Source organism: Mytilus edulis, chromosome 14 (assembly GCF_963676685.1).
Source record: "Mytilus edulis chromosome 14, xbMytEdul2.2, whole genome shotgun sequence".
NCBI lineage: Eukaryota > Metazoa > Mollusca > Bivalvia > Mytilida > Mytilidae > Mytilus > Mytilus edulis.
The window spans coordinates 36,655,607-36,799,785 of NC_092357.1; the positions used below are offsets into that span (position 1 = coordinate 36,655,607).

Sequence of the window (144,179 nt, forward strand, 5' to 3'; positions counted from 1 at the left end):
TGGTTTTGTGTTAATGTTTTTGTTGTTCGATTGCTATCTCATTAATATACACCATATTATATATCTCTTTAATTTGATATAGTACATGTATTTACATGAATGAAAAAATAAAGGTCCTGAGTATGGTGGCCGGATGAGGCCATTTCCCCTTTTCGTGTTTTCGCGTTTACTCCTCTCACTTTTCCAACGTGAAATCGTGAAATCGAGAAATCGAGAAAGCAAAATCGAGAAATTGAGAAATCGGAAAATTGGGAAATCGGGAAATCGAGAAATCGAGAAATCGAGAAATCGAGGAATTGGGAAATTGGGAAATCGGGAAATCGAGAAAGCAAAAACGCGAAATCAAGAAATTCATTTCGCGTTTTCGCTTTCGTGTTTTCGCGTTTTTGCTTTCTCGATTTCTCGATTTCTCGATTTCCCTATTTCTCGATTTCCCTATTTCCCGATTTCTCAATTTCTCGATTTCGCTTTCTCGATTTCTCGATTTCCCGATTTCGCGATTTCGCGTTTGCAAAGTGAAGGAAGAAAACACGAAAACGCAAAAAGGCGAAATGGCCGCATCCGGCCACCATACCTGAGCCTACAACATACTGTGATTTTTTTAACATTATGTACTTGTAATTGATTAATTTTTTAGAATCGCTTTGGACTATTTTGTGGCGGCCATGGTTTATTGATGGAGGAAGCCGGCGTGCCCGGAGAAAACCACCGACATTCGATAGAACAACTGACAATCCTAGTCAATTAAGATTGGAGTCGAGTGTACCTGCACACGCGGGGTTCGAACTCCTGCCCTCAGATTTGACTGGCTAGTGATTAAAGTAGTAACTTCTCCGACCATTCGGCCACCGAGGCCCCTTTATGTACTTGTAAATATGAAATATAAAATTGCAACATTCTTTTTTTATAATTCTTGTGTGGTTCTACTAAATTGATTGTAATCAGTTTGGAAGTACAAAAATAAGTACATTCACGTGGTAACTGATATATTTCTTATTATTGTTGTTTGAATTTGAATTATTATGGATCATTAAAGAAAGATTGTTGCATTTACCTGCCAAGTTAAATTTCATTCAAAAACAAGTAAAAAATATCTACTAAGTGTGTTTATACATATATTATCAACAACTAGTAATGATCCACATTCATTTTTAAAAAATCTTGCTAGGTTCCAATATCACCAAAATGTCGTCGTTTTAATTGACTCAAACAAAAATCACACTTTAACTCCCGAGAAAGAAGAACGCATGAAGGAATCACTCTCTATTTTACCAGCGGAATGGTATGTAGAATGTATACGAACAAGGCAGACATCCCCTTGTTTTAAAGCCAGTACTGCGAATCCAGTGCAACCGGTGAAATCGGGGTCTGTGGAGCTGCTGTCAACGAATATTGCACCATGTGGCATGCTGTTTACTGTAAGTTCTACGGAAGCATAACTACCGACACCGTTAGGAAAAACTGTGTAAGAAAACATATATACACCACTGATCGGTACGGTGAACGCACCACTGTGTTGGTTATAAGCCTGTCCAACGTTTGTTTCGACGTGATCAAAAATTAGAGTGTGATGTGGCGAAATAGCCTCGGTTTTACTCAAGTAAGCGTAAAATGCAACTTGGTCTGTTCCTGGTAATGACTGAGATCCACCTTCCAGTAATCGTAAAGCTGAAAAAAATATTGATTATTATAAAATTATGTAGTAAGAAGGTGTCATGTTATTACTGAGAAATGGGAGTTTGACAATAAAAAAATTAAACCAAAGATATTATTTTGAAGTTGTTTTCGGCGTTAAAATAGAAACAAAAGATTCGAAACAGAGCTTCACTTTTAGTTATATGGTGTCGAAAGTTACGCATACATTCAGCTTCACATTAATAGACAAACGTACAAGAAAAAGCCAGTTAACAGTAGCACGCCAATGATTACCATGAGAAGATCTATATCTACTGTTTGTTGGAATGTCAATACACCAAATTTAAACAAAACGTTGCGTAATTGATTAGTTGATTATAACTATGATGAGTACAATGTAAGAGGATAGTGATTTTGATGATGGATTGGTGTTTAATGCACATCACAACGTGTAAATGTTATTGTATAAATAAGATCCAGAGAATACGCCGATCCGGATTTTATAAGTGATAATTCATCAAGCAACGGTCCACAAAAAGACAAGTCACCCTAATGGAACACATTTTAGGGATAAGAACCGACTAGTCTTTCTCTTGCTTCTATTTGTCGCGTTCTTTAATAGCTGTGAAGCTGAGAAGCAAAATAAACTAATCATAATTTCATATCTTTAATTTGACACAGCTTTTGATCGAACCCACAACACTCCTAGAATCAGATAATTATTTTTGGTCTAACCGGGATTTTGCAATACTTATAATTATCAACAAACTTGTTGAATGTGTGAAACATATGTGCAAATCTTACATCTTTGTAATACAATTTATTCATTTTTGAAAGGTCCTTAATTGACCTCTGTGCTTTTTTTTTTTTATCCAATCCTTTTACATGATGACATTGACCTTCATTGAACAATTTTTTTTTTATTTGTTCTATAAATTTACTATGATATTTCCTTGAAGTATCAGAAATATAACAATCATTACAAAATAAAAGAGGCGTTAAAACTAAAACTTGGCTACTTACAACGATTTATGTATTGGTTTCCAATTTTCTCCATTCTTTCCTGCTCTTGAACTTTTCCTTCAAGAGCGGAAATTTTGTTTTGCTGTTTTTCAACAACATTTTTCAGGTTTTTGTTTTCATTTTCTAAAATTTTCAAAGATTCTTCAATTCGACTGAAACGCTTACTGTTTGCCTTGAAACAGTCTTCTTCGGTCGATGTCCCACACATGACACATGTCGATGTCACGATGACGGCAAAAACTAGAAAATAACTTTCCATATTTTAGAATAATTTTCAAAATGTCAAATTTTAAGAGAGATATGTACAACGATTATGTCACTTGGTTCAGATATAATTATATGTAGGTACGAAGATAAGCTTTCAATGTCATTTATTTGATTGTGAACATGATAAACTTTAGTAGTGAATGTACGCTTTGCACCGGAATATATTCATTGTAAGAACATCATAGTGACGTTGTGACCAGCAGGAAAGGTGGCGAATACTATGTATAATGGTTTTACATTAGTAATTTTTTTTGGGGACCCTTTATAGCTTGCTGTTCGGTGTGAGCCTATGCTACGTGTTGAAGACCGTACTTTGACCTATAATGGTTTATTTTTATAAATTGTGACTTTGATGGAGAGTTGTCTCATTGGCACTCACACCACATCTTACTATATTTATAGACTTAGTCTATATAGTTATATTCTTCAAATCACAGATCTAGAAATTAAAAGAACTATATTTCAGTCTAATATCAGTTGGAATTGGAGGAAAGGATGTACATGTATCATCCACCATCCTGCTGTATCTGCCATTGTCTTTCTAGGCATAATGTATGGGACCACCAATTCAAAATCCAATTATAAAACCATATCTATTTAACAAATCTTTTTAATTTTCACAGCTTTCTGAACAGGTATATCGTTATATGTACATGTATCACATTTCTACACATGTGCCAAATTGCAACCACTATTTAAAGTTTTGTAGGAAGGTTTGGATGGGGTTAAATGATTAAAGAATAATGCCCTCAAAACATAAAGATTAGAGAATAATGGGCAAAAAAATGAAGATTAGAGAAAAAAGGGGTTAATTTTTTGAAGATTAGAGAAAAAAAGGGTTTAATTTTTGAGATTAGAGAAAAAAGGGGTAAAAATTAAATGTTTACAGAATAACAGACCCCCTCATCCAGACCCTCTTGTAGTGAAAGCAACTGCTACTAAAATGGTATGTCTTGAGTCCAGGTACACCGGAAGGTTAGGCTGATTTATAATCAATATTTATCCCTTGCCACCTTACATGTATTGTTGCAAAAATGTAAATATTTAATATTAAATTAATGCATTTATTAATGCTAATCTTCTAATGCCAAAAAAAAAAAATTGCCTTACGAAAATAACTAATACTATTTCTATTTATAATTATGTTGATGGCAGTATAATCTTTCCAGCCAAAATTAACGTGTCTTTACATTTAGTTATTTCTTTGTTTGATGCACCATAATGGTTTCTTCTTTTTAAGGATAATGAGTTTTTAGGACAGTTACCATATTTCCCGTTGTGACAACATTTTGTACGAATTAACATCTTCACATTAACCCAGAGTTCAAAAATATACATGAAAATCGGATTATGATCCTCTAATTAAGCGAGCACCGTCATTTTACTTTTGTAAAATTAGGATGTTTTGTTTTTTTTTCTTCTTGGAATTAGACATCAAAAGCAGGGGTGTCTCTGTCAAATCAATATTCTTTCTTTTCAAGAGTGTTTCATATTCCTGCGTCGACAGCAACCGAAATGCATTCACGAGTTAGGTTTCATTTTTCAATAAAATGCATAAGAAAACAAGAATGTGTCCATAGCACACGGATACCCCATTCGCCCAATCATTTTCTAAGTTCAGTGGACCGTGAAAGGTCATATCATAGGGAACATGTGCTCTAAGTTTCAAGTTGGTCGGACTTCAACTTCATCAAAAACTACCTTGACCAAAAACTTTAATCTGAAGCGGGACAAACAGACGAACGGATGGACGAACAGACGAACGGATGGACGAACAGACGCACAGACACAAATTGTGTAGGATAAAATGTAAGTATAAGAATTGAATGCTTCTTTAATTTCAAAAGGAAGTAACAAACGTTGATTGGGTGCACATTTTTTACTTAAGGATGAAGCGATCCCGCACTTAATATAAATTTTATGTTCTTCGGTCAACGCTTTTACTTACTCCCTGACATAAATACAAGTGTTATATATTGGATTAATTTAGAACTTAACATAGTACTATGTGACTTTTCTGTTGGTTTGCACCGTAGTTGAACCTGTAAGTGTGTCGGCCGTTTTTTGTATCATCGACGTTTACCACAAATTTCCTTTTATTAATATCAACACTTTATTGTTTTGGTTATTATATTTCTGTTTAGGACACAAACGATACATATAAAAATAACAAATTGCTAAAAATAACAACAACAAAGAAACCACTTAATTTTTTTTATGCATAATATAGGGTTCTTGCATGAATATTGGGGAATATTGTCCCGAGTAGAATTTTATATTGCCCGAGCTTGCAAGTGCAATATATGTTCTACAAGGGACAATATTCCCCAATATTCATGCAATAACCCTTTTATTGTATAGCAATATAATATTGAAAAGTAAAAATTGGTTTAAACTAAGATTTTGTCGTTAATGACGTCATGAATTTTGAAGATTTATTGCACTAGTGCAAGTGCAATATTAAACTTTATTGCACGCTAACTTTTGGTTACTTTCTGTGGGAAATATTATATTGCTATTCAATAATACCTTATGTTTGTGGTTTTACATTTATTATATGTTATATAATTCATATAAACAAATGATAAAAGACATGATTTAATTGAAAATTAATGTTTAAGTCGTGCTTGAAAAAAAATTCGACAACATACGGAAAATATCTGTTTTATTGCATTTTGAGTGATTAAATACAAGGACGCGGTAATTATACATATACAAGGCTTCTTTTAAGTTCTAAAGTCTTGTAAGAGAGAAATGGTAAACAAAAAAGTCTTTCTAAACAGACAAAATGTACTCTTGAAAAACGAAAAAAAAAGAAGACGAAAACAAAATACTTGTACTACACATAGAGCTAATTTGAAAGATTGAGCATCCTAAACCCCCATATAAAACTCGGGTGCTACAGACAGGTTAGCAGCGTATTCTCCCTTTGTGCATTTGTCGTGTAACGCATTGTGTAACAGATGTTTTACACAATTTGTCGATCCGGTTTTGAATCACCCTGGTATACTTTATACTCAAAAGGAACATTTTTTCATATTGGATCATTTCAGTAAATGGAAAATTTATAGCTAACCTTTTGGTATATTTTGGGTTTTGCTCATGGTCGAAGGCCGAACGTGGATTTTGAGTTGTTTACATCCTCTACAAAAGGTTTTAGCCATTATGAATTATCTCTTCATTATATCTTTTTATTATATCCCATACTATTTTTGTTAACAATAGTATTGAAATGACATGAAACAGTAAATACCTAAAAATTTATTGAATAATTATCAAGGGATTTTTTTCCAAAGCACAGATTTTTTTTTGAGACAAGTGCCTGTGTCGCAAAATAGGAAAGCAAAAAAAAAAAACCTTTACCATGTTCATTTTTTTTTAACCAAACATATTTTTTTAAATGTATGTCAGTTTTTAAATGCTTTTTAACAGAATACTAATTTGAATAAATCTGCATCCAGCCATAGTGGTATATATAGTTTTTCCTTCCATATCACAAAATTTCCCGCATTCCCTTTTTAAATGATCACAGATTTCTTGTGTTAAAATAACGAAAAAGTTTGAGTTGTCTCGCTTTGTTCAAGAGTCTACAATTAAATATGATTAACAGTGCTGGGAGATCCACGAAAAAGTAACTCTATATACATGTACATTAGTATTAAAAAAAACCAACATACTATAGATTCTTTATCTACGTATTCTTTAAGAACTTAAATAGTTCTCGTTTAACTTTTTTTTTTTTTATCTCATTGTTTGTATTGTATTATGAAAAAATTATTGATGTTGTAATGTTTATGCCCTTTGGGGCCCATAATTGGAAATAAAAATATCTTATCTTATCTTATCTTATCTTGTACATTGAAAAGTCAAAAAAATGTCACTAATATGCGAAACTTTAATTGGTTACCATACTGATTAAAAGTAATTCTAGATATCTTGATCCGATATGCCCACAGTTTGTCGTCGCAAAAGATACATTTTACGCTACCAAAGTCAAATTACCTTCTCAATAAAATTGAGAATGGAAATGGGGAATATGTCAAAGAGACAACAACCTGACCATAGAGCAGACAACAGCCGAATAACTGTATCTTATATATATAGAAAAAAGAAGATGTGGTTATATGGCTGTAACCATATGTTTCACAAGACAACATCCGAATAACTGTATCTTATATATAGAAAAAAGAAGATGTGGTTATATGGCTGTAACTATTCACAAGAGACCAAATGACACAGAAACTATCAACTATTGGTAATCTTACGAACATTATATGTATATATCTGTCTTTATTATCATATGTTTTTTAATTTACTTTTCTTGTGAACTTTAAGATTAATAACACCTTTCTATAGGAAGTGGTAACAGTGATGTGTTCTAAGGGAGCAACCATCTAACTTTAAAAAGGAAATTTTTGTTTATCAAATTAGGAACCAGAAAAAAACATAACCCCCCTCTTTTTTGAAGTAAAATGGTTGCATCCTTATTGGAAGTGAGATATATTGACACCCGGTTTCCATTACCTAATACGCATTGTTAAAGTGTTTTCTCTTGTTACACCTTTTCTAGTGCATTACATATTAAGATGTGGTGTGATTGCCAATGAGGCAACTCTCCAGAAGTTACCAAATGAAATAGAGAGCTCTATGCATTGAAACTCACAACAACTTTAGGTCAACGTACGGCCATTATATGTAATGAAATATTTTTTTATTATTATCAAGAGTTGTTTAAATTTTCTTTCGAACTTTAAGATAAATAACGCCTTTCTAAAGGAATTGGCAAATAGTGATGTGTTCTAATTAAAAGTAAGATATATTATCACACTGTTTCCATTGCCTTATATGCATTGTTGAAGTGTTTTCTCTAGATATCACATTTTCCAGTGCATTGCATATAGTCATAATAAGATGTGGCATGGTTTCCAATGAGGCAACTCTCGAACAGGAACAAAATGACGCAGAAGATAGCAACTCTATGCAATGAAACTCACTACAACTATTGGTCAACGTACGACCATTCTGTGTAACGATACATATCTTTGTTTTTATTGTCACGAGTTATTTTAATTTACTTTTCTTATGAACTTTAAAAATTAATAACAATTTTCTATAGGAAGTGACAAACAGTGATGTGTTCTTATTGGAAGTGAGATATATTGTCACCCTGATTCCATTGCCTAATATGCATTGTTGAAGTGTTTTCTCTTGTATATATAACCTTTTCCAGTGCATTAAATATAATCAGAACAAGATGTGGTATGGTTGCCAATGAGGTAACTCGTCACAAGTAACTAAATGAAGTAGGAGATAGCAACTCTATTCATTGAAACTCAACAACTATATGTATAGGTCAACGCACGGCCATTATGTGTAACGATATCTATGTTTATATAATCACGAGTTGTTTGAAATTACTTTTCTTGTAAACTTTAGAATTAATAACAATTTTCTATAGGAAGTGACAAACAGTGATGTGTTCTTATTGGAAGTGAGATGTATTGTCACATTTATTTCCATTGCCTAATATGCATTATTGAAGTGTTTTCTCTAGTTATCACATTTTCCAGTGCATTACATATTTTCATAATAAGATGTGGTACAGGTATGATTGCAAATGAGACATCCCACAGCAAGTAACTAAATGAAGTAGAAGATAGCAACTGCATGCATTAAAACTCACAACAACTATAGGTCAACGTGCAGCCATTATTTCTAACGTTATTTTTGTTTTTATTATCACGAGTTGTTTGAAATAACTTTTCTTGTGAACTTTAAAATTAATAACACCTTTCCATAGGAAGTGTCAAACAGTGATGAGTTCTAATGGAAAGTGGTATATATTGTCACATTTTTTCCATTACCTTATATGGCCTATATGTATTGTTGAAATGTTTTCTGTAGTTATCACATTTGAAGTGCATTGCATGCAATCATAATAAGATGTGGCATAATTGCCAATGAGACAACTCTCGACAAGTGACAAAATGATGTAGAAGATAGCAACTCTATGCTAACTGGCATCAAGAATCAATTCTCAGTAAAAGAAAGACAATCAATAAAAAGAATGAATGAATGTAAGATAATTAGAAACAATTGAGAAGAAGCTTTTTCAATCACATTCGCGTTTGCTGGCTAAGGAATGGCTCATTTAAAAGGGATTGTCTTTTATGTGACAACTGAGTGTTGTACAACAAACCTTACCTTTCACAAAGGATATTATAACTTATTTTTTTCACCAAGTGTTTGAATTTTAAAATATTGACAGAGATACTGACATTCTGATATGTGTGGTGAAACAATTGTACATTATATTACATGCATTATACGCAGTACATATGTGGGTTTTATAAGACGTCATCACATGAACCTATTACAACTTCTTTAAAACTTAATCTCAAACCACAATACAAATATACTAGCATATTGTTTCTTAGAGCACACATTGTTGTTAGAGCGCATTATAATTATACATTAAAAGATACTTGAATTAGGTACATTCGGCACACATCGGAAGATTTTTATGCCCAACCTACGATAGTAGAGGGGCATTATGTTTTCTGGTCTGTGCTTCCATTCGTCCGTTCGTTCGTCCGTTCGTCCGTGTGTGCGTTCGTCCCGCTTCAGGTTAAAGTTTTTGGTCAAGGTAGTTTTTGATGAAGTTGAAGTCCAATTCACTTGATACTTATTACACATGTTCCCCATGCTATGATCTTTTTTAATTTTAATGCCAAATTAAAGTTTTGACCCCAGTTTCATGGTCCATTGAACAAAGAAAAAGATAGTGCGAAGCTCAGGTTAAAGTTTTGGTTAAAGTTTTTGGTCAAGGTAGTTTTTGATGAAGTTGAAGTCCAATCAACTTGAAACTTAGTACACATGTTCCCTATGATATCATCTTTCTAATTTTAATACCAAATTTAAGTATTGACCCCAATTTCACGGTCCACTGAACATGCAAAATGATAGTGCGAGTGGAGCATCCGTGTACTATGGACACATTCTTGTTTTAAACAATTACATGTAGGGTAAGGGAACCTGCCGAGGTTTGCCGAGGTTGCCGATTTGGAATATGTCTTTAAACAAAAACATAATTACAGAAGTAATACAAAATCTCCACCAACTTTCACTTTAGTTTAAACATATCTATTTATAGTGGAAACACGTTATTGCAACTTATAAAATTGAGAATGGAAATGGGGAATGTGCCAAAGAGACAACAACCCGACCATAGAAAAAAAAAAACAACATGCAGCAGAAGGTCACCTTATACATGTTATATATATTAATCCTTCGAAATCTACAAGGGTGTCTTTCACGTACAAGAGATATGGCTCTCTATTACCTTTTACTTTACCTTACGGACCTTTAGTGTAATAATTTCCTTAATGAATTGTTGCAGCAACCTTTTATCAAGGGATCACAGAGGCATAGAATATGTATCTGCAATTGGAAATAAATAAAGTTTCGGTTGTTTGCCCTTATATAGATAGTTAGATAAGAAAAGTAACACGTCTTGCTAACACTTCCAGAGATCAAACCCGGTTTTGAGTGAGCTTTGTGTTGCTCGATCGGTCTTTAGTTTTCATTGCTGTGTTATGTATACTGTTATTTGTCTTTGGTCATTTTCTTTTTTTTTGACATGTTGAGTTGATTTTCGAATTGTCAGTTTGGTCTCTTCGCATTGAGGACCAAACATTCACTTTTATGAATTTTTGGTCCTCAATGCTCTTCAACTTCGTACTTTATATGGCCTTTTGTAACATTTATGATTCGAGCGTCACTGGTGAGTCTTTTGTAGACGAAACGCGCGTCTGGCGTAAATATTAAATTTTATTCCTGGTATCTATTATGAGTGTATTCGCCTCTGTTTTGGAATGGAAAATAAAAATGACAAACTTTAATTTAACCTATCTGTCAATCATTTAGGGGTTGGATATAGACGGTTATTGCCTTCAATAAAGGAAAATCAAGGGTTTCAGGGTGTAGCAAATGATTTGGTCATTAAACATGTGTTAACATAACATAATCAGTTCAACTTTCGAACTGCGAACTCCTTTAAAGAGTAATTTTTGTTGTTGTTTACAGTAACTTCTCTGGTTTCTCTCTGCAGGTATACTGAATATTGGCGTTTTCATTTCACAGTGTAGCGAGAGAAAAAATAACTCGAAGTTGGCATATAGTGTTTGTCCATATTGCGACATCATATATCAATTTTGCATAAAACGGTATCCTAAAGAGGAAAATGTCAACATTACTCTGTTTATTAGCATAAGCATTTGTTTTAATTTGCATTTCTTGTGAACTTAAAACTGAACGCCCTCCTCAGTGAACATTTGGTTAAAATTGGTTTGTTCTATTTAGAAGTGATACATTTTATCACACGTATTCTATTACCGTATTGTTTCTTCTAGTTATTACTTTTTCCCAAAAATGGAAGCATTGAAAAATTAATGATATATAGAAACGTGTTAGGTAATAGAAAACTTGTGACAGCGTTAAATGTAAACATCTGTAGGTCAGCGCAAGGCAAAAAAAATCATTTAAAAAAAAATTTCCTCATAGTAGTCCCATTGGCATACCGCATACATGTATCCTTATTTTTATCAAAACTGAAAAATGAAAAAAATTACATTTAAAAAGAACCTGTATAAACCACATCCTACTGTTCTTACAAGGATGAATTTCATTTACATGTTGTTTATATAATATTTTAAATTATAAATGTATGTAAAATGCCAAAAATTGACGTTCAAATAATTTTATCTGCCTCGTGCATTGGGGAGAAATTTTCATAGGCGTCCGCGCGTCTGGAAAGCAGTGGACAAAACAAATTTAAATTAATTTACCATAGACCGTGGTTATATAAATCTTAAATAATCACTGCGTGTACACCAAGTGATGGAATTTATAAAATGTTTAATGGAGCATTCCATCGGCAGAAGTATTGACATATTGGTAGCAGTGGTAAAATAATAACATGTTACATGTACAAATGTATACAAAGCAATGCATGTGGTTTAAAACGACGTGTAGCTCTACATCTTTTATATAAGCTTTGGAATTTACATATTTTGGCCACGAGCATCACTGAAGAGACATTATTTGTCGAAATGCGCATCTGGTGCAGAAAAATTGGAACCGTTAATGTTAATACATATGTTCACTGGCGGATCTAGAAATTTTCATAAGTGGGGGCCCACTGACTGCGCTAAGAGGGGGCCCGCTCCAGTCACGCTTCAGTGATTCCCTATATAAGCAACCAATTTTTTCCCAAAAGGGGGGGGGGGGGGCTGGCCCCCTCTAAATCCGCCTCTGATGTTCACATAACCATTTCGTGGAATTTGATTATTTAAATCTAGACCACGATACATTCATACAGTCATGTAATCGTTCAAGAGCACCTCATTTTTTTTTTACTCATTTGCAAAATAGATCTTGAAATAAATCCCAACAAGAGGCTGTCACAACGACAGCAAACTGGATTTATTAACATCTATTTGTGTCCTGGCAATATCACAAGAACCATTACTGATGAATGGTGATAGTTAAAATCGTCAGTATCAAATTTGACCTACATTTTGTCATCAGTATCAACATATTAAAATTTGAAAAGCTTAGATTGAATGGTTCATGAGTAAATGCAACAACGTGAATGGAAACGCCATTTTACGATCTTTCAAGAACCATAACTCCTGAACGGTAAAAGTCAAAATCGTCATTATTGAACTTGACCTCTATTTTGTCATCAGTAACAACATATTAAAATTTCAAAAGCTTTGGTTTAATGGTTCATGAGAAAATGCACGGACACGACGGGAGACACCATTTTTCAATCTTTCAAGAACAATAACTCATGAACGGTAAAAGTCAAAATCGTCATTATTGAACTTGACCTCCATTTTGTCATCAATAACAGCATATTAAAATTTCGGAAGCTTTGGTAGAACAGTTCGTGCATAAATGCATGGACACGACTGGAAACTCCATTTTTCAATCTTTCAAGAACCATAACTCCTGAACGGTAAAAGTCAAAATCGTCATTATTGAACTTGACCTCCATTCTGTCATCAGTAACAACATATTAAAATTTCAAAAGCTTTGGTTTAATGGTTCATGAGAAAATGCACGGACACGACGGGAAACACCATTTTTCAATCTTTCAAGAACAATAACTCATGAACGGTAAAAGTCAAAATCGTCATTATTGAACTTGACCTCCATTTTGTCATCAATAACAGCATATTAAAATTTGGGAAGCTTTGGTAGAACAGTTCATGGGTAAATGCAGGGACACGACTGGAAACTTCATTTTTCAATCTTTCAAGAACCATAACTCCTGAACGGTAAAAGTCAAAATCGTCATTATTGAACTTGACCTTCGTATAGTTGTCAGTAATAACATATTAAAATTTTAGAAGCTTTGGTTGAAGGGTTCATGAGTTTATGCACGGACAACATTTGATTGCCGCCCGCCCGCCCGCCCGCCCGACCGACCGACCGCCCGCCCGCCCGCCGTACATCCCCAAATCAATAACCGACATTTTTGTCACAAAAATCCGGTTAAAAATGATAAATTGATGTTTAACGACCAGCGGCAGATATTACAGAGATGGTTACTGTTGTTTACTATCCTACTGAAAAGTTATAATTCTTATTTTTTATTCAATAGATTATTTAACGACCAGAGACAGATATTTCATTAATTGTTACTGGTTTTTTTAGCGCTTTTCTTTATTCGATTGACAAATTATTGTTTAAACGACCAGCGGCAGATATTTCAGATATTGTAACTGATTTTCTATCACATTATAGCGCAATTCTTTATTCGATTGATCAATTAATGTTTGACAACCAGTGACATATATTACAGAAAATAAAACTGTAGTTTTCTATCTCATTGATGAGTTGAATTATTCGTTATTCTTTATTCTTTATTCTTTATTCTTTATTCTTTATTTGATTGATGACTTGAGATATTTCATCTTCATTCGTTACAAATATAGTCCCTAGTGTTGACAGTGGGTTACTTGCCATTAATTTTTATACCCCTTCCAAATTTATTTTTCCATGTGTAATGCCTCAAATTGCAAGAAGGAGGATGAAATTACACTGTAAAAAAAATTTGTGTCCCGAATTTTTAAGAGAAGTAGTGATTTGGTCCAGCTGAAAAAGGTGAAAAACTAGCACTTCGGGAGCTTTCAAAAATTTTTAACATATTATCAACAATTCACAGTCCTACGCGTTAATTAATTGCATGCTCATATGGTTTGCCAGAGTAAGTCAATGGCCGAGACACAAGACAATAAATTAGGTGACGGCTTGAAGAACACAGAGACACCCCTGTTCTGTAACAGCGTACTTCTACAGTGCATATTGTTAAAATACTTTACCAGAAAACGTCATAGGCTTACAAATGAAATAAATTATTTTATTGACACTTTTTACCAAACACTCAGACACTGTTTTTATTTATTAGTATGATTTAAATATCGAATAGCGATGTGGTTTTATGAACAATGCAGAATAAGACTGTTTGATATCTTTATGTTCAATAAATAATCCCAAGTAAGGTGAATGATCGGCGCTTTCAGTGCGTAATACTTTAAGTATTTGTTCAAAACAGTGATTGCGGATTCATTCGCTTAAAAAAAACCCGTTTATAACGATACTAAAATTAACTTTAATAAGTTGTTTGCCTTTAAACGACTTTAGATTTTTTAGTTAGTGGAATAATGTGTCTAATCCTACACAAAGAGTATGTCTCGGGAATAATAGATCTAAATATCGTGTTTTCGTTGTAGCGTGCTAGACCTCGAGTGCCCAACGGTTAACCAAGACGTTTGTTACTTGTCCTAAGTAAGGAACCAGATAAGCAGTGGTTGTCGTTTGTTAATGTAGTTTATAAGTGTTTCTCGTTATTATATATTGGTTTTCCAGTTTGAATGGTCATTTTAGGGTACTTTATAGCTTGCTGTTTGGTGTAAGCCAAACTCCGTACTACTTTGACCTATAATGGTTTACTTTTACAAATTTTGACTTGGATTGAGAGTTGTCTCATGGCACTCAAACCACATCTTCTTATATCTATATATTATAAATATTTGATATCTTCACTGTCTTTGAAACAGCTGCTTGTTTATTTACCATTAAAATTAAATATCCTTTATAATTGAAAATTTGGGACTTTTTGTAGTACACATGTACTAGCATAATTTTTTTAAACTAGAGTGTTCGGGGTTAAAGCGCATCTTTGATCTGAAATCATCTTCGCAAAAGGTAAATTTCTGAAAGCATGGAACCAGTGGTTAATTTCCGAGATAATCAATTGCGAGTGATAAATGTTTAATTTCATATATGCCAGTGATAAATTTTAGGAAAATATATGTATCAGTAGAAAATTCAGGAAAGCATCTGTGAAAATGATAAATAGGAAATCATAATGAAAGTGTTAAATTCAGGAAAACATGTGTGAAAGTGATAAATTCAGGAAAACATATGTGAAAGTGGGAAATTCAGGAAAACATATGTGAAAATGGTAAATTCAGAAAACATATGTGAAAGTGATCAATTCAGAAAAACATATGTGAAACTGGTCAATTCAGGAAAACATATGTGAAAGTGATCAATGCAGGAAAACATATGTGAAAGTGGTAAATTCAGGAAAACATGCGTGAAAGTGTTAAATTCAGGAAAACGTATGTGAAAATGGTAAATTCATGAAAACATGTTTGAAAGTGGTAAATTCAGGAAAACATATGTGAAAGTGATCAATTCAGGAAAACATATGTGAAAGTGGTAAATTCAGGAAAACATGTGTGAAAGTGTTAAATTCAGGAAAACGTATGTGAAAATGGTAAATTCATGAAAACATGTGTGAAAGTGATCAATTCAGGAAAACATATATGAAAGTGTTTAATTCAGGAAAACATGTGTGAAAGTGTTAAATTCAGGAAAACGTATGTGAAAGTGTTTAATTCAGGAAAACATGTATGAAAGTGTTAAATTCAGGAAAACGTATGTGAAAATGGTAAATTCAGAAAACATGTGTGAAAGTGATCAATTCAGGAAAACATATATGAAAGTGTTTAATTCAGGAAAACATGTGTGAAAGTGATCAATTCAGGAAAACATATATGAAAGTGTTTAATTCAGAAAAACATGTGTGAAAGTGTTAAATTCAGGAAAACGTATGTGAAAATGGTAAATTCAGAAAACATGTGTGAAAGTGGTAAATTCAGGAAAACATATGTGAAAGTGGTAAATTCAGGAAAGCATGTGTAAAAGTGATAAATTCAGGAAAGCATCTGTGACAGTTGTTAATTCAAGAAAGCATGTGTGAAAGTGATAAATTCAGTAAAGCATCTATGAAAGTGGTAAATTCAGGAAACAGAGGTAAATTAGAAAAACATCTGAGTCAGTGGTTAATTTAGGAAAGCATATGTGTCAATGATAAATAGGAAAGCATGTGTGTCAGTGGTAAGTTTTGGAAAGCTTTTGTGTAGGTGGGAATTTGGAAAAGCATATGTGTTATCAGTAAATAGGAAAGCATAAGTATGTATCAGTGCTATATTGAGGAAAGCATCTGTGCCATCTTAATTCATCGACTGCCAATGGTAAATGTCTAAAACTATCTGCGAAAGTGTTAAATCTATGAAATGATTTGAGCCAGAGGTAGATAGCTTAAATCATATGTGTCAATGTCATATCAATGAAATAATTTATGTCAGTGGTAATACCCAGAAATCATCTATGTCGGTGGCACACCCCTGAACCCTGTCGATATGATCTATGGTAATTAAATCAAGTATAAATAGTTAATCGATGTCATGTCGATGATAAATATATTAGCTAATCGATCTATGTCGATGATAAATCAGTTTTTATCTATGTCAATGGTATATCAATCATAAAATCTGGTTAGTTATTAAAACTCTGAAGCTGTCCTTTTCAATTTAAGGCAACTTATAATTGATCTATATGGTTACCACAATGAGGTACGTCCATCATTCATTCATTTTTTTTTTCCATTTTCGATATTCAATAACGAATTTTGAACAATGAGCAAGCAGTGCCGTCAAATCATCAACTTGAGTGGTACGCCTTTAAAATCATCTATATCTGTCACAAATCTGTGAAATCAATTAAAAAAAAAATTCTCCGCAATCATATATATCCGTCAAAAAATGAAATCAATTGGTAAATCATCCAAATTTTTAAAGACATTGCAAAGATAAGATTTATAATAGATATCAATTTTGCATAGTAATAGAAAATGCTGACTAGGCATCAAATAACCCATCCATCAGTCCGTCGTGTTCACATACCACAACTATAAATCTACCATGTCACCATACAAACAAAAGATTTTGTTATTTTGTTTTCCATAAAGTTATCCTGACCGAAACAACATAATTGTAAAATATATGTGGTAATTTTTAATCATGTATTGGCGCTGACCGAACAACATAATTATGTGGTCGTTTTGTTTGGCGTTTAACTGCTGTAAAGCTGGGGCATTTTGTTATTGCCTGTATTCGGAGGCAACCTAAGTATAATTTACCAGATTTATAAAAAGATATAGTATAAAATTGAGAATTTAAATGGGGAATATGTCAAAGAGACAACAACCCGACACAAGAACAGAAAACAGCCGGATAACACCAATCGGTCTTCAACACAGCGAGAAAATTCCGCAACCGGAGACAGGCCTTAGCTAGTACAATACTTTTGAACGCGTATTGTTTAGTTCTTATGATCATGAAGAGGAGGATGCATGGTAAGGAGAAGGAGGAGGATGATAAGGAAGACGGCGATCACAGCACAATGACGACGATGACTATGATGAAGATCTTTATTACTTGGCAATTATTAAAAAATAAATGTATAAAAAGTAAATCATCTAAATTTTGAAAAGCATGTAGTACTACTTTCGTTTATTTTATGATATTGAAAATATCTATTTAAGTATTTTATGATTTTATAGTTTTATAGTGACGATGAGTTGACGATGATGATTATATTTGTTGGAATTTATCTTCTTTTTTTTTGTTTATCCAATTTACATTCTTGTACATCTCCATGATATCATATACTTTTTTGGGAAATGAGTGAAATCGTTTATATTAATAACTCCATAGTAAATCATTCAAGATTTGGAATTCATTATTTAAAAACATGTACTTTCGTTTATTTTAAGATATTTTACTATTTTTCAGAAATATAAAATTAATCTATACAGACAAAATGGTACCAATTTTATGATTTTCGTCAGTTTTACCTGTTCTTTTAACACCTTTATATTTAATTATTACAAAAGCCGTCATTTTAGTATAAACTATGCGTAAGTAATTCTAAAAAAAACTCAACATTGATCAGTGACTGACAAAAACTTGATGTTAAGTCATAAACCTTTATGCGGTAACCTTGTTTCAATATTCCGATCACGAATTTGATTTTTATGACTGATTATATTTGAAAATCTGTCATACATTGCATTGTAGTGTGCCCATATTGCCTTAGTTACCTTAAACAATAATGTTAGTACCTCATGAACTTTTTTAACAAACCAAAAACGCAATAAATGTTCACAAGAAAACATAAACATATAAGTTGTAGATATAGTATGTGTTTAATGTGTATACAACAATATAAATAATTTAATAAAGTGTCGGAAATTGAAAAGTAGTTGTCTAAAATATGGGCTATAGGTTTTTAATTGACTTGTATACGTTAAACTTTGTATACTCTGAACTATTACTGTTACAGGGCTTGTTAAACAGTTATTAAAAAGAACTTAAGATTGAGTTCAGCCAATTCACTGGATATTTTATAGTTTGTCTTTTATGTTGTAATGTTACACTATTGTTTCGGCTAAGGATGAAGTCTGGTACTAAAAACGTAAAAACGTTTAAACCCGCTGCATTTGTTTGCACCTGTCCAAAGTCAGGAACCGGATGTTCAGTGGTTTTCGTCTGTTGATGTGGTTTCATAAGTGTTTTTAGTTTCTCGTTTTTATATAGATAAGACCGTTGGTTTTCCCGTTTGAATGGTTTAACACTAGTCATGTTTGGGACTCTTTATAGCTTGCTGTTTTGTGTTGAAGACCGTACTTTGACCTAATGGTTAAATTTTACAGGGACCCTTTATAGATTACTGTTCGATGTGACCCACGGCTACGGGTTGAAGACCGTACTTTGCCTTATAATTTTTTTTTTTTTACAAATTGTGACTTTGATGGAGAGTTGTCTCATTGGCACTCATACCAAAGCATCTTATATCTAAAACAATAATTTCGTTTGTTGATCTCCGAGCTGACCGTTGATCTCAGTAAGGCTGGATGGTTAGATTGTTGGTTAAGGTGGTACCGAACACTAAACTAAATTTTTTTTGGCTCGTTTGATTTTCATAATTTTTTGACAAAATATTTACTTTTAGTTTGACAAAAAGGACATACATGTATTTCATAAAACCTAAACCACACACTTTATTGGATATATATAATAGTTTGAGAAACACTAACTTTGATTAACAGTTTTTAGAAGCTTGATATTAAATTTGCCTTCACAATAGAATGTGAATAAAACGTTCAGCTATTTTTTTAAGGAGTTATCTCCCTGTAGTGTCATGGACCACTTTAACCTCTTTTAAATTGAAATTTTAGATGCATTTCAGGACGACATCATACTAATGTGATATTAATATTGTTCTTGACTGACATGTTCAGCCTTTTATTCTTGAGCGTGTTAATACAAGAAACTATCTACAGAAAAACTTGTCACCCTACCAGTACAAGAGGTCAATAAAATGTTAATGTGATATGAATATGAATATATTATGTATTTGATCTTGACCGACATATTGAGCTGTAGATTTAACTTTCAAGAACACAGTCAAGTTAAAAGATCACAGGAAGACCTTTCATCATACCCAAACACATCATTATCATTATCATTATATTGACTCAGAGCCTATCAGTGTTTGATTCTACTCTTAAATGAGGCCCCTCATGGGGGGGGGGGGGGGTCCTAGTAATCACATAATCACCATTTTTTTGCCAATATAATCACATAATCATTAAATATCTGCTTATCTTTAGTAATCAAATAATCATAAACTAAAAATACAGTCCTAGGTAATCAAATAATCATGAAATATTTGGCTTAATAATCAAATAATCATTAAAAAAACGGCCAAGTAATCACATAATCAAAAACCCCATGAGGGCCCTCTTAAATGCCGCCTATAAAGGGGATACGTAACAATTGTTATGTCGTTTGTTTGACCTGACCGTTGATCGAACGTCGACCTTCTGCACTTTAACTGCGTAGGAATCCACAAAGGCGGTACAGTTATGTAGTATTACACGATGAGTATAGTTCATGGGAGTAGTTTTGTCGACCTTTTTTTTCACGTATCGCTTTCCACAAGTTTAGTTTCTCTTTTTCGATAAGGAGTCGATATGAGGGGGAGGACAGGGGGGTACCCTTCTCCTTTCTCCCACCCCTTTCTCCTTTCTCCTACCCCCTTTCTCCCTGTCTCCCTTACCCCTGTCCTCCCCCTCCGATATGAGTCCTTGAGTCGCATCAAAAGATAACTATTTACATTACAGCTTTTTAAAAGTCCAATAAGGCTAGAATGACAGTATAAAATACAATAACACCTTTTTTTTTATATTGCTTACACATTGTAAACGTGTAACTACGACTAAGAAAGTAACTTATTAGGAAGCTCAGTTGGCTTTACGGGATTCTACTGTCGTAATCCCCTTACAAATAAAATTGTAAACACACACTTCGTCAACTGTTAAAATTGTGTATGACGTACATGATAATTCTGAAGAATCATTGAACTTTTTAGTTGCAATAATCACACAAAGATGCAGTACACATAAATGGGCGTTTTTCAATAAAAGCGTTCCTTTCAGACCTAAAAAAAAATGGAAAATCAACTAGTCTAAAATTTATTTTCAAGAGTTATTTTGAATACCTCTATTACAGACCTGTTTGTAAACAAAAAGTGCAATCTTAAATACTCTTTAAAATGATATTATTTTCATAATTTGTGTACTGTTTCGTAGGGGACTTTTGTCCCCTGCGAAACAGCTTCTAAACACACATATTTTTGCAATTTTAAATGTTTCCTATAGACATTCCAGTTTGTTTACGTTATATACTAGAAAAATCTCATTTTTTCTGAATTGGAGAACCATTTTTTATTGATAAAGATTAGACAGTACTTCACATATGAAGGTACAACTCATGTTACGTAGTGGACATTTTGATGCGTTTCGTAGTTGACAAAACCGTTTCGTAGTGGACAAAAAGTTTCGTAGTTGACATCAACCCTATTCTATGTTAATAAAAACATAATAAAACTTACATGAAACAAACCTTTGTTATTTGCTTTGCACGAATATAATTGAAAAAAGAGTAAAAAAAGACTGCATGGTAGTGGTAGTGTCCACTACGAAACGTTTTTCTCCCAAACTTGTTTCGTAGGGGACCGTTTCGTAGGGGACGTATTCACATGTTTTATTTTTTTCTCACAACCCCAATATTGCAATAGTAACAAGACTGACTGTATTCATCAAAGCGTTATTAAGCTGTACACTGATATTTTTTTCATAATTTTAAAACCAGTTACTGAAGGAGATTTGACCCGTTTCGTAGTGGACATTTACAAAAATACGGTATCACTCTGGTCCATTTGATGTGCTCAATTTTTCTTACCAACAGTTTAATTGCCGTTATAAAAGCATCACTTCTTTTGTAAGACCCTAATGTTTATATCTCTTGCAAACAAAAAAATACATTGATTTTATAAAACTGTTTATAAGAAAGTTTTAATGACTTCGTTTCGTAGTGGACATTGTGTTAGGGACACACCTTCTAAAATAAAAAAAATCCTATATTAAAAGCTGTTTATTAAAATATGTTAGCTCTAAACATACTTTTGAATTATTAAAGAACTTATATTAAGTAAAATTTATATTTATTTCTTCATTTTTTTACGATATTTGAGAGTATGAATGTTGAACAGGCGGTCTAGGGACATGCCATTTTGGTTGTTTTGGACCATTCAAGAATCAATATCTTATCAATCTCTCTAAAAAATAAACTGTTTCTTTGCTTAAAAATGTTATATCTAATTCAATGTACTGACTGTACAAAAAATTAATTGCAAAGATCAAACACATTTTTTTAAAGTGGCTGGGACAAGAAAGTACGTTTTTATTGAAAAACGCCCAAATTTATACAATAATTTTTTTAAAATGCATATATAACAAATGCGTTAAAAAATATGAAATGCGTCATAACATGCAGTTATTAACAATGTTAACACATACATGATGATGTGTGAATACGCTCAATTAATTTTGGCTGTTGTAAACAATTATCAAAGAAAACAACCTTGTGAATCATTTCCTATTTGTGTGTGTATGTGTGTGTGTGAGATGTGCGTGTTTGTGTGTGAGGTAAAGGAGTAAACACCATAACTGTTGAAATGCTTAATAATATGATTTCTTTTCAGAATAAAAGATATATTCCAAATTATTTACTCAGATATTTAACCCCGCAGCATTTTTGCGCCTGTCCAAAATCAGGAGCCTCTGGCCTTCGTTTGTTTTGCACTTTTTTTTTCAATAATTGGCTCATAACGTCGCTGGGCTTCTAAAATGTTGTAAATAACAATTTTTTCAAGAAAAAAATATCTCACAAACAGGCCTTGAAAATTTTGACAAAATGCATGCTTCCAAAATGTCGTATGTGAACTTGAACATTTTTGTAAATAGCAGTGAAATAAAAACTTTGACATTTCTGGATTATCCAAGAACTTAAATTATTTTCACAGAAATAAAGAAATGTACAATTATTTTTTCCCCATAGCCATTCTACAACGATTTTCAAGTTTTCATACAACATTTTGAAAGCAAACTTTACAAAGAACTGACATTGGCAATTTTGTAATATGTCTTATTTCACACATTTTGATTGGTCTAACTGTATGCTATTTTGTAATACCAAAGATTTCCTCCCGCCCAGACCATTGGTGTCAAAAAGTATTTTTAGCCAAAAAAGTCATATACGACATTTTAGAAGCCCAGCGACGATAAGTATGTTTCGGACTTAAGCGGCTTTTTGCAGTTGCGCCGATCTGCATTTCATTTGCCCGGATTTTTTCTTTCATTTGCGCCGATTTTTTACAGGTAGATAACAGGTTAATTACATGTGAAAAGATATTATTAGTTACACAGTGTGCAATTGTCCTTATATGAGAATTTATCGGGTCAATTAAATTCATATCGGGTTTGGCTTTTCATAATCCGATATGAATTTTATTGACCCGATCAATTCCGTATTAGGACAATTGAACACTGTGTAACGAATTTATCCTGATTTTGTTATATTACATATTATTGTATTCCATTTCAATTTTAGGACAATATCAACAAATATATTTTAGATATTAAATCTAAAACTGTGAAAAATAAAAAAATATTATGACTACAACATGTACAAAGCACCTCAATTGTTTTTTGGTTTTTTTTATTAGGTCAATGGTATAAGGTCAATCAGCCAATCAAATTGCGAGAAATTACTCTAAATCAGGATAAAAGAAGATGTGGTATCAGTGCCAATTAGACAACTCTCCATCCCAGTCATGTTATTTTTATTTATCATCAAATACCTCTTGTCGATAACGAAGGCCATCTTCTCTTTGTCTGGCATACGAACTGGTGGGGGCATTTCTAGAGTTCGTATTCTAACATACGTAACGGCCTGGATTTTCTTGATAACATCCATAAAAACATCCATAAAAACATATATGTTGGGTGGTGTGAATAAAATTGTTCGTTGTTTTGGGAACGAAAAGATTCTCAACGGGTGCAGCTGCCCAGAAATGAGGCGGATAGCGTGACGTTGTGCATATTATTTAAATACGACTTTAGTGTGCCTTCCATGCAGTTTCTCTGAACAAATACACTTATTTTATTAGGGGCCATCTGAAGCCCGCATACTATAAACGGAATATGCTTAATTATCTCGCTGTGTTGAACATGTTGAAGGCCCATTGGTGGCATTGGGATTTTTCTGCTCATTGGTCGGGTTGTTGTCTCTTTGACACATTTTCCATTTCCATTCTCAATTTTATTGAAAGTTGAGGTACATGTAACTGTATTATTTTTGGCGAATACTTGATGTAGAAAAATCCTTTTAGCCCCATGTATAGACGGAATAATTATTGACATTCATATAGTTGGTTGTAAAGGAAAGTCTTGCCATAACGCATTTTATGTATATCACTTTTTGCTGAGAATTTTCACTTGCTGAGGCCTCATAGGGGTGTCAAAGTAACCACATAATCACAAAGTGTTTGCCAATATCATCAAATAAATTATCATTAATTATATATTTTTTTAAGCAAAATAATCAAATAATCCAAAAGACATTGCTAGGATTAGTAGGTTATCAAATAATCATGAAATATTTGGTCTGCATAGTTATCAAATAGTCACTATAAAAAAGGCCAAGTAATCACATCATTCGTCTCAACTCGGCCGATTCCGTACCCTCATGAGAGTAGCGGATTCTACCGAGGATTGCCGAATGGTAATCACATAATAAAAAAAACATGAAGAGGCTCTTTTACGACAGAAAAAGGACATACATATCATTAACACTAATATTTTCTTTGCATGGAAAACCCCGAGTACTCCAGTACGCAGCGTAATTTATCACGTTGAACAGCTACATGTATAGGTTCAAGATATACAGGGAAAGGGGAAAGCCCCACTAAAGCAAAGTAACACCTCGATTCACGTTTATATATTGTTTTGTTGGTATATATATATATTTTCCCATGTAATGATCAAATATCGTCACGGTCTGATGGTAAATGATAGGTAATTTATGATTAGAAATCTATACGTTATTCTTTAGTCGAACCATGGTGTCTTGAATGAACGTTGGATATTTTTTTTAGGAATAGTAAGTCCTTTCTCTTATTTTCACAAACTTGACATTTCCCGAGTTTTTTTTTCTAAAAGTAAATATTTATTTATGAAGTAAATATAGTTTATAGGGAAAACATGACAATTTGTTATTAATGTTTTCCATTCATCTTGTCAACATTAACGAAATTAATTGTAATTTCAGAAAGTAAATAATAACTTCTAGAAAAACAGTTATTGTATCTCGTAAACAATTTGTAAAAAGTAAAGTGAAATTTTTGAAAAATTGAAAGTTGATTGATAGTACAAAACAAAGTTGAAGAAAAGCAAAATAAAGTAGATATCCGTCATATCGTTTGACAATCAACGCGTCTATCTATAATTATTTGTCGAAGTTATAAATTTAGTTATTCAAACACAGTATAGAAAGAAATATATCCAAGCAACATGCTCGAGAATGCACCAATGCTTAGAGAGCAACTATTTAACGTGAAGAGTAAGGGGAGTTATGTTTTTTTTTGTTTGAGTCAGAACTTTTAGTTTCTGATTTTTCATCAATGTTATATACTTTTTTTTTTTTTTAGAAAAAACATAACCCCCCTTTAAATTTGAGGTTACAGGGTCGTTCCCTTACATTTTCGAAACTCTTGTAATGATGTATTTGAAATTGAATAATTTATTGAAATAATTATTGTATATATATTCAGATCATATATATATATTGGTAATATGTTTACTAGTTAGTATTTAATTGTCACAAACACTTCTATAATTGAGCACGTAGATGTATTTATGTTCTAATTAACTTGGAACACTCTTCCTAAAATAACTTTATAAACAAAAGATGTAATATATTTACATGAATTTCATGTAAGTTGATTGTAATTGTATGTTTAACTTAACATTTAAGATCCGTAAATACAAGTTGCATTAAACATATTTGTTTCTTAAAAAAATGTTATTCAACACAATGAAACACGTTTACCTGAAACCTTTATTCATTTAATTAATTAAAATAAAATAAATGCAGTACAGTAGTTGCCGTTTTAAAATATATATGACCTCGGCAATTCCACTATACATCAACATGAAAATTGCGTTACGGCATCGGAATCACAATGTTTAATTGTAAGTTTTTGAAAATATAACCAATACCTGTATCTGTATCTGCATTAGACAATCCCTCCCTTAAAGGAGCACTTCGTAAAGAATATCTGCATTATGTTTTGAAACGTGAAATTGAACGTATCATAATCTAAAGGACTATGAGTAGTTTTTTTGTTCAAACCCAAAATGAAAATAGCGTCACATCATTGGTTATGACGTTTTTATCACCCAATACAACGTTTTAGAGTACCTTATGCAAACATAATATAAATTTTACTATTATTCAACGCTTCGTCTGGTATAGACCGAGGATATTTTTCTCAGTATTTTATTATTTTTAATGTCTGACTATTACAACATTTAACGCAGACTGTTGCATATCTGAAAAAATATATACAAGCCCATCTCTCTGGCCAAATCACTCCCTAACTCTCGAAAAAATATTAATGTCTTTCTTGAGGCGAATATAAACATCAAACACAAATTAAGTGAGAGGTTTAAGCTAGCTATAAAACCAGGTTCAATCAACCGTTTTCTACATCATAAACGCCTGTACCAAGTCAGGAGTATGACAGTTGTTATCAATTTGTTTGATGTGTTTAAATTTTTATTTTGCCATTTGTTTAAAAACTTTCCGTTATGAATTTTACTTCGGTTAATCAACATGCTGTATTCGTGAGTGCAACCTACATTTTAAAACGACAATGCAAGCAATGTTTACTTACTGAAGTGGATATTATTCAGGTCATTTTTATAATCCACTTTATGATGTATTCGCCTCTCAGGTTTGGAATGTATATTGTCTGAGTTTTACAACACTTTTCATGACTATTGTAAACACATTTTCAGTCATTTAACGAGACGATTTAACAATTTAATAAAATTAATATAGGTCAGGAATGCACTTGTTTGTTTTGATGTGCTTTTATGGTGGGGATTCCATCGGGATCTATTGTGTAAATCATCATCAACATTTGTAATAAAATAGTATCACATGATTATTACGACGTAACAATAATCGGTGACGTAAATATTGCCATATTTATTGCAATAATCCTATCTTTATGGCGATGTATACTCATTGTCTACATAGTTTGTATCATTAATAATAATAAATTTCGTAAATGAAATTGTAAAAATGATATTAAAAAAGAAAGTATTCACGCCAATACCATCATACTTACAGGCACAATATCAAAAATGAAATATTAAATGCAAAAAACGCAACAATACATCGAAATCAGAATTCTAAACTCTGACATAAGTATCTTTCCAAGTATTACAATAATTGCACATCAAAATGTGCATTGAAAAGTTTATGAGATACTACAATGACATTATAACTTGTATGATGTTAAACTGAACTACAGACAATGCACGATTGATTTATGCATTAATTTGGTTGTATAACAGGATCAAACTTTTTTTTGGTTCCTAATTTATCGATTTGTAAAGTGCATGGACCCTTTGTGCATTGACTGAATTAATATCGCAGTATATAACAAAGTGGAATTGAATTAACATAGAACGAAAACGAAAAGACTTCGATGCAGATAGGGCAATAATCAAATTAACAATTTTCAAAGTGTACGGACCAATTGTATATAACGAAGTGGGATTTAAAAAACATAGTCCGGAAGCGAAAAGTCTTCGATGCATACAGATAATGCAATAATTATATTAATAATTTGAACTGTGAGTATGTTATTTTTATCATATATAGATAACTTTATTTACTGATAGATGTTTCCACTATAGTATTACATTTGGCATGTCACACGTTTGAAAAAAAGTAAAAATGTTTCATTGAATATATAATGAAATATACATTGCTCTGTAATTAGGACATGATAAATCTTATATATCTTTTTTAAACGAACGGCAATTTTTAATCATATCTTGGAATTTGATGCAACTGTCATACAAGTTAGAGTTTAAGCTAGCTATAAAACCAGATTTAATCCACCATTTTCTACATAAGAAAAATGTAGAAAATGCCTGTACTAAGTCTGGAATATGACAGTTGTTAACCATTCGTTTGAGCTTTTGATTTTGTCATTTGATTAAGAACTTTCCATTTTGAATTTTCTTCCGAGTTCAGTATTTTTGTGATTTTACTTTTTCCATTGTTTTTGGTTGTTTTGTCTGTAGGACTGTTTAGAAAGATTTGAATAATAATGTTCGTAATGGCTCGCAGCATTTAGGAGCAAATGTAACAACTTGTTTCTGCAATAGTCTAGTAACATGTTCCTGTAGGGTGCCATCTTATAGCGGACTGTAACACTGTGCCTTCTGACTATCACGTTCTAATTCCGACTAAATGCTCAAGTCTTATACAACGCATTATTATCATGTTTTCATTCTGAATATAGGTGAAACTTCTTCCAATCAACGTCTACATAGCATGGTGAAATTTAGGGTAAAACGTTTTGGGATATGGAAACCTAACTTTGCTTTTGTTTTCAATGACATACAATATAAAATCATTCTTTTATGAGCAAATATAGTAGTTCTTTATTTCAACAAAGCATAAAATATAACACGATTTAATTAGACCCTCATAAATATTCATAGAATTATTGACTTATTTTGAAATTATGCAAATAAAGGAAATAGTAATTGTATTAGAAGTTTAAATTCCTCTCATAATTGGTGTTACACAATGAAAATCAGTCTTTAAGATTGAAATATATCGATTCATTAAAATAACTCCGACAGCCATTATCAACAAAACTATTTGCTCTAATGCGACTATTTTCACTTACACTAAACTAGATTAAAAATTGAATGTTAATAAGCACTGCAAATATATAGATATATCACAATGACTTTTTTTCTTTATAGTTATAAGCTAAATCCTGTGATCTCTGTATATTCAAAAGAAAATGCGGGGAATATAAGAATAATCAATTATTCTGGGAAATTACATAACATACACCCACTAAATCCTTAGCATGGGTACATGTGTCAGAAGTAGGGGTTAACCATAGGATAATTAGTCATCGACATTCGACAAACATACCACTTTATTCTGATATAGTTGAATTTCAAAAACAAAATGACCATGCACATTGTTAACCCTTTTTTGGCCTCATCAAGTCATGACCCCGGATATATCTCAATCAAGTTACATAGACAATGTAAATGAAGCGTTAGTACATCAAACTTGTACAAATGTCGAAAAATAACCATGTTAACATTACTATTTAATATCATAATAACAGTACTTGTGAATAAGACAAATATGTTTTCACTCATATATACATGTTTAGTATCAATAAAGACAAGTGTTATGCCAAAAAAAATATGTGTTTTTCAAGGCTTAGACGTGATTATGTAAAAGAAAAATCACCTTACACATAAAAAGTGCAAGAAGCCTAAAAACTTACGTAACTGTGAGAATTTAAGGTGGTACCTTTAACTAAAATTAATTTGGCTCGTTTAATTTTCTTAAAATTTTGACAAAGTATTTACTTTGAACCAACCGTTTTATCAGAAAAATTACACTGGTTATATAGCAGTTTGACAAACACTTATTTTGATCATTGAGAAGCTTAATATTCCCTTAACACAACGTAATTAAAACGTTAACTGATTTTACAGAGTTATCTCCCTGTAGTGTTTTTGATAATGATTTTGTCATTGAAAGTACAGTTATGTGAAAGTGTAAAGACTATTTATCACTCCTTAAATTTTAGATAATCTTTAAATCGGACTATTTTGCAATTCAACATAGATATCATACATCACATAGTATGAGAACCCTTTTTGCAGCACCTGATTTCATTTTGCTTTAATATTTATTTTTTTGATCAATGTATGCTTATTGTGTCTGTCTTCTACATTTTATACATCTTCTTTTATACATCATTTGATTATATTTTTCTGATTTTGACTGGAAACGTTTTTATATGATCATCATATTAATACCTCCAAAATGGAGATGAGCGGTTAATGAAAAATATAATGTAAACGGATTAAAAAAACGTTAAATACCTTCTATGTTTGTTTTTGTCATAAATTAGACAGGAAGCCCATACAATTTTGCTTATTAATAATTGTTTATATTTAGCCGTTTCTTGATTGATTGTCATGATCTACAAAACATGTGGATAATATTTCAAATTTTTAAAATGGCGTCCGATCTAACATAGTAATATTACATGAAAATTTAATCACGGAAAGTTATTACTGATTGACAAATTTCACAGTCAAAATGATTTACATTAAAATATTAAGTGTTTAACTTCTACTACTTAGACATAAAATTACTCTACAGTGAAACCTGTCTAAACAAAATCTTACACGACCCTTATATTTGTGTAAACAAAAGATGTTCTTAAGTGAAGTGATATTAAACTTTTAGCATTTTGAATCTGGTAATAATGAAAATCTACCAGAAGCGAACACAATCGTTAGTCACGACGAGGTTCTGTTTAGAACTATGTTAGTGAAATAGTAAAAAAATCAAATTAGTAGCTGTATATTTTATGTGAAGAACACTATTTTTCATAAGTTGCATGATTAAAATTTGAAATATCATTTCACTATCATAAAAAACAAAACAATATACACAAACAGAACAAAATACATAGTGGGAAATGTCTATTATATTAACAATTTAATAATTCATAGAGGGACCCTCCTAAGTAACGGTCAGGTATGCGGTCAGATATTTAATGTACATACAGGCAATAAAACAACAAATAACATGAGTTATATTACTTTACAACATTAATATTATATAGAATTATAATAGTAACGCAACAGGGATGTCCATTATACGATCACGTTAAAGTAAATAGTCATTACAACATGTACAAATGATTTAATTTTACAGTATCAGGTTTTGAAACGTCGAATCATTACAAGTTAAGGACTTCATCATAAGTTGGTACACTATAAAAAAAAGTTTCAGAAGGACATTTTTACCATCTGGCAGTAGCCTAAATTCTTGTACGATCTACATCCACATAACAAATAATAATAAGTGCCAATTAGTAGTGCTGTACCTTTAACTTCAATTATTCGTTTATCTGTTCATTAAGGGGCAGTAGCTGTAAAATTTACCGATTTGACACAAATTTTCATTTTTGATTTATCCAAATCAAAAAAAGTTTTAAATAAACTATTAACAGGACATATGCCCGATGATATGAAGCTTCGTTCTGTAGGTATTGTAGTCTAGACGCCATCAAATTAACTATTGAGATGATCCCGAAAACAACTGACGTTCACATAACTCTAACACGATATAAATATAAACATAAATGACAATAGATATATGGACCTCGTGCAAATGGATTTTTCTATGTCTGTTTGATTTCAATTTTAAGGTTAAAAAATTAAGTTAATTTATTTTCGATTTAACCTGTATATGAATGATTTGTTTGGATCGAATCAGTCATTCAAATGATTTACCTTTGTTTCACTTTCAATGTTGACATTGTTTTCTTTTAATAGCCTTACTTTCATCAATCATGCATTATCCATCTCTACAATGTAGTTTAGGGGTTAAATGGAAGTTCATATGAATACGCATTCACTGAGGTCTAATTACTCACTTGCAAGTGAATAATTCATCATCGATGTTTATTTTTAGCTTATTTTAGCAAAATTGAATCATACAGGCTGTCAATAGCGACTTTTCATCTCACTATTTCACTTTAATTAATGATTGAACAAAAACCCCAAAAAAACTTAATTTGATTTTTTATGTGTCTCGTTGCTAGTGCCCCCTCAAAAGAATTTGAAAAGTATTTCTATTCAAATACCTATCTACTAGATAGTACAAAGCCTTTTCATTGTTTAAAACAAAAATGTAACTTATTAATTTCAAAATATAATTCATGAGGTACAAATGTACCACACATAAATTGGAAATCAGCTTTGAGTACCAGTCACATTTTATTAATTAACAGTTTAATAAAATAATAAATTTTATTTATCGTTTTCCCTGTACAAAACTTCAATCAATATATGATTTAAAGTGATTTATTCTAACAGTTTGTCATATAGGGGTCATTCAAACATAAGTGTATTTCAATGAATCAATGTATACCATCGTTGTTTAATTGATATACTTTTTTTTGCATTTGCAATTCATAACATATTCCTTAAAGGTTTGTGATGGTTTATTATACTTCCATTTTTTAAAACAGCCTAACGTGAAAAGCTTTGTTATTTTGGATTGTATAAACTGCGTTAGTGCTACAGGCTTAACAGAAGGTATTATATTAAAACGTATTATTATATTTTAGACGTGTACCTCTTGTGAAATAAATACATAAATAAATGACGGAAAGAAGGTCATCATTATATCTTGTATAAAAATCAGTAAGCATCTTTTTAAATTAAACGTAAAATACGACCTGTAAAAACCATGTGAAATGAGTGTGTGTGTTTATAGGGGTGAGTTGGGATGGGTTGGGGTTAACAATCTGAATCGCACATACTCCATCGAACATAGAGAGAAGTTTAATCGACTTGATACGCATCCCATAAAGGCAGAAGTCAGAAATGTAATAAGAAGCTACAGTCGACTACTTATGTTCAAATAGTTTAAATTCGGATCGAATGTACAAACTACGTAATAAGGAGAATGTGTCCATAGTATACAAGTACCCCACTCGCAGTATCATTTCTATGTTTAGTGGACCGTGAAATGGAAATAAAAAATCTAATTAAACTATAAAGATCATATCATAGGACACATGTGTACTACGTTTTAAATTGATTGGACTTCAACTTATCAAAAATGGTAAAATCCGTCGTGCTACTCATGATAAATAAAATCAGCTGATAAGGCACATCCGGTAATGTCACAAACAAGGAAAAGGGGACATAATTGTGACTACAAATCATCAGTTGTCAGCTTTAAAAAGCATATACCAATCTTATACAGAAAATATAATATATGAACATATGAAGGCTGTTTTTGATGCATGAAGATGATAACAACATATGATATCACTGGAATAAGAACATTCAGAATCGCACGAATTATAAGGTGATACTCTAAGATATTAACATTAAAAAAAGTGAATTTGCGAAATATCTCCAAGATATGTGTTATATTTTTGCACATGTTCTGTTATATACTAACAGCACATTTTCGGAAATGTTTCACTGCACTGCATTTGTAAAAGTAATATTCACGAAAAGTAATTAGAAATGGTAAAGTTGAAAAAATAAAATCGGTTTTAAATTAAGATGCAGTATAAAAAAGCGTAATGTAATGACATAATTTCTCGAAAATGGTTGACGGATGTATTGATATTCATTTGCATAAAGACGATTTTAATCCGACGCAGGTCATTTGATTCGGAAATAAAATGCACCACACACTTTATAATTATAAATATCATTTAGTACACAAAAAAGCAAAAAAAAAAAAATAAATAAAACACCTCGCTTACTATCAATTTCTATGCGTAGACGACGTTTCCCCCCTCCGACAAAAAGAGTTGAAAGAGCGCGAACTAATAAAAAAACATCCACCATGACTGCCAAAGTTATTACCCCTGTTTAATTCATTGTTACGATTTACCATGATCAATGAAAGATTTTATTACACACTATTCATATAAAAACCATTAACCGACAATAACATGGTCTAAATGGTATATACGAGAAGGACAGAGTGGTATACAACTGTCTATGCTTCTTTGTTCACATATAGATATACTTTAATTAGGTCAAGTTCATAATTCGTGAATAGTTTTACTGACCATCTATTGTGTGGTATTTAAATATTTTTATTTACAATCTGAAAACGTTAATCGTGTCACATTTTGTATGTAAAATTATTGAAAAATACTTATGTTAACTAACGACGATCTATAGTGAATGTTTTGTAACATATCAAATAGCCTAAACAATCACATATAATAAACCGTCGTTTTTGTTAAGTTTACTACATAACCCAGAATATAAAAGTTGTTATCCATTCGTTTGAAGTGTTTGGGCTTTTGCTCTTGCCCTTTTATAATGAACTTTCCGCTTTGAATTTTTTCGTGTATCTTTAATGTAACAAGTTGTGGTCAATGGTTCCAATACGAATTATTAAAAGGATATTGATTCATCTGCTGTGCACATATCAAAATTCAAATATAGTTTATAGTGAAAGTACACGTTAGGTTAGAATTTGGTTTGAATCAAATGTCTTTAATTTATGTATCATTTTCTGGAAGTTTTCGCTCAGATGACTACGAAAATGTTTGAATTATAGTTTGCATTATGCCGTCTTTTTTCATTATTTGTTGCATTACTGAGACTATATATCTCGATATCAACGATAAACACGGGTAGTGATACAATTGTAGCAAGATCTGCATGCCTTAATTGCAACTGAGATCTCCCGGTGTTTTGTCGGAGTTAGTGTTAATCAGTTTTTAGTTTTCTATGTTGTATTTTCTAGCTGACGAAAATAACACTTTATGAATATTGTGCGTCAAAAGTCTATTGTTTTCCCTTCTTTTTGCGATAATTTTGTCAGTTTTTTGTCGACTTTTTGTCCTTCTGAGGTTCGTCAACAAATTGAAAAATATCCAATAAAAAACATTCTTTTGCATTTCATTGATTGAAAAACTGCCCAATATAGTGCTTTTTATATCATATAGTAGTGTGATGTTAAGTAAAGATTTCCACATTGTTTTTACATTCGTTATTGACGTTTATATACCAATAAGGAAACACATGACTTTAGCTACAGGTGGTTTATATGAACGTGAAGTCTTTTACAGGATGCTGTCTGTGTCAAGTCAATCAAAAGAGACTATAAAAATTGAACGCAGACAAGGCACTTATTTTTTGTTGTCTCAACTATGTGTATTTATCCCTCCTATGTTTGCGCACGGGTAAAGATCAAAAGCTAAATAATCTTAAAACATTCCAATAACGGTACGATGTTTAAATTTCAATATTATAGCAATATTCTTTGTTTTATTTTGCGATTGTTTTAGTTAAACAATTGTAAATAATAGATTTTGGTTTATAACCGAGATTTGTTATTTAAATCGATGTGTAACTTTCGAACAGCAGTATTACTTCTATTGTCTTTATTTACCTAAATGGTTTTTTTTCAACCATTAAGCTTTATGTTTTCTTGTTTAAATTGTTACCCCATTGACCAATGTTTAATTATATGCGTTTATGGGCCTTTTATGGCAGACGTACGGTGACGTATAATGGCATCATTAGAACTTTAACAGACAGTTTTCTTGTTGGTAATTATACAACCGTTCATTTACCCTGTGTAAGACGAATCTACAATAATTCTTATATAATTCGCAAGAGTAGGAATATTTTGCTATGTTAGATAATCAGCGATGTTTGGTGTTTATATATAGATGTTGTTCATTTATAGCCTATCATTACATATATGAATAACCCCTTGGCTTTAATAGTTCTTACATAAACAATTTGTGTATTAACATTTGAGTTTAAAACTTTTATCATTCAATATTCTAATGAGAAAATCAAAAGATTTAGGAAACGAAATCTATCGCGAGATGCATCTTTAAACTATTTGCATTCTGTGTATAGGCTAGGCCAACGACGTAGTATAATACCTGCACAAACATTGCGTCAAAGAAGAATTATCATTTGCAACTTTTTGGAATATTGAATTCAAATGAAACAAAATTAAAGTCATACTCGAATAAAACAAAAACACATCAGCAACACATACATTTTAGAGGCATTATGCTAAATGTCAACAAAAGTTCTAGTAGACAGTAAACTGTTGCACGTTCTAACAGTGACGCTACTTAATAGTTGTTCTAACATGATTTTAAAACTATTTTGGGATAATAGAGACCCTGCTAAATCACCTAAGCGATATTAATATAATGCCAGATAATAACAAACAGCTAATGATAAAATGTTATTACAATACATATTTAAAGACATTGATTAAACATGTTAAACACAAAATGAAAGTGAAAATGCATACATTCTGTATGTTGCAACTGTTTCATACTTATATGATAAAATGTTGTCAAAAATCAGACATAAGGGAACGAAACCCCGAATACGTGTTGAATTGAAAATCTTACCCAATATTGGATATCTAGAGTATTTGAAGGTGAATTTGGTCTTAGATTGGTTTGATGTTGTAGTTATCCGGAGGTGCTTTTAGGGAATTTCTAAAACCCATGTTAGTTCCTTATTTAGTGATTTGTTGATGATTGAAATATTAAATCTAAAGTAGTTAACGTGGTTTTGGTATACGATTAAACTTTTTTTGATTTCGGTATTTCTATTTTGGTTGTGGTGGCTGGATATCGTATATATACTACAGGATTCTAAACAATACTGATTACCTCAAATCTCTTTAGTGTGGTTTTGCTTATCTCAGGTAATTAAGGTTTCCTTGTGTATGTCTAGGTGAATTGTGCGTATGTTGCGTCATATTTTGAAGAAGAAATGTTCAATTGAGAGCATGGCTTGTTTTAAAACATGACTGAATTACCGCCATTAAAATGTTGATATTAGATATTTTTGACAGACGTAGACATTATTTACTTCCGGTTGACACCTTTATAATTTCAAGCTAATGTTTTCAGTCAGATTATGTAATTATGGTTGCCTGCACTCCCTCACGGAAGTACAAATATTTAAGTTTCAAAGGAAATTTCTACGTAATTGGCGCATCTTCTTTATGATGTTGTGTTACCTAGAATATAAAAGTCTTTAACCTTTATTTTGACCATTGTTTTCCTTCGTTTCATTACTTGATCTGTATTACGTGTATTGTTTTGTTGAATAAAACTAAATGACACGTTCATTCAAAAGTTTCAGTTATTAAATCAAATATTTCCTTAACTTTATAATAAACATCGGAAATTTGTGAATTATTAAGGTAAGTAAGTCTGCTAGTATTTTGAACACTGATACATGTTTTACATGTATTGATAAAAATGATTTCTAACTCAAAATATTTATATTAAAAACACTTAGTTTCTAAACTTTATATCGAATCTGTTGCTTTATAGCTTCTTGACTAGTATCATCCGTTGCGTGGAAGACTTTTTGTAAAAAGTCGTATTTGGTTAGAGTATTAGCGAGGAAAGGATATTACGTTTTCATAAGACAAATTAAACAAGTCTGAACGCATCTGGAAAACTTATATTTCGTATGTTTGAGACGCTACAGCTAAGTAATAAGTTTTCTTCACTTATGAAACGAAAAATCGTCCCTTATAAACATAGTGTTAATGGCATATGAAATATTCTTACCTTACTTTATAGTTTCATAAACGTTTGAAGAATGTAAATCGTTAGTTATGGGCAATTCACTGTACCTATGATTAATTATAGTGCGAAGAAGGTTTCTTAAATTAGGGCCGTGTATTTATAGCTAGTATTTATTGATATTGCTAGTATTTATCTTGTATTCCAAATATTACCAGTTGAAATTTATTACTATGACTTTTAAAATATATAAATGTATTGTATATTGTTAAGAAACTCTCTTATAGTCAATCGTTATTCCATAATTCATAAAACACTGGTATGTCATGAATTTTATCATCGTTATTAATTCTTCATAACTGTTAGCTTTTTGTGAATTATGAACATTATATAAGGAACACTATTAGAATTACCATCTAATTTTCGCACATTTTTTTTTATGTGGGTTGAAATGTCTAACCAGAAAAAGAAGAATGTCTTTTCATTTGTTCATTTCAAATTTGAATTGATATTTATCATAACCACATGATATAATAGTTAGATAATGATATTGATTGAAATAAAGCTGATAATGGTAGATTAAAAGAACTAATTATTTTTCGTGAATTGTTGGCGTTTTCATCATTATTGTTCATGGTATTGTCATTTTGCTTTCGACTTACCTTTATGAATAAATCTTTTGTATGCTTTGCCTTTTTTGGCGATTTAAAGAGATTTTAAGATGTGGTCGAAATCTTAACTGTTGTGAAGTCTCATCACTATCGAATGTCAAGATTTATTGAAAGGCTGTTTAATTATCTTGTTGGTAGTACATATTTATTTGTTATATTTTAGCTATGCATTATCTATTTTTAGATTTTCCTTAGACTTAGTATCAATCAACTGATCGTTTAAATCTGGCTTCAATCTTCTATTTTTTTGAAGGTTTATTTATTTCATAATTGTTCAAAACAATTTTTCTTATTTATCTAACAGCCTGCATTTGATTTACCCGAAATATGTAAAATAAAAGTTACTGCCCTTTAAAAAAAAATGTGCAAAACATCTCTTCTTTCATCTATTAGATTCATTTATAACATGTTTTATCAAACCACAAAACACTTATTTTCAATTTGCCTGATCATCCCACAAAACCAAACAAATGATTTATAATAATAAACAATATTTTTTTCTTACCTAAATGATTTAATTATTAAAATTCTAAAAGTATGCACCCTTTCACCAAAAAGCCACAATTGTTTTATAGCTAACGATTAATTATTTTTTTCTTATGCATTTACCACATTATTTTATAATAAAACAATAAATTGATATGTATCGCACAAAATTTATATTGTAATGATCACGCAGTTTTGACAGATTGACTTGTTGTCGTTGATTCATTGTTTTGCTATTTCTTCTTATAGGTTTATGGAAAGTATATCTTAGATCTACCAAAAGGATATAGAAAATTGTGGATCAGCCAAGATGGCGGGATGTCATATAATCCGAATAGTAAGTATTTCATTCATTTGTCATAATTACTCCAGTCTAGTGAAAGTGATGTGACTCCAATGTCAACAAATCTTTGCTTATAGAGAAAAAAACCAACAGACATTCAAACTCAAAGTCGTAAATAACCTGACATCTTCGATCAGGAACTGACTTACAGCTAGCTATAAAAACATGTTTACTATGCGGTATGGGCTTTGCTCATTGTTGAAGGCCGTACGTATTTTTTGTGTCATTTGGACTTTTGTGGAGAGTTGTCTCATTGGCACTCATACCACTTCTTTTTTTTTTGTTATATTAACTCATTATTTCCTTTTGCAAATTCCTGTACAAAGTCAGGGATTTGACAGTTATTTTCAAGTTGTTCTGTTGGTTGATTAAGTCAAATGGTTGGTTGTGTTAATATGTATGAAAATTAGCTTTTTAACTTTCCTTGAAGTTTTGTACTTTTGTTACACTTTTCCTGTAAATGCACATTATGCTACATTAAAGTATTTATATGTTAATTAAAGATACCGAACTTTCTGTATATTTGTACATCTGTGAAGGTTAAATGAAAGGTCAAGTTTGTTTTGAGGTTGTTAATTAACATGCAATTGTTCGATGTACTTTGACAACAACACGGAAACAAAGACGACATTAATAGATAAATGGATCTCGAAGGAATTTACTCATAAATGTTTTCAAAGAATGTTTACTAGCGTGTGGTTCAAGACGCTCCCGTCGTTAGAACTAGCGATACGAACGACTATAAAAGAAAACGTCGTCAAGCAATAGATCTAAGAAACAAGCTTTATTACGCATCACGCATCATTGTAAATATAACGGAATTTGATGAAACTGTCATCAAAGTGAGAGGTTTAGCGCTTTGGGGCAAGTTTAACCCCCCATTCTCTACGTTTTGAAATGCCTGTACCAAGTCAGGAACATAACAGTTCTTGCTAATTCGTTTTTGATGTGTTTTGTCATTTGATTTTGCCATGTGATTATGGACTTTCCGATTGGATTCTCCTCTGAGTTCAGTATTTTTGTGATTTCACTTTTTACTATCTGATCCGTCAGGAAAAAAAAAGTTATACAACTACCTCAAGAAAGGCGATGTTCAAATCTCGTCAATTGATAAGGAAGTGACGATTTAAGTAACAAAAAACGTAGGGAATTGCATGCTTTTGTTATGGTACGAGACCAAGTTCGTTGATAGAGTTAGGTTCTCCTTTAAACCTGTGTAACCCGCCATGCAAGTGCACACTCAGTTTCAACTTTAAAATCGGAAATTGCATATAAACAACCATAAAAAGTATTTAAAAAGTTTAAATCTATCCTTACAACTATAAAAACTTAAGCTATAGCTATAGCTGGAAAGTTTTATTTGTGCTATATTTTTAAATTTGTGCAGTACATCTGATTTATATTCTTAGAAAGTATTCATCAAAATGAAAATGATGTGGTATGATTGAATACTTCGGAACATGTTAGGCTTAAGCGGATATTGATCACATGCAAAAGATTTATTTAAAGTGCATACAACATGTACAAAGCGTGTGACAGATTTGCATCATCTATTAAATCATAATTAAGGTTAGTCATTTGCAAGATGTATTGCAGAACAGTATGTTTTGGATAAGGTTAAGTAATTTAAGGGAAAGCTTTTTTTTCTAACGGCATAAAAAACCTAAACTGATATATTTTGCCTTTAATACAAGAAACAACAGTATTTCTCTTGTGTATGTGTGTGTGAGTCAGGGACAGGGTGTTTCTTTCTCAATACAAAAAATTCTATCGAATACAATCGAAATCAAATTATTTTTATAACACAATGTATTAACATGAACTTTTTTCTTTGGAAATTTGATATCTCATTTACCTCCTAATCAAAAAAGAAAAAAACGATCAAAATTGACATTGATGCATTTTTACCCCCCCCCCCCCCGAGAACATTTTTAAGCTGAACGATTTTGCCAGTTTGATATATATTCTTTAAGTGCTAATGTTCAGCAATATTCATGCAACCTTTTTTTTTAAACTTAAAAATACTTAAAAAGTTCCGCATGGACGTTATGTCATTTCTAAAAGAAAACAAATGATGTCAAATATAAACTTTAAAAAAGTTATGAAATATTATATTTTGTTATTTTTAGAGATAAAATCATGTACTTTTTATTAAAATACACGAATAATAAATTAAATAGTTATACGTTTTTCTAAAACATTAGAAATGACAAACGGAAAGTAATGACAGATGCACAACAACAATGTAAGAACAAAAAACAAATACAATGAACTTTTTGAAATCTATTAGCAACACATAAAAAGCGTAAAAAATTGTAACATGATACCTTATAGGAAATTACATAGACTTTATTTTAGTCTGGTAATAAAACGTGCATGTAATAACTATGCGGTTACATTTATCATATATACCATATACATATTTATGCCACAATAGTCGTTGATCGCTATTTGAAATGTCATATTTATGTAAGTACGAAACGAAAGTGTTAAATGTTATAGTAATGAAGAAAAAAAGGTTTGTTTGTTTATTTCTTAGTTATCCCACACACGTAATTTATCAATAAAAATATGAACATCTGACAAACAGAACATGGCTTCTGTTGTTCATAAATATTACAATATTGGCAGTTTTTTGTAAATAATATGACTTGGCAATTGATGTTGTTTTCACTAATGCAAAGAATACTGCTCATTGGCGCGACTACCACATCTTCTTATATCTTTATCAAGTAAAGTTCCACTCAGTCGGAGGATAATTCATCATTTGATCAACAGATACTCTAAGAAACAATTGACAACATGAGTTTAACATTTTTAAACACATAGACTTTGAACTAATATTAATTTAAAATTTAAAAAATTATGGCTTAATTTAATTTTTAATTATTTACATTTAACTGTTTAATGATTGATGAGTTATACCGTAAAAGTCATTATTTTAACAATTTATTGATATTTAAAACACAACATTTTCACAATATAAAGGAAAGTACTAATATCTATTCTACAAAAGTATTTTATGATTATTAACACCTGTTTGTGATTTACATTAAATATTTCTTTATTTCGAAAAGAAGGGAAACAATGTTGAAACCGATAGACTGCTGTTGCTTTAAATTAAGGTGTTTTTTTATAAGTTGAAACCGAAGAATTATGATTTGATTTTTGTAATGACATTTAAAATTTTAAGATTTTCGAATCTAATTTTCTTTTTATACCACCAATTTACATTAACCTTTCGAATACTTGAAATTATTGATGTATTTCTATACCTATTTACCAATTTCGTTTAACTAATCATTTATTTGACTAACAACTGAACTTTACAAATGTCATTAAGTTACATATTCCTGTCGTTCTGCTCATATTCCAAAATATATTCAATTTTTCAATTTATTTTTAGTAAAAACGTTTTTTCTACATATATTTTATATGCAAAATGATTTAGCAAAATACTATTAAAATTTAAACTTTTTTTTTTTTTTCCAAACATATTTGTCTGCCTATAAATAATAAAATAAAATCAGTGAATGATTTAACGATAAACGTTCTGTAAAAGGGCTCATGCAGATCATCACGTAGAACGTACCTACATCGAATCAACACCTGACAAGATAACAGAAGTTTCGACAAACGTAAAATATATATGACATGAATAACCAATAAAAGTCATATAATTTTCACCTGTTTAGTTTTTTCCTTGATTATAAATTTATGATTCTATAGCTGAGGTCACTCGATTTGGACTGAAATTTTGTATGTGCTTTTATGTTAAGGATGTTCTCTACTCTATTTCTAAATAACAAGCTTTTAAAAGATATTATATGAAATAAGGACCTGAAAAACAGAAAAAAATGAATACTTGTTTTCTAGATATATGCAATTGAAAATTTAATTGGACTTGATTCTCTCTAGATTTGTCATAAATTAAACATTAGCAACTTTTTTTCTTTCAAAAATTACAGGGGTTTTATACGATTTTCATTTATGGCTTTCTAGACTATATGCAATACAATTATGAAAAGAAAAGTAGCGGTTAGCGAACAAAAATAAATTAAGCACTAACTACATGGAGGAAACCAAAGGATCCAGAATGCTCTTCAACTTCGTACTTTATTTGGCCTTTTTAACTTTTTTGGATTCGAGCGTCACTGATGAGTCTTTTGTAGACGAAACGCGCGTCTGGCGTATATACAAAATTTAGTCCTGGTATCTATGATGAGTTTATTTTCATAAATATAATTATCTGAAAGTAATGGTAATGACAGAATGCAGCGATGGAATAACATCAGTATCTTTACAACAACTATAACCACTAAGTATATTAATGAAAATAAAAAGATTAATAGACATTTCCCTAACTATTCAGTTTTGATATATTATTACTGTAATAAAAAGCTTTATGCGAAATACACATTTTATCAAATTCATGAAAGAGAGTTTTTTAAGACGTGTTTGTAAAAGTTAAAGTCTTTTTGAATTATTCTTAGCTTGATCAACATTAGATTTAGTCGACAAAAGAACCTCTACATATGGATCATTTTGTTGTCTTAATACCTTTAATGACTTTTACTTTCATATTCCTACAGCAATCATTAAACATCTCAGACATTTGTAATAAATTAATCAAAACTTTGAATGGTATTGCTATCCACACCTAGCTTTACTGAATTGATCAATAAATCAATATATTTGACAATATCTGAACCCGCCCTGGAAAAAATAAATAATTATCATATCACATATCTATAAAAGGACGAGACCAAAAATAGCTAATTTAATTAATTTTCTTATTTCAATTAATATTACATCAAGTCTTATAGAAAATCAGTTTTAATATGTGTCTGACAATTTGAAATCAACCATTTTGTTCAGCAACGATTCTACTTCCCGTAATCTTATTTTATGATTGATTTGTTGATGTTTACTAAGTCTATCACAGAAGTTTATAGCAGAGTAATATCCCTTCGTTATAAACTGACGGTTCAAACGCATAGACTACTTAAAAGCCCTAAATATAGTCCGTTTTTGATGTTGTTATAAAATATGATGCGAACTTTTTAAAAATATTAAATAATAAAAATACCAAACTGCGAGGAAAATTGCAAACGGAAAGTCAGAAATAAAATGACCAAATCAAAAGCTCAAACTTATCAAAAGAATGGACAACACCTGTTATATTTCTGATTTGGAACATGCAGTTCTCATGTAAAAAAATGTGGGATTATACCTCGTTATATAGCCATCTAAATCATTTTTATGACAGTCGCAAAAATTCCCTCATATTGACAAATATATATTCTGCGTAATTACTGTTTTCATTGTATGAAACACATTTTAATGTTTACTTCTTTTACTACAAAATGAGAAGGTTATTTCATAGTCGTGTTACTTTTCAGGGACACGCTTCTTTTCCTTATTTGATTTTTAAGTAACTTTTTTCCGTTGAAGAAACAAAGGTTCCAACTATCTCAAGCGCAGTTGCCCTTTTAGGAATCAAGCAGTACGTTTTATGTTCCTTTTAGTCATAACAATTCCTGAACATTTTATAAATTTATACATTTTGGGCTTTGACATATTTCCGTATAAGCGATATTGATGAAAGAATACCAATAAAACCCTTAAAACAAGGAGTCGTAACTTCATCCGTTAATTAAAAAAAACAAAATTATGCTAGCATATCTAAATTATGATTGATAATTATAAACAATCATAATAATGGATGTGTAGTAGGCGATAAAAGAGTGACGAAAGATACCAAAGGGACATTCAAACTCAGAAATCTAAAATAAACTGACAACGCAATGGCTAAAAATTAAAAAGACAAACAATAGTACACATGACACAACATAGAAAACTAAAGAATAAACAACACGAACCCCACCAAAAAATAGGGGTGATCTAAGGTGCTCCGGAATAATCTTTTCGAAGAACTTGGTTAATTTCGTTTCGAGTTCATGCGATTACAAGTGTTTACATTGCAGCATAATCTGTACTTGGACCAACATGTTTTATTGACATTTGTTAAATTACTTTTTGTATTTATATACGTGTGATATATAGCATTTCTAGGTGCTAAAATTAGAAACTGAACATTTATATTCATGCAAAGAAACTATTTGATACACCATTCTATATTTGTATTGTTAACGTGTCATGTTTAATCATTTTAAGGAGGCGTTCGAGTTCAATTATAGCGTTTGTTTGGCACACATATCAAAACAGAAATGTACTTATTATATATCAAAACACGAGGTCCGATCAAAAATGTTTGCTTAGGAAAATTTAACGGTTTGACTATTCTGTATGAAGGTAAACCACAAAAAATCACTTCGGACTTGTATTTGTTTATTTCATTTTCTTGGACAAGGTGAACATTTTGTTTGTACTCAGGGTTATCATGAAGTAGGTACTGGATTAATTAATACCGTACAAATATACAATTTTACAATAACGGATTAAAATGTTACCAATCCACACGCAAGATAACAAATTTGATGTTTTAGACTTTCCCTCTTACTCTCCCATATTCCCAAGTGGTCTTTCCAAAAATTAACAATTACTTTAATTTAACCTTACAAAAAATGCATTTGCATTTGATTAATTTAATAGTTTTTCTTGTGTAGTAGTTTTCTACGGATTGGAATATTTTTACAGAATATGGCAGTTGTCATCTAATAGTTCGTTTCTATATATGTTGCATTGTCGTTTGTTTTTTGTTGCTCATTAGACTTCTGTTGTTTCGTTGCTTTTCCTCTTATAGTTGATGGATTTTCCTCGGTTTTAGTTTGTAACCTTGATTTGCTTTCACTCAATCGATTTATGACTTTTGAAAATCAGTATACTACTGTTGCCTTTATTTGATAATTGGTAAAATTTCAACAAGGGCATCAAGGTTTAAATTTGGTAAGGCAGACACGCGATTGGTCGACATGGAACTTTATATCAAACGAATTTTTAATCACTGCTGTGATCCATATTCTTTCTACAAGTAATTGACCTAGTTTAAGTCGTATATCAACTCATACCATGTCATCCTAAAGCACATATCATTTGCATTTTGGATGTGTTTGACAGCCGAATTACCAATAAAAATTTAGTGAAACCTGTCTGCACTCATATCTTTGCTTCAAGGTCTTAATAATGATATAGACGACCGTGACGGTAAAATGAATTGGAAATTATTTGACAATTAATGAAATAAAATATTTTAATTGATTATTGTCTTTTTTTTTTTTTTATCTTCTAATGATTTTGAAATTACATACTAATATACCAATTGTAAAAGGGCTTTTTGTTTTAACGAAATTAAATATGTTACTTGAAAGGAGCAACAATTTGTGGATGGTTAACTGCCTACCCTGTCGAAACACCGATTTATTTTCTGATTCTCAGATGGCTTCAGTTTGCTTATCATTAGATTTCTATGTCAGAGTTTAAGTGAGATTGATTTTTTTTACATTTATATGTATTTGTTACGAATTAGACATTTCAATTTAATGAAAAGTATATAAAACCATATTGTTGACACTTAAAGTAATGTCTTTGTGCTTTGTACTCTTTCTAAAGATTTTGTTAAGAATATTTTCGTCTTATGATAGGAATATAATGTTATTAGGGAAGTTATTTAAAACTATATAAAACTTTCAACTACAGCGTACTTGACGTTAAACATTCTTCTGTGTACCTAATGAAAGTTACTTCAAACACATTTTCTGGCACTGAAATAATAAGGGCGACAATAATTAATCGGTGTTCAAATCTCGTTAGGGTAACACACAAGTATTGAAGAAAAACCTAAGGTATTGACAAGAAATCATGTTTTGAAAAGAACTAAAGATGAAACGATAAAAAAATGCTTCGACAAGATAAGCATTTCCTGCTTTACACAAATTTCCCGCCATACGAATTCTTCTTCAGTCAAGATATTACAATCGGGAAAAAGACACAATCCATTATATATTGTAAATCATATGACTATTCTTGTAAGATATCTAATGTAATAAGAAATGTTTGTTTTCACATAATTACAAAAATGAACATTAAATTTTCTCTAGTATTTGTATTTATGTTGTGTTTTTCTTTATTTCAGGTGACAATCACATTAGTATTAGTATTATCGACTCAAGCTGTAACTCATTTTAATCAAATGTGGAAAAAATTATTGTAAGTTCTTTTTATATTTTGTTTGAAATAATTGTTTTGACATAAATACCAAAAGTGCAATGTGTCTATTGATTGCAAAATGAGTTTGAATTTCACAGTGAGACCCTCGGGGACGCAATCGACCCAGTGATATAAATAGTTATCAAAGGTACCACGACCTTTGCTATCTATGGAAACAGACTAACAAGATAAAAATATATTAAATATGTTAAGTTTCTCTTAGCTGTGTGTTCATATTGCATTATATGTTTAACTATTTATTAAATGCTTGATGTATTTCAATGTATTCGATATTATTGAATAATGAATCAAACGACTATAATAGAACTAGCAAGTGTTAGTATACCGTACTGATGTATCGTTAAATGAATATAAGATTTTAACTAATGTATTTTTGATGTCAAATGTATTCCCTGTACTTTGAAATCTCCATAAATGTTTTGTACACAATCTAGGTTGCAACAACGTGAATTAACGGTAACGTAATGTTATACATTTTTTTTTATATTAAGACAAGTTGTTTAAACTTCCTTTGATAACATTTCAGAATGATATCTTTCGAAGTTACAACGTTACCCACAGATACACAAATTGGAAAATCATATTCTTTATTACTGCAGGAAAGCAGTAAGCTAACAAGATAATTGTAGAAAATAGCTTTAAAATCGGAATACAGTTAAAATCAATGAATAAAAGGATGTCACCCATCACCAAAATGTTTGGCCAGGTGTACGAGCAACTAAAAATCACACGAGAAGCTAAAGCAAACAATAAAACATCAAGCTCCAGACAATATAAAATCATTTAAAATCTGAATTGTCCTATTTGATATATTTTGTCTAATGCGACACCCATATTTTGATGAACAAAATATATCAGCTTTTAAATGTATGGCTAATTTTAGATTGTACTATTGAAAACTGCACTCTTTCAGTGCATGAAGTGTTTAGAGAAATGACACAGAAATGTGAACTTTAATTTACCAATTATAATAAAATGCGTGTTTAATAAATGTACATTTTTCACCCTGTAATTCATAAATAAATGCTATTTTTTCGTGTTTTCCTGCAGAAAAGTTCACCAGGTTTATAAGGCATAAAAGACCTGTGGTATTTCCTTGTAACAATGACAAACAATGATATAAAGATTTTGTTATGTAATGGTACATACATGTAAACGTACAGTACTCTTTCACTAAAATTAACTTATATATTTAATGGTCGCAATTGAGTTTTTCATTTCATTTAAATTACATTTTGATAAGAAGAAAATGTCAATGAAATGACCAAATTGGACACTGGTCAGGAGTTTGATACACTCTTCATATCGCTAAGACTAAAACTAGTATCCCAAGTTAGATTCAGACAAGTTCTAAATGGCTCCATTATTGCTTAGTGATAAACTTCGAACATCTTTATTTATGACAAATATAAAAGTGTTTATTTGTTTTATCATCCATTTACAAACCACAAATAATCACTTTCTGCTGAAAACAAGATCTCACTTATTTTTATATTTATGTTTTCAATTTCAGAACTAGCCGCAAATTTACAACAATTACACCAGACAATTTACAAAAATATTTTCCAGGATATTTTCGAACACCATCAGAACAATTAGAATATGAAAGACTGATCTTATATGGATCAAAAAATAAAATACCAGTGTCAACACAAAGTATGGCACCTTATAATTACCATTGTAATGTAGACTGTCGGCGTAGATACGGACCATTTCATAACATGAGATTTAAACGACAAGCCAGTACAGGTTCAGGAAATAACGATGATTTTATGCACGCATGTTGTGTAACGTAAGTAATGCCTATCAAGAAGGAATTGTAATAACTATCTGACTAATTACATGTAAGTTACCTCTTTTTATGTCCTTGGTTTTTACTGTTTTTACAATTGGAGTCATGAAAACCATGTGAGGAATGCTATATTTTTTAATTTTTCAATTTATATTATTAATTAATGTTTACTTCAAAATTTTCAATAAAGGTTGATAATATTTGGTTGATAATGACACAACTATATTACAAATAGCAGTGGGCACAGGATGGTGTATAATAATTAATAGTACCCAGACTGTATTGCGAGCCTTTGATCGTTTTAAATTTAGACCAATGAGTATTAAACATCGTTAGGCGGATGTTCGTAAACCCTGACGAAACGAATCGAAAAAACTGTCACATTCATGGTTTAGTCGTTTTTTTCTACTGAATGGATTCACATGTGTTATATAGTTTAAGGTCGTCTGATGTCTCTTTGTTTTATTAACACTTACAACCCATAAAAAGGAAAATCACAAAAATACTGAATTTAGAGGAAAATCAATTCGGAAAGTCCATAATAACATGCCAAAATCAAATAACAAAACGCATTAAAAACGAATGGAGAAGAATTGTATTATTCCTGATTTGGTACAGGCATTTTTAAATGTAGAAAATGGTGTATTAAACCTGGTTTTATAGCGCTAACCCTCTCATTTTGATGACAGTCTCATCAATTTCCGTAATATTTACATTTTTGCGTTAACTTAACAGACACAATAAATAAAATAGTCAAAATATAGGTACATAAGTCATCATCATATAACAATTTTAAAAGGAACAATTTAACAGAACACAAAAACATCTATCTACAAACACAAACTGTTTTATACATGATGCAAGTACCGCATGATCCACCTATATTTACTGTATCTTTTTTCAAATTTGACTGTTAATATTGTTCGGTACACAAACTAATTTGCAAAGGAAATTATTAAACTTTATAACTGCATAAAGTATGACGATTAATACCTGCGGTTTTCGTATTGGGTTCATTCTGGCCAGTCTTTAGATTTCTATGAAGTGCTTTTCAGGAATATGACAGTTCTTGTCCATTCGTTTTTGATGCGATTTGTTATTTGATTTTGCCATATGATTATGGACTTTCCGAATTGATTTTCCTTTAAGTTCAGTATATTGTTGTGATCTTACTTTTTACGAACTTCGACTTCCGTGTGTTTCCTTGGTATCGTTTGCCTCTTTCTCAATTAACGCTATGAAATATCGTTTCATACCTTAATAATTTATACAATGCAATGTGACATTTAATCCGTTTGTTGATTTACGCTTTTCAATATTGTAATATTAATATTTCAGAAATGTTTTCTTCGAAACACCAGATCTAAAACCCAGTGTGAATGGTGACAATAGAAATTTACTCCATCTGCCAGGAATGAGACAGGTTTTCAAAGTAGAAAATTGCAGGTAGGTACAACGGGTTGTTTTATAAATCTGTTTTATTTTTTGTTTCTGTTTTGTTTTATTTATTAAAATGACGACAACCAAAGGGAAGTAATTTTACATCTATAAATGAAAGGGGGGATGAATAGTTTTTAAATTTTATATTCATGCATATAAACGATGAAAAGGAAAGGACTGATAAAATGCAAGAATTGGGTTGTTCTATTAATCTAATATGAAATATTTATCTAAATATTGTCAACTACAAGAAAAATAATGTCATCGTTAAGCATTGGAATTTGTTTTGGTAGACTATCATTGATTACTTGTACAGTCCCTCCCCATTATGGAGAAATTTGAAAATTGGGAATATCTATATAAAATTATAATTATAATCATAAAGATAATGATCATTAATTTCTATAAAAAAAAATGCTCCAGAAAAATAGCATAAAAATAACGTACAACTAACTAACTAAAAATCGGGATTGTTTTCTAATTGATTTATCGATGATGATGTCTAAAACATCTTATTTTCGAGCCTTATATTTGTGATTGTTTTTTTCATGACCAATTTCCATTGATATCAGAGTTTTTTTTTTTAATATCTTAAATGAAAATAAAAATGATAGTAATAACAAGTGTAATAAAAAAAAAACAAAAAACATATTGTTATATCAACCGTTAGTGACTGTATTTTTTTTTATTTCACGCTTTGCTTGGTGTGGTTTATGGTGCACAATGCTCTGTATTTTTCTTCACATTAATCGTCAATATTTGTGTAAAAACTGATGATTGATGATTGAAATTTGATGTTTAACGCCACTATCAGCACAATTGGCTATTTGGTGGCGGTCAGTGTAAAATGGTAAGGGAAATTTAGGTGCCATGAGAGAACCTTCCAATTTTCGGGAGGAAACTGGAAATCATAGTCAATTTAGATTTGAGTTGTAGCCCCTGTCACGTGCGAGGCTCGAACTTTAGTTGTTGACCGGCTAGTGGCACAGTAGTTGAACAACTATGACCACTCGACCATCTAGCCCACACATGCAAACACTAAATATATATCCTATCAAGAAAAATGTGACAGGGTAAAAATTAGTGTTAGAATATTATTAAAGCAAAAAATAATCGGTGATAAAAACCGACTTAGACTGATAAAAAATAGTAAGTTGTCTAAAAACACGTTTTTAACGTGCTAATATTTTATTTATAATTGTTTTCAGAAGATGAGCAGCTTGATATTAATCTTAAATGTTTCAATACAAATTTTGGCAAAGATAAGTGTTAAAGTCAATAAATTTTTTAAATATCAATAAACAAAGAACATATGATGATGTATAATCCCGTTAGTTTGTAATACTTTGTTAACGTTTTCTCAGAATGAAGCTGTAGATACAAAGGAATCAAATAAAAAAAAAACCTCGATATCACAAACAATTCAAAGTTATAAACTTAGATCTTTCCGTCTAATAGAAAAGTCACAATGTATAAATATTTCAAAATCACAAAAAATAAAATTTCATAGTTTTTACTATCAATTTACAAGATGAGTGTTCCATATTACCAACGATCATTTATTGTTGATTTTTAATCTCATTTTACTATATATTTCAGTCAAGCTGTTGGGTGTACCGGTTGCAGATGTATGCATGAACAGGCTTTAGCTTCAGCAGTGGTTATTAAACAGCACATTCCACCTTCTTTAGCAGATCAAATGGACGATTTGGAAATTGACTTATTTTATTTTAATGGTTGTTGCAAATGCGTCAACTACGGTTAAGGGAACTTTTATGTTATGCCATTTTTTTTGGTTTAGTTCAAAGTCATTAAAATTTTTCTTTAAAAAATGTGGAAATACTCAATGAAGAAGCACTATTTATAAATTTTCAAACCAACATTTCATTGATATGAAGTCACGGAGTTGATGTTTTTCTAATGGAGATAATACTCATTCTTAATAAATTTTAGCGGTAAATATCATTTTATAACTTTGTGTGTGCTTCTCAAATTTTCATTGAAAATCCTTCATGGTAAAAAAAATATCACAATGCTTAAAACAATCATTTATAAAGTCACAAGGATGCAGTCTTGTATACCTTCATTTAAACTATAAATTCTCTATATTTCATATATAAAGTATTTATGTAAATCTTAGTTTACAAATAAAACTTAAAATCTCCTTTATTCACACATATATATATAGCATAGATAGTTTGCACTGCATGTACAATATCAACACATATACCTTTGGTCATAAATTTATATTTTTTTTTTGCATATACTCAGTATATTTTATATTTAAATGAATTCGTTTTCTTACAACATTTTTTAAATGCGATAATTATCAGCATAGTCTCGATATACTTTTCAAATTGAATATAAATAAGACATAATTTCAAATACACGCTCAAAAAGCTGTTTCTCAGAATTTTTGTGATTTTTGAAGCGCAAATTTAACTCAGGAAAACAAATTTAATAGTAAATCATATATTACAGAGATATCAAGTTCTATTGAAACCCTAGCACCGAAATTTTATTCTTTTATCATATTTTGTTAAAATTTAAACCAATATTTTAATAAACAAAATGTTATCAAACCTTTTTTTTATGACCAAACGATGTATTGCTTATATGTACACATCCACAATATATAGATATATTCATATTTACACGCATTATATTAAAACACACACGCATTGTATTGAAACACAACTGCGGCATGTGCCTTGTAATGCACACAAGTTTTTTTTGAAGTATTATTCGTAATTAATGCAGAGTTATAGTTAACTCTTTGCGAATTAGTTTTGTTGCATTTGATATTTAAGAACTATGTTTGCAACATTTTTAACCATTATAGTTGCCATTACCACAAAGTTCTCTTTCATTCTCTCAAAGAAAAGTTATAGAGAATAGAAATAAAAATACAATTTGTGATCAGTGCAGATCAAATATAAATGAGTACCAGCTGATGACAGGCATCATGCTAAAGTGAAAGTAAGCATAAAAAAGTCGATGCCAGCTGGTCATTTTATCAGATATCAGTGCAGACATCTGTAAACTATGAATAAGTGTGTTGTCAATGTGTTGTCAATGTTTGTGTTATCTTTTATGTATTTTCGTTATGTATTTTCATCTGACACTTTATCTTCTTATAATCACGTTCTGTTGCAAATGTATGCTTTTTTGTGTATAAACGAGGTATTGCAACATTTCCAATAAAATTAACGGTACCAATTTTCCTGCACCAGATGCGCATTTCGACAATACATGTCTCTTCAGTGATGCTCGTGGCCAAAATATTTGAAATCTAACGCTTATATAAAAGATGAGGAGCTATTCCAAATAATGCAGCTCATAACATAATGATTATGCAATTCTTTTATTTTGCAAGTAATAGGATTTTCCCTAGTGTCACTTTTACACAATTCCACACAATTTTGGTATGGGGGTCACTAAGTCAACCTTACATTAGTGACAAGTGTCGCAAAAAACAACACCACCAGTAATAAGATGAGGAAAAAAAAGTTTTGGAACGTGAAAATTTTGATATTCTTGTAAAACATATACTATAACCTGTCATCAAATTTTGTATATCATTCATATGTTTTTGTTTAATATAAATCGTTTTGAATATATCTAAACATTCATTTCTTAAATTCATAAAGTTGAAATTCATATGCATGCAACTGAACATTTGTACTGTATTGTTTATTTTGTCAAAAAAGTCAATTTAGAGTGAATAATCTTGACATGAAATTAAAGATAATAAATACTTTTAAAATAAATATCATTTTAATAGACATTGAAAGTTGTCTGCTTACTTAATTAATATCAACACCTGCCGATTATTCATCAGAGCTCGATATCTGTGTTATTAAACTTTTTTCTCTGATCATAATTTTTTTCATTGTTGAGTGCCAATATGTTGAAAGATAGACAAATCTATCAAGAAAGTTGTAGACTATGGTTAACATCAAGCAATGTTTGCATGACCTACAAATAAGCGAAAATCTCCAAGACCTAGTTGTAATAAAAGAGAGAAGGTATCAATTTACTTTTCAGGAATGATGTAACTTCAGCATAAGACTCTTCATTGATGTTTAACCAAAGTAAAACAAACGTCCATAGTGGAGAAACAAATATTTAGTTTCTAATAGCCGTCTAAATAAGACTCAGATAGAATATATTTATCAATTAAGTAAGATTTACGTAAATGAAGACGAAAACGAATGCCAAATGTAATAAAAATATACGTTGAGAAAAAAAAAAAAAAACACCACCAGATGTTTGTTTTGAACAAAAATCCATCTGCGTTTAATCAGAAAATCTATTTATATTTTGACTGACATAACAATTTGTAATTATAATAACAGAAATTGGCATTCTCATATTAAACGAGGATGCAGCTGTCCCACCGTTTTATTTAAGAATTCGTGTTTCGCAGACGCCAAATTGGGAATACTGTTTAATATTTAAAAAATATGCACTACATCCCAACGTGTTTTTCGAGTTTTAACACTATTCAATTTTTTGCTGATGACTTCACTCGATTTATTTAACATGAGATTATCATCTACATTGTTTGAATTGAAAAAAAGATATATGCAGTAAAATGGGCTACAAACAAGGTGTTCGTCTCTTTAATATTTCACAGACATCAGCAACTGTACAATCAAAGTAGTCAAATTAAATTGACCGTGTGTCTAGATATATTATACAGCCGTGTATCGCGTTGTTTAGGACATTGGAATATTGACAAAGTTTTCGTAAAGTTTTATTTGCGACATCAGTACAGAATACAGGTTCGCGGAATTTAACGTTGTCCTTTTCAAACAAAACAAAATGTTTTAACTCGAATATTTCGTTTTGTTTTTGATTTAACTTGATTTTTTATTGCGTTTAAACGTCGTTTTTTAGCCCCGACTTTATGCTATTTCATGGCGGACAGTTTCCATTGGTAGAGGAAGCCGGAGTGCCCGAAAAAACCCAACGACCTTCAATAGGAACATTGACTATCCTAGTAATTCAGGTTGGAGCCTAGTGCATCCGCACGAACAGAGTTCGATCTAACAACCTCAGTGTTGACTGTCTAGCGAATTAGAGTACTGTAGTAACTATTTAGACTACTCGGCCACCGAGGTCCCTATTTCATATGAAAGAGTTGCAGTATATAAATACTTTTTTTCTATTTGTATTCGGCTTAAAATGCAAACAATATGTCCAAAGTATATGATAAAAATATAATTACAATCTTTTCATTTTCCATATCTTGAAAGCTATCATCCCTCTACCCATACGATCTGGGGTCTCGGGATTATTCCTCGACCGATATACCAAAAAGAATAGGAAGTAGAAAATATGAGTGTACTGATCTGATATATACTTACATGAAACCTTTATGAAATATTGTGTTTTAATCTAAAATATTCAAATATGATGATACATCTTAATGAAACTAACACAAATTAAAAAAAATATGTGTACTATATTTGTTGAAAGTTTTAGCAACAACTGCTATTATAATTTTAAAAATAAAAGTTAAGAACAGGAAACATGACGACTCTTCTGATATTTAAGATAAGGTCGTAGACTACGAAAACATGAAGCTACAATGTACTGAGTTGAGACGCAGATGTGAACATGCATGCGCTTAACGGATTATTTGGGATACGTAAACGCCACATATGGGCAATATGATATGATACTGATGAGAAACTGGAAGTTGACAATAAGACAGAAACAATAAGCACATTTTTCCTAGATTTTAGATAAATTTTATATACCATTATCTAATGCTATACTAGTATTTAAAAATGATATTGTAATTCTGTGATGTGAGCGAGAATACGCATTATGTACCTCTTAGATTAATGTAAACAAATTGATAAAATCCAATTGTATTTATTTTGCACTGGAACCGTTTTGAAACGTCTTTAACTCTTTACTTATATTTACTCTCTAACTGCGGTCTTTATAAAGTCTGTGAATATTTAATTTTGTCCTTGGAAACCAATTTTTGTTCAACGAATATCATATTTTTAATAGGCTTTGCATACAGAGATCGGCAAAACCACGAATTCAAATATCGACGAATATGCAAGTTTTCACAAACCATGAAAATTGATACACACGAATAACATACTACACTCAAAATTTGCAAATGTCATTGAAAATCTAGACCGACTGTTATCCACTTTTTCAAAATCCAAGTCGAAGGAAGACACTTGATCTACCTTAAACCCGATTTTAAAGCAAGCTTAACCTCTAGTTGAAGATTTAACACAACAGCGCTGTTCATACAATGTTAAAAGGATGCAAAAGGCAAAAGTTCCCACTCTTGGAATGTAAAACAGATTACAAAATAATAATCAGCGCTCATAGAAAGTTGCTTGAACCGCATGGCAAAACTACCGATATGTTAATAAAATCAACGGTACCAATTTTCTTGCACCAGATGCGCATTTCGACAATACATAATACATGTCTCTTCAATGATGCTCGTGGCCAAAATATTTAAAATCCAAAGTTTATATAAAAGATGAAGAGCTATAATCCAAAACGTTCACAAAGTATAGCCAAATCCGTGAAAGGAATCAGAGCTTTGCATGATGGAGATACATTCCTTAATTTATAATAATTTCTATCATTTTGTAACAGTAAATTTTATTAACACAAAAAATCCGTATTTTCATCCCAGTACCGAAGTACTGGCTACTAGGCTGGTGATACCCTCAAGTTACCGTGAAGGCAATACAAATACTCAGCATGTTGTCATCATGTGACCCAGACGACAAGAGGCGAAAACCAATGCTCATGTAAGCTAGCGGACGAAAAATTTCCATATTTCAACATACGTTACACGATGAATATAAAAAGTGAAACATCTCCTTTTCTCCACGGTATTTGATGATTTGTATTACACAATGACCATTTATTTTCCTGCATAGTTTTATGAACTGAGTTTGTGTCTTTTAGTATTTTTTCGATGTGTCCTTGCTTTATTCAAACAAAAAATTTACTCAGCAATATAATCATATGATGAAATCATAATCTTTCAGTCAGTTTAATTGAAGTCTGGAGCTGGCATGTCAGTTAACTGCTAGTAGTCTGTTGTTATTTATGTATTATTGTCATTTTGTTTATTTTCGTTGGTTACATCTTCTGCCATCAGACTCGGACTTCTCTTGAACTGAATTTTAATGTGCGTATTGTTATGCATTTACTTTTCTACATTGGCTAGAGGTATAGGGGGAGGGTTGAGATCTCACAAACATGTTTAACCCCGCCGCATTTTTGCGCCTGTCCCAAGTCAGGAGCCTCTGGCCTTTGTTAGTCTTGTATTATTTTAATTTTAGTTTCTTGTGTACAATTTGGAAATTAGTATGGCGTTCATTATCACTGAACTAGTATATATTTGTTAAGGGGCCAGCTGAAGGACGCCTCCGGGTGCGGGAATTTTTCGCTACATTGAAGACATGATGGTGACCTTCTGTTGTTGTGTTTTTTTTTCTATGGTCGGGTTGTTGTCTTTTTGACATTCCCCATTTCCATTCTCAATTTTATTATGTTTTAAACATGTTAAAGGTAGACTATTAGATTTCTAAGAAACGCATTTTGAACATCTCATAGCAGTGAATACATGTGGTCATACAACGTTTTTATCTAATACATAAAAAAATGCAATTATCTTCTTCTATTCATTAAAGCTTTGTTAGCATCAGTTGTATGAACGTCTATAATTACGCTCTTTTTGAAAGTCAAGGATTTTCTTGTAAATCTCTTCAGAATGTTAACATTACAGTTTTGTGAATATCAATAAGGTGTAAATAGCCAAGGATGTTTGACAAGTAATTTATACATAACAAAAACTAAATTTGCGTTTAAAATGACCTTACAATTGACGTCAGCACAAGCACGTGCTCCTTTCACCGAAGTTTGTTTTTAAATGGAAGATGATCAATTTTATTCTTGCAGAGATTTATGAACTGCGTGTTTTTCTTGTTTTATTTATTCTCATGATGTAGTCTTTTTCAATTTAACTTATAATATTCGATTGAGTCTACCTTTTTTATACAAAAATATTTAACTGTAATGTCCGTATAATATAAAGAAATGTTGCTAACAAGTAAACTATTGAACCAAGATTTCCAAATAGTGAAGTGGAACTCAACCCTTTGTAAATGTTACGGACGCCATCACGACTTGGTTGATCGTTACGGAATATCTGTTTTACAGATGATATCGGATATGTTCTGTATGTCGTAACTGCAATCCTGTTCCCTTTTCACGAATATGTCCTACCGAATTAGACGATTAACCGGGTTTGTTATAATATAAGCAACACGACGGGTGTCACATGTGATCATCCCTTGTTTTTGGTAGGGTTTGTGGTGCTAATAGGTGTTTAGTTTTTTTATGTGGTATCTTGTGTAGTACTATTTGTCTGTTTGTCTTTTTTCTTTCATAACCATGACGTTGTCAGTTTGTTTTCGATCTATGAGATTGAATGTCCCTCTGATATCGTTCACTACCCTTTATTAAGTTTTAAGAAATACACTTATTAAACAGCATTAATGCACGTGGTCATACAATGTTTCTATATGATATAAACACATGATATAATTTTATCTTATCTGATTGATTATCAATAGCCAAGGATGTTTAAAAAATATCTATATATTGAAAAAAAAAAAAATTGTGATAAAAATGACTAAGCATGCAGTTATCCAACGTTTCTATCAGATATAAACAAATGTTATAATCTTATCTTATTGCCTATTTGAGATTTTAAACAACAGTTGCTATGAACGTCTAGAATCATACTCTTTTTAAAAGTCAAGGATTTTCAAGAATATAATCCAAAAATATTACCATTACAGATGTATAAATATCAAAGATGTGTGAATAGCCCAGGATGATTAAAAGAAATACTGAATAAAAAAAAAATGATATTTGTGTTAAAAATGAAAAGGTCCTTACAAGTGTCGTGAACACAAACATATGTTCTGTTCACCGAAGTTGTATTTCCTTGCGCAAATAGACTGGTGCCACATGTCGAGACACATTGGCTATATCTACCAGAGAAACTAAGATCAGCGCGGTTCTTGTGAGATCATTTTTGATAAATATTAAGTTTTCTAAGTTGTATTTGTAGACTTATGTTTGGCGTTGGTTAGATTTTGTTTTATTGCGTTGCAATTTTGGATTCGACGTATGAGTTTGTATATCATTTATGTGACGTATAAAATTTTCTGACGTCAGACACTCAATAAATGTGTTCGTAGATAGTAGATGTTTTTGTGTTCTGTTAAATTGTTCCTTTTAAAATTGTTAAACGATGATGACTGATGTACCCATATTTTGACTATTATATTTATTGTGTCTGTTTATTTAACGCATCAATGTAAAAATATCGGAAATTGATGAGACTGTCATTAAAGTGAGAGGGTTAGCGCTATAGAACCAGGTTTAATCCATCATTTTCTACATTTGAAAATGCCTGTACCAAGTCAGGAATATGACAGTTTTTGTCCATTCATTTTTGATGCGTTTTGTTATTTGATTTTGCCATGTGATTATGGACTTTCCCAATTGATCTTCCTTTAAGTTCAGTATTTTTGTGATTTTACTTTTTCCTCATCTCGTACAAGGGCTAATGTATCGTTATCATTGAAGTTTGCATAAGCACTAAATAATCCCTTAATGTACACTGTTTTCCCATTACATCCATTATGCAGTAGAAATATTTAACCCTTCGGTTTTTCTGTATTGCTCTTTTCTGTTATAAGTATTTTGGAATACACATGCAGATTTTCTATTTGGATATCATATGTTTTATCAAACTAAATGTTTCGTCCCTCTAAATGACAAAATTCATACCGTAAACCTATAGGTATTACATACTAGGTGGCATAATTTTGATCTTTTAACTTATGTTTACATGAGGTAATTTAAATCCAACTGGTAGTTTTAAAAACCATGAGATCACAGCAAACGCTGCAAAGGTATCTCTTCTACGCTTTTTCAGTGGATAAAATATCATATGAACGTACAAACTAAGTTATTCAAAGCGATGTTTATCTCAACATATTTCATTAATATTTTTTCGATGCACCATCTCTGCATGAAACTATGCAGTTATTGTCATTTTTGTAAAACATTATAAATTTCAGAAATACTGTAAATTTATAGTTTTTGACAGAGGAAAACTTTAGAATAGACTTTGAAACAAACATTCTTATAAGTCAACATATCACGTTATTGTGCAACTTTTCAATTTATAAACCCCATGGGGTTCCACATAAACCTATAAGGGGTTCATATAGGAATATCACACATACGCTACAAGCAATTTTCGTTCTTATTAAATAAAGACAACAGTAGTATACCGCTGTTCAAAACTAATAAATCCATGGACAAAAAACAAAATCGAGGTATTAAAAAAAGACATTGATATAAAAAGACGCTTTTTTACCTGAACAAAATTGTACTTTAACGTCATTTCCTTTCTGTCAGCCGTGGGTTGACTATCTATTCAAAAAACCTACCATAAACTAAAATAAGCATATGTCGTCCTATTAAGTTTTAATTATACTGTTTAGTCTGTTTTTTGTGATTTATACTTGATGAGGCTATGGACTTACATACCTGTCATTCCGGTTTTTTTTTCGGTTATAGTTTTTGTATTCATTTCCATCAATTTTTGTGAATATACTTTGTCTATTTGCCTTGTTTGTGTTTCTTTGTTACATATGATGTGGCTCTGTACTTATGTATCCCATGATTGTGCTATCAGCCATATTAAATTTTGAATTTCTGGTCTTTCATTCTTGCTAATGTGCGTCGTCTAAATGCCTTTTTGTGCTTCCCTGTTGCATATTTGTTTGTTTTGATAATTTTTAACCTACATAGAATAATGCCTGTAGCTTATCCCGAATATAACAGTTGTTGTCAATTCGTTTGATTTGTTTGTGGTTTTGATTTTGCCATATGATTAGAAACCTTCAGTTTTTGAAATTTACACGGAGTTGAGTATTTTTGTGATTTTACTTTTCACTTTGCTTCTTTTATCATTTCAGTCAAGCTGTAGGTTGTACTGGATGTCGCTGTATGCACGAGCAAGCACTAGCATCCGCAGTCGTTATCAAAAAGCCAATACCACCATCTTTAGCAGATGAAATTGATGACCTGGAAATTGAACTGTTCTATTTCAGTGGTTGTTGTAAATGTGTTAATAATGGATGATCATTTTTTGTGTTTTACAATTAAAAGCAAGATTTTTAAAAAGGAAAAATGCGATAAATTTATTTGGACAGGCATAACAATTTGTTAGCCTGCAAATTTTGGTTAGTTTTTTCAAACTCATTTGATCACATTGGCAGAGAAAATAAAAAAAACTCTTTGTAATTGGCCGGTGCCAATTTATTCATTCATAACATTATATTTAATGATGATAAAACCTCATCATAGTTTATTTTATGTTAATGAACAATTGAGGTTCAAAGTCCTTCTTACTTTTGTCTAACATTTAGAGGTTTCTCCGTCACATGATTTGAAGATGAACGCTCATGTTATTTTGAAACAACTTAAGCAACCAACTATTGCCTTCATAGATAATATTTGCGTCTTAATAAGTTTAGATTAGTGCATTTCTACAAATTTTATATGGAAACATTAGCAATGAAAATCAAATACTACCATGGCAGTCCCAGCTTGCAGCGTGTACATTTTAGTTTTAGTTTGAGCATCATTATATTTATTGTTTTGATGGAAATATCAAATTGGAAAGAGAAAGCTACAGTCGTCTTTTTTCAAATCTAATGTTGAACTATTCATAATGTATATGATTTATTGACCATGTTCTTTGATTCCTATTATTTTTTTTTTAAATAAACTTACATAAAATAAATAGAATCATATTCAAAACAGTGTGGTTGTGGCCATTGATTGATGACCTAAATTATCCCATTGACTGGGACAGATTATGTGAACGTTTGTCTGTAACGACAACTGCTCACTATGTACTTGTCAAAGACACTTAAACTGAGGGGTCACTAAAGGTTTTCAACACCTAAATGAAGTAATTCGAAAAACGAATCAGGAATTGTACGATGTTTTGATTTATATCGATAATATAAATCAAAACATAAAGGTTATTCCTGATTAATTTTTCCAAGTATTTTATTATTAAGGACGTTAATACCTTTGGTGACCCACAGTTTAAATTCTATAATAAGTAAGTAGTGAACAGTGGTAGTTACAGACAAACGTTCACATAATCTGTCCTAGTCATTGGGATAATTTAGGTCGTCAATCAATGGCCACAATCACACTGTTTTGAATATGATTCTAATATTATAATAAATGTGACAAAATGAAAAAATCCCATATTCAGGTGTTCGGTTATATATATGTGGTTATATATGAATTGATTTTTAATTTTGATTAAAAGGATTCTTCTAAATTTAATTATGAAAATTACAAAAATGTATCTCAAACATTCACATGTTATAAATGACTGCTTACTACACCAAATAAATAAAAGATACATACAAGTTGTTTGGTTTGATGTCAATTTATCAATCAATCAATCGAGATAGAGATGAAGGTTTAGTGTGATACATTATGGCAGACAGCAACGAATGCAATTGGCCGTTTCAGAATCTAAAGCATCATGGGTAATTTCATTGTCCGTACCCCAAAGTGAAAATAACGTTACGTCATTGGTTGAATTTCCATTGTTTATAACGTTTTAAACCAATCAAAACGCTTTGGTGTACGCTTTTGAAAATATTACCCAGGATGCATTAGATTCTGAAACGGCGAATTATTGATCATTCATTGTTGATTGATTTTATTGAAGCATTCGTATTGTTATAAGTTTATGCACTGAATTGAGACATGCTTAAATGGTTGATAAATATAGTTTTTTTTAATGTATCAGTGAATTATAGTAAAGTAAAATAACAAAAATACAAAAATTCAAAATGGAGAGTCCCTTTATAATTTACAAAATCAAAGCTCAACCACATCAAACGAATGGAAAAAAAACTGTCATATTCCTGACTTGGTACGGATTTTTCCTTGAGTATAATAGTAGATTAAACATGGTTTTAAAGCTAGCTGAACATGAAGTAAAATACCAAGTTTCACTATGTTAAAATGATGACAAAGGCGATAATCCCGACTAATGTTATGAAAAACATACTAAAAGGGATAATGATCAGTGCTATCGGCCGCATGAACAAAACTAACGATTTGGCAAAGTTACAGCGAAGGCAAAGCAATAAATCAGCGTATTGTAATGTTACCAAAACGATTAAAGGCAATTATTTATGTTCTTGTTAAGCTGCCCGGACAAAAAAGAGCGAGCATCAACGCACTTAAAAAATTTACTAGTGACATGTTCGAGGAAAAAAACCTTTCTGAATGAAGAATGCCTCAAAACATGTATAGGGCATTTAGAAAATAACTTCGATTCATCAAAAACATGTTGATGTGTTAACTTTTAACATTACTTGATCAGAAAGTGGGGTATATTTTACTTTATTATAAATACAATTTATGATTTCATTGGTTTGCAGAAAAATCTGTTTTCTTTCAAATATTTTGCCTTAGTACTCGTGTTGAATGTTATTATGAAGAGTATACTTTGTATACTAGTATTGTGTTGTGCATATTTAATAAATTTCAAGGTAAGTTATTACTCGATGTATATCACTTGACTGGGCGGAGGCCAACCGATTCGCTCACAATAAACCAGTCTATCTATAGATAGGTGTTTTAGGATAAACTCATTAATGAAGTGCCCAGTCATTGTTTTTTTAAATTCCTTTGATGACACTGATAGGTGATTAGAAATCAGTAATAATTTTAATGGCTATCATCCTTATCACACACATCTTCAAATAGACTGTTATTATGCAAATTAAAACGTAAGCTCCGCCCGGTCAGTTGAAATGACATTGGTAATACACGATGAATTTTATTAGTAAAATACCTAGTTTTCTCCGCGGTATTTGATAGAGTTTGTGTTGCACGATTATCATACTTTTCCTGCATAATTCGATGAACTGCAATCTTGTCTTTTAGTATTTAAGATTTGTGAACATCATGATCAGTTGCAATGAACGTCCATAATTGTGATCTTTTTGGAATTCAAGGATTTTCTCGTATATTAACCTGGAATATTGACATTAAGGATGTGTAAATAGCCAATGATGTTTTAAAACTGTCTATAAATCATTTTTTTTATCATAGTTAAAAAAAAAAAAAGAATTTTTACTCCCAATCAGATAACTTTAAACTGATGTAATTCATCCTTCTTTATATTTTATAAATGAGGTACCAGAAGAAAGAAGAAAGGTTAATCTTTCAAATTGTGATAATTTCATTATGGCATAATTATTACATAATTAATTATTATGTAATTAGTTGCTCTATTGTGATGTCCACGCTTGAATGAATTTAACGTCTTTGTTCTTCATAGCATCACAAAGTATTTTATAGATTCTTGTACAACTCAGCTTTACCTCCAAAACCGTGTCTTAGATTTCCAAAAACATCAATAGAACAAATTTATACCCAATTGAATTCAGTGGCCTCTTATGAATTGATCTTGAAAGATTTATGAGAGAATGAAATACTATAGGAAAAATCTGAGACATGGTTTTGGAGGTCAAACAGTGTTGTGCAAGAATCTAGAAAATATTTTGGGATGCTATGAATAACAAAGAAGCTAAATTCATTCAAGTATGGACATCACAATATGACAGTTTTAAGATGTCTGATTTAGGATGAAAAATCTTTGTATTGTGCTACCTTAAGTGTTGTGTATTATATTTTTAAAAAATGCCCTTTAAAGATCTTACGGATGTTCGCTACTACATTTGAAAATAACAAGCTTTTCAAAAGACAGTTATTATTTGATAGTATATAAATAAGACTAAAATTGCAGAAAAGATGAAGGATCTATGTTACGAGATATAAGCCATTTAAAATTTGGCGGGAAATAATTTTCTCTAGATTATTGTATGTATTTAACATGAATACCTTTTTTTCTATCAAAAACAACAAAAAATATCAGGGGTTTTATGATATTTTCAAAGATAGTATTTTAAACTATACATGCTATATCTAATTTAATTGGAGTAAGAAATGTAGAGTTTACGGAGCAAAGATTTTAATGGCATTACATGGATAAAAAAAGATGAGTCCGAATATCTGGCAAACATCTGTGCAAATATCCTTGTTTTGTATGTTGTCATACAACGTTTCACCTGATATAAATAAACTGTGTAAATCTGAGGGGGAGGACAAGGGGTACACTTCTCCTTTCTCCCACCCCTCTTCTCCTTTCTCCTACCCCTCTTCTCCTTTCTCCTACCCCTCTTCTCCTTTTTTTTTTAATTTACAGGAAAAAAGAGATATTTTAATTTTTCATATTTTATTATTTTCTCCATCTTTTTCTCCTTTCTCCCAGCCTTCCTCTCCTTTCTCCTACCCCCTTTCTCCTTTCTCCCACCCCTTTCTCCTTTCTCCTACCCCCTTTCTCCCTGTCTCACTTACCCCTGTCCTCCCCCTTAAATCTTATCTTATGATTGAAGGTTTATCAACAGCAGTAGCTATGATAATGCTCTTCAACTTTGTACTTGTTTGGCTTTATAAATATTTTGATATGAGCGTCACTGATGAGTCTTATGTAGACGAAACGCGCGTCTGGCGTACAAAATTATAATCCTGGTACCTTTGATAACTATGAATGTCCATAATAACGTACTTTTTGAAATTCAAGGATTTGCTCGTATACAAACATTAATGATGTATAAATATCAAAGATATGGTAGCTAAGGAAGGATGTTATAAACGTATCTAGATATAAAACAAATGTTTTAAATATGACCTAACAATTGTCGTCAGATCAATCCCATCTCTACTCAAAAGTTGTATTTACTTGAGCAAATAGGCTAGTGCAACATGTTGAGACGTATTGGCTTCCCTTCCAAAGAGACTGAGAATAACACGGTTTTTGTTGGATTATTTGGCCGAGCTGATCTTCTAACTAATAAAGTCAGTATAAAAAAATGCAATTATTCTGTTCATCGACAACTAGGTAAACATGTATACTTTGTTGTTTTTGTGAATATGAAATAAACTGAATAGTCCGTAAAACTACTTTTAATTTACGATTACAAAACGTTAAGACAGTTGTTCGGTTGTATGAATGTCGCTTGCATTTTATTGATAAATGGCCACGGATTGACGTGAACAAGCGACGTTGCTGCTTTGATACATCATTTTTATTACATGACGTCAATGTCTTATATTTTCTAGTATGTTATTAATATAGGTAAATATTAAGCAGTATAATCAAAGGAAACATGTTTTGTATAGTTTATTCTTATTGTGTACTGTTACAACGCTGTCTGAGGACAGGGGAGGTTTTGGATCCCGCTTACATTTATAACCCCGCCACATTTTGCATGTATATGCATGTCCAAAGTTAAAAGCCCGTACATCAGTGATTGTCGTTTGTTAATGTGTAACATATTTGTTTTTCGTTCATTTTTTGTACAGACATTAGGTTTTTTAGCTAGTTTTCTTGAATTGTTTTTCATTTTTCATTTCGGAGCCTTTAAAAGCTGACTATGCGGTATAGGCTTTGCTCATTGTTGAAGGCCGTACTTTGACCTATAGTTGTTAATTTCTGTATCATTTGGCAATCATGCCACATCTTCTTTTTTAAATGTACGAATTGTCGATAAAACAGCATCCCTTCATTAAAACTATACAATTGTTGTAATTTGTTGTAAAACTTTAAAATTTTAGCTATATACCTTTTGTAAAATCTTACATGTTTATGGTATTGGAAAGACATAAACTTCAAATTAATCAAAATATCACGTATTTGTGTAACTTTTCATATAAGGTTCTCAATAAAACTTTTCATTTTGAAACTTCTGAGGGCTACCTATAAGAACACCGCACTAACGCTAAAGACAAACAAATTATTCTCAGTCTTAGAAATAGACACATACAAGGTGTTTTCAACCCTTTACCTGAACAACATTGTTTTATAATGCAATTTTTGTTGTGTCAGCCGTGAATTGACTAACTATCAATGCTACCTACCATACACCAAAATCAGCATGTGTAGACAAATATATCACTTTCCTTTTTTTTTTATCATTTCAGTCAAGCTAGTGGTTGTACCGGATGTCGTTGTATGCATGAGCAAGCACTACAATCCGCTGTCGTTATTAAGCAGCCAATTCCACCATCTTTAGCGGACGAAATTGATGACCTTGAAATCGAACTTTTCTATTTTGATGGTTGTTGTAAATGTGAAAATAGAGGATGATAAATGTTTGTGTTTTAGATTCGAAAGAAAGATGTTTTAAATTGAAAATGTGATAAAACTGACTTTACAGGCACATTTATTCTTAAAAGAAGACATAGTCTGTAGATGTTGGATAGTTTCCTTACACTCGTCTGATTACGTATTACAAAAAAACCAGAATGGATGATGCTCTATGTTATAAGCCTGTACCATTTTGTTTGTTCGTGTGAATGTCTGTAGTGATGGTACAACCTTATCATAGTTTAATTCGGTCTTCATGATATTGAGTTCAAAATTTTTAATTCGAGTCCTTTTCTTACCTTCTTCTTCTACACATGATTTGAAGATGACTAGTGATTGTCTGTGTGTATATTCCTGTTGTTTTCATAACTCATGAACCAGGAACTAACTATTGAGTTCATAGATGAAATCATGTGCTTCTTAGCTAAAAAATCATCCATTTTGGTAAATTTTCTCGGACATAAATTAAAACGTAATAATACACTATGAAAATCAATACTACATGTACCACGTCAGTCCCCGCTTGTAGCGAGTACATTTTAGTATTAACCTTATATTATTTATTGCTTTATAGCAAGTTTTGAATTGGATTTTTTCAAATACATTGTTTAAATATCTAGAATTTATATGATTTAGGTGTTATTTTCTTTGTACCGTATGATTTTTTTTGCATGTGGTAAATAAACAAAACATAATTTGTTAAGAATCACCGTATTTCAACAACAAATATCATTATGATTATGCAATAATAATACAACAAATATACCAGGCATATGATTTAGAACCCAAGGTACGAGTTTGTCTTAGAAAGGCACCACGGTGGCGCTTGAATCAAAACAGTTCAAAGATTAAATGATAAATGTCGTCAAAGAGCATAAACAATCTAAGATTAAAAAAAGATGCTAAACACGGATAAGGCAAAACAGTTACATGCATGCATATAAACTCATCATAGATACCAGGATTTGAATTTTGTATAGCGCCAGACGTGCGCTTTATATGCAAAAGACTCATCAGGGACTCTCGAATAAAAAAAGTTAAAAAGGACAAATAATGTACAAGTTGAATAGTATGTTTAACCTTTTACCTGAACAGGAGCAGATGAAATGAATGACCTTGACATTGAATTCTTCTTCATTAAAAGTGGCGGCTGTAAATGTATCAGTCATGCTAGCAGTATAAGTTAAAACTAGTGTTGACGAATATTGTTGTCACATGTAGAAAATAATTCAATAAAGAACGCTTTTGGGATATTCCAAAAAAAAGAAGTGAAAGTTACAAAGAAATGTTTATGAACTAATTTGTCCCCGACCACCCGATAGCATCTGCTCCATCCCTGAAAATATCTAACAAAAATTATAGTTCTAGAATTTATGACACGTTTCAATGATTAGTTTAATTCAACAGACTATATCATTCTATAAATGGGCTTAAATAAAATAACTGTTACATACTTTATAGCTCGAAAACACACCAACACATCAATATTTTATAAAAAAATAAACCAAAAAAGTTCACAAATTTTCATACCGAATACAAAGCAAAGCATGCCGAAGTCTATCTAGAAAAAGAATAGATAGCAAATGGACGACAAAATATATACCATTAATATGATTAATATCAATGTTTTTAAATTAAAAAATATGAGATACTTAAGACAAATATCTATCTTTCTAACTCGGAAAAGGCAGAATAAAGCACAACAGTATATTAAGGCACCAGCACTTTACCATCAAATAGAAAATCGATTCAAAAGAAACAAATTAAGAAACAAACAAATCGAATAGAATTGCATGAACTCTCCAAAAAAGAAGAAAAAAATAGATACAACGACAGGGTAAAAGTCAATTGTTATGCATGTATTACCCGCAATGCCAAAGCACAAAAGAGGTAAAAATGGCACAATTGAGAAAAAACGACTATACTAGGATCAACATATCGACAAACGCTGATTCATGATTTAGTAAAGATGAGATCTAGAAATAGTATGTATCCATACCAATTCATAACGTAAAACAAATGTATTTTGATGGTCTTTATCATAACTCTTTTTGGGTAAATTTTTGTGTAAAAAACACTGTTATTTAAGTCCATAAACAGTAAACACGTTAGAGTATATTATTAATCGTATTGTAAGACATCTATTGTTCATATACGGGGAAATGGGAATTTAAACACACTGCAGTTCTAAAGTACACTTTACGAATATGAACACAGGAAAAGAATGTATTTCCGGTCTGAGTATCAATTGGACAATTTATAACAAAATTCGTACACAAAGTGTAACGTGAAAGAAAATTTTCTTTTTATTATTTATAAAATTTGTAAAGTTGATATATTTTTATGATGTGTAGGGTACTGCCATTGAACAACTGTTCCGGAAAAAATAGAATAAATCAAATTTAGAGCTCAATTTCATTAGCGTAACGTGAACCAGAGTGAGGGGTCAACGTTTTTTTTAAAACTAGGTCAATAAACTCATCATAGATACCAGGATTAACATTCTATATGTATGCCAGACGCGCGTTTCGTCTACAAAAGACTCATTAGTGACGCTCAAATAAAAAAAAATGCTAAAAGGCCAAATAAAGTACGAAGCCGAAGAGCACTGAGGACAAAAAATTCCTGAAAGTCAAAAGTCCAGTTCAATTAGGACGTTGAAGCCAAGTAATGCTTTTACTTAAATGATTGCCTATGATCGGCAATAAATTCGTTATTGAATTACACATTTCATTATAGACAACATGGAATGCACATTTTTTCTTCACTAAATACATTCATAAAACTTACCCAAGCGCACGCGAGGATCTTCTGAGTAATTGGTAGCATCACCCGAAACTATGGACTTTAAAGTCGTAGCCAGTCGAAAACCGAATACAATGGTTATTTTTGAAATAAACAACGCTTTTTCCACCGCAGTAAGAGATAACTTAGCTGTGTTTAACTTAAATTTTTAGAAAGTTGGTTTTTAATGTTCTTCAACTTCGTACTTTATTTGGACTTTTTGGGTTTTTTTTTTTTATTCGAGCGTCGCCGATTAGTCTTTTGTAGACGAAACGCCCGATTAGCCCAAATATAAGAGTTTTTATTCCTGGTATCTTTGACGAGTTTATTTATGGACAATATGCAATTATGGTCGAATGATAAATACATAATAAAAAAGGCAAACCGAACAGTAAATCCGTAATACAAAGGTGACCATGATAGGTGTATTTATCAATGTGACATATCACTTACAGACGGATTAAAGTCAGCATAATGTTTTCAAAATCAAAAACCTAATAAATGTCGTGTGACCGAAGTCGCTTTTATAAATTAATCTTGAAGAGAAATAATCAAGTCTTAACGTTTAAAATTCAGGGATGTATAATTATTAAGACACGTTTTATGCCATATGTATAAAAGCATAATTACCATTAGAAAATTCATTCGTCTAATGTCTTAAGGAGTTTGGAATTAAGACATTTGAATACAGTATGGTAATAAGATAATATGCTGATAGGTACGTAATTCTTTAACAGGTTTAGAGAGTTTGGCGTTCTCCTGGTTAAACATATGGTACAGAACATTCCCCCGCTTAAGACATTAAAAGCAGTGTATTTTATAATAATCATTAATTTTTTGATATATTTCTGCAATTTATCTTTTGACACTGTTACTCATTCATGTTATTAACACTTATACATGTGTTAATTATGATACCTCCCGTACATCAGGTAAATATGTTTTAAAGTTTCTTTGTTAATCAGATGACTTAAAACCGTAAAAATATGGTCTCAGATATATTTCTGCATAATACCTTTATCTAAGGCCCAGCGGTTATGGACCCTTTTGGGAAGGGGACAGACATGTCGTTGATATTCTTAAATTAAGGAGAAAGACATTGGTTAAGGATGTTTGCTTGCGATTGTTTGATTTTGTGTCAGACATTTCCATTGATATTTACCAACGTAGTGCCATAAAAACAATTTGGTAACCCCTAATTTTTCTTATCAGTATTTCTATCAATTAAAAAAAACAGACTTTTTTTTGAAACAGAGTAATGATCGTCATTAAGTCACAAATAACTCAAAGTGTAGAAAGGGGAAACATGTTTTTCTATTGATAAAATGCATTAAACTAGTGTCCATGGTCTTATGTCATATAAATCGTTTCGAAAGCATCTCAAAACTAAATCGTTCTAAGAAAAATGTTTCATGACATTAATAAAAAGGACTTTGGTTAATGGCGGTTGTTTCCTTTTGGGTTTTCTTTTTGTTTTATGTTCTCTAGAGTTACCAAAGTGTTGCCATTAAAACAATTAACTTAACACTACCTTTTCTTCTCATAATTGGTCATTAGTTCAAGGAGCAGATTTAATATTTTGAAACAGAATAGCGCCCGTCAGTCACAAATAACTCATGGCACAGAAAGAAAAAAAAACTAATTGGATGTGTATTCATTAAATGAATGAAAGTATTCTCTATCATACCAATCTTTTCGAAAGCATCTGAAAGAGAAATCGTTCTATGAAAAATATTTCATGACATAAATAGGAAGGACTTTGTTTAATGATGGATGTTTGTCTTTTGTTTGACTTTTTTTTTAGAAATTCTCCAGAGTTACCAACGTGGTGCAATTAAGACAAGTTTACTAACCCCTTCTTTTTCTCTTCATAATTTTTCTTTCAAATAAAGAAACCTATTTGTTATTTTTAAATAGAGTTGCAAACATCCATATTTTGAGATAAGCTGATGAAGTTATCCATAATTTGTAATTTGTCCCGGAAGTACATGTAGTACACAAAACTGTACAAATAATATTGAAAAAAAGCAGGTGGGATTTTTTAAAAACTTTCATTGATTGTCTTAAAAAAATAGCACTTTGAAATACCTGTATGCTCTGGCCATCATGATTAAACAATCCATGAAAAAAAATAAAAATAGGTTAAAAAATTGAAAAACAGCAGTTGAATAATTCATTGCGTCCGAAGCGCTTTTCTGGTATTACCTTCATCTGGAACGCTCAAAGGCAAACATTTGAAATCCGAGGATGTATAAGTACCGAAACGTTGAAGAGCTATACGACAAAAGTACCTAAAATAAATAGACAAATCCATCTAAAGTCAACTTTTCCTGAGGGAGATGAAACCTTAGTTGCTTAATAATTAAAAAATTTAAAAACGGAAAATTTAAGTAAAGTTTGTTTAAGCATGTCGGTACCGAAATACTTACTACTGAGCTTTTGATACCTGCGGGGACTGAAAGTCCACCAGGAGACGTTTCGACCCAGTGATGTAAAAAGATTGAAAACAACACGTTTAATAATTTATTGCTTTAAACATGTTCGATCTCCAATTTACACATCATTTAACACATTTGCACAAGAGGTGACTTCATTAACACATACTTAAGTGTTATATAGATATTGATTTGGGATTATATTATTTTGTAAGTAAATATCAAAATTGTATATGCTGCTATCAAATCTTGAATTTAATGAATTTCCAATGTACCACATCTTTCAAAAACAAAACTACATATAGGTATAAGAAGATGTGGTATGAGCGCTAATGAGACAGCTCATCATCCAATTGACAATTTATGAAAGTAAACCATTATAGGTCAAACTACAGTCTTCAACACAGAGCCTTGTCTCACAGCAAACAGCAAGCTATTAGGCCTACAAATTATTAGTGTGAAACCATTCAAACGATAAAACCAACGGTCTAATCTGTATACATTTTTTTTTTAACAAAACAAAAATGTTGAAGTTCATAGTACAAAGAAGAGAAAATTATAATAAAACCAAACACATATCAAGGCAGGTATAAAGACCAGATAAAATCCGGAATAAATTAACATAGTTAACAAAAAACATTACAAATAGTATTTACGGGCCAAATTAACAATACAATACGATTTGAGAGTACTTGCAGTTACTGAGAGCTAGTTAAAAGCCAATAACAATTAATGATAAAAAAGCATGCATCAAGACTAAAATCACTAACAAATATTTTGTACTCACATAATAAATTCCACTACCATTTATTTTTGTGCAGTTATAACACTTAATCAATGAACTAAATGTTCTATTTTTGTACAACATTCAATACAAAAATATATGGAAGGCGTTTTCTAACTCGCTATTTTATGGTTGTTCTATTACAATGTATTTATACGTATTGATTGGTTAGTTTCTTATATAACGGAGACACAAACCCGTTGTATGCAGCGTAGAGTTGTCCTGGAGAACACGTGCAGTCATAGATGTTTCTGAAATTAATCGTCTGCTGAAAAATGCGGAATCATATACAATGTCTATAGAATTGAATGAATTGATTCTTAGAGTCAACTGAACCTTTTTGTTTCTATTTTTATGTTTTGTTATGACATAGGCAATGCTAGAACGTACATTCTTTCAAAGGCATAGAATATAGTGTAACATACATGTGACACCATCATTGCAGCATAAACATTTTATTTTTTAAGAGTTGAATAACATAAGCGACAATAGATTACCTTAGCTGTATTTTGGCAACACTTTTAGGAATTTTGGATCTCACTGCTCTTCAACTTCTTACTTTATTTTTATTTTTTTTACTTTTTTGGATTCGAGCGTCACTTATGAGTCTTTTGTAGACGAAACGCGCGTCTGGCGTATATATAAAAGTAAGTCCTGGTATCTATGATAAGGTTATATACATGCATTGACCTATAATGGTTTACTTTTATAAATTGCTATTTGGATGGAGTGTTGTCTCATCGGCGCTCACACCACATCTTCCTATATCTATTTCATGAATACATAAAAATTGATTCTTGCGAGCTTTTTGTGAGTCGTTGGTAAGGTACAGATATTCTTGGTAATGAATTCTAAAAAAAAAATTCTAACATCGATTTTTCAGTTTTGAAACTTTAAAACAGATATTGACTTATGTACGGGAGGTATTCTCATTAACACGTATATTAGTGTTAATAAAATGCATCCGAAATCATTTCCTAAAATTTATTGTAGAAAACTGATTGATTATCAAAATGTATCCTTTTATAAATTTATAAAGCAAAAAAAGAAATATCGTAGATAAATAACATTATTAAATGACCCTAATACATATAAATCGAAGTTATAAAATCATATGAATTACCGTTTCTTCTTCTTGCGGTTTTTAGAATGATATTTTAAAATTATAAACCAATTGTTAACAAGTAAAGGGTTTCCACATTGAATTTCTTGGTAATTGATAAGAAACTACTACCTGTTTACCCAAAGTTACTATTGAGGTTTCTTCAAACGTATTTAAAAATCTATGAATTATGACTTTGAAATGGATGATTATTTGCTTCCCCCAAAAATATGGTTACTCTTTCATAAAAAAGATAACTATTCACTTATTTGGAAAACAATGGTTCTTTATATGTTTTCTTTACAAAACGGAGAAAATAAGTTACCGTTAACATTAGGGGACTTTTGGTGTCATTAACAATTTATTAAATGTTAATTGTAAAAGTGTATTGTTTCTAAGTAGTCCAGTCAATCTAGCATAAATTTTACCCTAACCTGAATGTAATTGCAACAGACGATTTTTAAGTTTTAATCTTTAGCATTATACCCCAAATATACACAGAAAAAAGTCCCATTAAATCAAACTTGAGGAAGACTAAAAAAAACACCATTTAAAACTCCTCTGGAGATTTGCATTGAAAAGAGAAAGACCTCTTGCAAAAAAGGCAGAAATATCAATAAAAATTGATACAAAATTATAACTTTACCGCTTCTATTCATCACAATGCATTGTTTCTTGGTTTTTAAGCGGTCTTTAGAGTATAACAAACAACTCTAAGGTGTTTTCATATATTTTATCAAGCTATTTAATAGATTTCGTAATTCATTAGTTAACCATTTATTGAGTTTTTCAACATGTCAAGGTAAAGAATCTCAGATTTAATAAAAATAATTAAGCATGTATTCTTCTTTTTGTGGTTTAAAATTTCTTTAGATAAGTAAGTTGCTGAAAAAATATAATATACAGATATAAACAATACCAAATTTTTACATTATTTTTTCAAAATGGTTTCAAAGCTTCAAATTTGCAATTTCTTTAATGAAAAATGCACGAAAAAAAATAAAACTACCCATAACACTTCGGTTTTGTACATTTTATGAGGAGAATATTTTTTAGTCAAATGCAAACTTATAACCCCATCAAAGTATCATACTATACATAAATTTCAAGAAAAACAACCAAAAACTGACCAAAAAAGACTCATGCTTGCTAGAGTTATCTCCCCCTCCAATGTTAATTTTCATAGGAAATTAAAAATGCTGATTTTAAGTTTTCCTCAAGTTAGATTTTATGGGACATTTTTCTGTGTATATTTAGGGCATAATGCTATAGATTAGAACTAAAACATTTTCTTTTGCAATTAGTTTGAGGTTAAATCTTAGTTTGACGGTGTTTTCCCTTGAATAACTGCAAAACAAGCTACTTCCAGTTTGCCCAAGATCACTGCAGATTGACATTAGTAAGATCAAATGTCATTAAACCTGTTGTAAAAGCCACTATGGCTTTATTTTGTACCAGAATGAAGTTATATTTGATTTACCTTTTCAACATTTCAGGAACAATAGATCATATAAGATATCCTCAGATAGCTTCGAATCAAATGTACAAATGACCATGCATTGACGTTGACCTGATTTTCAATATTATATTTCAAGGATCTCAAATAAAAAAATGTTAAAAATTTTAGGCTTACGGTTTATAGGCGAGTGACATTTTCAGAAAGACGTTTAGTTAGTGACTTTAATGCACCTACCTAACACACAACTGAATTTTTTTTAATATGTTATAGTATAATATTTGAACTTCCTTTTGGTTGGTCGTAAATAAATCGTACGGTGCAATGTTTGTAAAAATTGAATTAAAATCGAGAATTAATTTCAAATTGAAAAGTGACCACCAGTTCTGAAGTGTGAAAAATTAACCTGTAGCTAAATTTTCTGTCGTCACAATGCAAATTTATGTACGTTCAACATGCTAATATATAAAAAAATACTTTTCAAAAATAAGAAAAGTAATTTTTGCGAAAAAAAAAAACATTTTTGGAATTTTTTTATAAAAATGGTGCCAATTTTCATATTTTTTTCATTTCTTAGATATTTTCGGCTTGAAACCCAAATTAATGATGTTCGTATCATTAAAAAGTTCATTACTTGTTTAATACATATCTTTATCACTGTATTATTCTGGATTTTATACACTTTTACACACTCCACCTTTTCAATCAAATTTCCGCAATCGCTTTCTCTGTAAATTTCCCTCAGGTTAACGGACCTAAACGCTTCGAAAAAGAGTATTTGTTTTTGGTACAAATATAGACAAAGTATTTAAAAAAAAATTCAAAGGACCATAGAAGCTGAGATGTCAACGTTTTTTTGGTAGAAAACCAATATCTTATTACTCTTAGTCAATTTGCACTTACAAAAGGGAGAGATTATGAATAACTATCGAAAAATACTTCTTTCTCAATTGCAACTAAAAGTACTCAAACATGTGTCAAATCTGATATTCCCCCCATGAATTTGAACGTGAGATATGTCCTGCCGGAGGAGTCCTTCAGCTGGCCCCTATCTGTATAAATGTATAATTTACCTGATTTAATTCGACACAGGCCGCAAACAAGTGGAGACTGACGGACGGACAGACTTGAAATGTGAATCATCTATCCTCTTTAACTTTGCTTGTGGTTGTATGTAACATTTTAGATTGTGATTTCCAAAATTGACACGGTTTGTAGGCTGTTAACAAACAGGAGACTATTGTCACTGTTGATGTGACAATGACATCTACTTTTTACTTTCTTTATTGCGTTGTTTTCTCCCCCTTTTCCTCGTCCAAATTTCAAATATTTCATCATATTTTTGTTATTTTGCATGTCACACCATCAATTATAGTTAATATTAACACATTTACGGTAAAATAGTTGTTATTATACGTCGTTTTTGTAGAAAGTATTGTTTAACCTATAGCAGATAGAAAACGTCAAAATGACGTCAATTATCACCAAATCATGAACGATATGCAACTCATATTCAGAGCGACCTTATCATAGTATCGTGTAAAGTAAAATTTGAATTAACTATATTACTAGCTGCTTCAAATAAGACAATGATACTACAAAAGTGTTATTCTTTCATTTTTTTATGAAAGACCTTTGACCCCAATTTAAAACAAAATGCACCATATTTCACTTTTACGACCGAGAAAAATGGAATCTACACATGTTTTACTTTCGAATGATATATACTATTGCTGTGTGTTAGATAGGTGCATTAAAAATATTTTAAAGGTCTGAGTGTCAGTCGCCTATTAAGAGTAACACAGAAATTCAGATAAAACAAAATAGTGACGGGTAGGTATCTTCTGAAGTGTAACCGGATCGCTTCGCGCCTCGCGCAAATTTAAAACATATGGGTGACATATTGAGTAACAAATATTTGACAAGAGTGGAAGAAAAAAAATAAAAACCAACTGTTCTGAGAACAAATGTACATGTTGAAGGTCTTTCCAAATTACATTTCTAGAAAGCTAATACTACTTTAAGTTTAATTTACTATTGACGTTCAACTATATTTTTCGTCATAATAATAAGAAAATATAAAGTTTCCATACAATGCATATGATTTTTTTGTCTTAAGTATGGGAAATAGATTGCAATGCTCTCCAGCTTTGTACTTGTTTGGCTTTATAATTATTTTGAACTGAGTGTGACTGATGAGTCTTATGTAAAATTAATTATAATACTGGTACCTTTGATAACTTCTTACATCACTGGGTATTCCAATTTGTACTGTTACATATACAATTAAGGCTTTCCGGATGGAATTATGCAAGTATAAGAAACTCTAAGATATGAAATGTACATTTTTATACGACTTTGTATAAATCAACCGTACCTTTTTCAGTGCACAGAAGTAATAGGTCTTTCTTTTTGTCGTAGTACACATCATCATACGGGTGCCGCATGTGGAGCAGGATCTGCTTACCCTTCCGGAGCACCTGAGATCACCCCTAGTTTTTTGGTGGGGTTCGTGTTGTTTATTCTTTAGTTTTCTATGTTGTGTCGTGTGTGCTGTTGTTTGTTTGTCTTTTTCATTTTTAGCCATGGCGTTGTCAGTTTGTTTTAGATTTATGAGTTTGACTGTCCCTTTGGTATCTTTCGTCCCTCTTTTTTTTTTTTTTTAGCTCAATCAGTTTATCAGACTCTGTCAGTAAGGTTTTACTGTCCTTCCCGTCATATTGTATTATTGTCAGATTATTGGAAATATATCTTACAACGTAAAGTCTCTCGTCTTCTAGAGATACCCACATGCAGCTATAGTGTAAAGTGATTTATCTTTCAACGTTGAAAGAATTATAATGAATTATTTCTATAAAATTTTTTCTTACCGTTTATCACAACAATGTGATCAAGATCTATCATTGCGATACCAAAAAGCTTACCTGATGGCATTTCGTCCCCGAGGGTATCACCAGCACAGTAGTCAGCACTTCGGGGTTGACATGAATATCAATTATATTGTAATGCTTTTATAAATTTCCTGTTAACAAAAGAATGAGTTTTTCGAAATACTAAGGATTTTCTTATTCCAGGCATAGATTACCTTAGCCGTATTCGGCACAACTTTTTGCTGGGTCCTCAATGCTCTTCAACTTTGTACTTGTTTGGCTTTATAACTATTTTGATCTGTATTAAATTATATGCCTGGTGCATTGAATAACTATTTACACCACTGGGTCGATGTCACTGCTGATGGACGTCACCAGCCCAATAGTCAGCACTTTGGTGTTGACATGCATATCAATTATATGTTTTTTTTTTTTTTATAAATTTCCTATTTACCAAACTTTGAATCTTTCGAAAATCAAGGGTTTTCTTATCCCAGGAATAGATTACCATAGCCTAATTTGGCACAACTATTTGGAATATTGGGTCATCAATGCTTTTCAACTTTAATTTGCACTTGTTTGGCTCTATAATTATTTTGAACTGAGCGTCACTGATGAGTCAAATGTAGGCGAAACGCGTGTCTAGTGTATTAAATTATCATCCTTTAATAATTTTTTGCTACTTTCTATTGAGAAAATATTATTTCATGTCTCACATGATAGCTTTCTATGCACTGCGTTCAAAAAATATATGATTTCTATATTTTTTTTGACTTGTATATGGGAGATCATTTTCTACTTCTGGTTAACAGTTATGATTCCAGGATAAAAAAGATAGCTTACTTTCCACTTATTCGAAAGGTGTATGATTTTTACGTACTTTTCTTCGAAATAAGGGATATAATAAGCTACTTCCAGTTAACAGCAGGCGACCACGGGCTTCATTTAAAGTTTATTGTATACTAATTTTAAAAACATATATTTTCTTAGTATATTCCCCTTGATTCAGTGCAAACATAGAAATATAGCTTGTTCCGGTTTCATAAGTCACTTTAGAATTATAACTTTCAAGGTCAGCTGTCACCAAACCCTTTGAAAAGTAAACTATGTCTTCATCTTATAGTAAAATTAGTTCGTTTTTGTAATACCTTACGTTTTAACATCTTTAAAAGGACAATGACTCCTGTAAGATGAAATCCGATCGCTACAAAAAAGAAAAAATCTAAAAAATACTGAATTCCATGGAAAATTCATTACAAAAATACCCTTATCAAATGGCATAATTCAAAAGCAGCCAAAAATCATAAAATAAGTGGATACATGTAACAACTGTCAGATTCCTGACTTGGTACAAGCTTTTTCTTATGTAGGATAAGGGTGGATTCAACCTGGTTGTATAGCTAGCTATACATCTTACTTGTATGACAGTTCCATCTCATTGACAACATATATGTCATGTGTGAACAAAACAAACAAACAGAAATAATTGGCAAATATGTCAAAATAGGGGTAAAACAGTCAACGTTGTGTTACAATCTCAATCACTATAAAAATAAAGAAACACAAAAGGGACTATAGACAAGGCACATAAGCATATACGAAAGACAACACAAACAAAAATTACAAAGTGAACGTACGATCATTCGTCCAAGCAACCCACATATTTAGCACCTATCCGTTTATATCTAGCTTTTATAATATAAGATGCACACACAACCAAAGGGAAAATCATAGGAAACGACCATGACCTTTAACATTTTCCCGGTTTTCGTTTTGGTGGACCAATGACCTCAAACCAAGATAACAATAAGCATTTATAGGTGGGAACAAAGTTTTCACCATATGAAAAATATCCTAATTTAAACATCATAATAAAGAAAATTGTGACACGTGTAAAACTTTCCTTTATGTAAGCAAGAGTGTTTTCGCTATACAAGACATTCAAACTAATAAAAAACAAATATGAAAACGTTGACACGTTTTATAAGACATTCAAACTGATATGATTACCATATATGAAAAGGTTAACACGTTTTATAGTTCTCGGCTGGGGAAAAATGTTTTTGATTCTATCATAGCTGTTTTGTTGACATTTGCTGCATGATTACATGTTGTTGAGTATCTTTGTGTAATATGTCATCGTAAACAATATAGAAGAAATTGATACTACGTCAGTTGACATAAATCTTATGGAGTCATCGATCGAACAAGGAAAATATGCAGGAAATACAGATGACAGTATATCTTCAATTTCAGCGAGCATAATTTAATTAGTGTATGACTGATCGACATGCTAAATACAAGAGATTATTAGATTTAATTAGCATGAATTTATAAAAGTTAAAACATAAATTTTTTATTTTTATTTCAATTTCAATTGATTTTTCTATATTTATTTGAGAGTTAAGTAATGTTGATCTGTCATATTCATTTGTATCAAAATAACTTGACCAACTTCTTAAAATTAGTCAGACCGTACGTGTAAGGTCCGACCGTATGAGTATTTTGAAAAAGTACGCATACGGTCCAGACCGTACGCGTACGGTTCACATACCTATACGGTCTGGAACATATATACTTAATGATTCGAATAACAGGCAACTTGAAAAACTCCACATCATTTTTTGAGATATCAAGAGAAAATAGAACAATCGTCGGTTTCAGATATTTTCAATTCGACGAGATCAAGACGATTGATTATTTTACAATCTGAAGTTATTACAACTGAAACCATAGCAGATACGATGTAACTTCGCCAGGAAACCTCATAAGGACTAACTTCAATTCATCGTATTATAATAACGTACACGTGTAGGGTACTATAGATAAAACCTTCAAAAATAAACTTAAACTATCTGTTAATCGGGTAATCGGTCGAACAATTATCCGAGTAACCGGTTAGGCAAAACTGTACGATTTGACAACACTACTAATTACCCTTTCATTCTGATAAATACATACTAACATATTTTGTCTTTTTGTAAGGGTTATTGGGCAGTTTTGATATTCAATATTATTTTACATGCAATAAAAGCAAATAAACAAAAGTCAGATTCACAGAGACAACAGACCGTTACCATATGATCTTAACGATGGTTTAATAGCGTCGAATAAAGGCTACAGTAGTATACCGGTGTTTGAAATTCATAAATCGATTAAGAAAAAACAAATCCGGGCTACAAACTAAAACTGAGGGAAACACATCAAATAAAAGAGGAAAACTACGGCACAACACATATTGCAAACGTTTAAGCTCATGAATGCTTGATGATAAAGAAATACAATTTATATTTTCGACACTAACAGTTTTTTAACATGTTTCTGTATAAGTACTTTTGTGTATTATGTATCCTCACGTATTCCGTTTTTCTCTGCAACCTTGACAAAATGTTTGTATTGTTGTTCTTTTGCACACATGATTTTCGGGCTAGTTTTGGCGTTTTTTCCGCTCCAATGCTGAGTTGTCTTTAACTAGCAGTGAGGTTATAAGTTGTTGGCTACGCTTTGAAGGAATCTTTGTAACATTCAGATGAAGAACAACATCAAAAGCGCTGTTCCTTCCTTTTAGTTTTTTTCATTGCAAGTACTGACTTTATGTCATGGATGAAAATCCCATATCATTTCTATATTATTCGATTTCATTTTTTGTTGTTGATAACTGATGAAACATCAGGATTTGTGTTTCGAAAGCACTAACATTATTACATGTATTTTCAGTTAAAAGAAGCTAACATACATTTAACGTGAGTGTATTAAAAGCAAACGTTTCTACATATTTTTTCTCAACGCTGTTTAGTTTAAATGCGTATACAGTTACGAAATTCTTTATCATATCCACATGATTAACACACTTATGATCTCAATACATCCGGTATCAAGGCTTCTGACCATGGGATGTTGTCAATTCATAGGTGCTTTGGCATTTGGAGTAAAAAGCTCAAAACTAAAAGTTCTGAATCAAATGGTAAATTTTACTGGCGTGTGACTGATAATCTTGTATTTCATTGTTGACATTTCAATCCTTTCGATTAACTGTAAAATGGGTATGTTCATGATAATGTTTAACCCCGCCACATACTTAATGTATCTTGCAGAGGACTGTGGTTCAATAATGTCCATTTCAGTATTATAGAAAAACATTGTTAGTCGTTACATATTTTATAGTGATTACAAATAAATAAATGACAATATTCATATTGTTCTTTTTCACATTGTTTAGCCAAGGCGTTGTCAGTTTATCTTCAAACTCGGAGTTTGACTCTCCCTCTTGAATTTTTCTCCCCTCTTTTCTCTACACAAGTACCGATGTAAAATCATTAATGATATTCAGTTTAATTGATTTGATATATATTTTGAAAACATTCTGCTTTCGGCAATTTCCATCAACTTCGTCATTTCCTTTCTATTGACGCATTTTAAACCAATTGTTAAAAATATATTAACACCTAGTACATATTTTTCAAAATCCGTTGTTCATATATTCAACCAATCGAATGTTCTTCTCACCTGCTTCGCGATAAGTATAAAAACAGTAGTAAATAGTAAATATTACAAGTAAAGGTTTCTTTTGTAGGAAGCACCACATCGAACGAATTTAGTGTACAGGTAAGAAATTAAAAAAATCACAATTTTATAGATATTAGAATTTAATAAAAAAAAAAGCGTTATGCATGTGTTTCTTTAGTTATGAAAATGATTGTATTTTTCTTCTCAAATTTGTTTGGAATTTTCTGATAATTACATCAATTTCCCTCGGGAAAAGATGCTTCTAAAGAGAAACAAATAGAAAAGACTACTGGGAGTTTTTATTTGAAAAAATCGGAGAGAATTCTATACTTGAGTTTATTGAAATTTAAACCATTGTAAGAGTGAAACATGTACGTTAGTATATGAATATACAATGTATAAGTGCTGAAAGCAAAATTGGAATTCTTCTGATTGATTTTGATATAGAAATATTATTATATTGATTTCTTTTTCTATTTCAGAATATGTCTCATTACAAATATGTTGAGTCAGAAAGGAAAAGTCGTAAATCCAAAAAGAAGACCAAAGAGTATGCAATATTTCCTGATGGAGATGAAACAGACTGTTCCAGTCGGACAACATTTTATGACATATGTCGCCAGAGTTCGACGACTACATCAATCAGCGAACAGTCTAGCACAGAAGATGCAAACGGTTATATTTCAGAGAACACATCCAATCATTACATTGAGGAAACCAAAGATGATGTATTTTATAAACTGAATTCTCTCACAGGAATTGACAGAGTAAATAGTGAATGTACATTAAGAACAAAAACAACAACTTTAACCAAAATCTCTGCCATTGATATAACAATTACCTCTCCGGAACCACTGAGATCACCGACTTATGTTCGTCCATCTTGTACTTCACGAATCAGAGACGACATAGAGCCTGAAACATCGTCGGATGAATATGAAATTCGTAGAAGGAGTATGTCAAGATCAAAGAAAGTTAACAATATCACAGAACCTCAGAAAATAAGTGTAATAGAGAATAATATGAAAATGTTACCCAGCATTGACGTCATACCTCCAAGTCCGACGTTATCAGTGCTGTCACAACGGCTCATGATTAACAGAGAAAAGACTGATTTCTTACAGAGATCCGGAATAACATTGAGTCCAATATCTTCTCGTACTTTGACTCCTATGTCGTCTCTGTCATCTAGTTCAACCATGTCTGATACATTTTCCTTAACATCCGGTTCTGAAGATGGTATCCTGAGTGTGCGTTCTAGATTATTCAACAGAAGAAACGTTCTGCCTCCAATCATTAGGAGTTCATCTGAAGAAAAACAAGAAGAGGAAGAAGAGATGTTTCTACAAGCATCAGTTAGAACCGGCAAGAAAAATAAAAGTCCAACGAAATGCAGAAAGCCAAAATCCACGTGCTTTGAAGAATATCGCACAAATAGCTGTTGTAGTGAGGGTATAACCCATACACAGAAAATATTATCAAATTTCCATCGTCACAATGAAAACATATCATCACAGTTTGATATAGGTTTTTCGAAGAAAGATAATCTTTATAGGCCGATGAATGTACCTTCAACAAAAGTTGTCGAGCATCAATACAAGGAAAATGTAGCCAATAAAAAGGAAAGAGTATCACAAAATATCAAAAGCCAAAAACAAGGACATTCGACTGGAAAAGACATTAATAGGGTCGATAATAAACAAAATACTCGTAAAAAATCAAATGTATATGGTACTCCTTGTAGAAGCCTGCTGACCGTAAAGGACCATTACAATAAACATAAAAACATGCAACTTGATCCTCGAAAATCGTTAAAAGGAAATCAAAAACAGGAAAGATTGAGAAAAAAGTCCATAAGTAAGAAAAGGGATCTGTTAATTAAAACACACAGAGTTGAAAGTGTTTGTAAGAGTATTTCAGACTCCAGTGATTGTGTTTCAACAAAAAGTGACCCAAGAAAGAGATCTGAATCGATTAATAGTTTTAAGAAGTATTCCAAAAGTATTTCTGATTCGAGCGACTGCATGTCCTCTGAAAGTGAACAAACTGATTCCACATATCTATGAACTGGATTGATCACTACTCACAATGAATACAACAATCGTAGGACTTCATGATAGCTTTTTCCATTTTTTAAAGGAAGTGACTTCAGTTTGCGATAGATTGAAATCGATGCCTTTGGTAGCATTTGATACATGTATGTGCTTGCGCCATATGATTTTGATAACTTATGTTACGTTTTAATAAATATGATCTTATTTTGTTCTTCTTGTCGGATCAGACTTGTGTTTTCGTGAAATTTAAAAATACATTTTATATTTGTGTGTAGTATTTGTTATAAAAACAATATTTTAATGAAGATAAACGATGATTGGTACAAATCACAAGCAGCATTAATATAGATATGACCTATATATATATACCAAATTAGAACCTCTAAACTACCAATGCACTTGTAATTTACAGGTAGTTTTCCAATATACGATGTATAACAGTATTTTTAAACGATTTTTTTCAATACAAAAAGTCAATACGTGTTCTGAATAAAAACTAGTATTAGTTTATTAGAGAATATGTCCCTACTAGGTGCTATTTTATCTAGAGTCGTCAATTTCTCTTTAAAAAATCAATTTCAAAGATTAAATTCCTTGATATGATTTTCAAAGCAAACAGTCTATAAAGAAGAAATCAAGCTTTTTGGGTAGAATATTAAACGGAACAATGTGTATACCTTGTAAGAAAATTTTGATTATTATTCGGAAAAGTTATACGTCATCTTCAGATTTGTATTTTTAAGGTGGTGAATTTTAGAATCATATATTTTTATACTAAGAAATCGAGTAGCACAATATTTTTGTTAATCTTTTACGAGATTTCTTTCACCCCTGCACTAGATATTTGTTAATAATTCATTATTGTTTGATGTTTTAGTTTAAAAAAAAATTACAAAATTACAAAATCCTCATTATAATGAAAGTTTATTGATAAATAAATAATTCAGTGATCATTTAGTAAAGTACTTGATAAAGAACTAGACCTGAGTGACCATATAGTATATAGTACGTGTAGTGGTTATAGATAGACTGAAGTGATCTTTAACCTAGTACATTCTTGAAGTGAAATGCAGAAGCATGCAATTCAATGTGCGATATGGTTTTTATTGATTTATGTCTGTAGTATTTGTGTTAATGATAATGGTGTTGGTTTTTCTTGTTTGAATTTTTTCATAGTTGTAACGCCGATGCTTTCAAAGCGATATTGATGTTTTTCATTGTTACAAGCCGTGGGGTTATAATTGCTGACATTCATTTCATTGAACACTAATTGAAAACTGTCTCATTGGCAATCAAACCAAATCTCTTTATTTTCATATAAAGTGATCAAGTCCTAGACACTTATTTTTACATCAGTTAATACTTTATGCTCGTGCATGTACACCCTATGGAAATCATGAACTGAGGTGTGTTCCTTTTACAAAAACTACCCCAACAAAGTTACACCGAAGAACGACTTAAATTGACACTTCATGATTTTCCCGTCATGCATTACAAACTATTTGCACTATACCATTTGTGACGGTATCTCCTTTTGCAAAACGTTTACACATTCTTATATTTCAATATATCAGTAAAGATGTCTGATTTGTTTTTCATTTAGGTTGATAGTGACATTTTGAATGAGCATATTTTTACAAGATAGGTGATGACTTAATGGACTTAATGTAATGGCAGGATGTGCACAATTTTATTTACGTCAAAATATCATCACACTGTCGATACACCTATCATGCCTACAGTACTTGCAACCTTAGGCGTTACTGTTTGACGTGAACTTGACTGATCGGTGAATGATCGGTGACGGATGTTTGACTGATCGATGAGTGATCGGTGATCGGTGACCCATAGGATCCGTCAGATAAGTCAAATAACCTATGTGAGAGTTACCCTGACAACTGTCACCGATCGATCAGTAAATTAAATTTATGCACGGATCGGACGGATACGTATATATTTAAAATTCTTATGTAAACCGAACTCCACAGTTTTTACAATCGCTGAACGCGGACCTCTACGAAGACACCTTAATTTACACGTTATAATTCGTAATAAAATTAGTTGCAATAAAAAAGTAAAAATAGTTTAACAGAATAAGATGCTTAGAACGTTAAAATTGTTTGTGTTGATTAATATTTTCGTATTAAATATTATAAACATCAGAGACATATAATCATAATTGTATTATATGACTCAGTTAACATGAACTTATTTCTACGAAATTGGTTATTGTTGACCGCCATTGGATTTTTGAACTTTTAATAGTTTCGAATAGGTTGTTTTTTTCATGAAATTAAAAGAATGTCAAAGAAATGATATTAAAACTTTGTTCCCATTGTTTAGAATTACAAAAATGAATCTTCTTTTTATCAAATATTGTACTATTTTATTTGAAATCAGTTATTTTTACCATCTTGAGACAAGTCTTCTAATCAGAATTGAGATATAATGAGAATTAAAATACATAAACTTTTATTTTTTTGGAATAAGAATGTAGTTATTGATTTATTTTGATACAAATTATTAACTGTCATATGATTTCAGTACTTTTTGTACATCAAGATTGGCTGTTCTTCATAAAATATGCTTTCTTTTAGGAAAAAGATATAAAATTATTGTACGCGTTTCCTAAAATGCAAATATTGTTCATTTTATTGAAAATTATTGACCGCCATTGGATTTTTGTACTTTTTATAGTTGTGAATAGTTTTTTTTCATAAAATTCAAATAATATCAGAAAAATCATACTAAAATTTTGTTTGCATTGTTTAAAATAATCAAAATTATTCTTCTTTTTATCAAAAATGATCCTACATGTATTTTATTTGAAATCAGTTATTTTGATGCATATTATTAACTGTCATATGATTTCAGTACTTTTTGTACATAATGATTGGCTGTTCTTCATAAAATAATCTTACTGTAAGGAAAAACATATTAAATTTTTGTACGCGTTCCCTAAAATGCAAATATTTCTTCATTTTATTGAAAATTATTGACCGCCATTGGATTTTTCTACTTTTTATAGTTTAGAATAGGTTTTTTTCATAAAATTAAAAGAATGGCAGAGAAATCATACTGAAATTTTATTCGCATTGTTAAAAATAACCAAAATTATTCTTCTTTTTATTAAAAATGATACTATTTTATTTGAAATCAGTTATTTTTACCATCTAGAGACAAGTCTTCTAATCAGAATTGAGATATAGTGAGAATTAAAATACTTAAACTTTTATTTTTGTGGAATAAGAATGCAGTTATTGATTTATTTTGATGCAAATTATTAACCGTCATATGATTTCAGTACTTTTTGTACATCATGATTGGCTGTTCTTCATAGAATAATCTAACTTTCAGGAAAAAGATATAAAATTTTTGTACGTGTTGCCTAAAATGCAAATATTTCTTCATTTTACTGAAAATTATTGACCGCCATTGGATTTTTGTACTTTTTATATTTAAGAATAGTTTTTTTTTTCATAAATTAAAAGAATATCAGAAAAATCCTACTAAAATTTTGGTCGCATTGTTTAAAATAATCAAAATTATTCTTCTTTTTATCAAAAATGATACTATTTTATTTGAAATCAGTTATTTTTACCATCTTGAGACAAGTCTTCTAATCAGAATTCAGATATAATGAGAATTAAAATACATAAACTTTTATTTTTGTGGAATAAGAATGTAGTTATTGATTTATTTTGATACAAATTATTAACCGTCATATGATTTCAGTACTTTTTGTACATCAAGATTGGATGTTCTTCATAAAATATATATATGCTTACTTTTAGGAAAAAGATATAAAATTATTGATGCGTTTCCTAAAATGCAAATATTGTTTCATTTTATTGAAAATTATTGACCGCCATTGGATTTTTGTACTTTTTATAGTTGCGAATAGTTTTTTTTCATAAAATTCAAATAATATCAGAAAAATCATACTAAAATTTTGTTCGCATTGTTTAAAATAATCAAAATTATTCTTCTTTTTATTAAAAATGATACTATTTTATTTGAAATCAGTTATTTTGATGCATATTATTAACTGTCATATGATTTCAGTACTTTTTGTACATAATGATTGGCTGTTCTTCATAAAATAATCTTACTTTAAGGAAAAACATATTAAATTTTTGTACGCGTTCCCTAAAATGCAAATATTTCTTCATTTTATTAAAAATTATAGACCGCCATTGGATTTTTCTACTTTTTATAGTTTAGAATAGGTTTTTTTCATAACATTAAAAGTATGGCAGAGAAATCATGCTGAAATTTTATTCGCATTGTTAAAAATAACCAAAATTATTCTTCTTTTTATTAAAAATGATACTATTTTATTTGAAATCAGTTATTTTTACCATCTAGAGACAAGTCTTCTAATCAGAATTGAGATATAGTGAGAATTAAAATATTTTTGTGGAATAAGAATGCAGTTATTGATTTATTTTGATGCAAATTATTAACCGTCATATGATTTCAGTACTTTTTGTACATCATGATTGGCTGTTCTTCATAGAATAATCTAACTTTCAGGAAAAAGATATAAAATTTTTGTACGTGTTGCCTAAAATGCAAATATTTCTTCATTTTACTGAAAATTATTGACCGCCATTGGATTTTTGTACTTTTTATATTTAAGAATAGTTTTTTTTTCATAAATTAAAAGAATATCAGAAAAATCCTACTAAAATTTTGATCGCATTGTTTAAAATAATCAAAATTATTCTTCTTTTTATCAAAAATGATACTATTTTATTTGAAATCAGTTATTTTTACCATCTTGAGACAAGTCTTCTAATCAGAATTCAGATATAATGAGAATTAAAATACATAAACTTTTATTTTTGTAGAATAAGAATGTAGTTATTGATTTATTTTGATACAAATTAAAAACCGTCATATGATTTCAGTACTTTTTGTACATCAAGATTGGATGTTCTTCATAAAATATGCTTACTTTTAGGAAAAAGATATAAAATTATTGTACGCGTTTCCTAAAATCCAAATATTGTTTCATTTTACTGAAAATTATTGACCGCCATTGGATTTTTGTACTTTTTATAGTTGCGAATAGTTTTTTTTCATAAAATTAAAATAATATCAGAAAAATCCTACTAAAATTTTGTTCGCATTGTTTAAAATAATCAAAATTATTCTTCTTTTTATCAAAAATGATACTATTTTATTTGAAATCAGTTATTTTTACCATCTTGAGACAAGTCTTCTAATCAGAATTGAGATATAATGAAAATTAAAATACTTAAACTTTTGTTTTTGTGGAATAAGAATGTAGTTATTGAATTATTTTGATACAAATAATAACGTCACTTGATTTCAGTACTTTTTGTACATCATGATTGGCTGTTCTTCATAAAACATGCTTACTTTAAGGAAAAAGATATTAAATTTTTGTACGCGTTCCCTAAAATGCAAATATTTTTCCATTTTACTGAAAATTATTGACCGCCATTGGAATTTTGTACTTTTTATAGCTTAGAATAGTTTTTTTTCATAAAATTAAAATAATGTCAAAGAAATCATACTAAAATTTTGTTCGAATTGTTTAAGATAATAAAAATTATTCTTCTTTTTATTAAAGATGATACTATTTTATTTGAAATCAGTTATTTTACCATCTTGAGACAAGTCTTCTAATCAGAATTGAGATGTAATGATGTACTTTTTATTGTTTAGGAGTAGTTATCTTTTTTATTAAAAAAAATACTATAAGAAAAATATAATGTAATGTTGTTTGCATTGTTTAAAATTATTTCTATTTCTTGTTAAAAAATACAGCAGTTATCTTTGTTATTTGTTATTTTAAATGCTTCGATTGTGGCGAGAATATAGAAAGTCCGTGATTATAATAAGTTTTTTTTAAGAATTTTATGATGATAAGGATACAAAAATTTAAAATATTGAAAAACAATAGACTACATTTTTCAATAACTGATTCTTTCATTTTGTTTTTCCCGAGAATGTTTGGAAAATAATAAAATAAAAATCGCGATGTAGACACCGTTTTAGAACTCGCCGGTTTTGAAAATATATAACCTAAATAAAACGAAAAAGATCATTCTTTAATGATGATATTTTAATTTAGGTTTTATCTGTACATTTCTTTTCATTTCAATTCATAAAACTTTGCTAAATAATTAATAAACAAAATGTATAATTGAACGTTCGATTTTCAAGAGTCGCCATTTTAATTAGATTAAACGAAACTAAGATTCCGTAATTTGTATTAGTTTATCATGTGACGTATTAAAGTTCAATCCGTCATCAAGGTCGATCGGTACTATCCGTCCGATCAGTCCGATCAGTCAATTACTTTTACTGTAAGTCTGACGGATTGCTGACGTGAGTTTGACGCGAACTTGACTGATCGGTGACTGATCGATGACCGCTGACTGATCGCTGAAATAGTAACGCCTAAGGTTGCAAGTACTGTAGTCAAGTGTGTCAGAAATCATATCTGATTCTCTTCCTCAGTCATAATAACCTTCCATCATTACCGAATTGAACAAAGAAATAACACGACTAATGCCGTACGTATACGGTGCAGGAGATTCTTACCCTTCTGGAGCACCTGATTTCACTCCCGGTTTTTAGTGTTGTTTCTTACTTATAATTTATAACTGTTGATGTAAATGTCTTTTGGGTTTTTTGAGTCTTTGTTTACTCCTTGGTATTGTTTGTTATTGTCTAGTATCACCCCTTTTTGTGTTCATATAATTACCGTTAGGTTATGTTTGCTGCCTTAATGCGTCTTTTTGTTGATCGAATTAAGAATTTATCAAAAGGTCTGTTTGGCTGTCTACCTTTTGTGTGAACGTTTCATAAGGTTGAAACTTATAACATTTGAATATTTTATTGTTTATGTTTTTCTGTAATTAGATATAGGAAGATGTGGTGTGATTGCCACTGAGACAACTCTCCATCCAAATAACAATTTAAAACAAGTAAACCATTATAGGTCAATGTACGGCCTTCAACACGGAGCCTTAGCTCACACCGAACAACAAGCTATAAAGGACCCCAAAAAAACTAGTGTAAAACCATTCAAACGGGAACACTAACGGTCTAATCTGTATAAAATAAAAAAAATTGAGAAACGAGAAACGCGTATAAAATACATAACAAACGACAACTACTGTACATCAGATTCCTGACTTAGGACAGGTGCAAACATTTGCATCGGGATTAAAAGTTTTAATGGATCCAAACCTTCTCCCTTTTTCTGACACAAGAGCATAATTTCACAACATAGAAAAACACAATAAAATATCAATTGGCAGGCTTAACTCAATCAAAAAACGTACAGTAATACACTATAAAGGAATAAATTTGATCTGCGATATTTGAATGCAAATGCACAATTAATAAAATATTAGGGACAAACATTCAGGGCCAAAAAGCAAACAAAGCCATGGCAAGTCACCAAGTTATTAAAGTAAAAACTAAATGTGTATATGTCATATTTAGCAGTAAAGACTTCCGGGTGGCAAATGCCTTTCAACTACTCAAGGGCAGACTATATTTTTGTTCTTTGATATGTTTGATATCAAGACAAAAAGATGAAAATATAGTAAATTTATCAATTTCAGATATATCTTTATCGGTAAGGTATGGAAGTGTGAAAATGTGATTTGAAGATATACTGTTTATTCCAATATGTCAAATATGGCATTCGAAATAGCAATGTTTACTAATACAAATGATTCTGATGACGGCTGTATTAACCGGTACGATTTATTAGTCCTGCGAGCAACAAAGTTTATTTTAGATCATTGGTACATGAGACCTTGAGATTTGCTTGCCGTTGTAATCCATGTTTTTTCACACCTTTCTTATTTTGATATATGTCTTGTTGTATGTCTTGTTTACTCACACTAAAGTTCAAACTGGTGGTTCGTTTAGTAACACAGCTGCCTATTGTTTTCAACTATTGAAACAATTATTTCAAACCGTTATTTCCATTAAACTAGATATTTATAGTATGTGACACAACATAAAAAGATATTACAAAAACGATAACAACAAGATCATTTACAAAAATGACAGTATTAAAACATTTGACTTTTCTACTCTTTACACAAGTATTCCCCATTCCAAACTAAAAGACAAATTGAAAGAGTTGGTATTACTTTGCTTCATAAAAAAGAATGGCCAACGTAGATACAAGTATCTTGTCTTAGGGAGGGATAAATCATACTTTGTAAAGAATCACTCTGATTCAAACAAAAAATTCTCTGAAACCGATATTATCAAGATGCTTGATTTCTTAAATGATAACATATTTGTAACGTTCGGAGGACGTGTTTTCAACAGACTGTTGGCATCCCAATGGGAACAAATTTTGCCCCTCTACTTGCCGACTTGTTTCTTTATTATTATGAGGCTGACTTCATGCAGGAACTTCTTAGGAAGAAAGATAAGAAGTTAGCAATATCCTTTAACTCTACTTTCCGCTTTATAGATGACGTTCTTTCACTAAACAATTCAAAATTTGGTGACTATGTGGAACGCATCTATCCCATCGAATTGAAGATAAAGGATACTACAGATACAGTTAAGTCGGCTTCATATCTTGACTTACATCTAGAAATTGACAATGAGGGTCGGTTGAAAACAAAACTCTACGACAAAAGAGATGATTTCAGCTTTCTAATTGTGAACTTTCCATTTCTAAGTAGCAACATTCCAGCAGCACCTGCATACGGGGTATATATATCTCCCAATTGATACGATATTCCCGTGCTTGCGTTTCCTATCATGATTTTCTTGATAGAGGGTTACTGCTCACAAGGAAGCTATTAAACCAAGAGTTCCAAATGGTGAAGTTGAAATCATCCCTTCGTAAATTTTACGGACGCCATCACGAGTTGGTTGACCGTTATGGAATAACCGTTTCACAAATGACATCGGATATGTTCCTTACGTCGTAACTACAATCCCCTTCCCTTTCATGAATGTGACCTACCGAATTAGACTATTTACAGGATTTTGTAATCACATAAGCAACACGACGGGTGCCACATGTGGAGCAGGATCTGCTTACCCTTTCGGAGCACCTGAGATCACCCCTAGTTTTTGGTGGGGTTCGTGTTGTTTATTCTTTAGTTTTCTATGTTGTTCATGTGTACTACTGTTTTTCTGTTTGTCTTTTCATTTTTAGCTATGGCGTTGTCAGTTTGTTTTAGATTTATGAGTTTGACTGTCCCTTTGGTATCTTTCGTCCCTCTTTTACATGTATATAGCTACATCATAGAAGTTAATATTTCAAGAGTCTCCTGTCTTCAGTTCTATATACTTTTTTGACAGTATGTGTTTATTTCGTTGTACTGAAAACTCAATACAACTGGTGATAATTTTGTTTTGTGTCGAAATGTTAAAACAACTTAGTTCTTTAATAGAAAATTGGCTTATATACTATTTGTTTTTCTTTCATCTTTTGATGCTTTAAAATGAGTCACATTCAGTTTTTGCGTAATAAATAATAAAACATGGCAACTGATTGTAAGACGCTTTGTGATATACGGTACAACGACATTTCTTAACTGGCGGATGAATATTGTTTGCAGCATTGGACTCTCACTGAAGGAAACCGACACAAAATATGTTATTAATGTATGTATGAAAAACATGATGCCCTTATTAACAATTTTGCAGACTTGAATACGTTTGGACGCTAAACGCAAAGGTTAAGTTCTTGCTAATGTTAATTCAACGTCATAAGAGATATAAAAAAAAAAAAAACAAAAACATCAACAATATATTCAATTCACAACACAGACTTTAGAACCTTAAGTCCGTCAACACCGTTAGATAATATTGAAAACAAAATTTCATTGACACTTTTAAAAATTAACATCGCTACCGTCAATCAAGACAGTAAAAAATAGGGAAAAGTTTTTCAACAAAAATATTCATTTTATTGTCATATCATTTCATGGATTGGCATAGAATTCAAAAGAGATGCTGTTTATAAAATTTGATTTTCAAAGCTACATAGAATTACAGAAATCTGCAATATGAATAATGAGAACAACAAATATAGTTCAAGAAATTACAAAGCATAATGAACTATTACATGTGACCTTTTTTTAAAGTCATTGATCTTTTCTATCTTATTAAAAAAAATTGTATGGTTTAGGTCTTCAATATATGGTGCTGTAATATTCGTATTTAAACCTTTGTTAAAAAACACATTATTTTTTTCGCGGGACATTTTTGGACCGTAACGCTCTTCAAAGTCGTAAATGTATTTAATATGGCATTTTTTAACGTTTTTATGATTTGAGAATCAGTGAACATGGTGGTGGTGTAGATGAAACATGCTTTTCATTCCTCATACACAGCTGAAAATCTAAAATTGTGTTTGTTCAAGACTCTTCTAACTTGTTATTAGTTTAATCCTCGAAATGATAACACAAGCCGCTGATATGTTGTATGAAGTTGAAAGGTGTATCCGTCCGATTGAATTAGAAAAAAAATCTTTATTTAATTGACTTGATAGGGTAAACGTCTTAGCAATATTCCAAGACTATATTTTACAGTAGTAAGGACAGGGATAATATTCGTCGAGAGTAAGATGTACGTGGGAAGACTTTTAAATCATTTTCTATTATGAGGTCTCAACGAAGGCTTTCAAAATGTATTTATCAAATTGAAAACTAATCTGACAAGCTCAATCTTATATCAAACAACCTTAAGGACTATTGAGTGTAATATGGCCTTGTTTAGATAGATGGCTTTACAAACCGTGAAATTTGTGTAATTCTGTATTTTTAACTCACAAATATTTGAAATGTTGAATAAAATTTTATTTCAAAACATCTCGGGAAGTCTAACAATTGATATTTTGGTTACTATGTAGAGTTCACTGTTTTTTTTTGCAATCAGAAGTGATTAATGTTACTCAAAAAATCAACACAATTAACATAAAAAGCTTTGGCAAATCAACTGAAAAAGAGCAAACAGCATATTGATTCAGACAAGAAGAATATATAGATTTATAATTTAACATTGCTCTTCTCTATGTACACTTAAGAAAATGTTGTTGTATTGGTAGTGATGATTTAAGTACTTTGGAATAGGACAGTTTTTATCGATTCGTTTCATGTGTTTAAGCTTTGACTTTCGATTAATTAGGAAATTTCCTTTTTGAAATTTCATCGGAGTTCGATATTTTTGTACTTTACCTTTTATTGCAGTTTTGTAAAACTCAAGTAAGTGAAAGAGTTGTATCACCATTTACTGTCAAGTTGCAATGGACTAGTGTGATCAAATCATCGGTGTTAATACAAATGTGCGATCTTGAATTTAGTTTTTAGCTCGTAGTTACGCGGACAATTTAAGTTATGGATTAAAATTTTATATTGGACATATTCGTTAATAAATGAGTATATTATGTCAAGAATATAAAATTGTATAAATGTGTGAACGGTTTTACGCTATATGTTTGGAGCCTTTGATATCTTGTTGTTTGGTGTGATCCAGGGCTTCGTGTTGATGACCGTACTTTGGCCTGAAATGGTTTACTTTCAACATATTGTGACTTGGAGGGAGAGTTGTCTCACGCTTAACGCAAATGCCGTGTACTTGATGATGTTTTATACAATGTCAATAGGGTTACACAAAAATTTCAATGATAGAGATTTAAACGCCGTTAATCGGAAATCTTTCATCGATAAATATTGTTGAAGACAAAATTTCGTTTTTGTGGAATATATGGAAATGAACATCGGTACCGATATCTAAGACAAAAAAATAAAAAGGAAGAAAGTTTAGCAACAACAATAATTATTCTAAGAACATATTGACAACGAACGACTAATTAACATCGTTTTCTATAGATTTGAAGAGACATTATTAGAAAGTTTATATGTCACAATCACATTGCTTTAAAAATCACAATATGGAGGTAAGATTGTACAAAAAATGGATCAAACGCTGGCTGATTGTTTCATTGTTATAACGATGTATTGCCTTTTCATTATTTCTAAAAAGTTTTAACTTCCTTTTATGTGTTTTCTGACTTTTGAAAGGTATAATAGTATGGGGCTGGATTTACTTTCATTTTTAGTTTAAAACAAACCCTCCCTGCTTTGATCTCAGCAGATTATAGAAAGTCATGAAATGCAAATGTATAACGACAAACATTATCAATGCAGTAAAACATAGACCAACGTTGACATATGCCATCTGTAACTGCTAAAGATTGTATTGTGTAAAAAGTTACAAACAACCACAGTTTTTAAATAAAATAAAAAATATTCTTAAATCACTGGAAATTTTCGGTATTTGATGGTTTTTATTTACCTAAATGTCTCATAAATGATCCATATCAACTACTGCCACCTTGCAACAAATGATATTATACTTCAGTTTGCCATGATCATTACGATGGATGGATACTTTCAATTGAGCGAGTTCTGCTTTCCGACAGACAGAACCATAATTATGCTTTCAACCTCAATATTGAGTGTAATTAATCTTCCTCAATCATAAGTGTTCTGTATTATGTTTTATTCACTTCTGATTTGTTTTTCCGTAGTCAATATTTATGAAAATGTATATCGATTTTACTTCATTGATACAACAACTAGTTAACAAAAATAATATAATGGATCTCACACAGTAAACAATTAGTCAAAACATAATCAGTATCTCGTTTCATTTCAACGACGTGTGAACGTCACTTTTCTTAAAGTAACGCGCGTCTGGCGTTAACATATAATATATATAAGAATATATGGTATGGGTGTCAATGAGACGACTCTCCATCCAACTACAGTTTGTGAAAGAAAACCATTATAGGTCAAAGTATGGCCCTCAACATGGAGGCTTGGCTGATAATGAACAGCAAGCTATAAAGGAACCCAACGTTTCTAGTGTAAAATAAGCCTGGGATATCCGGTATTTTATTCAGAAACTGTTGAGAACCGATATATATTCAAATTTCACAAATATAAGGCAGAAGTTTTAAACATCGTTTTAAGTCGTACGGTAGTGCAAGCTTAAATAGTTCCAAACCTTGTCCATTGGTCTTAAATTGATAATTGTTTCGTTTACATTCATTACACATATATACTTTATACATTAATTGAAAAATGATTTGTATGATGAAGTGAAAAGACATTGTTTAAACTAATTTTAATCTGTTCAATTCAATACACATAATAGAAAATAAAAACTTAAAAGATGAGTGACATTTCAATCAATTAAAAAACATTAATGCATCCGAAAACGAATGTTGCTTGATTAATATTAATTCATTCTTCCTTTCGTCCACATGATCGTCCTCTTTTCATGTTGAACATTGGTCTAAAACCTTGATCATGGGTTACGTATTCAATGAATTTCTGTTCTAAGCACTCAGCCTTTTGCTCTTTTACCCAGGAAAGCGAAAACTTCCGAAGATCCTTCCCTTTCAAGAATCTACCTATTGCTTGTCTGTCATATCCTCCTGTATGAGCCTGAAGAAAGAAAAAAAGATAAAATTGAACTAAGTAAATCGCATGAATAACATTATAAAAATATATCTTGATGCATTATACATTCATCAAATTGGGAAGAATGTGAAGCGGTGAAACCTAACCCTTTTTATTAAATCTTGATATCAGGATTATATTCATAATGGTCTAAAAACTATAATATCCTTGCTCATTGCTATTTCACGTTAAAACATATTGTTTCACCAGAATGGAGACCACTAATGAACGCAAGTCTGGTAAGTTGTTATCAGACTAATAGCAAATGACTGAAAACTTCATTCCAAGGACAGTATCTCCATGTATGGAATAGGGGGTTTGTTGTTTTGAAATTCCTACCTGAAAAAAAGTAACCTTCTTGTTATTGTTTCCTTAAATTTTTCCCTCTCTCTGATAATAAAATTAAATTGCCACTTTAAGTTAAAACTACTTTACCATGTGTTGAGACATCAACGGAATATGTTAAAGATCTGGTAGGGTAACTGTGTCAGTTTATATTAACATTACCTTCAGTTTATGACGGCAATCATTGTTAGAACGTTGTATTGATGTATTTCATAGGTAACATGATAACCATCTTAGAAAAATATTTTATAAATTAACTCCCTATTTTCATATTGTCCATCACAATTAAACAAAAACAATGGAAAACATAGTTTTATCAATAACATAATTGCAAAATAACATAACGAATGCACTGTATTTCATTTAAAATGGAATTACTCATAATGAAAGAGGTCATTGGTTAACTTATAAACTTACATCTAAGTTTTGTTTTAATTTAATTTTTTTACAGCTTACCAACAATCTTTTTCGCACACTACGTTTCGAAAACCCAATGTACAAAACTTCACCAGCATCATTACTTGTAATACTATACAACCCATATGTGTTTGGCACTGTTTTGGTCTTTCTAAGAAGAGAAGCATTTAATTTTTCGCTCAACAAATGTTTTAGAACTTTTTTCTTCTTTGTACACTTATCATTTTCCCGTTTACAATGGGAACAGCAGTCTGTCTGAAAGAAAATACAATACGAGTATACATTGTATTTTACAAAGGATATCTTCGTGACCTTGGCATTAATCATAATTTACTGTAATAAATCAAATGCATAAGACAGGTAATGATTTATAAATAATCAAAACCTTTGTTTGTTTGTAACTGGCAAATTAAATCGCATCAAATACTTCATTCATACTTCTACACATCTATGGTATGCTTTGGATCAACATGTAGAAGCATACAACATTCATTACTGTTTTAAACATGTTCCATATATAGAATAAAAATTGGACTTTGGGATCTAAATTTCAACAAAATTGACCTGTAGCATATGTGCGCGAATATCAATTGTATCGTGGTATCTTAAAAACAAAATTAAGCAGTTATTTCGTTAATTAAACATGTTGATATTATCAACGAATTCTTTAAAATATAGCTTTTGTGTATTGCGTGACAATGTTGAAACCGTACACGACCGATCAAGAAGTTTGAAGATATAAACTCTTCAACTTTGAATCGTATAAAATTATATTTATGTATCATTTTTAAGACTCTAATGATAATTTAAAGTAATAGTCCGACCATACGTTTATAGGCAGATTAAAAAGGGTGTGGATAACATGAACCCCCTTTTTGAAGAAACGTTATAAATATTTTGATATGAGCGTCACTGATGAGTCTTATGTAGACGAAACGCGCGTCTGGCGTACTAATTTATAATCCTGGTACCTTTGATAACTATTTACACCACTGGGTCGATGCCACTGCTGGTGGACGTTTCGTCCCAGAGGGTATCACCAGCCCAGTGGTCAACACTTAAGCGTTTAAGTGTTAACATGAATATCAATAATGGGGTCAATTTTATAAATTTCCTGTTTACAAAACTTTGAATTTGTCGAAAACTAAGGATTTTCTTATCCCAGGCATAGATTACCTTAGCCGTATTTGGCACAATTTTTTGGAATTTTGGATCCTCAATGCTCTTTTACTTTTTACTTGTTTGGCTTTATAAATATTTTGATATGAGCGTCACTGATGAGTCTTATGTAGACTATTTGTTCATTTAAAAGGAAATCTCTAAAGCTTGACGGTAGTGGGTCCCATTTTTCATGTGGTGGTCCCTCTGGTAAAAAATATTAGATCCGCTACTGACGTGTACCACTCTTCTCTCGTTTCCTCTCTAAACCGTGTTATCATGTTAATGTAAGTCACTTTAGCAAAGTTGCTTTACAGCTGAGAAAAATCAAATCCCCAAATATACTGATTGTGATCTATGACAATACTTAACGTTTGATTTTTTGATGTATTTGTTAAATTCGCTACAGATGGGGCATTTGTTGAGATTATTACCAAGAATATTTGGTCGTCATACATTTTTTTCGAAATCAAAGTCTCTCACATGGCAGTAAAAAAAGGTTTGTGTCGAGCTCTGATACATTTTAATAGAATATTTAAATTGATAGTCCTTAAACATCAACTGTTTCATCACTTATAAAGGGTAAAGAAAACTAAAATGGTAAAAGTAGGATAAAAGTCTTAAAAACACATCCCATCTATACTTTTGTGGCTAATCAGATTCGAAAATAGTCTTGAAATATATAATGCGCTTAATTACATACCTTTTCTGTCAGCTTCATCCTTGCAAATGTTATTCAATATTTCAACCGATCAAATGAAATTTTGCTTTTTGTTCTTTTTATTGTTATGAACATTTGCATTGAGACTATAATTAAATACTGATCAGTATTCAAGGACAACTGAACTGATGAATAAATAATAATGATGTAATCATGAAGATTTTCTACACACAAAGCACGCCAAACACAGTTTTAAATTGCGCGATAGCTCTTGTTGGAAAGTCCAAATTAGATATATTTAGATTGGTAGGTAGATTCCAAATCTAAAAATAGTAAACAATTTATCAATAGTAATCGTACAGGTTTTGCACAATACTATGAGGTTGTATATAAAGAATACTTATTTTGTGAATCTTATTGTTCTACGATGAATTAAAATTGTTTAGCGGAATATTTATCAATATATGTTCCAGTCTCCATGTCAATGGGTTTTGTGGGCTCGCTTTATGAAGGTCATAGCTTTTCGGGAAAATATATTAAGGCTGTATAACGACTATGCACCATCAATTACTTTAACGGTAATATTAATATATTATAATACAACGTGGTGTACTAAATTTGACCGAATTATTTTGGCAAAAAACTAAAAATGTCTTAGTGTAATAGTAGGGAGTCTCAGTAGGGAGTAGGACAATGTATTACAGTAATGACTATAAATGTAGATGTAGGACAAACATATTACAAAGAAAAAAGGATTGAAAGAAAAATTCGATAGAAAAGAATAAGGCAGAACTTTGGAAATCTATTTTCACATTCATCTCTTATTTCTTTTTTAAACCCGTCTTTTCTCTTGGCCTGCTCGTAGCCATGCATATTTATCAAATATTAAACATCTGACCATTACATGCAAATTAAAATAATAAACTATTAAAAAAATATTGTTAAAGCCTTATTACAAAATGTATCTTTTAAAATCAAAAGACAACAAACAATTTTTTTATAAACATGATGCAACCAATGAAACATGTATTATCTAACATGCTAAATATAACTATTAAGTCACGAGGGTTACCGAATATTTTGTTGGAAAATCTAGATCTATATTTAGATCGTTAGTTGCATCTTAAGTATGCATATAGAAAAGAAGTATGCAAAATAAGAACAGCGTGTTCCAAATTAATTTAATCAAAGTAATTTATAAAATATATATCATTTGGGTCTTTTGGGTCTATGTTAAAACCGTACACGATAGATAGATTAACAATTAGATGTTTTCAAGGTACGTTCAATTTAACTTTGACTTATAAACACACATCTACAGATATGTGTACAGGTTGTTATTAATTTTAGGATGATAATTGATAGAAATATTCCAATTATACGTTAACTCTCCTTGCCTATTCTCTCTATCCCTTAATCATGTAATTCATTTTTATGTTTGTTCCGTTATCAAAGTTGTCTTACGGTTAAAAGAAAATAACCCAATTGAAATTAATTTATAATGAAATAAAAAGCTTCGGTGAGCGCAGCCTAGATATGACCACCGAGGTCAAACACTGAACAGATGGAGCAAATTTGGATACAATATTCAAGTTAAGTACTGTCTGAATTTGGATTGTTATCAATGGTTTAACATAATATAGATGTATAGGTTTCTGACATAAAATAAAGATGGTCAAAGATCTTTAAAACTATTGTGCAATACTGTGAAATTGAAGATTGAAAACAAAAGAATTGATATTTGAAAATGTAGAAAAAAAATTCCCCAAATTGTTTTACTCCCCCCTGGAGCAATTACCCCCAAGCTCAATCCATGCCTTCCTTTTGTGGTATTCTAACATTAAGTACAATTCATAGATTTCCATACACAAAAACACAAGTTATTGTCTGGAAACTAGAAAAATGCTTGTTTTTGGTCCCTTCTTTGTCCCTTATTCCTTCATTTTTGTAGGCAATTCCCCTTATCTCAATCCCAGGTTTCCGTTTGGGATGTTTATAATCTAACTGTTCTAACAAACAAGTTATAGTCTGAAAACTTCAAAAATGCTGTTTTGGTCCCTTTTTAGTCTTTATTCCTAAACTCTTGGTACCATAACCCCCAAAATCAATCCAAACCTTTCTTTTGTGATATTGAACATTCTTTTAAATTTTCATAGAGATCCATTAACTTGAACATAAGTTTAGAAACCAGATTTGTTATTCAGACGACGTAGACGACGACATCATAGCATTATACGAACCGAAATTTTTTTTGGTCGTATAAAAGATGTAGAAAATCAGTCATAAAGTGGAATGAGGTCAATATTATAAAAAAATACCATCGAAACATTTTTAAATAATCAGATTTGAAAATAGAAATAAATATAATGAGTTTAATTTCCTACCTTTTTTGTAAATTTCATCCTTGCAAATGTTATTCAAAATATGAACTGACAATATGAAGAATTGCTTTTTTATTGTTATGAAAATTTTCGTTTTGGGTTATAATTAGATGCTTATCAATATTCAAGGACAAGTAGAGTAATGTTAAAATAACAATTATGTCATCTATAACATTTTATTTCTAACAATAGCACTTCAGACAAAAAGTTAAATTACGCGTGCGCGATAGCTCTTGTCGGAAAACCCATAGCTATATTCATATTGATAATTGGATTTCAAATCTAAAAACATTTCCGTCATAATAATCATACATTTCTTATACAATGCTATAATGTTGTCCTTAAGGTATACTTGTTTGTGATATTTTATTGCTCTATGATGATTTTTGAATGTATGGCATAGCATTTGTCAATATGTATTTTCATCCCTTTCTAATTAGCAGTACGCTGCTTTAAAAGACTCTATAAGCTTTTGAGAAAAGGAAATTAGGGCTAGTATAAAGGGCACGTATCGCCACTTACTTTTGTTATATATTAACATTAAGTAGAGCAACGTTATATTATAAATTGACAGAATGAATTCTGTGTGTTAGTAATGATAAGGAAAATCTAGTACATATATATTGGGCTAATCAGATTACAAAAAGAGAATAAACGAAAGAACTTTTTAAAAAAAAAGAAAATTTGAAATTTATTGTCTGATTTATTTCTAATTTCAATTTTATATCATAAAAAAAGACGGGACATTGGATTTGTGTCTAAGAGACAAAACCCAGAAAAAAGAGCAAAACAGTTTTCTTTCTTGCAATGTTTATCAAATACTAATCATTTGACAATTGTTTGCACAGTCAATAATTTAATATGATGAATAAATCAGAAATGTTATAATGAATTGGTTATCTAAATCAAAAACACTCAACAATCATTTAATAAACATGATGCAACAAATAAAACGTGTATTATCTAACATGCTAAATATAACCCATTAGCCAAAGGTTATCGAAGCTTATGTTGGAAAGTCTATATCTATGTTTAGATCGTTAGTTGTATTTGAATACATATATAGAATAGAATAAATAAAAAGATTAATGCAGTGGCTATTTTGCCGTCTCCGTCAAAATAGCTTCCTTGGCGCTATTTTGCCGGCTCCCACAAAAATAGCATTTTATAAAGAGTTTGGCTATATTGCCGGTCTTAATTAAGATTAAAATAGAAGTTTATAAATTAAGAGTAGAAAAAAAAGAAACATGTATACACTTTAATAAGAAAGCTCTATATCAATATGTCTTCTTTAAAACCTGTATACAAGGCGTATATATTAAAATGTATATTCTTTACTTTAATACTGAAAAACACTTAGTATCTAACATAATGTCTTTTGTGAGAATTTTTTTTTATTGAAAATATCATTATATATTCATCATATAGTAATATAGATGTATAGGTTTCTGACATAAAATAAAGATGGTCAAAGATCTTTACAACTATTGTGCAATACTGTGAAATTGAAAATTGAAAAAAAAAGAATTGATATTTGAAAATGTAGAAAAAAAATTCCCCAAATTGTTTTACTCCCCCCTGGAGCAATTACCCCCCAAGCTCAATCCATGCCTTCCTTTTGTGGTATTCTAAAATTAAGTACAATTCATAGATTTCCATACACAAAAACACAAGTTATTGTCTGGAAACTAGAAAAATGCTTGTTTTTGGTCCCTTCTTTGTCCCTTATTCCTTCATTTTTGTAGGCAATTCCCCTTATCTCAATCCCAGGTTTCCGTTTGGGATGTTTATAATCTAACTGTTCTAACAAACAAGTTATAGTCTGAAAACTTCAAAAATGCTGTTTTGGTCCCTTTTTAGTCTTTATTCCTAAACTCTTGGTACCATAACCCCCAAAATCAATCCACACCTTTCTTTTGTGATATTGAACATTCTTTTAAATTTTCATAGAGATCCATTAACTTGAACATAAGTTTAGAAACCAGATTTGTTATTCAGACGACGTAGACGACGACATCATAGCATTATACGAACCGACATTTTTTTTGGTCGTATAAAAGATGTAGAAAATCAGTCATAAAGTGGAATGAGGTCAATATTATAAAAAAATACCATCGAAACATTTTTAAATAATCAGATTTCAAAAATAGAAATAAATATAATGAGTTTAATTTCCTACTTTTTTTGTAAATTTCATCCTTGCAAATGTTATTCAAAATATGAACTGACAATATGAAGAATTGCTTTTTTATTGTTATGAAAATTTTCGTTTTGGGTTATAATTAGATGCTTATCAATGTTCAAGGACAAGTAGAGTAATGTTAAAATAACAATTATGTCATCTATAACATTTTATTTCTAACAATAGCACTTCAGACAGAAGGTTAAATTGCGCGTGCGCGATAGCTCTTGTCGGAAAACCCATAGCTATATTCATATTGATAATTGGATTTCAAATCTAAAAACATTTCCGTCATATTAATCATACATTTCTTGTACAATGCTATAATGTTGTCCTTAAGGTATACTTGTTTGTGATATTTTATTGCTCTATGATGATTTTTGAATGTATGGCATAGCATTTGTCAATATGTATTTTCATCCCTTTCTAATTAGCAGTACGCTGCTTTAAAAGACTCTATAAGCTTTTGAGAAAAGGAAATTAGGGCTAGTATAAAGGGCACGTATCGCCACTTACTTTTGTTATATATTAACATTAAGTAGAGCAACGTTATATTATAAATTGACAGAATGAATTCTGTGTGTTAGTAATGATAAGGAAAATCTAGTACATATATATTGGGCTAATCAGATTACAAAAAGAGAATAAACGAAAGAACTTTTTTTAGAAAAAAGAAAATTTGAAATTTATTGTCTGTTTAATTTCTAATTTCAATTTTATATCATAAAAAAAAGACAAGACATGGGATTTGTGTCTAAGAGACAAAAACCAGAAAAAAGAGCAAAAACAGTTTTCTTTCTTGCAATGTTTATCAAATACTAATCATTTGACAATTATTTGCACAGTCAATAATTTAATATGATGAATAAATCAGAAATGTTATAATGAATTGGTTATCTAAATCAGAAACACTCAACAATCAATTAATAAACATGATGCAACAAATAAAATGTATATTATCTAACATGCTAAACATAACCCATTAGCCAAAGGTTATCGAAGCTTTTGTTGGAAAATCTATATCTATGTTTAGATCGTTAATAAATAAAAAGATTAATGCAGTGGCTATTTTGCTGTCTCCGGCAAAACAGCCTCTTAGGAGCTATTTTAACGGCTCCGGCATAATAGCTTCCTTGGCGGTATTTTGCCGGCTCCGACAACAATAGCATCTTATAAAGAGTTTGGCTATATTGCCGGTCTTAATTAAGATTAAAATGGAAGTTTATAAATCAAGAGTAGAAAAAAAAGAAACATATATACACTTTAATAAGAAAGCTCTATACCAATATGTCTTCTTTAAAACCTTTATACAAGGCGTATATTTTAAAATGTATATTCTTTACTTTAATACTGAAAAACACTTAGTATCTCTCTTTTGTGAGAATTTTTTTTTATTGAAAATATCCTTTTAGTTTTGAAATAAAAAGTAACATGCAATAACCACAAACTGCTTTACAAGCGTTACAAAACAAGTACCTTGCTTAACCTTACGGGTATTTTAATTTGCACGGGATTTAAAGCAAATTATGGCATTATGGCATTTTCTAGTTATATTGGCTATAATTTATAATATTATATGCATCAACATATGCACTTTACTAAAAACTGGGATAACCAGTTTTCTGCTTAAGTGACAAAACTTGCAATCTATTGTATACCTATCTGAACACCTGATCAACAACAAAAGGAAAAGTTGACCTTTAAATTTCATGTTAAATCTAACAATAGAAATTCTGTTCAGTGAGGCATAAGTGAGTAGAATTTACCTGATCATCACAGTTTTCAATCATGGTGAACAATGTATTTTATATTTAGTCAGAAAAGCATCACACTGGGCATGTGCATATTAAATTAAGTACATCAATTGGTGCATCAACTGTTCCAGGTTACTGCCATAATAAGTAGAGAATGCCATTCTGCCCTATTTTGATTTAAATCTAGTCTAAACAAAAATACCCCTCTATAGAGGGATAATTTTACCCCTCTATAGAAGGATTATCCCTCTATACAAGTATAATCACCATATAGAGGGTTTGTTCCCAACCTGTTTAATTCCAGTTTGTTTTGAACAGATGTATCATGTTATGGAGGGGAATTTTCGAAAAAAAGCAGTCGAGGGATCCTGAATTTCCTAAGCCGCTAGGTGAGGGAAATTTTGTCCCAAGACTGGTATTTTCTCAAATACCCCTCCATTGATTTAAACTGTCTGTACAGAAAAGGGAAATCTTAGTACCGCGGGAATTATACATGTTCTCATATACGTGTAAGTGCTGTCTTTTTGTAACGTCATGGTATCTATGTGTAAAATCATTTTTATTCCATTATTAAATCGGTCACTTTAATATACGTCTTTTTTTCACTTTATATCTGACATTTTTTTTCGGTAAAAATTTTCGGTTTAACCATCTTGTCTTTTAATGATCATGATACAGTTAGAATGGTTCCGAATAATTTTGTCGGGAAGACGCTCGCGAGGGTAAAAAGGGAATATCCAAAATGGCATATACCATGGTATTTGAGGCAAATTCACCGGCAATGGTGAAAAACAGACAAATTCGTTTGAAAAGAGGAAAAAATAATTGAATATGCAAAAATACACTGGCTATCAACCAATCAAAATTTAGCATTCTTATATGAGGTGTAATTAAAAAACAAATTGTCATTTTCCATTCTCGAACGTCAATGTTCAATCGAAATTAATGTGACTATGCACATGTAATATAAAGTCATATGAAACTTGTGAGTGGTAAAAAATAACGTTTATCTAATTCTTGAACCAATGCATGTATATATCATAAACTTAGTCCTCTGTGCACGATATTCTCATTTTTTACGTAAATATATCGTATAATCGTCAATATTTTCTCTCTCTGTCAATATGCTATAACAAATATGGCTGCTCATTAAAGCCGTGTTTTGAAGCCGCAGTTTACCGATGGTCACCTTATAGTAAACAAATAACAAAAAGCATGGGTATTGAGCACGTGTTTAACATGTACAATCAGATACTTGTTTATTTTGATGACAGATCCATGCGTATTGCGATCACCGGATTTTTACCAGGATGGTTACGCTCAGGTCACTATGCATACAGAAAATATGTCGACAAATTGCTTCCTGGAAGGAAGCAATTAAAAATAAGTAAACTTCTTCTAAATGTGGACAAATTAAAGAATTTTCCTCAGAAAAAAGTATATGTACATAAGTTGTGTAATGAAAACTATCCATTTAGTTATAAAAAAGATATGCATATATGTTTTTTAATTTGAGGTTTCTTATGACTTTGATGAGTGCAGGTCACCTAAAATGAATAAAACCAGACCCGGAGGTCGAACTAACAATTAATTGACATATTTCAATTAAAAACTAGTATCAGAATTGTTGGTAAAACAATTGAAAGGTCTTTCTTGTAAAAGTGATGTTTTCGTAATGTACTTTGTACGGCCTTTCGTTTGATATAGGACAAGCATACCTTCTAAAACTTTTCGCGTTTTACACTTAATGATCCCATCCGCCAACATTTTCGGGATCGGAAGTATGATATATGTAACATAGACTAGATGAACTTTCATTTGGTATGTGACAACGTCATGTTCTAGAAAGTTTGATTTTTGCACTTGATAACCCCATCCAACTAATTTTTGGAGTCGGGAATTTGATATTTCAAATGTACACATCATGACCATTCATTTGATATACAACAACCCTATTGTAAAAGAAATTTATGTTTTGCACTCAATGACCCCATCCAACCAATTTGTGGGAGACATCAATTTGAAATTTGAAATGTACGCTTTAAGTTCTTTCATTTGATATGCGACAACCTTACCATCTGAGAAATTTGATTTTGTTGCACTAAAAGACCCACACGCTTCCCCCTGGGATGAAAAAAGGGATTGCAAATTCTCATTTTTAAGCAGAGTTTATTAAGACCTTCAATTTGATATATCAGATGACCCGATTTGACAAAGTTCCAAAGATGATGCAATATCAAGTATATAAATAAAAGTTATGAAACTTGCAAAGTCAATCCAAAACATGAAAATTTCAAATTGATTTTTTGATCATTTTTTCCATGGAATGTTTTTGGTATTTGATCAAACATATAATTATGTTAACCTCTTCATTTTCTAAAACCTTTTAAGTGGTAAGCTGTTGTTGATTCAAAAATACATGCCTCCGCTCGCAAAATTTCAAAGTGCATTATCACTAAAACGACAATAGATATCTCAAATCTGTTAAATGAAAATGATCTAATAATCAAATATATGATTCACTACTGAACTTGAGAAGCAGAAGTCGTAGAGACATGGGACTACCACCATTCAACTCAAGACCACTTGACCGTTCAAATATCAAAAGGTCAAGGTCATAGTATACTGTGAAGATCAAGGTAAAATTTCATCATGACCTGACATTGACCTCAAATTGAAAGCCTTGAATTACTGATCATCTTTGCAGTTTACAGTAGCTTGATATCTGTTCCCATTAAAAAGATATACACACAATTTTATACTTTTAAGAATCATCCCGTCGTAACTTTTGAACAGACAGTCGGACACTTTTGAGCATAGTGTATAAAATATACAGCTCGTCAAGAGGAAACTTTTATACGCTGTAAGTATGCAGCAAACTCTTCTCGTTTTCTTTATATGCAAGCTTGAAATTGCAGCGTCTTTTTTTTCACTCGGTGACCTTTGACCTTTGGTGCGAATCTAATTATTGGTGTAGGTCCCAAGTCTTTACGACTTCCGGTTCTCGAGATAAAAATTTTCAAAAATTGTGTATATTTTTTTTCAAGGGAAATAACTCCTTATAAGGGTTACCAACAAAATGATTGTATATTTTTATTAACTTGCCATCTAGTCTTGTACATGTTGCCGTTTTCAGATCGATTCTATCTTGAATACTTTTTGAGAAAAATGCCAAAGAAAGAAATTGCTTCAAGGGGATATAACTCTCACAGGGAACGATGCAATCCTAAGTAGCCTCATATGGTAACACATCATGAGATCTAAATATTGTCTAAATAAGGTCATGATATCTTCAAAAACAATGAGGAGGAGGGCCATGTCGAATAAAACCAATAAAAGGAAAATAACTTCTAAAGGGGATGATTAAATGTTCACGGACACTAGTGAAATATTTATATGATGATGCAACCAACAGCAATATTTGGTTTTAACCTTTTTGTTGGAACATCCATATCTAAATATAGATACTAGATAGTTGCATTTTGAAAATATAAAAATAGCATACAGCTCGCAAATAGTTTCCAAACGAACTTGATGTCTGTTTTATTTAAAGTTTACATTTTTCAATGCACTTTGTTCATAAAAATATAGGAAAATATTTTATTTGTTAATACATTAACCATGTGTTAACTTCGAAAATAAGCGGCATTATCCTTATCACATGATTTGTCTGAAACAAAAGTAATATTCAGTTTCAAATTCATCACGTTTTGGGAATAAATACATGATATTCACGAATAGTTTAAGGAGTCAGTAAGAAATTTCTTATTCTTATGAATATTACAAACTAGTAAATATATGCTATGGCTGATAAGTACAATTGAAGCTGTTAACTGTACCCAGCTGAAATGGTATAATATGTGACATTATGTTTAATCTAAATCTTTAATAAGTAAATTGATAGCATTTTTCTTTATATTCTAATTTCGGTATAAAACATTAAAACACATCTAATGTAAGCATACTATACATATATAGAAAAGGTAAGAAAAATCTACTTCAAAATAAGGAAATCAGCTTGTTTTTGACACCCCAATAACACTTAAAAAATGTTTAATACATGTTTATTTAACTTGTATAACATGTATAAATATGCCCTTAATTTCTACCCATATAAAAGTAGGCTTACATGTTTTCAAAATACTCGGAGTATATTGATATGCATACTTATATAAGAAATAAGAAAATGAACGTATCGCACTGATGTAGATCGTTGTCTTTTTTAAAAGAGAGATTGTATATGATAATCATAAAATTTTGGAACAATTAATTTTCATACAAAAAAACAGACCAAACATTGTTTTGCTTTGAAATTGATGACATATATTTCTATCTTAAGTATAAAGTAAAATCACAAAAATACTGAACTTAGAGGAAAATCAATTCGGAAAGTCCATAATCACATGGCAAAATTAAATAACAAAACGCATCAAAAACGAATGGACAAGAACTGTCATATTCCTGACTTGGTACAGGCATTTTCAAATGTAGAAAATGTAAAGTATCTGTCTTTATCATCCTCGTTTTTGATAAAACCTAGAATGACTAGAAGGATAATTACTATTTGACATCTGTAAGTTTTTATACGCCCGTCAAAGTTTTGACGGGACGTGTTATGGTATACAAATGTCCGGCGTCCATCGTACCGTCCGTCCGTCTGTCCGGCGTAAACATGTCGCACCGTAACTTGCGAACGACTCGTCCAAATTTCATGAAACTTAATACAGTTGTTCCTTATAATGGTCAAACGATCTGTATACTTTTTGTCGTACATGCAAACTTAATTTGAAAGTCCTTATCTAAATAAAAATATAAAGATGTATTTCCCACGTCTTAAACAGAATATAAATGTAGTCTGTAAAAAGTTTTTAGCAAAACTTTATGACTTTGTGAATTTCATTCAAAATGTTACAGGTTAATCACTTTGTTCATTAAAACATAGAAAGATATCTAACATATTTTATTACGAAAGTTAGAAACATTATTGTCAGCAGGGAGAAGAAAATACTACTGTTTTAATTAGCTCACCTGTTATATATAACTATACTATACATTAATACTAATATTAATAATATAATATACATTATATACCGGATTCATTTCAAGAGGCAGTAAAAAAGGAATTCGTACTTTCAAAATGTTCAATGAATATTGTTTGAAACTATAATATGATTTAATACGGATACATGGTATTAGTACAAAGGTTGTAATAAACAGAACTGGTAAAATATTTGATTTTATTTAAAAATACTTACCTTAAATAAGTCTGTGAATAACACTGTTTCTAGATTATTATTATTTAGGTATTACAAGTATATAACATGATATAAGATTAAAACAAAGTAAATGTAATTGTAGCAACATATACACATATGGAAAGGGTATTAAAAGTTTATATCTTAAAAATGTAACCAGTGTGTTTAATGAGTTACCGATTTAGATGTTTAGTCTTTCATAATATTTATAAAATACCACGGCTAATTTTGGTGTTTACACACAGTTTATGGATCACTCCTTCATGAAGTTCACATAAAATATTTAAAAAAAAAAAAAATGAAACTTGTTTTTCTGAGCTACATGTAGGTCATGTTCCCTATAAAGTGAGATGATTTTTGCAACCATTACATGTTAAGGATATAATTACTTACAAAAATTCCCATATTTAAAAACAATATTCCATACAAGATATCGTACTGCAGTACAGAAAATATGTTATGTAACGATGACGTAGCCATTGGTGTAGCGTTTTTTTTTTTTATCATGAGACCGACGCTAAAAACAAACCTTGTGGGAAAATCCGTAAAAATTTAAATTATTTTCATAACTTATATTTTAACAGGTTGAGCATGTATGACTAGTCATTTTTTATTTATTAAATATGTTAAAACTAAGAATGCAACTACTTGAACCAAGCTTATGCAGTTATACCTATTCGGTTAAAAGTTTTCTTGGTTTAATGTTTTCTAAAGAACCTTATAATTGGCGATTGACTTTTGAATTTTGAAACAAACTGTGAAAATAAATAAAAGTAAATTAGTTGAAACATTTTTATGTGTTTTATGATAGTATGAAGCGCACTAGTTACAAGATTTCGCATAGCAGCATTTACCATCTGAAAAAAGACTGGCCTTAAACAAATGAAAATGGTTTTTGCTTTGAAAAGCATTCAAAATATTTAGAACGGATCGGAGCCTGGTGTGACATTGTTCAAGTACTGCCTCTACTGTATAACTAGCCTGTCAACACTGATGTTGTGCGAGTTCGAATCCCACGTGTCACAGGTACATTCGACTTCAATCTTAATCGACTACGATTTCTACTTTTCCTGTGAAAGTTTAGTAGTTCTCTCCAGTATAACTTTACGGTATAGAATTTTCCCAGTGTTGACGGTCATTTTATGACTTGTAATTTTGTCACATCTTTGGTGTTTCCTGTAGTTTCTTTCGTGGGCAATCTAACAACATCTTTCTTTTTATTCTCCATATATGGGCATTTGATTTCTGGTCTGTGCGTCTGTCTGTTCGTCCGTTCGTTCGTTCGTTCGTTCGTCTGTTCCGTTATTCCGTCCTTTTGTTCCGCTTCAGGTTAAAGTTTTTGATCGAGGTAGTTTTTGATGAAGTAGAAGTACAATCTCCTTGAAACTTAGTACACATGTGCCCTATGATATGATTTTTCTAATTTAAATGTCAAATTAGAGATTTTGTCTCATTTTCACGGTCCATTGCACATAGAAAATGATAGTGATGATGGGACATCCGTGTACTTTGGACACATTCCTGTTTAAATTTTTTAAAAAGGGGGGCGTTACGAAATTCACGCAAAATTATGACATGCTATGAATGCAGCAAAGGAAAGTTAGAATTAAGGTGAAGAATAAAAAGTCATCTAATGGATTAACATTTAGTTTTCATTTGACAGTTTAAATAAGTTATACATGTTACAACATACAATTCAAAAGATTATAAAATATGTTTCATTTCACTTTTGGTCAACATGATCGTCCCCGTTTTAAATTGAACCTCGGGCGAAACCCTTGTTTTAATGTTACAAAGTCTATAAAATTTTCCTCCAAACATTCCGCTTTCTTTTCGTTGACCCATGAAATTGAGAACTCTTTTAGGTCCTCGCCTTTCAAGAACTTTCCAATCTTTTGGCGGTCATAACCACCCGTGTGTGCCTAAAACGGAAATTTCATAAATCAACATGGTTTGTACACAAATTGCCTAGAATGTGTTTAAATATTTCTGTATACAGATAAGGGATTTCAAGACTATAAAATCCAAAATTATCTTAAATTGGAATTAAAAAACACTTTATTTTATATTAAACCATTCATTTGTCACCTCATCTAGAGTAGAAATTATCTTAGACCTGAATTTATTGTTGATATCAAATAGAATATATAAGGTGTTACTATAATTTTAACTCACGTTGATTGACGAACTTTGATTTAATCATTTAGAATAAAATATTTCTGAAAAGTGCTATAAACTCAAGTCAAGATGTTATCAGTGCCTTAGTACTGGGATGATATATAAAGGCAACAGTAGTATACCACTGTTCGAAATTCATAAATCGATTGAGGAAAAAACCAAATCCGGGTCGCAAACTAAAACAGATGGAAAAACATCAAATATAAGAGGAGAACAAGAGGCGACACAAAACACACAGAAACGAACTACAAGACAACACCTGCCATCTACCTGACTTAGTACAGGACATTCCAGGGAAAATGGTGGGTTGAACCTGGTCCTGCGTCCAGCCAAACCTCGCACTTTAATGACAATGTCAAACATAACACTGAAATAACAACATTACACGACAGGACCACTGTACAAATAAATGCAAGAACATTCAGGACAGAGAAATACACAAATAAACATTACAATAAGGCATCCAAACATGCAAATAGTTATCAAAGGCGCTAAGCTTATTACTTAAAACACCGTACGTGCGTTCAATCAACACAAGACCCACCAGTGATGCTCAGATCAAAACAGGAATAGAGCCAAACAAGTACAAAGAAGATACCCATTACTTATTCTCTATTCATTGATTAAAAAATCATCTAGAAATAAAGTATCTTACTCCCGCCATGAATTATTTCACTTTTTTAAAAAGTTTAAGTGTCTGTGGTTTTCATGTAATCATACATTTATGGCCTTATATATCTTGCTTTTAGCGTTCCTGATGATTGTAAGTCATGCAAAGCGATTGGATAGCATCTAATGTATAAAAGTCTTTTTCTCTCTCAAAATTACTATTAGCTCGATAGTTATAAAACAGTTAAAGTTAAACTTTTCTTGTACTTTTTGTACGAACAAAGTTGCCTTATTGGTTCCTGATTATATTGAACGGTCAAATATTTAATCAAATAGCAATGTCTGGCAATTAAAAGAAATATATCGAATAACAAAATACTAAAATTAAATGGTAAGTACCAATACTCCAATAGAAACTAGTTAGTAAAATTCATAGGAATATAGGAAACATTGTATTTTCATTCCAATTTCATGAATTTAGAAAACTCACCAATAATCTCGTTCGAACACTGCGGTTGGAGTATCCAATGTACAGAATTTCGTCCTCGTCGTTAGTACTAATACAGTAAAGACCATACGTATTGGGAACATCCCTTGTTTTTCTTAGCAGCCAAGCATTATGACTGTTGTTAAGTAATTGTTTCCAGACTTGTTTTTTCTTCTTGCACTTTCTGATTGGTTTGGTACAATGTGAACAAAGGATTTCCTAAAAAAAAAAGTAGAACATATGAAATAAAATTTGTCCTACAAATATGTTATTGCGAGTAAATAGAGTTGCTCGTCATGCACTTTACATGATACTGATGATCACGGATATATTGTATTGAATTTTCAAAACCACTAGCATGTTTTTGATATCGAGTAATAACAGTTCTGGATAATTCATTTATTTCAGAAAATGAAAAACAAATCAGATAATTCATTTATATAACTGAATAAGACTATTGAATTTACCTGCATATTCTACCTGCTCAATCCAAATAAGCAAGAAAAAAATTCAAATTAACCATTTGTTCCTGAAGTGTAAAGTCAAGCTTTATCCTTACCGTATCTGTCCACTGTATCCTTTCCAATTTTGAACTAATATGAACTGGCCAGTTAAAAAAGTGCAGTTTTGTTGTTCTTATAGAACGTTTAATAATGCTTACAATTAATAAATGATATTATTAAATAATGCAAACAAATATGATGTTTATCTAATAAAAAAACCCCACTTCCGACACAATTTTTAAACCGCGCAATCATTATTGTATTAGTCGTTCCTACATTTGTAAACCTGGTTGAAGAGTCAAGGGTTTTAGCACTCTTGTGTATTCATATCTGCTGATTTACATAATGACACATTTTGAATTTTCATTGATCATGTTAATAGCAGACAAAATAATAAAAGTGACAAAAAATAAAGATAAAAAAAACATGAATGTAGACCTTTTAATGTAAACTAAATATTTTACCTGCTGGTATAATCGTCAATGTATTAAAAAAAAACATAACGTTTTGGAGCTGAAATGTAGTCGGATTTATTTCTTACCGTATCTGTCCACTTCATAGTTTCCAAATATGATCTGACAGGTATACAATCGCTTTTTATTTTTTATACTAAAAGTTTAATAAAGTCTATTATTAACATTTTTATCAAAGGGAAACATACACACTAATATAATAATGATGCAATCAAAGATTAATTTTGTCTAAATATAACACTTAGTAGAAAAAAAATCTGCGCAATAACCCTGATATGATATCGTGCATATTGATTTATTTAAGGAAAAATAATGGTCACCATTGAAAGTGAAACAAAGGTAATTCAACTTATATCAGACAACGAAACGAAACTGAAATAAATCAAATATATAACAGAAAATGAGAAGTGATTTTTCTAGTATCTTCTACCTGCTGGATAATCTATTCAACATATGCCAAAAAATATATATACCATTTATTACTGAAGTGTAAAGTTGGGTTTACCGTCTCATTCCACTTAATTCTTGACAATTTTGATGAAATATGAACTGTTCAGTTGAACAATTGCAATTTTATTCAATCATAAAGATCATCTATGATGGGTTTATCTATAAGACAAAACAAACATTTGGAGCTGAAATGTATTGTCGGATTTATTCCTTACCGTATCAGACCACTTCATCCTTTAAAGATATAACTGACAGGTTTACAATTGCTGTCATTTTTTTTATATAATCGTTAATAACATCTATTATTAAATTATTATCACAGGGAATCAAATAAGCACTAATATAATAATGATGCAATCAATCGATTAGTTGTGTCTGAAAATAACACGTAGTAAACAATTTTTAACTGCGCAATAACCATGATAACTTTTTGAAAATTTATATTTCGACAGATAATTGCTTTCAGAATCTTTAAATAGCATATATTTTCATATTATTCATCACACTCATTACATAAAAATCTAGTTAGTTCTTTTAGGTCAATCTTTATGTATCCTTATTTACACAAAGGTCGACCTTATATTTGCTATTTTGCAACATTTGAACAGAGAGATTGGAATCACAATTCCGTCTTTTTGAGAATCTGAAATCACCATATGATACTTATCACCAAATTTGTCCATGAGCAACACGATGGAGCAGAATCTGCTTACCTTTTTGAACAAATCAGTTCACTTTAATTGTCGGTGAAGATTCGTGTTGCGCAATCTTTAGCCTGCGTTCATGTGTTTTGGAATACTGTTGTTTGACATGATTTCGTTTTATCAGTTTTGAGCCAAGGCCTTCACTGTTTCACTTCGTTTTATGATTTTAAATCACACTTTAAAATCTTACGCATCACTTTCAGTATCAATATTTTCGCCAATAACGTCATACATTCTGAATATTCGCTCTGTTATGGGAGTGTAAGATACGAAGATTTATTTTTAATTCGCTCTTGTTGTTTTGTAACAGAGTTTTGGTATCTTATGGGGCTTGTACAAAGGGGAATGTATCTACCACTCCTAACTTTGATTGTTAAATAATCAGTTCTTGACAATATATTATAAGCATAGAATGACGGAATATAAATTTAGGACAATAATCTGTATGTGTTGGAGAGTCGGATGGAGTATGTGGTTAGGAGGGGGTCTCAATTTAGTCAAAGTAAGCGTGAGCTTACATCTTCGTAATAGGACTACACGATTAATTTCTTTTAAGAAAAAAACGAGCACTGACATTTCAAAAGAGTGACAAAAGATACCAAAGGGACAGTCAAACTAAGAAATCTGAAATAAACTGACAACGCCATGGCTAAAAATGAAAAAGACAAACAGACAAACAATATAGTACACATGACACAACATAGAAAACTAAAGAATGAACAACACGAACCCCACCAAAAACTAAGGGTGATCTCAGGTGCTCCGGAAGGGTAAGCAGATCCTGCTCCACATGTGGCACCCGGCGTATTGCTTATGTGATAACAAATCCGGTAAATAGTCTAATTCGGTAGGTCACATTCATGAAAACATTTACAAATGTTACAACACAGATCACATTTATTTTAAAACTTATTATTCGTAAATTCGATAAACGGACTCATGAGATACTTTTAATTGAGAATGACATTCATTAATAGTTTAAATAACTTTTCATTTGTATTCAAGAAACCTGCAAATATGTGATTATGCATCAACTGATAAACACAAAAGCCCATGGAAAACCCATATCTATATTTAAATTAATGGGAAATTTCAGATCTTTAAATACCTTATGATGTGTCTTCAGAATATTTCTCATACAAGTTTCATGAGGCATTAAATGTATTAATTTAAATAAACGGTTACAAAATCATTCCCAATGTAGTTTAACCATGTTATGATATTGTTAAAATGAGCATAGGTCATGAACGAAAGAATACTTTTTGTGCTAATAGGACATTTATGGTATATACTTATGATGGTAAAAACGTACCTCAAATATTTAAAAGGGAAAGGTGAATATATATATATAAAACAATCAATTGAAAAATTTAAGCTACTTTGATATAAACTTTCCGTGATTCAAATCTTCAAGCTTCTTTTCAAAGACACTACGATGAGTTTATATAATAATGATGCAACCCAAGGTAAATCCTTTTAAATAAAGTCATATCTATATCAATATTGATAGTATATTTCAAATTTAAAAATAGCTTATAAATTTAATTTTACTGAATATTTATCATACGAATTGCTCAATAAAGACAATCAATGTACTAGACATGGACAAATCATTTTGATGCGTATATGGCATACACGGTATAAATGGAAGCGAAAGTGAATTGCAAATTTTTAAGGAATAAGGGCGAAATTTACTGAAAAGTTGCTTAAATATGGAGCATCTCTTGTTTTACGTTTATTGAATTATCAGACAAGGTACTGACTGATGCAAGTAATGCAATATATAAAACAAACAACTTTCAAATACCCCTTAATTTTTTATATGTACTACTTTAATAATTTTGCGATCAGAATAACAATTTACTAATTAAGTAAAAAATACCAACACAGAACAAAGACTGGTTAAATGAGTTAAAGATGTTGTTTTCCAAGATATGTAGTGTAAATGCACACAAAATATTAACCAATTACAATAAGACATCAACTTAAATGAATCATTCATATAAGAAACGAACAACTCCAGTCCTTTACCCGTTAAGTTATTGAATTATGTGTTTCTCTATACATTACTCAGTCATTGTTTAGTTTGTTCTTTTATCTAACAAGAATAAGTTGGACAAAATTGCACAAGCATATGTTTGTGCTGTCCAGAACATTGTCTATGCTTGTTTGGTTTGTAGGGTGTGTGTTACATATTTGATGATCTTTATTTAAATTGTTGAGTTGTACTAATATGATTTACCTCATTAACTATAGATTGCATCAAAGATACAAATGAATCATATATCTTTGTAGGATATTACAAGAACATAAACAATTTCATAAATATAGATTCATACATGGATACCAGATACAATCTCGATAGTCAAATTATAAATTTTAAAATCCTCGCCTAGGCTCGGACTTTAGAATTGATAATTTTACTATCTCGATTAGATAAATCCGATAATCTACAAATAACTATGTAATCATCTGTTTCTCTAATGATTAAGAAATAAATTTTCATTCTTTTGGTCAACGAAATTCCCCTTTGAGTGTCTTCCACATTCCGCAAATTGTCAATTTCATGAACAACTGCTGGCATATTTTGATACATCCAGTGTACTGATAAAGGTTATGACCCTTAAAATCATCCGATAGTCTTCTGAGACAAAAACTGTGAAACACGAATACCATATAAACATGAGGGTAATGTCATGTACTCCCCGTTTGAATGGTTTTACACTAGTAAATTTTTGGGCCCTTTATAGCTTGCTGTGGGGAGTGAGCCAAGGCTCCGTGTTGAAATCTATTCTTTGACCTATGATTGTTTACTTTTATAAATTGTGACTTGGCTGAAGGGTGGTCTCATTGGCACTCATACCACATCTTCTTATATCTATTTAATAACAGTTACAATTTCATGCATTAATCAAAGTTATACATTAAAACTACTAACACTTTTGCAAAGTAATGCATTGAATAACAATTAAAAAGTCTTTTTTTTCTATTTTAGCCATGGTGCTGTAAATTTGTTTCTTATCTATGAGTTTGAATGTCCCTTTAGTATCTTTCGCATATCTATTCAATACGACTTTTACATCTTTTTTTTAACAAAGTTAGAGATTTAAAGGTTTAATACTTATTTTAACTCTATCATGTTAATGTTAAATTGAATTTTATAGATAAATATGTCTTTCCAAATATTTATTTCCAACATAGTTTAATTTATGAGCAAGTGTCAAAAAGGTGGAAGTATTGACAGTAAAACAAACAAATTGGCGTTTGATGACAATGTTCAATTATCTGTTATCTAATGATGACAAAATATTCATTGATATTTAAACAACAATGGGACACTTTAACAGAAATGCTTTTAGAATATGAATCTTTTTATGCAGAAAAATGTATGAAAGAAAATAAAATAAAAAAAAGACATCCATAAAGGCGTACCACAGGGTTCTATACTATGACCATTGTTGTTTAACATATTTATAGATGATATTTTTCTTTTTGTTAAAAATTGTAGTTTATATAACTATGCAGATGACAATACTTTGTCTTTCTGTACTCAAGATTTCGATTTGTTAATTTCAACTTTGGAATCTGATTCAAAAATAATTATTTAGTGGTTCTGGGTGAATAAATTGCAAGCAAATCCTGACAAATTTCAAGTTTTGGCTGTTTGCAAAAACAAACGTTGAAAAGTACCCATCTATACATATTCAAAATTCGAATCTTTCACGTGAAAAAACAGTAAAATTATTAGGCATTGAAATAGACTACCAGCTAAATTTTTATGTTCATATCAGCTCAATCTGTAGGAAGGCATCACAGCAATTAAATGTTTTAAAACGTTTAGGCTCAGTTATTAATAGACTTAGTAAACTAACTATATTTCATACTTTTGTTCTTAGTAATTTTAATTGTTGCCCTTTGGCATGGCTTTTTTGCACTGAGAAAACTAGAAAAGGTGCAATAAAGAGCACTCCGTTTTGTATATGAGGATTTTACCAGCTCCTACGAGGACCTCTTACTTAAAGCTAGGGTGCCCTCCTTGCAGATCAGACGGATAAGAACAATGGCTCTAGAAACTTTTAAAAATTATAAACAATATAGCTCCTGCGTGCTTACAAAATTTGGTGAATGTCAAAAAATCTAAATATTCTTTCAGGTATGTAAATATTCTTGAAATTCCACAGGTAAATTTAATCCGTTACGGTTAAAAAAACGTTCAAATTTGCTGCAGCTACTTTATGGAACAGCCTTCCACACCATTTCAGGACTGAAAATAGTTTTTCACATTTTAAAAGTCTTGTTCAGTCCTGGAACGGTTTGGAATGTCGCCGTTCTGCTTTCAGATAATTCTTGAGCTGCTTATTATTTATGGTGCTTTTGGTTTCTCTGGTCTAGCATGTTTTTACTTCATTCGAAAAATTGTTGCTTATTTTTATTGCATGCTATGTATGTGAGATTTCGACTTTGTATTACAGGTTGTTTTATATGTCAAAATGCACTGTTTTTATGTTATCTATATGTTTTTATATTCGGTCAAAAGCTCATTAGAGCTTGTGTTGCTTATTTGTACTTAGTTTTCTTATCTTATCTTATCTTATCAATCATATATACTGTGTTGTATTGTTATTTGGTAATTCGAGTATTTATACCACTTTATTTTACTTAGTAAATCTTAAATTTTTGTTTAGTTTAAACATATTTTATTGTTCAAAAAAGACAAATGGATTAAACTCAAGTTTTTCAACTTAGTAACGTCTTCTCTATCTTAAGTTTTGCTCTTTTTAAATCTCCAACAATCTATTTAACATATAACATGTGAAAAAAATAATGCAATGTAATGCATGGAGCTACACACATTTTTGCAAATAACGCAAAAATTGCTGCATTACACTCACAAAGTTGAATACTCCAGTCCTGGTCAGGTGTTTATACTTTTGGGTTTTTTAAACATTTCATACGGCACGCTCTTTACTTTCTGGGGTCCAAATAAAGATCATATCAATAACGAGAATATGCATGTATGCTGTTTTGCTAGAGACTTAATATACACCTATTGACTGGGTGTAAGGGTAATAGGTGAAGTCTATTATGTGTTTTATTATACAGAACAACTTAATCATTAAGTGTTACTATTCCAAGTTAACTAACTTTCTAAAAGTGTACGTATATCATCTGAAAGAAAAGAAAAATGTCACATAACCTGACATACACAAGATGAACTATACGTTCGTTTTTCATAGTCCGTATTGTATTTGTAAATATTTCATTAATTCAGACTAGGAATACTTGTGTTAATCTTTCCGTGTATATAATAAATTCTAGCTGAAGTACACCAAATGCAAATACAGATCTAGGAGACGACGACAGACTCATATTATAAATACCATATTTTAGATCTTTAAAAAATGCGACGCAAAGATTTTCATTTTCTTTCATAATTCTGTCTTAGCTTGTACGTGAAATAACGGTCGACACAAACATATTATATCGTTTACGATGTTAGAGTTTGACGTTGCCAAGCACACAAAATCCAAGCAGAATAGGTAATGACGTCATTATTGTCCAATGAAAAATCAGCATGAACAAGAATGTGTCCAAAGTATATGGATGCTCCACTCGCACTATCATTTTCCATGTTCAATGGACCGTGAAATTGGATAAAAAATATAATTAGGCATTAAAATTAGAAAGATAATATCATAGCGGACATGTTTCAAGTTGATTGGACTTCAACTTCATCAAAAACTACCTTGACCAAAAACTTTAACCTGAAACATGCACTTTCATTTTCTATGTTCAGCGGACCGTGAAATTGGTGTCAAAAGATTAATTTGGCTTTAAAATTAGAAAGATCATATCATAAGGAACATGTGTACTAAGTTTCAAGTTGGTTGGACTTCAACTTCATCAAAAACTACCTTGACCAAAAACTTTAACCTGAAGCGGGACAGACGGACGGACGAACGAACGGACGAACGGACACACAGACCAGAAAACATAATGCCCCTCTGCTATCGTAGGTGGGGCATAACAAGTACGGAAAATATGATAATAAAACTATAAACCGGGGTATAGTCTTTGAAACTATTGACTGGCAAATAGTCTGTTAAATGAAATAGCACAACTATTTCATTATTTTTTTATATAGAAAACACACACTGAGGTTTAATAATTAGTGTTAATACACAGTACCACATTACACAGACATCATGTCAAAACTAAATATCATCACATATAATCATTAGGCAGCTATGTAAAGAACTAGGATAATTTAAAACGATAATTGGTCCGTATCATTTCAGCTTTTCTTCAGTTAGGGACAGAAAAAATGGGAAATGGGGTTGATGCATGGCTTAACATACTTATTTGAAGTTATTTTGTTACAAAACGATGAGTTTTTTATGTTGAAAAAAAAAACGCGGACGATACCTTATGTAGTGTCAAGTTCAGTCGTTCGTCTGCTAATACACCACTTTGATAAGTAAAGTTCGGGAATTTTGTTGCAGAAGTTAATTAAATTTCAACACAGAATGATGGACCATGTGAATTATAAGTGAGATTGTCGAATGTGATGTTTTGATAATGGGGTAACTTTCAAAACTAAAACTTATCCTTCCGGTAAATAATACTTATTCAACTTTTGTTTTGTAAATCTAAAGTTTTAAACGACTTACGCTTTAATCATTTTGTAACATTTACATTGTAATTTATGAAAGAAGTATAAAAGAGGTCCACAATTTTACAAGAGGTTCTATCTGAACTTAAAAAACATATTTCAGCTTCATTAAAATGGTATCAGATATTTCAACATGTGTTCATATTTTGATTTTATGTCACTTTTGGAAACACCTGTGTAGGAATAAAACATCTTCGGTTTTCATTATTTTGGGTTTGCACTTTTTTAATTGGTACACTGACTAAAGTACGTCATTTTCAGCTATAACAGTTGCATGCCTTCAAGTGCCTTCATACAATGGTGATTACGAGTTGATGTTCTATTTTGGTGATATTCATTGTTGTTCAATTTCAATATCAATTGCCATTTCTGAAAGTTAAGTAAAAAGTAAAAATTATCAATGCATACACGAATTATACAAATTACTGTTCAAATTCTATTTAACAGACTGATAGGTTGGCAGGACATTATGCATGCTAAAATTTTCACATTATAATGATCAATGATCCGTGAAATCAGGATCAAAACCGTAATCAGGCATTTAATTTGACTGTTGAATGCTGACTGTAATAAACATGTTTACAAAGATAACAGTTTAAATATTCAAAATACTTAGTTTATTCTACTGCAGGGATATATTGCCTTAGCCATATTAGGCACAACATTTCGGAATTTTCAATTTGATAATATTCTTCAATCCCTTCCCCTTTTTTACCTTTTTAGTCTATGTACAGGATTGTAATTATATGAGCAACACGACAGGTGCCAAATGTGGAGCAGGACATGCTTATCTTACGGAGCACCTGAGATCACCCCAGTTTTTGGTGGGGTTCGTGTTGCTTAGTCTTTAGTATTATATGTTGTTTCTTGTGTACTATTATTTGTCTGTTTGTTTTTTGTTTTTTTTTTTAGCCATGAAGGTTTCATTTTATTTTCTATCTATGAGTTTGACTGTCACTCTTTTATCTTTTGCTCTTCCTTAAATTTGTAATTGATTTTGAATTCCAAGCAAATATTTTTATTCGAGCGCAACTGGTGGCGTCCCAAGTTTTGTATCATTAATCGTTATTATAATTCAATACAAATAGTACCTCCTTGCCATTTGATATTATAGATATCTATCACATAAAAGTTAATTTACCTAATTTTAATTCACTTATAAGCTGTTGCTTAATACATTTTGCGTCCCCTTCAGAAACTGTTTTGGACATAATTTCTTTTATTCGGTCTGTATACATCCTTGCTGGTTTGTTATGTAAATCAAATCGTTTTACTAGATCAACTATTATAACATATAAATCATTAAAACATTGATCATCGAGTGTGAAAGTCCTCGAGTGTTGTAAGTCATTCCTTGTAAGTCGTATGCGTTCTATATCATCTCCAATAGCTATGTCTGTTATCAGCATATTCTGCCATGTTCCTCCCCACCTATTACTAGGAATGTTCTTATTAAGATTTATGTGAGCCTTGTACAAGTACGTTATATCACACTCACTCCTAGGAGGCAGATGAGGTTTATCTGGACTCAATAGATCATATAAAACATCAGCAAGAATATTCAGCACAATCATCCCCATCTTTGCAAAGTTCATCTCCTCCTTTGTTAACTTAAAAAATGAAGAATATAAACAAAAGTGATGTTAAATCTCTAGAGAAAGAAAACTGTACTCTGATAAATAATTTGAGTAATTAGAAATGATGTGTTTAAACATGGTCAAATCAGCGAAACGGTACTTGCAGTAAAAACAGAACACAGATCAACATCCTTGAAAATTGAATTACAAAAAGTTGATCGAAAGATATATAAACCTTAGTTAAATTATCTTTCAAGTAAGACGATATCAACATCAAATTAGGAAGAATATACCGAAAGACAAAACTCGCTATACCAAACATGCCAGAAATCCCATAAAACAACAAAGATTGAGCAATTGTCATCAAAGAAATCGACTTACATTACATTTATTAATACATAATAAATCAAAATGGTACCGTAAAAAATGTCCGAGTTAGAGGATATTACAAAGTGGAATAGAAAGTTAAAAACTATGAAGCTGATCATGTGTTGTATACCTATAATGTATTACCTTCTAAATATATCATGGGACATGGACCTCGTTTTTGGCGGCGCAAAGATAAAAAAGCATCTTTTTTTTTACCTTTTTTTGTAATAATGTGGTATAAAATAAAGATTCCTTAATAGTGCCAAAATGAAGTTTGCCTTACATAACCGATATGAAATAAATGTGAATTCGTTTACTTCTACTATTTCAAGGAAAATTAAGGTCCGTGACCTCAAGATTTGATATTTGAAAGTACACTGACCAATAAGTCTTTTATAAAACACTCCAGCTACCTTGTTAGTTACTTTTTGCATATACTATCATTAGATATAACATTAAAAATATTAATCTTTCATTTCTTCACTACAGACACCGTCTTCTTCAGTATTTTTACAACAAACATTTTCAATTGTGTCCAGAGAGAGTCAACACTGACTATTCACTTGCTGACAACTAAACTGTCTGATTTTGAATTTTAAACACCAATGATTTGGTTACAATTTTTGTTCAAATGTTACAAACACATATTTCCTTTTTTTTTAATTATTATTCAATAAGCATTACCAAGCATGTTGTCAATTTGGTTTAAAAACAAACAAATTAGTTCAATTGTGTTTCAATTGATTTTCAGAATAGAATATTTATTTACAATGTGCTTAAGTAGAAGGTTTTGTAACGTGGTTACCTGGTTAAAGCAGATAAGGTATTTTGTTGCAATATATAAATTTACCTAATGTGGATTCATTAAACCTGGGACCTATTATGTTTTCCTTAGTTTGGGATTACACGAATGTTAATCATCATCATCATCATCTTTTTTTCTGTCATCTTAACAAACCTAATTTGCTTAAAATACAAATCCTTTTTCCATGAATCAGGCGATTCAAGCATCTAAACTTTTGAAACTGTGAATTGACTTGACAAAACCAGAGGATACCCAACATAACAGAAAATATATCAGAGGATTTGTAGATCCCAAATCAAAGCTTGCACAAAGGATCTACAGTTTAGTCAACGTTAAATAAACCATGAAATATCACAAAAAACTGGAGGCTCTGAGAAGATCTTTAAAATAGCTTTAAATGTTGGCTCTATTTTTATCTACATACCCCAGTCAAACTGCTAGTTCTAGTTGACTCTTCAGCTACATTTGAAATTGCTCGCATGCCGCCTTGGACAATGCAACGTACCTACAAAGTTTATCATTTGTTGTAAATCAAAATTGGATGTGTTTACCTAATGCATACTATAATATATGTGGGTTCTGCTTTCGTAGTTTAAAATATGAATGTTTGTTTACATAATAAATGAAAATAACAATTAAAACAATGTTTTCGTCTTGAGCATTATTGGTTATTTACCTTCATCAGGATTTCTCATAGCTTAATACTAGTATTTGATAGTCATTAATGTATACGAAACGAAACGAAACATATGAGACGGTATACATGTATGACCAAGCAAGTCCTAAAATTAATAACCAAATCCATGTACGGTCAACTTTGTATATACATTATAAATTTATTTAACTGTTATAACATAGATATATGTCTCGTCTTATTGCTTATTTGATGGTTAAATGTATATGTTGAAATTAAAATAGCAAAACTTATTTTCTCAAAACATGTAAGTTCTGCAAATATTCAAAATTAATTCAACATTACTAAAAGAACAAGGCAAAATCATTTTCATGAAAATGTAATGTACCGATGCAAATACAACAACATACCAAATATCATTGACATAACATTTAAGGATACCAATAAACTTAACTAATCACTAACCAAAACATGAAAACTAAGCAAATGTTTCACAGTCATAGATCATGACTGAGGAGGCCGGAGCAATACCAAATAATCTTCATTGAAATGAGATTTGCCAACCTTCCACAACATGATACTAAATATCATTAACATACCTCTAAAGGATACCAATAATGGTTTGCCATCAACTGACATAATCACATTATAATATATATAAACTGAACAAAAGTTTTAGGTCATCATGACTGAGGGGTCGGGGCCAAACAATTTTCATGGAATTGAATATGCTTATTCTAGTGTAACTTCATAACAAATAGCATTGATTTACGACTGATGGTTCCCCAAACATTGATCTGAGCTGATAATATCGTTGGTATCGACCCATTCAAGTAAAATTGAAAGAATAACAGAAAAAAAATATCTACTCACATGAGACTTAAGTTTAAAAGACAAAGGAATAAGCAAGTATAATCTGAATTGATGTTACACATTACATATACAAACGATCTGAAATAATACATGTCGACATAAGGAAACCTTTATCAAAAATACCAATTAGACCTTATCAATCATTTAGTATTAATATTTTAATCCTAAAATTGAGAATGGAAATGGGGAATGTGTCAAAGAGACAACAACCCGACCATAGAGCAGACAACATCAGAAGGTCACCAACAGGTCTTCAATGCAGCGAGAAATTCCCGCACCCGGAGGCGTCCTTCAGTTGGCCCCTAAACAAATATATATACCAGTTCAGTGATAATTTGTTTTCTGAGTTCTAATTATTTCTAAGTAAGTTCTCTGAAGACAGTTTAATGGCTTGAAGATCTTAAGTTCACATTTTAATACGATAAAAATGTATATCCCGAAGTCAAAGAACCGTGACATTATAACAACAAACCATTTTTGTTTGTCAGAGAGCTTTTTTGAAATCAATACATGTAATGAATGCAGTACCATTCTAAAAAAATATATGAAGGCACAAGTGAACAAGGTCAAGAGCTCTGTCTCAAAAAGTGCTTTAAGGATTATGTAACCCTGTGCTGATTCAAAGCTAAACATATGCATATTTTATAGATAATCAACAGCGTTTCCCCTTCCCCTTATACTCTTATATTTGGCAGGTTGGTACTTGATAGATCATTTATTAAAACAAGTTTATAAATTTAGATATAAGTTAAAATAAATATAAATATGGACCAATTCAGGTACACCTTTTATAGTGCGCTTGACCTAAGTGACTTTATTCAAAGGATGTGTACGACTTTTTGTACAAAGTTATTGGTTTCATTTGCCACAAATTTGAAACTTTATTAAATTAAATGGAAAGAAACAATGACTAATAACGATTGGCACGACGTTTCACTTAGAATATTCACAACATCTCTTTTACTTATTTTCTTTGCTGTTTCTATACTATCATGACTATTGCAGTTTGAAAATGTCATACATGGCTACAAAAGGAGTCATTAACTTTAACCTGTTAGCTATTTGAAAAGTGAATATTTGATCTTAAGTGTAAGTAATCTTTATATTTATTAATTTACTGCAGCATCATGAACATAGGTTTGTAAAAAATATCAATCATAGTTTGTTACATTTATTGTACCTTCGTGGAAAATGCGTTTTTCTTACTGGACGTCTCTGGATGAGGATTTGAGTGTTGAGCATCTTCAGAGCACTGCAGCAACTAAAATGATATAAAGATAAAATAGTTAACTAGATCCGGTATTTCAATGTAAACCGATGTCTGCAATGCTTATATGTACAATTGTAAATCTTTAAACCAGTAAAACATGTATGGATTATTCCTCTTGCGCACAAACATCGTTCACAAAATTAATTATGAATCAATAGTTTTCTCCAGGGAAGAGTTTAATTTATTAGGCACGGTCATTTTGTGTCCTTTTTTTAAATATCAAAGTTGATTAGCAATACTTTTTAATTTATTACCGTCTATGTCTCCCCTCAACCTACATGTAACTCTAAACGTGTGTGGCTATTCCCTCAAGAGACTGTCGTACAAGTGAGAGGTTTAGCGCTATAAACCAGGTTCAATCCACCATTTTCTACATTTGAAAACGCCTCTACCAAGTCAGGAATATGACAGTTGTTAACGTTGTCCATTTGTTTGATGTGTTTTGTCATTTAATTTTGCCATGATTTGTCATTTGATTTTGCTATGTGATTAGGGACCTTCCGATTGAATTTTTCGCGGAGTTCAGTATTTTTGTAATTTTTTTGATATAAATTTGTGTCACTTTGAAAGATTATCCAATGAGACCAGATAATGGCAAACAAATTTGTTTCAATATGGATTACAATTGTTGACTTACGCACAAAGGTTTTGTTTGTAAATCTGACCATTCATCTATGAATTTATGGCTTTTAATGCATGTTTCACAGTAATATTCTGTTATCTGCTCTTCACCAAAATCATTGATACCTGTTACAAACTCTGGTTTTGTAAGACCACATTCCCACTTTTTCTCAAATGTAACATTTGACATCTTGAATCTTGTATGTATTATCTTTTCTAATTCCATCTCAACAAAGTCAGCGATGTCCTTGAACAACCCTTGTTCAATACCTTTTCCAAATTCTAAAACTTGAATCTGAATTGCATTTGGACATGTCGTTACAAGCAGTTTTCTTAATTTCGTCTTTTGTAACTCAAAGACCACAATGTTCCTAAAAAGAGCAATCTGCATTTTCTTCTGATTTGATATACCCACTTGTGCTATAGTATACCTCCGGCATAGAGATGCAATCAAATGATTCTTAAGATGTGGTGGTAGAAACCTGAATTTAAAACACAACCAGGTAGACCTATGACGAGTATCTTCTGGCACTTTAAACATTTGGTAGATGTCACACTGACATTCTGCTTTAATCATACAAGGAACATAAAAGCATGGGTTTTCAACAGCACCCTCTGGCTTGTTTGGATGTATAATTATATCAAATTTTTCCATAGCGTTCAAGATATAGTCTTTATGCTCATACAAAATTGTTGATTCATTTTTAAATATATCTTCTATAACCGCATTATCTAATTTGCCTCTTTGAAAAAAATTGTTCCATTCCTTTTGATTTCTGATATTAATTCGAAATTTCTGTGCTGTTACAATACATCGAAAAGCATCAGACAACCATTGTGTATCTAAAATGATATATTCGGACAAATCCTTGAAATAAACTAAAGCTCTGAGTTCATGGTGAAATTCCAGAAATAATATCAGTTCTTCCTCACTTAATGGCTTTGGTGTATCAGAAGAAATGTTTTTCATTTCCTGATAGGAAATAATTGGTAACTCTTTCTTCTTTTCTTGAAGTCGTTGTTCAAGTTGAATGAATTTTAACGGATACTCTTTATTCCAGGTCCTCATTCCTCTAGCAAAATTTAAAATGTTTTGTCGTATTTTCGCGAATACACTGCGTTCATCGTCTTTGTTGGAAATGAAATACTCAAACCTTATATGTCCACGTTCATCATCTGCCAGATGCTCGGTGTATAGTAAAAGTTTTTCTCTGCATGCTTCCTCAACCTACAAAACGTACTATTAAGGTTTGGTATTTTGTGAGGTTTTCTATTGCTGGGTGTTCAAAGTAGAATATTGAACAGATGGATTTTTTTATCATAACTTATATTTAAAAAAAAATTACAATAACAAACGATGAATAAATAATACATTATATCTGTGTTTGAATACTACATATCTAGTATGTATATCTAATGAAGAGATGATTCGCCTGCTAACTGATCATTATTGAATTTTATATTGAAAGTATGAAGACATAAGGCGAAAGATTGAATAAAATAGGAAGGTACATGAATGATACTATATCATTGTATAAATTAAATATTCTCCTGAAATTTTGATTTTCAAAAAGATGATATACAATTATACAACTAAAATAAACAATAGTATTAGCTGTGTGTAGGTTTTTGATTTGAATGAAATATTCCAAAATCCAAAATCTGATATTTAGATTTTTTATAGGATTCTGTTATTTCCGAATAAAACATAACATCTCTGACTGCACAAAACTTCAAAATGATGCGCAGTAAATCAAACTTAAACCTAGATTATACTATTTTTTCATAGTTATCACATGAACATGTCCTTGAATAATTAAATGCATCTTCGATTTAAACTTTTACATGTCCGTTTACAACGCTATCATCATGATAATATTACGATTCTGCTACATGATTATTTAATCATCATAACAAATAATATCAGTGTGTCTTATTCTTTTAGTATTTGTATACATCATATACCGTGTCTGCTTCCGAGGTCATAGCATCTTTCCAGGTGCCAATGATTACAACTGGTGGATCAATATCACCTGATGTCGCCTTGCTGTCATGAGATTTATTCTTGTCCTCTTCCAGTCTACTGTAGCAATGTATCGAATCCATCCATAGTCGGAATAAATCTACAAAAAAATAGATTTTACATATCAACATTTATTCAAGTTAATTAAGATCGCCACATTAGGCGACATTAATTTATCGATGTTCAAATTTCTTTAATCGATAAGAAACATCGATAAGTCAAGGTAACAAATAGAAATTGATGAACTCTTTGTGATCATAGAAACAGCTGTAAATAGTAATCAAAGGTGACATTTTGCTGTAGATTCTGTCTTTATGTCATAAAAAAAAGTTTCTTTCTTTTATATAATTTATATTTAAGGTTTGAAAATGTAATTTATTTCACAAAAAAACTTCAATCACTATTTGAACCTTAATCATGACACTGCCCATAATTTAGATAGTTATCAAAGGTACCAGGATTATAATTCAATACGCCAGACGCGCGTTTCGTCTACATAAGACTCATCAGTGACGCTCATATCAAAACAGTTAAAAAGCCAAACAAATACAAAGTTGAAGAGTATTGAGGACCCGAAAATCCAAAAAGTTGTGTCAAATACGGCTAAGGTAATGTACCCCTGGGTGTAAGAAAATCCTAAGTTTTTCGAAAAATTCAGGAAATTTATAAAAATGAAATAAGGACGGTATACAAACGTTGCCTTATTTTACCTTATTAAATACAGAGTTCATTTATTTTGTGTGAATTCAACTGATATCAGCCTGATAAAAAAAAATCACATACACTCAAAATATTCATCGTCAAAATATGGACAACATGTTGTAATATATAACATATATAACAATCGCCCAGTTTGTAACTTTAATACAGTTGGCATATCAGCTTATATTGCAGACACTAGATTTATACAACTAAAAAGTAAAATTTTAAATAAAATTAACATTTATTAAGTCTGTCAAAGGATAATAGTTAGTGTAAGTGTGTCAAACATAATTCTACATTATTTTTAATCTTACCAGTTGATCTCTTTGAAATATTACCTTGTGCATACGGGTCATCAGCGTCATTGAGTTTTGTAACAACAAGATACATTGCATCTTGAGACAGAAAGGTTTGATGTGTGTGGTAAAATTTTTCATCTCCTGCAAAATCCCATATTAAAAATGAGGCATACTCCTCTTTGTCATGTACACTGACTTTAGATTTAGCGATAAACATCGTCTCAAAATCCCTTACTGCTTTATCATATGATTCGTTTGACTGCTGCGGGGCTACCGTAGGTTCTGATTGAGGTTGAATTTGAGGTTCTGTAGCTTTTAATATTGCTTGTTCGGCCTGTTGCTGCTCTGTGCTGTCCGTAATTGCTATCTGGGTTTGTATGGAATCTCCCACTGTAATTTTGTCTTGAAGCTGTCCCTCGTATCCTTTCAAAAGTCTTGCGTGAGTTTCAGTTTCTTCATAGTTTTCTATCATGAGAAAATAAAAATGAAATTCTTAATGCGATTAAAGAAAGCGAAAATGAGGAAATGATAATCAATAGTAAAGACATCCAGCATAGACAACAAGATTGAACAACTTCTAGATCCAAAATGGCAGGCAGATCTTGCCCAATATGTGACAACTGTCAAGATACCGAGGAATGTAAAATACCAGTGATAAGTCAAATTCTTTAGTGTCAAAGTTGAGTGGTCAAACGATTGAACGATAGAGTACGCAAAACTATTTAATAATATTCATGAAAAAGTTGATTCGTATTACACCAGTGATTGTAGAGAACATAAAAACAAGAAAAATACCCATTATTTTTCTTTATTTTAAAAAAAATGCTGATGGTCATGATTGGAAAGACCACCATAGTGTGTCATTTAACTAATGTCAATTTTGCGCGGCAAAGAAAGATAACATTGGATAACTCTTACCTCCTATACATTTCTAAGGAAATGATTGGTTAAAAGCGTCCGTGTGGATACCGTGTATATTTTATATTAGGTTAGTAGGTAGGCGGTGGCTTATTTCATACACGGTTAGTGGTTGTGTTACGTCCCTTTCTATTCCATATTAGGTCAGAAGGAAGGCGGGGCTTATTTCATACACGGCTAGTAGTGGTGTTACGTTCCTCTATAAAACCAAAACGGTACTGAGAAAAAATCTTAAAGGTTTTAACAGACGAAGACAATTGATGATTAAGTTGGAAATAAATCCATAAAACACATTTAAACCTAAAATGTTGGCATCATTTTTGTAGGATCAATGGAAGTAGTTTTTTTTATGCTAACAGTATTAAAAACTTGCTCATTTTGATGTCAAGTGCTAGTCTAAATTTCACACGTTAAGATAGTCGCTAAGATAAATTCGTTACATAGTGTACTACGTAATACGGTATACTTTGGATCAGTAAATTCCATATGGGGATTCGAGCTTCGATCTCACTCCATATGGAATTTACTGACCCCATATGTAATGATAATATGACTGCAAATATATTTCCTGCAACTGATTATATGTCTTATTCTGTAATGAGAAAGGTAACTCTGCTATATTTACTTCCTGTATGTATAATGCAATGATTGAATGTTTTCAGGAAATAACTTTAAATTAATTAAATTTGAACGGCAATAACAGTTCTTTAGGAGATTTAGATATTTCAATTTTACATTGAAAACTCTCACCAAATATTACGACAAAACTGATAATTTTATATCCCTATTGCTTAGGTTTTTTTCTTTTTTTTGAATGGCGATGTTCCTTTAGAACCATTTTACGGTGTTTGTATATCACGGAAATATTATTTTTGACCGGGTCTGTTTCGGTATGGATTAATATGGTGTTCAGAAAGGTGGTCAAGAGGGGTAATACACACTGAACCTGACATAAGCCTTGACGACAACGTTTACAGGCGTTCATATTTAAACTTACGTTTTGACAGAAAATCCTAATCCTGCTTTCTAAAAATTCAAAATAAAATAACATAGATACAATAATAGACATTTCGTTTGTCCGTCAGACGCGCGTTTCATCTACAAAAGATTCATCAGTGACACTCGATTCAAATTAAAAAGGACCAATAAAGTACGAAGTTGAAGAGCATTGAGAACAAAAGAATACTAAAAGTTTTGTCAAATAAAGCTAAGGTATTCCATTTCTGAGGTAGAAAAGGCCTTACTATCTTAAAAATTATATGTTTTGTAAAGAGTTAATTAATATTTATGATAAATAAGGTCAAGTAAAGGCAATAGTAGTATTCCGCTATTCCAAAGACCGTACATGGAAGAGAAAATAGAGAAAAATAATATTGAAACATAATGATCATACTATCTAATTTATTCCATATGCCATCATCAGACATTGCTTTGCACTTTATTCTGTGAATCTCGATTCCATTTGTACTGCTAACTCCTTCAATTTCTTCACCAAACAATCTTCTAATCAATGATGTCTTTCCAGCACCTTTTTTCCCAACAACAACTAAACGTATGTCTCTCTTTTTCTCTGAGCCTGACTCAAGTAGTTTGAGGTACAAATCAATAGATCCTTTGTCAGCCATTAATCTTATTTCAGTAGGAACTACACCATCTACAATGATATCATGACTTGTGTTATAGATATGTTATCATAGAGAGAGACATTCTCATAGATAAAGATATTTTGAAAATTAAAAAAAATCATAAAGATTAAAATTGAAAACTTTATTAATTTGCATTTTACCCAAACATTCCAGAAATTCCTGTACCAAGTCAATAATATGACAGTTTTTGTCCATTCGTTTGATGTAATTTATCATTTGATTTTGCCATTTCATTAGGGACTTTCCATTTTGAATTTTCCTCTGAGTTCAGTATTTTTGTGATAGTACTTTTTTGGGAAATCTGTTTAAAGGTAATGAAATGTGAAACAGAATAATTGATTGATTCTTATGCGAATAGTCATTGTTCCTGGATTTGTATGAAATTTAAAATGAATATTAAATAACAATGTTAGTTTGACCTGAATAATTTTTTTTATTGCACATCTGCCATTTTGAGCCGGTAATGTACTGTTATTTGTACTGTACATCCTCAGATTTGTTGTTTAAAAATCATGTTCATTGTAGCCATGAAGGACTAATGAATTGCCAACATCTCATCCTTGTCAATTATATGTTTTTGTATTAGGGAATAAAACTCGTACCTTGAAAAGATCACAAATTCGAAAATATCTTTCAAATAATGTATGCAGTCACTCAACTATGATATTCGGATGAAGATCAATTAAGAGATAACCGTATTGTATTTGAAGCTTTAAGGACGTCCATTGGTAGTTTTACTGTCGCAAATTTAGTTTTATTTGCGACAGTAAAACTACCGATGGACGTCCGCAAAGCTTCAAATACAATACAGTTATCTCTATTCTAATGCAAAACAAGTTCATAATTAAATCTCAATCATTATTTCAGTGTAAAATCTTTATTAAAAAAAAAATCCTCGAAAATATGGTCCCTACACTAGGTGACGTCATATATATGCTTCCGTCGTTAAACACAAACACCGTGCGTTTTCTGGCTTCTGTGCCGCTTCAGAATGTAATAAAATTTGAAAAAGAAGTTTATTTTTAGGTGCAACATGTGAGTTTTTCTTGGCGTATTATTGTAGAAATTACATGTCAATACATTCAGCAATTCAAAACGTCGGCTTCCTTAATTACAGACAAGGAGATAGAGAATGTTATGCTAACTGTCTTCCAATCAGAACCATTGATACAAATAATTGCATTAGAATAGACATTTGTCAGACAATATCTGTATCATTTGCTACAGATAAGACGCTATTGAATTTTACTATATACATGAAGGAAACAAAAACAAATTATTAAAAATCTTAAGTTCAACTACTTATCAGCCGTTGTGATTCTTTCACGAAAGATACAAGTTATGCATTTTTGACATTGTTTTTACTTGAAGTCAGAATACTGTTAGAAGATTTACCTTCGTTATGTGTTGTATGTTTTGTTTGATCTGCTTCTGAAGATTTCTTTGTCATGACAGTCTGAAAAAAAAATACTAAGCGTAATTATTTCCTTCATCTCTTAAATAACTATATATGTGGGTTTTTTTTTAAAACATATTGAAAATTTTAGACCTGTATTCATGTCATTACAGATTTTTTTTCTGTCAAAACTCTCTTTATAATACTGATATTTGATCCCTACTGTAATACACATAAGATAACTCAAAGATAAGAAGAACTAATAGAACAGTGAGCTATTGCTTACTAATTAATAATAATTATAGTGCTTCCAGTATTCGTTAAATTGGAAGTTGCTGAGACTTTATTCCGAAAACCAATAAATCAACCGGTTAAGCAATTGCTTACTAAGACTGGGCAGACATGACAAGGAGATATTATATGAATTTTAATAGAATAACATGTGACCAACAAATGCAGTGCTGGCCTGTACGTGTTAGTATGATATAAAATATTTGGTTAAAAGGCAGTTGATGTGCACTGAGGACTGAAAGCACGTCACACTGTATAGCATAAAGTCATGTAAATTATCAAAGTACTGATAATGCCGTGGCAAACCAGTGAAGGGGAATGTGTAAATACTGTCTGCATATATATTTATAACGGGCTATATTTTAAAAAGTTTCATATGATTTGATTTAAGAATAATCGTAAACATTTTCTCATGTTTTTATATTTTTATTTGTTTTTATGATAAAGGTGACCATTTTTTACAATCTTAAAGTTAAACTGCACTTCCTAATATAGTGGTGTTTATTAGGTAAATATTCGTTAAGATTCGTATGACTATATCATAAGTACAAGATTATGTTATAACCCAATCTAATTAAAAACCGATCTCTCATCGCTCCTGTTTCTGATATGTCGCGTGGGAGATCTAACGAAACCCGCTTTGAGGTCACATGTGAGTGACCTCGTAGGTGTGTCTTTTTCGACCAATGAAATTGAGTCTTCCACGATCTTGGAAGTTTAACGTAAGGCAAAGGGATGTAACTCATTTTATTTACGACGAAATCGTCAGTCAAAATAATTCATAAAACTTTTTTGATTGGCTTATTAATAGGTCGTCAACTCATTTGCATATCTTTATAAATTCATAACTTTTAGTTCACTCACATGTGACCTCAAAGCCGGTTTCGTTAGATCTCCCACGCGATATATCAGAAACAGGAGCGATGAGAGATCGGTTTTTAATTAGATTGGTTATAACCTATATCATAATATATTTGACGAACACACTTAAGTGATTACCTAAATAAAGGCAACAGTAGTATACCACTGTTAAAAAGTTATCAGTCGATTTAGAGAGAACACATCCTTTGTCTCTATTTAACAGACAGACTCGTACCACTAGATTGTGTGATAACTATTATCAGTGGTACAAACTTAAGTGATAAGTGATATGAGATAAGAAAGATTGAGTGGCTATATATATGAGATGTGCTATATTGAATGATTCCCTATATCTGAATTTTTTTTTTATCAATTATGAACTGTTGACGAGGTTAATATATTATGTATGGACCTTTTTTATATTATATTGACCGAGGACGTAGTCCGAGTGTCAATCTTATCTAACAATTCCATATATAACGTATTGACTGAGTACAATTCCTAAATTTATATTTTACATATATAAATAATGTATTAGGAAAATGTCAATATTTTTAAAACTTCATAGTTTCTTACTTCAGCTTTCTTGTTTTTCTAGTATCCTTAGCGTCTGTATTTAAGACAAAATTCTTTTGATATCCTGATAAACTTGCAAATATTTTTTTCTGTCTGCTGCGGCACTCTAATAGAGGTTGTTAAATGTTACGTCATAAATCTTTTTTTTATATTGATCCCCAATATACTTATAAATAGAATTTTAGCGTGAAAGCAGATAAAAAAGACACAAGTCTACGGATTATTAAGAAGTACAAGCTTAATTGATTCATTTGCAAGGCAACCAATATGCATAGTACAAGTATAAGTGAAAAACCATATCAGTACCGGAAGCAGGTGGTAACCCCAAACCAATAACTAATACATCACCTATGTATCTATATCTAACAAACAACTCTTTACCTCAAGCTAACAGGTAACTCTTTATCTCTATTTGAAAGACAACTCTTTACTTCCATCTAACAGACAAATTTAGTTTCATTTAATAGACAACATTTTAGGTATAAAAGCATTAACGAATAACCCCATTGCTTTTTATGTTTAGCTCTGCATTTTCAAGAATTAATGGTCACTTTATGTAGACAAAGTGTACCTTATCCTGACCTGTGCGGAAAAATCAACATACCTTCAATTGCATTTTAGGGCGTACTGATTCCCGGTAGTTTGATTGTACAAAATCCAGGAACCCGGAACCCTGAACAACGTTAACGGCCGAATGAGCCCTCCTATCAAAGTTTCATATACTTCTTTTTTATTCAAATACAGAGATTCCAAGTCCCCAAGCTTTCATTGGATACAAAAACTACCCAAATATACGCTTTTTACAAAGAAATAGCTATGTATGGGAACTACTTTGTTTTAAATTGGTAAATTTGTACTACTTTCTTGTATGTTTTTTTCCGACCCGACATGAATTAGTGGCTGTATACCTTTACCTCGATCAAACAAAAAAAACTGTTTACTTGTACTACAGGCAACTCATGATATTTACAATGATGTACGATCAAAACAAACAGTTATGATATATAAAAAGGTCAAATATAGGGGTACAGCCAACATTTTATTATAAACTTTATCACTATAAAAACAAACAAATATGTAACAAAGAAGCACACAATGGCATTTAGAGCAAGCATATTAGCAAAAATGAAAGACTACTGTCAACCTCCAAATACTGGACATTTTTGTGTATCTATCTAACAGACAACTCCTTCCCTCCATTGTATAGGCAACCCTTTATCTCCATCTTCTATCAACTTTTTACAACTCTTCACAACAATTAGATAGACAACTATTTGTGTCTACCCAAAAGACAACTATTTACGTCTATCTAATAGACAACTCTTTACGAGCACCTTTCATACAACTAGTTGCCTCTATCTTACAGACAACTAGTTACCTCTATCTAACAGACAACTCTTTACTTCTACCTAACAGAAAAATGTTTAAAGTTACCTAATATTTTACCTCTGTCACCTGTTCATGTCTATCTAATAGACAATTCTTAACATCTACCTAATAGACGTATTTACACTTTGATACAAATTGTTCGCCTTAATATTAATTAAAATTGGACAAGTTGCAGTACCATTCGAAATCATAATTTAGGAAAGTGGATATCATAATTGAAAAGGAATTGTTGTTTATAACGAGACGATTATTCCGAAACAGATCTAAGGTCATTTGGGGACAAACTACTGTAACAGATAAATACCAAAAGTGTGAATACGTTAATAGACAACCATTTGTCTCTTTAAAACAGAACACAATAATTACAAAGACCAAATGAAAACTATTCACCACAACCTAACAAACAACTCTTTATCTCTTACTGATTAACATTTATAATTAGCTTTTTTGTCTGATTAGGTTGTGTATTATATAATAAAAGTATTTTTGCTTATGGTCATTGTGTTTTACGTTTTTTTCTTTTTTCCCTTGTGTGCCTATTGATATTTGTTGTACTTTTAACGGGAACACAGTTCCATACAGTAATGTCAGGAAAAAGTAAAATCACAAAAATACTGAACTTAGAGGAAGATCAATTGGGAAGGTCCATAATCACATGGCAAAATCAAATAACAAAACGCATAAAAAACGAATGGACAAGAACTGTCATCTATATACAGTACAGAGTTTGGTATTCAACGGTTTGTATATGCATGTAAAGTGTATGTGTATGTACATAACTTCATTTTTCAACACGAAATAAATAAAATTAAATACACGACATAAAAGCCATGCCGCACTTTGAGTCATTACTCACAAAAGATGGAAAATTACAGACTAAAGGTACATTCAAATAATTTACAGAATATCTAAATCTGTATAGTATAAATTGCGAATTCGGAGTAAAGTTAGCAACACAAATTACCGCTAGAAAACAAAAGAAATGAATAAAGTATATATAGGGAAAGGAATATCTAATAACATTATTACCATACATGACCGTAGAATTCTATGGTTACGTTTAGTGCTAGGTTACATTTAGTATTGAATATATATGTTTATAAAAAACATCTGCATGTCTCTTAAGACCTTTTGTCAAATATCTATCTTCAAGTAGAATATAACTAATACAAACAACATGAATAATGTACCTTGAGAAAGTCCATCACTTCATTTTTCCCATTCTTAGCTGCCAGATCATAGGGAGTCTCATCCTGAAATACAAAAAAGTATATTTGACTTATATCTGTAAAAGAAAGATAAGTTTCCTTTCATTAAAAATGACCTGTAATGGGATCAATAAACTTTCCATAACATATAACAAAAATATGTTCTAGTTTTTGGTTGGGTTCGTGTTGCTTATTCTTTGGTTTTATATGTTGTGTCATGTGTACTATTGTTTGTCTGTTTGTCTTTTTCATTTTTAGCCAATGCGTCATGTGCGTTGTCAGTTTATTTTCGATTGATGAGTTTGACTGTCCCTCTGGTATCCTTCGTCCTTCTGCCATTGTCCTCTGGTGCGAAAAGCATTCACTGCAATGTTTTGAAGGAAATTAAATAAAAACTCCAACGCTGAAAAAATGCTTTCAATAATACATTGGGTAATGTTAACCGCATATTTTGTAATAGTTTTTGAATACCTTTTTCAGTGCATGACCTTTTTGGTAACAAGCTCGCAAACCGTTTGGTTCATAGACATTATATTTTTAAACAATACAATAAGATAGTGTTAATAAATCGATTCTTGTTATTATCATGACCTTAGACCAAAAGACTTAAAAATACAACAGATGATGTGACCATATATATAGATAAGGATGCAATCCCACCAAGTACATCCAATAACCGCTTTTCACAGCTTTTTCAATTACTGTTGCCTCAACCTTGAACATTGTGATATCAAAATAACTGCTAATTTTACTTTAGTCACGTGATATCAATGTCTTCTGTTTGATTTAGTATCAGGAAACCTCAGCTGTTTGATAAGAAGATAAAGTAATACCTTGTGTGTCTTAGTCAACGGACTACTTCCTTGATTTATCAGATATTTTGTGACCTCCAGATTTCCGTTCTCAGCAGCCCAATGTAATGCTGTTTTTCCATATTCCTATATGTTAATTTTTTGTATAATAAACAATAAACACTATTATGTCAAACCAATTTTACATAGTAATTGTGATTTGTGCAAAATTCTACCAATATTTGTTAAAAACTAAATAAAAGTACCAGTAATATTCTATTTCATACTTAAAAAACATGAAGTTGTATCCGATGTCATGTCATAATAACACATGTACTCCGATCTCAAAATCATTGTATGCGTATACAAATTAAAATCAAAGTCAAAGAAAAAGTGACTGCATGGTAAATCGAGAATTGTTTCAAAAGAGGGACGAAAGATACCAAAAGGGACAGTCAAACTCATACAGTACAACTCAACAGTACAACTCAACATTACTTTTGATAAAATATAAAATCGTTCCTTAATACAGATCCTAAGAATTTAGTAATCAAATAAAACTTGTTATGTTTGTCAACATTTACAGACAATTTTCGATATCGTTGCATTTACGTCAACAACTTTGGTTTTAGTGAACACTGTTCTTGCAATTAAGGGCCTGGTCACTTCTGTTCACATTTTTAGTGATCGGTTGAAAAAGAGATCATGCTGTTTGCACAAATTGTTCGGCTAGTGAATGTTTTAATATTGATATTAAGCACTGAT

The 144,179-nt window shown here is 31.0% G+C and overlaps 5 protein-coding genes across 11 annotated transcripts in view; 2 read left to right on the plus strand and 3 right to left on the minus strand.

Moving 5' to 3' along the window:
• Nucleotides 1-24,860: 24,860 nt before the first annotated feature.
• Nucleotides 24,861-67,462, plus strand: LOC139502572 (uncharacterized). Of its 4 annotated transcripts, none has more exons than XM_071292079.1 (6): nt 24,861-24,914; nt 38,586-38,673; nt 46,775-46,848; nt 48,383-48,661; nt 50,000-50,107; nt 67,280-67,462. In XM_071292079.1, exons 2-6 carry the CDS (start codon nt 38,647-38,649, stop codon nt 67,443-67,445), a joined length of 654 nt encoding a protein of 217 aa, XP_071148180.1. In that variant the 5' UTR covers nt 24,861-24,914; nt 38,586-38,646; the 3' UTR covers nt 67,446-67,462. The 4 variants fall into 4 exon arrangements, with proteins under 4 accessions (XP_071148180.1, XP_071148177.1, XP_071148178.1 ...); XM_071292076.1 differs by lacking the exon at nt 67,280-67,462 and adding an exon at nt 61,165-61,583; XM_071292077.1 differs by lacking the exon at nt 67,280-67,462 and adding an exon at nt 51,701-54,360.
• A 15,453-nt stretch (nt 67,463-82,915) lies between these two features.
• LOC139504168 (uncharacterized) lies at nt 82,916-85,448 on the plus strand. Its single transcript, XM_071294232.1, has 3 exons — nt 82,916-82,919; nt 83,450-83,481; nt 83,865-85,448. Exons 1-3 carry the CDS (start codon nt 82,916-82,918, stop codon nt 85,446-85,448), a joined length of 1,620 nt encoding a protein of 539 aa, XP_071150333.1.
• Nucleotides 85,449-98,581: 13,133 nt separating this feature from the next.
• On the minus strand, nt 98,582-104,023 carry LOC139502962 (uncharacterized). 2 transcript variants are annotated; one of them, XM_071292627.1, is made up of 3 exons: nt 103,901-104,023; nt 99,737-99,952; nt 98,582-98,920 (listed from the first exon to the last, which is right to left on the minus strand). In XM_071292627.1, the coding sequence occupies exons 1-3, from the start codon at nt 103,916-103,918 to the stop codon at nt 98,717-98,719; spliced, it is 438 nt and encodes a 145-aa protein (XP_071148728.1). In that variant the 5' UTR covers nt 103,919-104,023; the 3' UTR covers nt 98,582-98,716. The 2 variants fall into 2 exon arrangements, with proteins under 2 accessions (XP_071148728.1, XP_071148729.1); XM_071292628.1 differs by lacking the exon at nt 103,901-104,023 and adding an exon at nt 101,559-101,714.
• Nucleotides 104,024-114,721: 10,698 nt separating this feature from the next.
• Nucleotides 114,722-118,067, minus strand: LOC139503198 (uncharacterized). Of its 3 annotated transcripts, none has more exons than XR_011659057.1 (3): nt 116,922-116,935; nt 116,366-116,581; nt 114,722-115,010 (listed from the first exon to the last, which is right to left on the minus strand). XR_011659057.1 is itself a non-coding variant. In XM_071292941.1 (3 exons), the coding sequence occupies exons 1-3, from the start codon at nt 118,019-118,021 to the stop codon at nt 114,822-114,824; spliced, it is 423 nt and encodes a 140-aa protein (XP_071149042.1). In that variant the 5' UTR covers nt 118,022-118,067; the 3' UTR covers nt 114,722-114,821. The 3 variants fall into 3 exon arrangements, 2 of the variants coding, with proteins under 2 accessions (XP_071149042.1, XP_071149041.1); XM_071292941.1 differs by lacking the exon at nt 116,922-116,935 and adding an exon at nt 118,004-118,067; XM_071292940.1 differs by lacking the exon at nt 116,922-116,935 and adding an exon at nt 117,407-117,516.
• Nucleotides 118,068-125,109: 7,042 nt separating this feature from the next.
• Nucleotides 125,110-144,179, minus strand: part of LOC139503552 (uncharacterized) — a 20,921-nt gene continuing 1,851 nt past the window's right edge. Inside the window, exons 3-13 of the mRNA XM_071293351.1 lie at nt 143,457-143,561; nt 142,606-142,668; nt 138,298-138,358; nt 136,650-136,910; nt 134,378-134,803; nt 133,280-133,437; nt 131,331-132,542; nt 130,604-130,684; nt 128,341-128,421; nt 126,307-126,775; nt 125,110-125,534 (exon numbers count right to left, since the gene is read on the minus strand). Coding sequence (XP_071149452.1) covers nt 125,500-125,534; nt 126,307-126,775; nt 128,341-128,421; nt 130,604-130,684; nt 131,331-132,542; nt 133,280-133,437; nt 134,378-134,803; nt 136,650-136,910; nt 138,298-138,358; nt 142,606-142,668; nt 143,457-143,561 — 2,952 coding nt within the window. The 3' untranslated portion in view covers nt 125,110-125,499. The remainder of the gene's footprint in view (nt 125,535-126,306; nt 126,776-128,340; nt 128,422-130,603; nt 130,685-131,330; nt 132,543-133,279; nt 133,438-134,377; nt 134,804-136,649; nt 136,911-138,297; nt 138,359-142,605; nt 142,669-143,456; nt 143,562-144,179) is intronic.

What these genes read in the sequence shown, in the direction of transcription:
- LOC139503198 (XM_071292941.1), bottom strand. An exon ending in GTGTTCGAACGAGATTATTG is followed by an intron (nt 115,011 to 116,365) that starts GTGAGTTTTCTA and finishes TTTCCGTTTTAG; the next exon opens with GCACACACGGGTGGTTATGA.
- LOC139502572 (XM_071292079.1), top strand. Translation starts at nt 38,647, where the DNA reads ATGGCGGGATGTCATATAATCCGAATA. An exon ending in ATGCACGCATGTTGTGTAAC is followed by an intron (nt 48,662 to 49,999) that starts GTAAGTAATGCC and finishes TTAATATTTCAG; the next exon opens with AAATGTTTTCTTCGAAACAC. An exon ending in TTCAAAGTAGAAAATTGCAG is followed by an intron (nt 50,108 to 67,279) that starts GTAGGTACAACG and finishes TTATCATTTCAG; the next exon opens with TCAAGCTAGTGGTTGTACCG.
- LOC139504168 (XM_071294232.1), top strand. An exon ending in CGAACGAATTTAGTGTACAG is followed by an intron (nt 83,482 to 83,864) that starts GTAAGAAATTAA and finishes TTTCTATTTCAG; the next exon opens with AATATGTCTCATTACAAATA.
- LOC139502962 (XM_071292627.1), bottom strand. An exon ending in GTGTGCGAAAAAGATTGTTG is followed by an intron (nt 98,921 to 99,736) that starts GTAAGCTGTAAA and finishes TTCTTTCTTCAG; the next exon opens with GCTCATACAGGAGGATATGA.